This window comes from Sceloporus undulatus, chromosome 6 (genome assembly GCF_019175285.1).
Source record: "Sceloporus undulatus isolate JIND9_A2432 ecotype Alabama chromosome 6, SceUnd_v1.1, whole genome shotgun sequence".
Taxonomy (NCBI): domain Eukaryota; kingdom Metazoa; phylum Chordata; class Lepidosauria; order Squamata; family Phrynosomatidae; genus Sceloporus; species Sceloporus undulatus.
The window spans coordinates 26,999,102-27,120,745 of record NC_056527.1 but is presented as its reverse complement, the minus strand read 5'-3'; the positions used below and the strand labels follow the sequence as shown (position 1 = coordinate 27,120,745).

The window sequence follows — 121,644 nt, the reverse complement described above, 5'->3', positions numbered from 1 at the left end:
CCAGGCGCTCCAGAAGGATACCATGGTCTATGGTATCGAAAGCCGCTGAGAAGTCCAAGAGCACCAACAGGGACACGCTTCCCCTGTCGATGCCCAGACGGAGATCATCGACCAAGGCGACCATGGCTGTCTCAACCCCGTAACCCACGCGGAAGCCAGTTTGAAATTGGTCCAGATAATCCGTTTCATCCAAAACCGATTGAAGCTGGATTGCAACCGCCCTCTCGATCACCTTCCCCAGAAATGGCAGCAGCGAGACTATGTATCAGGGGGTCGAGGGAGGGCTTTTTAATAAAGGTTTTACAGTGGCCAATTTCAAATCACTATACACTGTGTAGTTGTGTAGTTGTCTGAGTTTTGAACTGTGGTTCTGCAGACCAGAGTTTGAATCCCCACTCAGCCATGGAAACCCATTGGGCGACTTTGGCAAGTCACACTCTGTCAACTGCCAAGGGAGTCGAAAACAACCCTCCCCTCTGAATGCAATGCAATGCAATGCAATAGGGATAAATGCAAAACTATACATTTAAGGCACGAAAACCAAAGACACAGGTAGAGGATGGGGGACACATGGCTCAGCTGTACTACATGTGAAAAGAACCTTGGGATTATTGTTAATCATAAATTGAACATGTGATGCTGCAGGAAAGAAGGCAGATGCCTGCATTAATATTTATTTATTTATTTCCTGCTCTTCAGCCAAAAGGCTATCATTGTTTTAAATTAGACATGTCCCTTCCCTCAGGCTTACAGTCTAAAAAGACAAGACACAAAAGGAGAAGGGAATGGAAGTGGGGAAGGGAGAAAGTCCAGCAAACCTTCTCTCCTTCTGAGGCCTGGACCATGTATAGTTTCCAAGCAGAGGGAAGAAATAGTCCCTGCACAGATTAGGCCTCATCTGGAATACTGTGTTCAGTTTGGGTGCCCTATTTTAGGAAGAATACAGACAAGTTGAAGCAGGTTCAGAGAAAGGCAATAAGGATGATAAGAGGTATAGGAAAGGTTGAAGGAGCTGGGCATGTGAACAGAAGACTGAGGGATAACATGGATGCACTCTTTAAGTACTTCAGAGGTTGTCCCAGTGAGGAGGGGTAGGTCTGTTTTCTGTTACCCTAGGGTAGGATAATAGGATAATGTCTAATGGTTTTAACCTATAGGAGACTAGCATGCAAGAGAGATCTCTGGCCTGTTACAGACAGGCCAAAATAAAGCTGCTTCGAGTCACTTTGGAGGTATGGTATTTCAATGATGCATAAGTCCTAAGAGTCCAAAAGCCACACCAAAGCTGCACTACAGTCCTTAGGACCGGAGTGTGGCTTTGGTGTGGCTTTTGGACTCTTAGGATGCATGCATCATTGAAATACCATACCTCCAAAGTGACTTGAAGCAGCTTTATTTTGGCCTGTCTGTAACAGGCCTCTGTGCTTATATTGGTGAGGATTCCTTACCAAAATACTATCTAGTTGCTGGTGGGAATGCTCTGAGTGGGGTACTATGATCTATGTGGCTTACTTGATAGTCTGATATGAACTGGAAGTCCTGAAATGTTGTGCCTTTCTGGATGCAAGTTGTGAAATCTTTCATCTCGAATGACTTACCAAAGAATTAAGCCATGGAGGAGAGTTTTTAGTATTTTTCATTTTCATGGACATGAATGAACATTTACTACACAATGTTGGAAGCTATCTCCATAAGACTCTGGCTGCACAGAGTGTAGGCAATGACCATCTCAGAGAAATTAACCTGTCCAGTAAAATATAATAATAAAAAAATGAAAGACAGACAATTTTGTGGCTGCTTGGTTTCCCGATTTATGTTGCTTACTAATTCAACAGGAATACAGAACAGACTTCCAACAATGCAATCTAAGTTGTGGAGAAATGTAATTAAGGACTTAGGCTCAATTTTTATGAGCTATTTATTAAAACAAATGGATTAACCTATATTAAACCCAGTTTAGGAGTTGTCCACTAAATCTGAAAATGTGGCTTGAAATATGCTCACTAGACTGCAGTTGAGATTGGTAGTGCTTTTAATGAATTGTAAAAGCATTCATAAGAATTTAATATGTGTGTGTATTAAAAAAAAAATACTCTGCCCTTACGATATAAAGGGGGCAGGGCTTGGAAGAGAGGCACATGCAGCTTCCATGCACTAGGTCCCAATCCTCTGTAGGCTACAGGTTCACCCCCCCTTAGGGTTGTCCAAGCAGATCCTGGATGGCCTCCTGTAACTTTAATCCTTAATATATCTTGAGCAGGAGCAGATACCATGTAACATATAACTGTTTCCCCTCCCCTTTGAAACCACAACTTTCAGCTGCAGTTGTTCATTCTTAACACAACTATTGCCTCTCCATTAGAGCCAGGAAGATGGTTGCAATTTTTTATATTTTATCTGTGTTTTACTTTTAACCTCACTCCTCATAACATGTTCTTAGGGGAAAGGCAGGATATTAATTAAATGAATAAATTTTGACACAATATTATTCCCTCTGCTTCACCACATGGACCAACTCGTGTCTCTCTTGCTTTCACAGCTGAACTAACAGAGCCATTGCCAGGCTATAAGGACTGGGATTTTGACCTGATTACTTACAGGGAATGCACACCATCTGTATTTATTCATCTCCTTAATGTTTGTCCTGTGTTTTGATCCAGAAAGGGTCCTGAGGCAGGCAGCTTAAATAGAATATAACTACACAAGAACTGTGTGGTGATTCTTCAGGATTTTAAATTAGGTATTCGAACATGAGTTCCTGTCTCCTTTTTCCCTGTTGAGCCTCAATAAAGTATTTATTTTTCAAAGAAGTTGAAATTTTAGGTATGCACAGCAGGCAACTGGATTAGGTTTCCAATTATTTCAGGGGACTTAGATATCCAGGTCATAGGCTGCCATTTGATAAACCTATGTGTGTCAATGCAAGCTTATATTATCAGCTTGATTAGACTTAAGTGCTCCAAACATTCATTATAGGTTAAATAAATCTCAGAATCTGCACAGTCAGTTTAGACACAGGTTAAATGAAGCAACTAAATCTGCTTATCCTTCGCCTTTGTACAACAGGGCATCCTTCTGCTTAAAAAGTGTATGGACACATCTTTGTTCCACCGCTACAATTACACAGCATTAGTGCTCCATGACATGTCTTTTTAAAAGTCTGATAAAAATTTCTGCCTTTTTCATCTGCCACCATTAGAATTATGGCCCAAGTAATATGTGCACAGGCTGGTGAACTACTCGACCTTTTGCAATTAGCTTGAGGTGATTGAAAATATGCATGGGGATGGGTAAAATGAGATGGGATGGAATGGCATAAATTCCCCTACATGTTGAGCTTGAGTATCTGCCTTGGCATGGGTGCCCTTGTGGGATGTACAAACCTCTCCACCTCCTTTTGTCTACTGAGCCAAACAACCCTGAAATAGGCCAAACCAGGCTGGAGCCAGTTTGCTAGTCCTTCTGGCATAGATGATCTGGCTTGAATTCATGTTGGCACTTAAAATTGGTCAGAATAGCTGGCTGTCATTTAGGGCTGCTGCTCTGGCTGCATGGGCATCTCAGGGGAAGATGCAGGAGGTGCCAGATAAGCAATGCGTTGCCAGACTCAGCCTCACCCTCAGGAACAGCATCATCATTTCCTTTCATCAAAACATTCTCCTCTTATGCTCAGCAGAGGTAAGGGAGGGACAGGTCTAAAACCTTTCCTAGAAAATCTATTGGGTAGCTGCTTAACCCACCCCCTTAAAGGAACTTTCTGTGCCTGCCCAATATGAGATCAAGCAGCATTTGACTGCCAGCTCATGGATAGGGCATGCTGGTTTTAAAATTGCTGTGTGCTGGGCCATTAAAAAAGCAGGTTTGCCAATAAATAAATTCATGATTTAATATTTCAGATCTTTCTAAAGAAGAAGGTTGCCTCAGATTTTTTTTTAAAAAAACAAGAAGCCAATGAAGCAAAAGTTCTGTACTCTTCTAAAAAAATGAGGAAAGAAATGGAGAAAAAAGGTCAAGGGAGTAGCTAGTGGGGAAGGGGTAAAATGAGGACTTGGGTCTAAAAAAAAATTCTTTCCCCCCGCCTCAAATTTTCCTTCAGTCTCCAAATTTCTAACATTGCAATAAGTTCAGTTGAGCATTAGAAATACAGCTTAGGTATCCAAAGAAAAGAGCTTGGCAAAGTTACCAAGGGAATGTGACCACAACAAATATAAGAATTCTGACTGTGAATTATTTTCAGCGTCTCAGCCTGTGCAGTGCCAGAGGTTTGGGGATTGAAGGAAGATTTCATTTGGGGGGTTTACACCTTTAAAAGGAGGCCTTTCCTGGTATCTCAGCACCAAGCCGGTATCAGAGTCTGTTGTACAGAGAATTCAACAAATGTTGTTTTTCAAAATTGCATTGAAAGATACAGAACATTTGGAAAGATGCTTTCAAATCACACATATGAAAAAAAAAATACTGTGCAAAGACCTGTTTTGAATAATAGAAAACCACTGGGTTGCATCCAGAACTCTTCATCACAAAGTTTCGTAGAGCTGTGTGAGACATTAGTTACAGATGTAACAGTCCCTTGATATTATAATGAAAAGCAGTCTTGGGATGCTGTGAAGAGGAGTGAGGGAAAGGAGGCCTTTCCCACTACCTTTTTTCCTTGCTTGTAATGGTTTTCCTCCACCTCCTTCCCACAAATATGGTCAGGGAAAAGCATACATCTTCATCTGGGGCAGGCAGTATTTGAGCAGAAGAAATAATAGTGGTGAAAGTAATCAGGCAGTACATCCTAACTTGGATGATGGGAGTTATAGTCCAACATACAGCTGGAGGTGATTGGATTGGAAGGGAGGAGTAAATAAAGGATTGCTAGAATTTTTATGCTCCTTGCTGTAATTTCCTAAAGATGCCTCTGGTCTCTCTTTCACAAACATACACCTGCACTCAAAATTTTCATTTTAAAATCCAGTTACACAGTCAACATTGTGTAAATGTTGCATAAAAATCACTGAAGAGAGCAGGGAAGTGGAATCAGGTGTGTACCATAAGGGATACATCCAGCTGCAAGCCTTAAATCATTTACTTTGAGGACCTATTGATTGGAATAGGATGATGTAAGTCATCTGGGGGTTGTAGCCATAGAAACCAAAGTGCTATTGACCTAGCTTTTAACAAGAGAGAGCAGAGCTAGTCCCATGGCTTTGTGTGTGATATTTTGACCTCCGGTAGCTAAGAGAAGCAATCTCAGGGTAGGTATAAACAATCCCATATTTCCCTCTTTTCATGTATTTTCAACATCATTTCAGAACAAGTGAATAGACTCATCCACCTCTAAGGAAAGAGAATGATAGAACTGGAGGTGGAGTGGACAAGGCTAGCATATTTCCCTCTTTTCATGTTGATTCAACACCATTTCAGAACAAGTGAATAGGCCTAAGTGATTCAACATGAGTATGTATATCACATTTCAGAATAAAGGGAATCCAAAAGACATCCTAGAGACTCACAACAGTTAGAAATTATTGTCTCATCTACCAGCTTTAGGAGTGAAATTACTCCAGTTGCAAAATCAAATTTGCAACAGAAAGCCTGAAGCAACAGTTTTGCTGAGAACCTGGACCAATCTGGGGAAAATAAGAAATATAAAGAAAGGCAATGCCACTTGAAGGTAGAAGGAGAGGAACCTGATCCAGCTTCAACTTTCATATTTCGAGGTTCTGATCCATCCCTAACCTATCAACATAGAAACCCAGTCCTGAAAATATCAGTCCATGCCCAGTGGTCTGATCTTGACAATACTGTTGTTGTGTGCTATCAAATAGTTTCTGATTTATGGCGACCCTAAGGCAACCCTATCATAGAAGTTTCTTGGCAAAATTTGTTTAGAGGTTTGCTCAGATTTGTTTCCCTGAGAGAGTGTGACTTGATGAAGGTTTTTCATTGGGTTTCCATGACTGAACAGGGATTCCAAACCTGGTCTGTGGAGTGGTAGTTCAACACTCAAACCAATACACCATGCTGGCTGTCAGTATTGTAGGGAGCCATAATAATAATAATAATAATAATAATAATATAAATTATTTATATCCCGCCCCTTTGAGGTCAATCGGGGCGGCTAACAGTAATAAAATACAATACATTATACATCAAAATCTACTTCTCTCCCCCTCTTAAAAAGTTATTAAATCAATTATAATTAAAACCAACAAATTAAAACAACATCAACACATACACATTATTACAAAACAAAACAAGACAAAATAGTAAACTGCAGTAGCATTCTACTTAAATTTCCAGGGAGGACCTTGGGGACTCTCATGAGAAGAGGGTTCCTGAGGCCGGGATGATCTATCCAGGAAAGGCCAGCCTAAGACCACTGGAAAACACCTATTTAATTACAGTTATGAAGTAGCAAGGAAAATAATTTCATGGTTGGGGGGTCACCACAACATAAGGAACTGTATTAATGGGTCGCGGCATTAGGAAGGTTGGGAACCACTGCCTTACTTTCAGAAAAGGGTGCAGTTCAAAGATTGTGTTCAAACTCCTTGCCAGAGAAAGAGAAGGCTATATCAATTTCATTTTAGAATGAGGAACAAATGTTTTGGAAGCACTATCTAGCTGAATATGTAATGAAAGAACTCTGTATCATATTTACTGGTGAGTTTGTCATTCCTGAGATGCAGGAAGATATGGCATGTTCCTCCCCATGACATCAGTGACAGGAAAGGCATGTAGCCTAGTTTATTAATGCCAGCAGTGCTTGGACCTCGATTGCAGTTTTTCCTGGAGCAAAAGAAGTATTAGACAAGATTAGAAATACTAGTTATACCAACACTAATACAAAATCCAGCCTACATGTATATAAACATTACCGTGGTGGAGCTTCTCACCAACAGTACAAGTTAGTTGGACATTCATGTAATGAAGGTATTAAAACCTTCTGCAATGCAGCAATGCCATTTCCAGTAGCAACTTTTTCATTTCAGGCAGCTATGACATGTGTTGAGGCTTAGCTGCCTGGCTGGGGAAAAAAGGATCTTTCTGTACTTTAAAAAACTTAGAACAAGAAAAATCAAGACCACAGGAACTGAATACAAGAAACTAAGCAGAATCACTATGGAAATAATACTCATGGGTTGCATGCTATGAATCATCTACACAGTGCTTCCTTTCAGAATGGGAGGTGGGGGAAGTCAAATGCCACTGACACACACAAACACACACACACATATATATAAAGTTTGGGGTTTTTTCCCCCTTTAAAAAATCCCCATACAGTCATTTCCTCTCTAAATTACTAGTTCAACTTGGAGCTTGGTGTATGTGTGTGTTTGGTAGGTTTACATGGCAACTGAAAAAATATGGTACAGTATGTGAATTTGATAGTGTTTACTAGACCTTTCCAGAAAAAAAAGGGGGGAATCTTGTTTATCCCAGCTAAACACCAAAAGTTAAATGAAACAAGAGTGAGGTTTTGTTTTCAGAATATACACTTCAGGTTTCTCACAACTTTGGAACAAATTTAAGTCCATTAGAAGCTGCCTAACAAATCACAAACACCAAAAGAGCTACTGCTACCTGTATTTGTATAGGTTTTCAGTCTTAGAAAGGTTGTTGGCAATAAGAAAGAAATATACTGGTTACTAGACAGCCATCTCTGCCAATTTTGGATGTATGACCACTTCTCAGAACTATCCTATCTTCCTTCTCTCTCCCTTTCTGAACCAACAACAGGAAAAGTGATTCCACCGCAACATTGGGAGGAACTTCCTGACAGTAAGAGCTGTTTGACTGTGGCACACATTCCCTTGGAGTGTGGTGAAGTGTTCTTCTTTGGAGATTTCCAAACAGAGGCTGGGTGGCCATCTGTCAGGAGTTCTTTGATTGTGTATTCCTGCATGACAGGGGATTGGACATGATGGCCCTTGAGGTCTCTTCCAGCTCTATGATTATATTATTCTAAGTGCAGGGATGGATTCTACCACATCATTTGTTGTGTGCACGCAGCTTCTGTTGGAACCATAGCAAGGTGAGTGAGTGCCATCTCAACCTTTGTCTCAGACAAAAAAAGTCTTGCTTTGTTTCAGCTAATAGGAAATAAAAATGAGGTGTTTAAACTGCAGGTTACCTTATTCCTTCACTTTGAACCATCATCTTCTGAAGCTGCTTTCACCTTAAAGACAACTTCTGCATGGGATATCTGATTCATACTTCAGGCTCCCTCTCATTGGTATGAATCATAGAGCTGGAAGGGACTGCAAGGGATATCAATCCCTTGCTATACAGGAACGCACAACTAAAGTATTCCTGAATGGGAACAGCAATTGTGATTTTGAGTAATCTCTGCTGTCTCCCAATTAGTTTCCAACTTGAAAGGGAGGGTCAAGGGTATCTTATCTCCTGTTTTTTTAACTGACCTTGTGTAGACAGCCATCACACATATAAATAAGGTTTCCCCAACAGCCAAATCAGTGTTGGGTCCCACAAAAATAGTGAATTGCATCACAACTTCATAAGCAGTTACCAAGTGCAATAAATTTACGATAGTCCAACAAATTATCATTAATGTCTCCAGCTGCCTTTTCCTCAACGTTTTTTTAAAGGGGGGATCTTTTTGTTTGCCAGTGCCAGGGTTTTTGGAAGGATTATAGCTGAAACCTGATGGCTTAACTAAAGAGCTCGCAAAGAAGTGGACAGTTTGACACAATACAAGCCTGGATGCCAGGCCTGTTAACCTCAACAGCCTTCTCTGTTCTTGAGACCTCTGAGATCCACTGAATGAGTAAATTAAATGAGACTACTTTTATGGGCCTTGTGCTAGAGAGGTACTTTGACAGCTCAGACTTGCCAGATTTGTTTTTGAAACATTTCATGAATAAAACAAAATGAGGTTATAGCATGCTAGTGTGGATCAGTGATTTTCAAACTTTGGCTCTCCAGATGTTTTGGGCTTCAGCTCCATTGGCTAATTTGGCCAATGGTCAGAAATTATGGGAGATGAAATTTGAAACATCTGGAGGACTACAGTTTGAAAACCACTGATATAGTGGACTAAAACAAAATCCCTATATTTCATTTCAAACAACATTTTTGTTATTATTGTTGATACTGTATTTTTCCATGTCTCATTCAGAATGATAGACCCTCATACTAGGAGATTTCAGAAGACAGAAGACATTTCCACATAATAACTTTGCACATTCAAATCTAGGTGTTCCACTATTGCCTTACAGTCTGGCATTGTTTCCTTTGTTCTATTGCAAGACAGTGAATAACAACAATATCTAATGGTGGACCTCTGCAGAAACCAGTGGAATTTGGAGATCCAACCTTTCTCTCCCCACTACATCCAGTTGTGCACCCCTAAAACTGGCTCTGGAACAAGTTGGAGCCTTCTCAAGCTGGTTTTGGGATCGTGCAAAGGGCTGGGAGGCAATTCTGAAATCTGTGCCAGTGGAATGTTGGCTTTAGCCCCAACATATGGTTAACTTTAATGGTTCCATGCAAGCCACAGCAACCTTCAGCCTGTTCATCATGCTGTTACTGTTGTGCATTACCACTGGAGTGTGCAATGGCAATGTAGACTACCATCTACATGCCACCCTGATCTCATCTAATGTTGGAAACTAAGAGGGTTAGACCTGATCTGTACTTAGATGGGAAACTACCAGGGATCTCCATGTAGAGTTAAGAAAAAAATCCTGCCTGAAACTCTGGAGACCCACTGCTGATCAAAGCTGATAACATTGGGCTACTAGAAGGAGCAATGATCTCATTTGATTACTTATGCTTTATCTACATCTGGGGTGTACAGTTTTTGACCCGGGAGATGTTGTCCGACTGCAGCTCCCATGAACCCTCATCATAGGATGTTGTAGGTCAGACTGATTGGAATGGTGGTTATCATTCAACATCTGAAGGACCACAAGTTGCTCATCTCTGATCTACATGTTATATCCTAAGGGCCATTCCATTCAGTAGTACCATGTCTTGACATCTACATAATAGGGAGATAGCAAGATGATATAGACTGGTACATTTACTAATTTATTACCTTTTAATCTTCCCAGGAGATCAGGGAGGTTTAGGTAGTCATGCTCATTCTAGCCAAAATATTGGCAGCACCAGGAATGATGTGGGGGACTTGTGCAGTTTAACTTATGAGTCAAGATAAAGTAAACAATTATAAACCAACATGCCTTGGAATAAGCACCTTCCTTGCTTCTGAGCATGTGTTTATGAGACGGTACTGTAAACTAGTGAAACCTAGTTCCCATTAAAACCAGTGGAACCACTCATAATTAATATAACCTATTGAATTCAATGGGACCTATGTCCAATTCATTTGCATGTTTTGTTTCTTACATATTTGTTTTCTGCTGTACCAGTTGTACATACATACTATGAATGGTGTGGAGTGTTTTGGTCAGAACCCCCCCCCCCCAACTTGAAACAAATTATAGTTGTGAGCCAATGCTATTTCAAATTATTGCTGTACATAACGATACAAAGGGATGGCCCTACTTTGTCCACTGTCAAATAAATAAATAAATAAATACTCACAGTTTGTGTGTGTGTGTGAACCAATAAGAGAAAGTATAAGTAAATTAAGAACCCTGTAGTAGGTGTGCATGAACAGCTGCCATTTCACATTTTTAAGGAATGTTTAGATATACAACAGCTTGAAGTTACAAGAGTTAAATTTCAATGCTAACTGCAGAATAATAAACAACAGGACTGTCTTCAAACTGGCATCCTCTATATAAAATGGCAAAAATATCACTCAAGGCTGTCTGACAAATTGTTTGGGAACAAGTTAATAATGTTTGTGCAACAAAGCTAGAGAAGAGTATGGTATGCAAAGCAGTCTTTACTTTTGTTCAACCTTCTGCTTTAGCAGAAATAATCAGATAATCAATTGGGACTCTGTAGGGACTCTAGAGGACTTCTGGACTGTACCACAAATGCAAATGTGTAATACAGTTATTAAATCATGATGAAAATTATTATCCTTTGGCCTTGTAAAGGTTATTTATTGTATCTATTGGCTTACAAGTAGCTAGTGTCAGATCCATAGACAGTTTTAGGGCGGGGGGCAAGAGGTCAGGATTTATGACAAGCTGAGAGGCCGAAGAACCTCTTAGCTGAAAACCAATTCCTGTTATTGCTGCTGGTTATTTTGTATATTGAGAACTGCTATTCTTTCAGCATCATAACTGACAACAATGCAAGATAAAAAGCATTAATATAAAATACTGTACAGTATCTCTACAAATATGTTATCAGAAACAACTATTTTGACATCCTATGGGCACATTAAAAGTCTTGTACTTGTAAAATTTGGAATTACACCTAGAATGTTTGTAGTCTTTGTGAGAGGAGCACTGGTGTCACTAGGGGTGTTCCAGGAGTACAGGGTATCTGGACCACAGCAGGTGACACCCAAAGCAGGAATGACTCCACTGCTCCCCAAACTTCTCCAGAAACAGACTGTGGCATTTGCCTGTGTCTCATTAAAATGCTGAAAGAGATGGAGTGAGTGGGGTGAGGCTCAGTGGGAGGGGGAAGGAGAGGTCCCATGTTTTTTAAATTAAAATTTCAAATTTCAAAAATTAATTTTTAATTTTATTTTTTTTAAAAACATCACATTTTACCAAATTTTCAACATAAGCATATATAATGTATATGTAAATATATTTCAGCTGTGTGCATGATATTGTAATTTAAAGTATAATTTTAACTGCACTAGTTGTTTATGTCACTATTATTACCATGACATTCAGCGATATAGGAGAATTATGATTTATGAGTAAAAAAAAATTACTAAGGATTTTGTATGGTGTAGTATGAGGGGAGGGAGGTCAACAGTGGGGTGGCACTATGAGTTACTACACCAAGTTGTACCAACCCTAGGGACACCACTGGAGAGGGCCCAGGGGGACTTATGAATTCCTGCATGCTTTCTTGTGAGCTGCATCTGCATTGCATAAATAATGCAGTTTGACTCCACTTTAACTGCCATCGCTCAATGCTATGGAATTCTGGGAATTGTAGTTTGTTGTGGCACCAGGGCAGAGCTGGTATCTGAGAGCAGATATTTAGTGTTATAAATGAGAAATGACTTGATGGTTATGTATTTTACTGCCTGGAATAAAGAAAGGCGTTGGAGGACTTATCTGCTAGATATGCCAAAATTGGCTTTGGTACTATACACTCTGACATGGATGAGGTATGTCTACAATTTGCTGCTTCATCTCAAGCAGCCAAAGCTGCTGTAAATAGCTTGCCACAGATGTAGCTTCATGTCCTACTAGAGAACCTGCATTTTGGATTTCAGTGATGAATGTGTCTATAGCGGAGATGGGAATCGTTCCATCCTCCAGACACTGCTAGACTGCATTTCCCAACATTTTGCATCAATAGTTTTGCTGGTTTAGGCTGCTGTGATTTACAATTCATTGCCATCCAGAGGGCTGTATGATTCCCAGACGATTTACAGTTTACATAGGAACAATTATACTCTTAATGTGTTACTTTAAAAATATTATACATTTTGAGTGAACAGCGCTTATAAATTCTCAGCACTTCTAATCTAAAGACATTGTGTAGCCCCTCCATCTTTCTGTCCTCCACAGACGGCTTTAGTTGTACTTCATTTTGTGAGCTGCTCCTGATCCCCTTATTGATAACAAGGCAGTAGGCTAAATAAATGCGTAAAGAAATATGGCATTGTTAAGACAGAAACAAACCACTTGGAGAATAATATCGGTGTTGGCCTCAAATGAGCCTCCTCAGGGATGGAAGTCCTTAAATAGAGTGCCACCACTAAAAAGTCTCTCTCTAGTTGCCATGTCACAGATGGCACAGGATCTTGGAGGAGAGCTTCTGAGGATATCCTCAGTACACAGGCAAGCTGATATGGAGACAGGCACTTCTCTCTTCAGTCAACATCAAATGAGTACAGAGAAAGAGCTACAATGTCATCTTATTCCATTTTAGCATTTTATCTTTTTAAAAACCAGTTAATTTGTAATCTTTAAAAAGAAACAAGAAGTCAAGTCTTGGGATACTGTAATGATTGCACAGGTTATTGTGGGAAGGAGTCCAATTTGCCAGAAACATTAAGTTATCTGCAAAGACTTATCTATTAAACACTGGGCTTTTGTTTTTTACTAGTTTGCTATGTATGACTATTACAGTCTCCAGGGAAAGATCGTGTTGCTGTCCTTCAGGCTAAGGACACAGAACTTCCAACATTCACCTTTACTGCCTGTTGTGCCACAGAGTACTTAGAACAGTGTATACATAGTCAAAATGAGAAACTGAACTAACTGTTTGATGTGGGATGCAGTAACACAATCACTCAGGCGCTGCATCTGCACAGCAGAAATAATCCAGGTAGACACCCCTTAAACTGCCATGGCTCAGTGCTATGGAATCCTGGGAATTGTAGTTTGTTGTTGCACCAGAACTCTCAGACAGAGAAGGCTAGATGTCTCACAAAACTACAATTCCCAGAATTCCATGGCATTGAGCCATGAGTTAAAGTGGTGTCAATCTGGATTATTTCTGCCGTGTGTACATAGCCATAGATGGCTCTCCCAGCATTTGATTAACATGCAAACAATATCCCCTGCTCTAAAACTCACACCACTACAGTGCAGTGGAAAATTGTGTTAACCGATTTCAGAAACTACAGAACTCCCAGATGGTGTTAGAGACATGAACTCATTCAGAGTATTTCATTGTTCTCTAACCGTCACCCTCACTATTGTGGACTGAGATCACTCCTATTATTTATTTTTTCCAAAGTCAAAATAGAGGAGAGGATAACCTTCAAGCAAAATATAGTAGTTCTGACTACTCTTATCACTGTTAATACTTCACCATCTTTCTCCAGATGGAAGGGGCCTTCTTCTCACATGTTCATTTTCTTAATACAAACAAAGCCATGGGTACTGTTATTTTGAACATTACTTGGAAGTCTCAGATTGTTCTGGGCTCTAGTCTTCCGCACAACATCTTTACAGATTGAGCTACTCCATGATACCCATGTTTGCTCATATTCCTTTCCCTTTTTACTATACACAACCTTTTAAAAGGTCAATAGAAAACTCTATGTGTAGCCGCACTTTCTGATGTCTCCCATCTTGTATTCTCCTTCTGTTTATGCCTTCACAATTTCACTTTTCAGAATCTTCCATCCTCTCTTGAACATTTTTTCCCTTCAGACTTGCTAGCCATGGGATCTTAGCCAACTTAACTCTGTGCTCTTTAGCTTTTCTGAAGCCCCAGGTACATATCCAAAGGTACAGTTTTTACATCTCCTGCTACCACTCATTCCAACATTGCATGATTATTTTTTCCTGAAGCTTCCTGCCACTTTCACTTCATCAACCAGTTCATCTCTGTTGCTTAGGGTGAGGTTAATCTTGTTTCTTCCTCTGTCTTCTGAAAAATGAAGCTGTAGGTAAAATACAGTGATAATTTATGGATGTTCTATTCTTAGCAGAATTAGACTTCCAGCACATTCACATTTGTCACATTTCAGCTACAGCTCTGTGGAGATTTGTAAATCTGTTTCAGAAAAGCAACATGTTCTGTCTTCTGTCTGGTTGGCAGCCTGCATTATACTGCCATAATAATACTACTTTTGTTTCTCTCTCCTGGTTTAAGGCTCCCAGTGTCACAATAATGGATTTTCCTGTGAATATCTACAATTTTTAAAATATACTTTCTGTTTGATCTAGTCCTTTTGAAAAAGTTTTGCCCTTCAGTTGTTACTGTCCAGTCAGTTATTGTGTCCAGCCCCAACAATAGCTATCAGATCACACTCACCATATTATGATTTCAGATCAATCTAATTTATTTCTCACACTCTTTGTGTGAGAACGTAAACATCAGATGTCACATGTATGTCACTTTCTCAGTTTTCCTGCTGTATTTATCTGAAAATCAGGAATTACACCCAATATTCCTGCTTCTTTCCCTAGCAATAAACAGTAGCCCCTGCTATTCAGTTCATTCTTCTGCATTTTTTTGCCTCCTATCAACACTGATTTCATTTACCAGCATCTTGTTTGGGTTTGTGAGGCTCCTGCTGAACATGTTCACTCAGTCTCTATTAACTACATCCCAAAGAAAATGGGAGTGGTGGAAGTGAGAAGCAATCTTGATATTTAATGCAGTTTGCCATTTAATATGCAGCCTGTATAAGCCCACTTGAAATATTAGATCTTAAGCAGCAACCCTGTTGTATGTTCTGCCACATCAAGAAGCTAGGCTTATGAGTACACAATGCAGAACTTTCTCTGTACTGGCACTTTGATTATGGAACTTCCTCCTAAGAGAAGTCAGGTTGGCACCATCCCCACTGAGCCTGGAGGGTAGCCAAAGCTGTGTTACTCCCTATTGCCTTGGGTTTCTAAAACTGGCCTTAACCATTGTTCTTAATCTGTTCGTAAAGAATCTTATCTGTTTTATTGTGCACTGCCTGGCAACCTTTGGGGATGAATAAATGCTTTCAATAAATATTGCTAGGGAAGCACAACGGAAGAAGGTTGTTGATTATTTGCTTCGTGGAGGCATTTAGATGGCCTTAATTGGAAACAGGATGCTGGACCAGGTGGCCCTTTGGTTTAATGTAGGAGTATGTTCTCGCATCCATTCCTTCTTGCATCCATTTCAACACTTTGAAAGGAATAAACCACAATGACAGGTACCTTAGTGTAATATTTTGAGTGATGGAGGCTAGGGTTTGAATCCCGTCTCAACCATGGAAATGCACAGGCTGATCTTGGGCAAGTCTCACTCCCTCATCCTTACAGATGGGCAATGGCAAACCTCCTCTGAATAAATTGCACAAAGAAAACTCCACAGTTGTCACAAACCAGAATCACCTTGTTGGCACATAACAATACCAAACCCTAGTGAACTCAATGCCAGTTATGGCCAAACAAACCACACTTATTTCATGGACTGACTCCATGAAGGAGGGCAGGTTGCTTGCCACTGTTATCAGCAGAATATATTTTGAAAGATGTAAGTCAATGAGTTCATGTCCATATGAAATTTCTATGGTGCAACTTATGGACATATATCTTCCCTTTTCTTCTGACTAGAACAAAAAAAATCAAGCCAAGTGGGAATAGCTGTGCAAAACCTTTTGTCCCCTTTTGGCATGATCTGACACCTACTCCAGGTTCCCATGGCTGTGTTCAGTGGGGCTCACTCCCAGCTATAGAAACATCTACACTGTAGCAGGGGGTGTCACTAAAGTGGCACCACTACTCCCCAAACACCTGCCTTTTGGCAGATATGGGCTTTAAATGCTGGAACTCAGTGGAAGAGACGGTATGAGTGGGACAAGGCTTAGTGAAAGGAGAAAGACGAGACCTTGTTTTAAAAATATTTTTTAATTTTTTTAAAATTTTTAAATAAAATATTAAATATTCTTTTAAAAATTTCTTTAAAAACATCATATTTTACCAAATGTTCACTTTAACCACATGTAACTATCCAATGCACCTGCGGAAGTAGACTTAAGTCTATGAAAGCTCATGCTGCCAACTTCTTTCATTTGATCTCAAAGGTGCTACAAGATCTCTATATACACATGTAACTATGTACACATAAATAAATTTAGGCTGTGCGCATATTATAATTTAAAGTTACAGTATTTTAACTTCACTAGTTGTTTATGTAATAAATATTGTCCTTATATTTAGTGATATACGGGAATTACGATTTATGAATAACATTAGCAAAAAAAAAAAAAAATACTAAGGATTTTCCATGGTGTGGTTTTTTTTTGTTCTCCACTGCCTTCCTGTAGACCTTGACTCATGTTGACCCTGTGAATGAGACATCTCCAAGTCCTCCATCCACTACCTCTCTGCTCAGGTCCAATAGGCTCAGGCTCATGGTCTCCCTGATTGAGTATCCACCTGGCATGCGGTCTTCCTCTCTTTCTACTGCCCTTTACCTTCTCCAGCATCATTGTCTTTTCTAATGATTTGTGCCTTCTCATGATGAGGCCAAAGTACGGCAGCCTCAATTTAGTCATCTTGCCTTCAGGGAGAGTTCAGGCTTGATTTGTTCAACGAGCCAATTCTTTTCCTTTTTGGCAGTCCACAGCATCTTTAGCATGCTTCTCCAGCACCACATTTCAAATGAATTAATCTTCTTCCTATCTGCTTTCTTCACTGTCCAGCTCTGTATATAATAATGAGGAATACAAAGGCTTGGATGATTCTAACTTTAGCCTTCATTTGTATATCTTTACATTTTAGGACCTTGTCTAGTTCTTTCATAGCTGCCCTTCTCATTCCAAGTCTTCTTCTTATTTCTTGACTGCAGTCTTCATTCTGATCAATGCTTGACCCAAGGTATGGGAAATCTTTAACTATTTTGATTTCCTCCTTATCTTGGTTGAATGTGTGTAAATCCTCTGTGGTCATTGGTTTTATTTTCTGTAACTTTAACATTAGACCTGCCTTTGCACTTTCTTCTTTGACTTTCTTTGTGATTGTTTCAACTCTGTGATACTTTCCACTAGCAGTATGATGTCACCCTCATATTTTACCGTATAGATTGTGTGCAAGTCAACCTCATGTACAAGTCGAGGGAAGGTTTTAGGGCCAAAATCATGGATATGACCCCTGGATAAGTCGAGGGCAGAATTTAGGGGAAGGAAGAGAACTTAACATCGGATTGAAAAGGAAGGACATGGAGGGAAATGGGGTTGTTTGGTGGTCAGAGAGATCTGGAGGGGAAGGAGGATGTGGAGAGAAGGTTTTAACATCAGATTGGAAAGCAGAGGGACATAGGGTGTTTGGTGGTCAGGGGAAATCTGAGGAGGAGGAGGAAGAGAAAAGGTTTTAACATTGGATTGGGAAGGAAATCACCACACACACACTCCTGCCTCGGCAGCTCTTCAGAAATTACTGCTGAGGCAGGAAGAGTGGGACATCATGACTGCTTTTCTAAGGACCTTTCTAAGCACTATGACTGTATTGACTTTATATAAGTCAATCCCTGATTTTAGGGTCAATCTTTGAGCATAAATTTTTCAATTTATGGTTGAGCATATATGATATACTGATGTCCCTCCTGTCTATCTTCATTCCTCCTTCTTCTATGTCTAAACCTGCTCTATGTATGACATTTCCTGCATGCAAGTTGAACAGATAGGGTGATAAAAGGCAACCTTGCCTGACCCCTTTACCAATTGAGAACCATTCTGTTCCTCCATATTCTGTTTTTGCATTAGCCTCTTGCCCTAAGTACAGATCCTTATCAGGTCTATCAAACCTATGGGTGGAGGTCAATAGGTGACACCATGAGTTACCACACACGGTGATGCCAACCCAAGTGATGCCACTGCACTGTCAAAGAGTAGTGCCTCAGGAAAACTGTCCACTCCAGGATTCTAGAGCCACAGCAGTTAAACTGGTGTGGAGCTGCATTATTTCCGAAGTGTAGATGCACTCTGAGTGTTCAGCTTGACTGTTGAGGCTGCCACAATCTCAAAAGGCTCTGAGGAGAGCCGCAAACACAATTTCCTTCCCTTTTCTAAAGAAGCGATTTCTTTTTTTAAAAAAAGGCCACATAAAATACACAACACACGTCCCAACAGTCACATGGAGGCAATGCCAGCCAGCTACCAAAACCAGAGGCCTGTTGGGGATCAGATAAACCCATTATAGCCGACATGTGGACACTCCTGATAACCACACAGCCTCTCAAAAGCCCATCCTTGTGGTCTCAAGCAACTGTTTCCTCAGGGTAAAAGCAAGGGGTGCATCTAAACAGCAGAAACAATGCAGTCTGACACCACTTTAAACTCCCAGGGAATCCTGGGATTTGTAGTTTAGTGAGGCATTAGTCTTTTTTTGGCAGAGAAGGGCTCAAGGTCTTATAAAACTACAAATCCCAGGGTCCCACCACTGAAAAGTGGTGTCAAGCTGCATTAAACTGTATTATTTCTACTGTGTAGATGCACCCTAGGACTCCCTGCTCCATTGCATTTGCAATGAAACCAGCCATCTCCTCAAACAGACATATATATGGGGAAAATAAGACGGGGCCTTTCTCCTTTTAGTGCTGGCTTTCCCCATGCATAAAAGATGTGTAGTGGTTTAAGTGCTGGACTATGATTCTGGAGTCTGTAGAATCAGTATGTAGAGAGATCTTGTAGCACCTTTGAAACAGATAACTGAAAGGAAGAAGTTGCTAACTTCTTTCTTTCAATTGGTCTCAAACTAACTGAAATAAAGGTGCTACAACATCTCTCTACATAAGAAGCAGGGAGTTTCCGTTTGCATCCAAGTGTTTTTAGCTTTTATTGATGTGGTCGTGTCCTGCATTTGCCTGGAACGTCCTACATCAGGCAGCTGCCTTGTCTCCCTTTGTGGCTGGGACATCTGGCCCCTCTGCCTCAGGGGGCTTTCTTTCCTCCTCCATTAAGCCCTCCCCCGCCCTGGTCTTGAGGAAAACCCACCCTCCCGCTCCTATATTTGTCTTGAAGGTCTACATTTGGGGGCTCCTTGCCCTCTTTTGTGGTGATACTCATGGTTGTAATCCTAAAAGGCGCGCAAAGAAAGGGCAGCGGAGGAGGAGAGGCGCAGAGTGGCTTTGCTCCCTCACTCCTTCCTTCTCCATCCTTCTTGGTCTTGAGGAGAGCCCTTAACTTCTCCTCCTCCTCCCCTCATGAGGATGGGCTGGGACTGAGGGGAAGGAGATGGATGGGGGGGGGGGGGGACTCAACCCTCTCCTCCATTTGTCTGGAATGTCCTACATTCGGGGGGGCTCTCCTCCTTCCCTCATTGAGCCTCGCCCATTCCTTCCCCGTTCTCCTTGGTCTTGAGGAGAGTCCTATTAACCTCCCCTCAAGAGGACTGGGCAGGGAGGGACTGAGGGGAAGGGGATGGAAACAAGGGACTCACCACTCCGCCCCCTTTTTATCCCCTCCCCCCAAGGGCCCCCACAGGAGCCAAGCTTGTCCTGCCTCCTGATTGGCTGCCCTTGCTCTTGTTGGAGGGGGAGGGCGGGACAGGGGTATAAAAGGCGCACCGCAACTCCGCCGAGCGCTCTTTCGCGCCTCTCCTCCTCCTCTTCTTTTCCTCTTTGCGCGCCTACATTTTGGGGGGATTACAGCCATGAGTACCACCACCAGCAGCCGCAACTCCTCGTATCGGCGCATGTTCGGAGGCAGCAGCCGTCCCAGCACGGGCAGCACCCGCTATGTCACCACTTCGTCCAGCCGCTACTCCCTGGGCAGCGCCCTCCGGCCCAGCAGCGTCCGCTTGGTCTCGGCTTCCTCGCCCGGAGGAGGCATCTACTCCTCCAAGTCGGTGAGGCTCCGCTCCAGCTTGCCCCCGATGCGGCTCCTGGGGGGAGAGGCCGCCGGGGTGGACTTCTCCTTGGCCGACGCCATCAACACGGAGTTCAAGGCCAACCGGACCAACGAGAAAGCCGAGCTGCAGGAGCTCAACGACCGCTTCGCCAACTACATCGACAAGGTGCGCTTCCTGGAGCAGCAGAACAAGATCCTGCTGGCCGAGCTGGAGCAGCTGAAGGGCAAGGGCACCTCCCGCCTGGGCGACCTCTACGAGGAGGAGATGCGCGAGCTCCGGAGGCAGGTGGACCAGCTCACCAACGACAAGGCCCGCGTCGAGGTCGAGAGGGACAACCTGGCCGACGACATCCTCCGCCTCCGCGAGAAGTAAGGGCCCCGGGAAGACCCGCAGGTCCCCAGTGCCTCTGCTCCCGTCTTCCCCTCTGAGCAAGGGCTAAGGCCGCTCTAAGTCGGGAATGTCTTGAAGGCACACAGCACGCACCCCTTGGGCGAGTCACACCCTCTCAGACCCAGAAACCCCTCTGACAGGGCTGCTATAAGTCGGAAAGGACTTGAAGGCACACACATACACACACACACACCCCTTGGGCGAGTGACACTCTCTCATCCCCAGAAAACCGCCTGGTAGCCTTAGGGTCGCCATAAGTAGGAAACGCCTTGGAGACACACAACACACACCCACACATGTGAGCAGGGAATCCAACCCTTGGCCTCTAGAGTCTTAAATCCGCATCCACACTGCAGAAATAATCCAGGTTGATACTTCTTCAGCTGCCTTGGCTCAATGCTATGGAAGCTTGGGATTTGTAGTTTTATGTGTTGTGTGAGAGAGCTCTAGTGGTGCCACAACAAAATGCTGATCTCCGGATCCCATAGCATTGAGCAATGGCAGTTAAAGTGGTATCAATGTGTGGATTATTTCTGCAATGTGGATGAGTCCAGTGCTCAAACTACTACACCACGCTGCCAAGTAGTGCTTTTAAGGTGGGGCAGGGTCCTCTTGCCCTCCTAGAACTAAAACTGGTGCTTCTTCACAGTGTTCAAGAGTTTGCATGATATGAAAGGAGTCTGGAGATGTGAGGGGGGAGGTCTATATTTCTGGTATAGGTCTACTGTGCTCAAAGTTTGAGCAGTTGTTCATAACTGGTTGCTTTAGTGATGGTGATGAATTGCTTTTTGGAGACTACAACTCCTAGCGTCCCCAGCCAGTGTGTTGGCCTGAGAGGTTTTGGAGTACTTCTGGGAGTTGTAATGACACCCCACCCAAAGTTATTTTTCCTAAATTCTGTCAATTGTTTAGGTTTTACTAACTTTATTGTTGTTGTAAAACTTGGTTGTTTTTGCTGTTGTGTGCCTTCAAGCTGTTTTTGACTTACAGCAACTCTAAGGTTGTCACAGGGTTTTTTGGGGCTGAGAGGGTGTGACTCTCCTTAAGTTACCCCGTGGGTTTCCATGGCCAGACCAAAACTGAACCATAGTCCAAAATGCAAACCAATACAGCATTCTGTTATACCAAAAAAACCAGCCCCAGCATCTTTTTGGTAGAGAAATAATTGTTAATGTAAGTGCTTAGAAAATATTGTAACTAAGCATTAGTTTAGGCGGCATTCTCCTCCTTATCAGTCTCTCTCCTTGGAAGAGTTTCCTCTTTGAAGATGATGATGTTAGCTCTAATACATGTGTTATCTAAAAGTTTGTTCATATGGATTGATAAAAAAATTCCTCATGTAAGTTGCAGTGCTTGTTAAGAGAGGGGCTTGGAAAAGTTACCTTTTGGACAATAGCTCCCAGTATGCCCATCCCAGCTAATATGGCCCCTGGCATTTCCAATCTCTGGAGTTTTCTGTTGGGAATGAAGCTGATGTGGAATGTGAGTCTTAAACAAATAAAAAACATTCCATCTGTTCATTCCGGTAATTGGAAAGCTTGCGAGCATTTGTCACATGGTTTGATTTAGAGTGATCACTTGGTGCTCTCCTTTTGAGTCTGGGAAATCATGCCATGATGGAAAAGTCCAGATTTTTCTGGAGTTGAACCTCTGAAAAAAAAATGTAAGAGCCTGGGAAGGGCAGCAGAATATTCTGTTCTCTGGAACAGAATCCCCTGGATAGTCTTCTCCCCATATTCTCCAGGACAAAGAACAAGAGATAAAGTATCTTCTAACTTGATTTTGATATTTCATTGGGTATTACAGACAAGTCTAGTGTGTGTATATTTGCAAGCGCTTTTTGAGTTAAGGGTGTGGCAGACTCCAATGAAAGTGTGTGTTGGACTGTAGCTCTGTAGCCCAATCTGATGTAGCTTTAACAAGTCCCATCAAAAGGCTTTTATACATAAGTAGTTGGAAAAAAGAAGACAAGTTTCAAATCGATTTGTATTTGTAACTACAAGAAGGAAAGCTACAACTGATTTTTTTAATGTTATTGAAATTTGAATTTTTTAAAAAACAGAACAAGTCCCACCAAAGGGCTTTTATACATAAGTAAAAGTGTAGGATTGTAGGTTAATTGCTGAAGATCTCTATATGCTTGGGAATAAGCCTAATTGAACTTGGTGAAGTTTACTTCTGATAGGAGTTGTTGTGCTGTAGTTTCTCCCCATTGTTTCATACCTCAGTTACCTTAATGTAATTTTGAAAACCTTTGATAATTTGCCTCATTGACATCAGAATTGTAAGGTCAGAAACAGGGCTGACTAATTTTTTTTTGGTTTGGTGATGCACTTTTATGAAAAGCTCAAATTGAAGGAGAATCTGAATTTGCAAGATTAGCCAAATGGTCTTAAGATGTAGGTTAGCTCTTTTCCCTCTGAGTTGTTTGAACAAAGTGGGTAATATTCTTATGACTGACTTGTAGAATTCATGGTGCTCTTAACAACAGAGTACGCCAGGCTTGATCATGCGGCAGTGAAAATGGAGTCACACAAATGGAGGAAAGGGATGCTTTTGTCTGGGAGGCTTCCTCTCCCACCTTCTTCTGCTTCTCTCTTTCTTCTCTAGGGTGTGGCTGTCTATCAAACTGAAACTTCCCTTGGTTTTACTTTCACCATCTTTGACTGTCTCCTTTATTTTACAGACTTCAAGATGAGATGCTTCAGAGAGAAGAAGCTGAAAACTCTTTGCAATCTTTTAGACAGGTTTGTGATTTCTTGTCTCTTTTGGTTGAAAGTTTAAAAGTTTCAAGCCGGGACTTCAGGGTTTTCACATGGAATTCAAAGCCACCTAGTGGCTGAAAAAATAGGCATGCTAACTTGAAGGGTGAGAACCTTGATATTTCTGTGACTTGATTTCACTTTTAACTTGGACAAAGCTATGCTTTAAGTTACTAAGCAAGTGGTGGCAACTACAGTCGATCCGGAGGCCAATTTTCTGGCCCTTGGACCTTCTGTGGCTACATGAGCTGGCTTTTTTAAAAGCCAGTTTATAAGCCAAATGATTCACAGCCTCTACCATTAGCACCAAGGAAACTGAAATAGTTAAAGAATTCCCATATCTAGGATCAAACATTGACCAGAATTGGAGACTGCTGTCAAGAAATAAGAAGAAGACTAGCAATGGGAAGGGCAGCTATGAAAGAACTGGAAAAGATACTGAAGAGCAAAGACATACAGTGGACCCTTCTCTTACATGGGGGATCCGTTCCAGCCCCCCCCCACCAAATGCATAAGAGAAAAAACATATGCTCAAGCCCCATAAGAAATAATGAGGCTTGCGCCATGAGTGCGCACCCCATTACTCCTTCCGGAGCACAATAGGCTTTTTTCTGGCGCAGCTTCCAGCCTATGCTGGAGGTTGTGTATGGTGCACCCGTGTATGATGCAGGCGGACTGTATAACTCAGCACTAAAGTCAGAATCATTCAGACCATTGTATTCCCAGTTGCCGTGTAGAGATGTGAGGGCTGGTCAGTGAAGGAAGCAGACAGAAAGAAAATCAACTCATTTGAAATGTGGTGCTGGAGAAGAGTACCTAGGACATCATGGACAGCCAAGAAAACAAACAAATAGGTTATTGGACAGATCAGACCAGGGCTGTCCTTGGAAGCAAAGATGATCAAGTTGAGACTGTTGTACTTTGGACACATGATGAGAAAGAATGGATCACTAGAAAAAACAATAATGCTAGGAAAGGTAGAGGGTAGAAGAAATAGAGGAAGACCACAAACCAGATGGATAGATTCATTCAGAGGAGGCTTGCAGGATCTAGACAAGGCAGTGAAGGATAGGGATTCTTGGAGATGTCTTATCTACAGGGTCACCATGAGTGAGAACCGACTGAAGGGCAGCTAGCAACAACCATTAGCACAGAAGCCAACCCCACACTGTTAAAATGGAAATGCAGTGGTATAGTTTCCAAAAATGATGTGGCTAGAATGGTCTATATTGTAAGCCATACTGTTGGGTGCTAGTTATCTACAAGCATCTTTTCTCCAAGGATCTCAAGACTCTGTACATGCTTATTTTACTCCACACTTAATTCCTATCGCAACCCTGTGATGTAGGTCAGCCTGAGAGAGAATAACTGGCTCAAGCACACTCAATTAAGTTTTACAAAGTCCACTGGGGAAGTGAATCTGGATATCTCATGTCCTAGTCCATCACTGTGCATTCACCTTCCTGATCTGTGCTTGGACTTAACAATGACACTTCTGAGCACACGGAAGATTTACATCTTTAATGCATCAGACTTTTGCAAGGGCCATGTATTGTTCTGTTTTATCAGAGTCTAGCCTGTTAGCCAGTGAAACTCTGTGGGATCAGTTTTTCAGATTGGTATGGTTGAAAGGGAGCCATCTGTTCGCTTGGCTGAAAGGTATTAATGGTTTCTATGGGATTCACTATGGAATGCCGATGCCGGCATTACTGCAAGTGTGGTGGCAGCAGATTGAAATAATAGAAGCCTTTGTATTCTGGGGTGCTTAGAGCAGGCTGCATTCTTACTGGATGTGTAATGATGCAAGCATATTTTAGAAACTCACAAATTAAAGCATTGGGCATTTTAGCTGGTCCAGTTTCTAAGGAGATATTGAACAAGACTTTTTTAAAAAAGCTGACTATACTTCTGACATGAAGGATAACCTAAAACCAATCTCTTAAGAAAGGATGTTAATGTTTGGGCTGAGTCATGAATAGTTCAGACACTTTGCAGTAGACTGGAAAGAAGCAAACCCAGTGCTGCAAATAGCTGCTTGGTCTTTTGAAAAGGACTTTGTTAGAAGAGTAGCTACTCATAACAAAGTGAAACACTTTTATATACACGTCTTTTTTTTTCTGGTCACATTTTCAGTCCTTGAACAGACATAGTTGTTCCTGGCGTAGTACAGCTACTGAACACTTTGCCTTTTTTTGCTTAACTTTAATAATTTTGCTTAAAATTATTTGGTTTCTTTTAAATTTTGGGTTGGGAAGCTTCATTTTTAATAATGAATTTTCAAGGCTCCTTCCTTCTAAGGACCATGTGAGATAGGAATTATTCCAGTGGAAACAAAGTAGCCTCAGTAAGTCATCTTGTCAGCTGGATAAGGCACCAGCTAGGTAATAACTACACTTCTGGTTTGATGTGAAACCAAATTACATGCAAATTTGTTGCTTGCTTTAGGATAACTTAAGCTTTCAGTCTTGTGTGTGTTTCCCTGATGTAAACCCAACTGAAAGTAGTGGAAATTACTTTGAGAAGAAATTCATAAGCTTATGCAGTTAGTCGGATTGATACTTTTAAGATGAGAATGGAAAAGACTGAGACATAACATACCGTATGTACTCGACTACAAGTTGACCTCTTGTATAAGTCGAGGGCAGGTTTTTGGGTTCAAAATTAAGGATTTTGATATGACCCATGGATAAGTCAAGGGTTAAACCTAGGGACATGTAACAAAGGATGTAAAGGATAATGCAAAGGAAAATGATTCCAAAGAACTTAAAAAATTCTGGCAGGCATAATTGTTTGTGATCATCCTAAAGGCTGGATGGATGAAGGAATAGAGGGGAGCCATGCTTCTTTTTGGTGCTCCCAGCATGGACTAAGTTCTTGCCTTTTACCACTCTTATTTAGAGAAAGGGGATGGCTCCTTTTTTATATACATATGAGAGTTAAAGTACAGTATTTACATTGACTCGTGGATAAGTCGACCCAGGTTTTTTGGGTCAACTTTTTGACTGAAATTTCTAGACTTATACATGAGTATATACAGTAAATAAGATGCAGGGTTTGCAGGTTATTGTTTCTGCTTACTTCAGGGGTGGGGGAAATGGTTTTTGGGCCACATAGGGCCCCAAATCTATTTTGCATTCCACAGGACTCCTGAAGGTCCCCTGAAACTAACCCCCAGTTTAGTTTTTTTCTGCATTAAAAATAACCCTAAAATAGGGGAACATCAGTGCAGTTGCTTGTCCCAGAACCTCCATGGTTACATGTTGATAAGAGCCATTGTGCTCTTACTGTGATGGCTCCATCTGAATGGGATCTTCTGAAAATAAAATGATATGTGTGAAACTGTGTAATTATCTATAGGTATCTGTGCCTGGTCCAAACATTAACAGTGTAACACAGTCACAAACCTGGAACTGAACTGTTATGCACAGAACATTTTAAAAGAAGAAATATAACATCAAACAATTTATATGGCGTCTACATGAAATGATAAATTTTGACCACAAGTGGTACCCACTGCTAATTAATGAGATATGGAAATTTAGCATTGCATGGCTGTAGGAACATTATTTGAATGGTCTTATGTGTTTACACTGGGACCACTGAGATGTGATGTAAAGTAAAGATGGGCTGGATGAGTATAGAGAGGGAGCAGGCTTTCATCCACCCTCCAGGCTTCTTACATTGTTATCAGTGATAGGAGATAAGAAGCTGAGTAAAAAACAAAAAAACAAAACAGTCGACGCACATAAAACTGTATGCTTCTTGGTACAATGTCCAATTTGCATTGGCCTTTCAGTCTCACCTATTGCTGGAATGCAGTACCACAGGCACTTCCCAAACTGGAATTTGGCATACACTTTGAAAAAGGTTCCCTCATTGCTGCATCAGATGAAATGAAAAGGATGTACTCAGCAAAGCTGATAATATAGTAGCAGGTAAAAAGGCAAGTGGACTATCAACATAGGTGGCTAAATGATGCAACTTCACTTGAAATCTTCCTGCACATTACTTCTAAAAGCTTAAAGTACTATTGGGTTTTTTAAAGCACTTCAGCGGACAAATATAGCATTTTATTTTAAGCATCTGTGTCCTGAAGCATAATAATATATGTCCTTTGATAGGTTAGCTGAAATTTAAAATTATGGTACTTAACTTCAACCCCACTTAGCCCTTAAATTAAAAAATATTTTACAATTCAGTAATTTTAAGTTTACAAACAATTGTAGCTTCTAAGCTAACAAAAGGTAAACTATTAAAATAAGAAGGTAAGATGGTACAAGGACCGTCGTCACCAAGATTTCTTGGTTGCAATGAAGGAGAGTCCAGCAAAAAAATAAAAATGGATTGTAGATTAAGACAAGCATCTTTTGAGAAGTGAGAACCTTGCTCTTCACTATTTGAATTTTCATTTGCTTGCCCTGGCCAGAGAGGAGACTTGGCACTTGCCAACGAAATGTATGTTGTCCATCTGCCTTACTTACACTCACATACTGCTTTGGAACATCTAACCCAGAATGGGTATTTTTGAACTGCAACTCCCAAGTAGCCCTAGGGACCATAGCCATTAGAGAGGAATGCTTGGAGTTGTTGTTCAACATCTGGCTAGAGGAGCACAGTTCCCACCTCTATTCTTATCCCTGTCTTTTCCCATGAGGTCTAACACATTAGGCCATTTCAGGACTGTGTTTAGATTAATGTAGAAACATCTAAGGAGAAAGGTGTCTCCTTTTACCCAGAATATGTGTTGTAGTCCAAACAGTATCCCATCATCTGACATGTATATGTGCTCCAGGTGCTCCATACAGACAGTAAAATTTGGTGCATAGTCTGAGCATTATTGGCACATGTTCCTCACCAGCTAGGCCTCCTGGCCAATCCTGCACAGGCTGTTTTACTGTGAGAACTATATATACAGGGCACAATATGACTACTCCATCAGTGTCAGACTCTCTCATCTGGCAAAATCTTTCATCCAGTGATGGTTAAGGATTATTTAACTAGGACCATAGTGATGACTATGGGAGTGTTGTTATTTTTATTGTCTGTTTAATACCATAATACCATAAACATGAAGTACTCTGACAGTATACTTAAACATGGTACTTAAAAAACAAGGGAGCCTACTGGAAAAGTATTGGGTAGTTATGCCTAGAAAATAGTAACACTGAACCTTTTGTGATCTGGTATAATTAAAATCGTTATTTCAGGTGGCTCTATTAATGTAACCTTATAGATTTTGATGATTTGAATATATATGATGCATATATATTCAGATATAAGTCCAATTTCAGTCTTAAGCATCTCTGATATGAAATATTAAAAAGATGGATTAAAAATACTCCTGTTGTGTTAGTTGTTTTTATGGTACTCAGAATTTCCACACATTCAATAAATGTTGAAGGCTGGTTTAGATACTTGAGAGGAAAGTTAAATACTTTTATTGTGTTTATCCTTAATATTTAAGTGTGTCCTGATGAATGTTTGTGTGTGTGTGTTGGGGGGGGGGGCATAAAAATACCCTAAAGTAAGGATTATTTATTTACAGAATGGGTTTATATTCTTCCTTCCCACCCACTCCCAATAGGATTCAAGGTAGCCCTCAGTAATATTAAATAAAATAATACAATTAAAGCAGAATGGCCCCATCCTTGCTGTCGTTTTATTATATATTATTATTTATAGTATTTATATCCCTCTCTTCCTGACAGGTTTTTAGACCTGTTTAAAGAAAGGATTTTAGAAGGTGCTGTATTGTTCTTGAACTGTTTTCTAGCTGCTTTTTGTCCCTTTTAGGTGTGTGTTTCAAATTGTTTTAATATTGTGCATAATTTAATTCTGTTTTAATGCTGGCCCTTTTTTATGTTTTCCCCTTTATTGTACTTGTTATAGATTCTAAGTCACCTTGAGCCCCAGTTTCAGAGGAAAAGGTGGCATATACAGTAAATATATATAATAATAATAGATCAAAGAGATGATAAATGATTAAAACAGAAACAACTTATAAAGGCATAATTAAAACAATTAAGAATGGAATTTAAGGCCCCATACAGACAGGCCAAGATAAAGCTTCTTCGGCTCACTTAGGCAGTATACTGTTTCAATGATGCAGGTGTATTAAGAGTCTGGAAGCTGTGCCAAAGCTGCGCTCTAGTCTTTAGGACTGGATTGTGGCTTTGGTGTGGCTTCCAGACTCTTAAAATGCATGCATCATTTAAACAGGATAGCTCCAAAGTGACCTGAAGCAGCTTTATTTTGGCCTGTCTGTATGGGGCCTAAAACTCATCAGCCAAAACGTGTAAGATCTAGCTGGTGGCAAGCCCTGTCCTCAGCAGCTGGTCAGTTGCCAAAAGCCTTCCCTAAGTTTTTTTAAAAAGTCTTTATCTGCTGATAGAAGGACAACAGGGAGGTGCCCAGCCCGGTCTCCCTTGGTAGAGCGTTCCAGTGCCTGGGAACAGCCACTGATAGAGCTCTTAGTATATGACTGGGAGCCTTCTAGATGTTGGAGTGCAATGCCTAGCAGCTCCAGCTAGCATAACCAATGATAAGGAATGCTGGGAACTGTAGTCCAGTGTCTTTAGGGCTGCATGATTCTCATCCCAGAGCTAATAGAAGGCTCTGGTGATGACCTCTTCACCCAGGGATCTTTTCACACTTCACAGGCATAGCATTGTGAGTGTGATGGCTGCACCCTGTGAAATCCTGAGCTTTTATAATTTGGGGAGGCAATAGACCCCTCTCCTCTTTGAGAATTCTAAATATATACCCCTAAAATGCAGAACCTGGAATTTCATAGGATGGAACCCTGGCAGGGACGTAGCTAGGATTTTAGGAAGGGGGGGGGTCCAGACTAAGTGCCACCATTATAATGGGGCTTGAGTGCGGCGGCGCAGCAGCACACACCATTCATTTTTCTAATGGAGATCCCCCCCCCCTTGGCTACATCCCTGACCCTGGCAGTTAAAGCAGAACCATAGCATTATAATTGTGTTATGTGAAAAGGCCACAGTTCTCCAGTCTTCCTAGCAATCTGCTGACCACCTTCTCAACTTTTTACGCTTAGCTTGTGTTCCTTAGAAAAGAAAGGGAAGCCATTGTTGTAGAGTTACTCGAGAGGAATCTGACTCTCCTGGGGAAGAACCACCAGCAGAACTTGTGTTTCAGATTAAAGGCCTCCGTAAAGTCCTGAGCATCCCCAGTATAAAAGAAAAAGTTGAGCAGCAAGCCTGAGTCCCCTTGGCTAGACTAGTGGATCAGTCTACCTTGGTGTAAACCAGTTTCATATGCTTAGGCTGATCAGTTTTGATCACCAGATGACTTTCTGATTTTCTGCGGCAACAGTCCTATCTTACCTGGAAGTCAGTCTAAGCTAAAGTTAGTAATGGGGTGTGCCCCTCCTTGATTAAGTAGAGGAAGGGTCTGCACTATAAACTTATTTCTAGGAGATGTAGGATAATGTAGCTACATAGGTGATGGAAACTCTTTTATTTTTTTAGCCTGATAGGCTTTTATATCTCTAGCAGAGCCATATTGACTGCTCTTTAAGTACTGCAAGATTTTCTTCCTTGTCACTGTGTAGGACTGATAAATAGGAGAGCATGGGGGAAATCTCTGCAAGCACCTAATTAACCTAATTATTACCTCTCCATGCAGAAGTTAAGCAGCCAATACTTCTATAGGCTGTAATTCAACTAACACAATTGTCACCTCCTGCTTTGGATTTTAAGACTGTAATTAACAGAATTTGAATTGTGTGATGTGGGTGTTGGTAATGCGTTTTTCCTTATTAAATGCTTTGAACTGAAATGGCTAAAAATACCCATTGTGCGGTTCTGAGACACTTTAAAGCCTGTGATATGAAGATTGAAATGGGTATTTGTCCTATTAAAAAGGCTTTGCTGGCTAAGAACGATGGGAAAACTTCTTTGTCCCATGCTTCTAGTCCATACTCTTGCAATTAATTATTGCTTAGGTCATAGTAACTGGTCACATGTTCTACAAGCTGAGTATCTCTTTTCCAAAATGCTTGGGACTAGATGTATTCTGCATTTTGGATTCTTCTTGGATTTTGGAATACCTGTATTTCCATAGACTGAGGCTGGAGAGAGATGGAGGATCTGTGAAATAGCAGGAGTTGTTGATTCCCTCCACAGATCTTCTTGTTTCTCTCCCCATCTTCTAGCCTTGCAAATACTGTGCAGGTACATACTATGCTATTTGAAAAGTTTTGGATTTTGGAATTCCAGATAAGGGATACTCAACCTGTATAATGATGCATTTACTATTAATTTCATTTTCATGCCACTTTTTCACTAATGAGTTTAAGCCAGCACAGCTATCCTATGGGGTAGGTTAGTCTGTGAGAGAGTAGCTGGACAAAGGTTACCTGATGAGTTTTATGACTCAAAAGGAATTTGAAACTGGATCTCACAAATCTCAGTTTAACACTGCAATCACTGTGACATGTTTGTAACTGTGATATATCACAGTATGTACTATTAGTTCTAGTAGACAGTACAATAATCTGTATTAGTACACATTATGTACTAGTAATTTCCTGTAGTTGAATATACAAGCTTTCCTGTAATTGAATAAAGAACAGTCCCTTAACATTTCAATTAAATTAGGGATAGACAGAACATTTCTAAATGCTTGAAAAATGGATTTTGTTAGTGTTGGGAAACCCTTACAACAAGAATTCTATATGGGTAAGAATCTTCCATTTCAGATTTCCTGTGCGGAAAATAACATATTTGTTTTGCCCAGAAAAAGTCCAAAAGTCCTTGAAAAACTGCCATTTTTGACAGCTTTCTCACAGCAAGAAGAAAAATGGTAAAATTATATGGTTTTCCTTGTAAGAAGGAAATCTACAAAGATTTTCCTCTCTAGTTTAAATGTATTCAATTTGCATTTATTGAGCTAGATCTGAATTGCCTCAAGGAAGGTCTCAATTCATTCTGTTGGCTTATACTTGTCCAGCATAAGCTGTGGGCTTTAGGCATGGAATCAGATGTTTAGAATTGCACTGCTCAGCTCCTCTGTGAATGGGTTGGCAGAACTGCACAGTTCATAAAAAACAAAAGTATTCCACTGATATGAGCACTAATCTCATCACAAGCTGCCAGATATAAACAGCACAACACTGTCTGTGTGCTTCTGTTGTGCCTATACCTGCTGTATTTGCATTCTTCCTCCAGTCTGGCTGATGTGCCCTTGCCTGGAGGCTTCAGTTCTTTAGTTGAGCCTAAAATCCCATCATGTGGAACACGGTTTCTCTTCTCAATGGAATGAAATGAAAATGCATGAGCATTTTGTCAGTAAATTTTTGAATGACTATATTCTCTCATTATGAGCCTTGGCTGGATTTAGGAATCCTCAGGGGGAAAAAAAATCTGTTTCACCAACACAGGAAGCATATTTTGCTTGGAGTACAACAGTGCCTACTCAGTGTCTGCTTCCAGATTTTTAAATTTCTCTGCAACGGAGGACTGACTAGCTAGTTCGTCTTCTCTTGTTAAGATAGCAGGCCAATATATTTTTTTATTCAGCAGGGTTTTAGGTTTTAAGCTTTTGTGTGTTGTTAATTTTTTAATTGATGTGATTTTAATTTTAATTTCCTCTATTGTTAGCTGCCTTGAGGATTTGGTGGGGTTTTTTTTTTTAGCAAAAAGGGTGGTATAATGGCAATAAATAGTTTATTTCAACAGTATAAAGGCATATAAGAGCTTAGTTGACACAGTATCCTTAAGTTCCCAAAACACTACTGTTTGAGGCAAAAGATCAAAAGACTCTCCAGCTCTTTAGTTTTATGTACAGAAGTGGACTAGATCTGCTCACTTGGAGTGTATCTGAATTACACTATTAATAGCAATTTGATATTTCAACTGTCATGGCTTACTCTTATGTAATCCTGGGATTTATGGTTTTGAAGAGATACTTGGGGTCTTTTGCTACTGAATTACATTTATGAGAATTTCTGTTTACCTTGCCAAACTACAAATCCCATGATTCTACAAGGTGAAGTCATGAAAGTTTAAGTGGTATCTTCACAGCTGTCATCTATATAGTAGAGATAACACTGTTACTGCCAACAGGACAGCATTCTTCACCATAGCCTGAGGAGAGCAGCATAGGATACAAAGAGTTAGCTAGGTAATGGAGGTCAGGGGAAAAGTCAGAGGAACTAGAATGACTATCTCACTTAATAAACTTCATCTCCCACAGCATCTGTCACCTGAGATGACTACTTAATAGTAGAGTCAGCACTGCATATTTGATTCTGTATGGACATTTTAAAAATGCTGCACTAAACAAAAAAACCAAACAAACAAGCTTCATTTATATATCGCTTCATACTGCCTAAGCAATGTCTAAGTGGTTTACAACTGTAAGCTAATTTGCCCCCAACAATCTGGGTACTCATTTTAGCGACCTCCTCGGAAGGATGCAAGCCTGAGTCAAGCTTGAGCCCTTTTGCTGGTCTTGAACTCACAACCTTGTGGTTTTGAGCGAGTGGCTGCAGTACAGGCAGTACTCAAATAATAATAATAATAATAATAATAATAATAATAATAATAATAATATGTTTTATTTATAAACCGCTATTCCAAATAGATCATAGCGGTGTACAATAAATTCAGTATACAATACAATATAAAAATACAATGGACAATATACAATACATATATTGTATTGTATATAAGAATGTTGTCTTCCAGGCGAGGCCTGTTGTTGCTGGCCTGCCTCTCTCCCCCTCAAGATGGTGGTTGGAAGGAGGGCTCTTTGTCTTCCAGGCCAGGCCTCTCTCCCCCTCAAGATGGTGGTTAGAAGGAGATCTCTTAGTCTTCCAGGCCAGGCCTCAAGCTGCACACAATTCTTGCTAGATTTAAACAAACCTTAAAACATTTCATCTAGCTGGAATATTTAACTTAAGGTGACACCATTTAAAGAGATATTGTCAGGATACAGACCTCCCAAAAAGAGTGGTCTCCTGTCGTCCTGGTTTGCTCCGTGAGGGAGCAAAAGTGGACAAACCATGCGGCTCCATCGCGGAACAAAAAGAACCCACAAAAAGGCACTGGGATGTCAAAATGGCGGCACCCGTATGTAGAGGGCACCACCATTTTGGGACTGCAGTACATACTAGGCTAACCCTAGTATGTACTAGGGTTAGGGAGCGTGTGAATGGTGCGCGCTCCCTAACCTTAGAATCGCCACTGCCACGTTAAAAAATGGAGGTATGTATCCCGCCATTGATTCAGTCAGTTCTCTTTTGACATGCTCTTGATAAACGAAATTAAAAGGAGTATCCTAGGGTAGTTTTTAGTTTTTAAAAGATCAGAATTTTTCACAGTAACCCAAAATAGTTGAAATGAATTTGAGGGAATATGCAGTAATAAGCATTCAAAGGGATTTGTGGTGATCATTGTTTTCAAACTAATTCAGATTTACTTCACAGCTATTGATACTGGATATTTTAAGAGCCGAAGACCCAGTAGCATTTATGTTAACTTACGTTCAAATTCTAAGGGGAAAAAATTAAAGTTCTGAATTTTACTAATTTGTACTTGCCTGAATGTAAGGTCTGTTATAGTTACATGGGAAAAGTTGATTACAGTTTTAATTTTCTGTTTGGTATTAGTTATTACTAATTGGTGAAAGAATGTCATTCTATAAATGGAAGATAGTCTACAGAAAAACAGGGCAGCAGAAAAAGGCTTTTCTCCAGTTGTTTACATTATAATATTTTCAATGGAAACATGGTCAGGCCTGCTCCATAAAAATGAAAATCAGCAAAGAGAAAATATTGTTTGTCCACTGCTTGTTTGGACAGTAACTGCCATTAATGTAAAGATAACTAGAGTTTGTGAGGATATTGACTTCACAGTTCAGTGTGATTCCTATTATGAATGTTACTGAGCATTACTGAGCAATCTTTCCTTTCCTTTCCTCTCCTTCCTCAGGATGTTGACAATGCCTCCTTGGCCCGCCTGGATCTTGAACGCAAAGTTGAATCCCTGCAAGAAGAGATTGTCTTCCTGAAGAAACTTCATGATGAGGTAAACTGGCCTTGGTCAACTTCAGTGTGCAGATAGCTAGAAAATGAATAGCATTAGTGAATGTTCAATGTTTGGTCTGTTTTCTTCTTCCTTAAGGAAATTCGTGAGCTGCAGGCCCAAATTCAAGATCAGCATATCCAGATTGATATGGATGTTGCCAAGCCTGATCTCACTGCTGCCCTGCGTGATGTCCGCCAACAGTATGAAAGCGTTGCTACCAAGAACCTTCAAGAAGCTGAAGAGTGGTACAAGTCCAAAGTAAGTAAATGGTTTAGCCTGGCCAATCAGTTTTAAATGATAGGATTTTGTAATAATTTAATATAAGGAAATCTGAAATTTCAGCATTTTGTTAGAAATTTATCACTTGGATGCACAGTTGTAAGGTTGTTTGAAGATTATAGGGAAATTCCTGTGGACTCAGTGTAGTCCTTAATAACTAACACTTCTTAGAGCTATAGAGAGCCTTTGCTTTCATTTTGGAATGATAAATGTTTGTGGTGGTTCAGATAATACTTATCCCATGCTTTCTGTTCAATATGGTTTATATCTATCAGTAAAATAATTAATCAAATAAATTTGGAACAATTCATTAAAAATAAAATGCACTGAGAAGTAAGAATGTTTTTATTCAGTCTTATTTATGTAAGAAGGGGACTTCGTCGAATTAATTGCAATTTATTGACAAGTAAGTGAGTGTAGGAGTTCAGCCTTAGCTTTCCCTGATATGAACAACCAGCTTTTTTCATGTGAAGTGCATCCCAAAAATATCTGAAGATGTATCTCATCCCAGTGTACATCCCAGTAGACAGGGTTAAAAATATCTCATTATAACTTTAGATGACAAAATAATCCACCTCAAATTTTATGAACTACCCTAGAAACAATTTTTAATAAGAACTGTTCCTGAGATCCTCTAAGAAGTGGAATTGGGTGCCTATAGACCACAAGGGGAAAATGGCTACAGTTTGTACAATATTTGATAGTTCAGTGCTTCTAAGAATGTATCAACCAGAGGAAGTCAATTTGCTTTGTTGCTACTGGATCTAGATAGTAGATTCATTTCTGTTTCATATCTTATTCTGATCTGAAACAATAGTTACAGGGCATACCATGGTTGAACAATACTAAATTTTTTTGCTGAATTTTAATCTGCTAGTCCCTAATATAACATATTTTGCATGAAGGGATAACTGTTACTTTACACTTGCTATGTTTTATGTAATTGCTAACCTGGTGTGTCATTAGTTTGCAGATCTGTCTGAAGCAGCAAGCAGGAATAATGATGCCTTGCGTCAAGCCAAACAAGAAGCTAATGAATACCGCAGGCAAATCCAGTCTCTCACCTGTGAAGTGGATGCACTTAAAGGATCTGTAAGTGAAAGATGCCATTTAGGTAGAAAGCATTGGCAGTTTTGTTTTTGTTAATGAAAAGATGTTTACAGTGGATATATGCTGTTAAAATGAACAGTTTGCCACACAAATAACAGAACCAAAGCATTGTGAAGTATAGGTCAAATAGCCCTTTAAGCATGCATGCCATTTTCTCCTGCAGCTGGTTTCCAGGAGAAAGTGGTAAGTTAGATACAGGTTTGATTACAAGGAGAGAGAAAAATTATTTGAGGAAATGGACAGCAAATACAGGCAGAGAATCAGACAGCCCTGCATGGAACAATCATCCTGTCTGAACCCTGCTAATGGAATATGAAATACAATTTACAGCTTACTTTTTAACATGCACCAGAGAAGACTTGCATAAGTGATTAATTGCAGGTCTCATATGTGGAAAACTATATCTACACGTTCTTAGCATATAGCTAAGCATGATACTAGCTGGGATTTCTGATGAGTGGAGATTCCCAAATTTTTCCTAGCCACCCATCTTGGAACGTACGTTCCCTGGTGTTGATACCATGAGAAATGGACTGTTTGTCTTTTGGTTGTCCTTTGAACCTTTCAATTAAAGATGGCAATGCTTAGCACTGCAAGCTTCATTTTGCAGTTTCAAGCAGCCACTAGTAGCCCCATGTTAAAACAACTATGTGTTTTTGTCTATCAGGCTATACAGATGCACATACACAGGGAGAGAGAGACACACACAGAGAGAGAGACATCACATGTTGCAGTAAATTTGACTTCTGTGAGATTAACCACAGAAGTACTTACTACTCTGGCCAGCATTGGCTTTCCCAAGTCCTGGGCATCTCTGGTTCAGATAAAAGCATGTGATTTGCCACAAAACTGCTCCTGTAAAAAGGTAGTGGAGAAACTTGTTGTTGGATTTCAGCTTCCATTATCCATAGTCATTGCATGATGTGTTTGATGGGGGTCTGGGAACAGCCATAGGTTTCCAACCTCTGCTACAGAATGTATACATTTAATTAAAATAAGTCTTATTCTGAAATGCAGAGCATTTCTTGCACACTTCTCTTGTCTTCCATATTTACTGATGATGTGAATCTAAAACTTTTGACCATCACTCCTAAAAGCTTACACTTTAATTCCTTCGCCTTAAACTAAAGCATTGTTGACCATTGCTGTTTAATACTTCAATCTGTACCTTTCAAAAATCCTTGCAGAATGAATCCCTGGAACGCCAGATGCGTGAAATGGAAGATAACTTTGCCCTTGAAGCTGCTAACTACCAAGACACTATTAATCGTCTCCAGGACGAAATTCAGAACATGAAGGAAGAAATGGCTCGCCATCTTCGCGAGTACCAAGAATTGCTGAATGTAAAGATGGCTCTTGATATTGAGATTGCCACTTACAGGAAACTGCTGGAAGGAGAAGAGAGCAGGTACTTAGGAGCCTCTCATGGTTTACTAGGAGGTGGGAATAATGTGGCCCCATGGCTGTTTCTGTGGCCCCCAGGGATCAATGTATTTTTTTAAAGCAGTTTTGCTCTGAAATGCCCCCAAACTGGCCCTATAGGGTCAGAGAGCACTTTCACCATGTTTTGGGCCTCTATTTTAAGTCCAGGAAAAACTTTTTTAGAAAAAGGCCTTCCCTGGGCCTAAAATGATAGAGGAGCCTCCCATTCTTCCTAAAGGTCATTTGGGGGCAAATAAATTCAATTTCTATGTCTAGGTGTGTGCAAGCCTCCTTGGGCACTAGGGCAGCCCCCTTCATTTTGATAGCTGCCCACCCCCATGGTAGGCAAACCTGAAAACCATTATTACTGTGTAATCTATTTTTTCCCGTTCCTTTACAGAATTTCTGTGCCTATTCCAACTTTTGCTTCCCTGAATCTGAGGGGTGAGTAACTTTTATATACTGCTGTTTCTATTTCATGAAAGTATTAACATTTGGTTTTTAAGTTGTCACTAATGGATTACGTTGATAGAAATTGTATTGATAGAAAAGGTTTAGAGTTGTTGCCATGCCCGCGTTTTGTCAAATGTGTGATGTGTGGCTAGGATTTTTGAAGAGGCAAGTGTCACTACAGTACTACACTGCTGTAGGTAGTCTTGCCTATGGCCAGCAAGTTGGCTTACATTTGAATTTTTGCCCATGTTTGTTGGTTGTCTAAACAGAGATGCTTAGAAAGACTGATTCTTTATTAGTGGTTTGGGCAATCTAAGGACATCACCAAAGTAAGCATTGCTAGGTTAGGTGTCTTTCTCACATGGGTGAGCGTGTTATAAAAGTCTTAACTGTATGGAAGTGTTAACTTTGATATGTCATTCAATCTGCAGAAACAAACCTTGAGTCCATCCCAGTGGATACCCACTCAAAGAGAACACTCCTTATCAAGACTGTTGAAACTAGAGATGGACAAGTAAGTACAAATTAATGTTATTTGTGGATGGAAAAAAGAAGCTGTCTGTGTTTCATACTAATGCAGATAAATATAAGGCTGTCATGGGGAGGGGTCTCTGTAACTTCTTGAAAGTAGGAATGGATGTGGTCCATTATCATTGTGGTGCCTATCTGTATTTTAAAAAGAGCCCTGCTTGTTTTCCTTGCTCATCTTTGCAGACTGCTGGATAGCAGCCAATACAGGCAGGTACTAATTACCAAAATGCAAATATTTCCTGGACTACCAGGTAATTGGAGCGAGAAGATGAATGTGTTTGAGTCTGTTGGGAGTAATGTTGCTCCAGATAGAGCCTAGGAATGAGTTGGTCTGAGACTGAGCCATAATAGACTAATTGAAGCAATGGGCTTAAATTTATCCCATTGAGTTCACTGAGTATGTATTAAATGTGACTTGTATCCAGAAGCAGTTCAGTATTAGGGAAATAATGTTGACTATCTGGGCCTATTGTGAGATCCCAGCCTCTCTCCCCAGTACAAAGAAATTTGACGCTGGATGCTATGTTTGTATAGATTAGCAATACCAAAGGCAGTTTTGATTGGAACAGTTGGTACATATTGAAAAGTGTGATGAAAAGAGGCCAGCTGTCTCTTTATCTGCAGAGTTGGAGTGCCTTACTGACACTTAGCTTGGAGTGAAATGTCTGGGACAGGTGCTAGAAAGCAGGAGAGGCTTCTGCAGGAAACTTGATGTACTTTTTGACTTACCCAGGTAGGGCGTGTAAGTGTGCACAAGGTGGAGGAACGAGTTGTTGTACTTCCCTTCAGCTACCAGTGCAACATTTTTAGCCCAATGGTGGAGAAGCTTTTTTTTTTCACCGTTAAATGCTGCATTCCCTCAGCAGTTACCTTGTGCCAGATGTGCATGCTAGTGGTGGCTGTAGCAGAGTCCAAAGTTGGCAGAGCCACGTTATCACTCTATGTTTCCTTTCTTTTCCCTTCCTTCTTGCCTTCTAGTGGCCTGAATTGGTCTCTTATGAAATGTTTTTGAAATGCAGGCAAAGGCCATTTGAGATTTCAGGGCCAAAGGTTGTTCACCCCAGTTTTATGTTCCAGTGCAGGCTATATAGTGGTGGTTAAGCTTGCTCACTAGCTCAGAATGGAAAAATATTAAATTTGCACTTGCCTATGAAATGGTTCAGCTCAGTTAATAGTTGACTGCCATTCTAATGCCTGATGTGATTTGCCTTTACAGGTTATCAATGAAACTTCTCACCATGATGATCTGGAGTGAAGAAAGAATAGCACATCTTGAAATTAAACTCTTACCAGCAAGACTAAAAAGAGAAACAGCTTTCAAGTGCCTTTCTGCAGTTTTTCCAAGAGCGCAAGGTGGTTATGCTAGAGGAACTAGGTCTTAGATCTTGCAAACTGACTCTCTCAATGGATTTAGAAGAGCTTACAAAAAGGGAGTCTAGTTAAGATAACAATATATTGGGCTGCAATACTGGTTTTTTTAAGTTTTTGAATTGAATAAAATGGCTTTTTTTCAGCACAGTATGAGCAACCCTTCACTGCTTCAATAAACATTTGGGAAACAGCTTTCTAATGTCTTTTAATTTGTGGCAAGATCTCAACAATTATCCACTTTAATGGTAGCAGCAGCAAGGAATGTGCCCATTGTGAAAGCATTTCACACATATGCACATCTGCTTCTGTAAACTTTGTGCCTGTCAAGGTGATGAGTTGTACAGTTGCGTTCATTTTAGGGGAATGTGGAGAAAAATGCCTTCTTTCCCTTGAGGTACTGTGGCAATAATTGTATTTTTCATAGCACTCAAAACAGTAGTAATTTATTACTGGAGAAAAGTGGTTCCTCTCCCACTTGGAACATTAATTCAGAGCTTGGAAAAGTTACTGAGGTCCAATCCACACTGCAGTAATAATGCAGTTTAACTGTCTTGGCTCAATACTAAGGAATTGTGGGAACTAGTTTTGGGAGGCATTTAGCTTTCTCTGTCAGAGAGCTCTAGTGCCACAACAAACTACAATTCCCAAGATTCCCTAGCACTAAGCCAGAACAGTTAAAGCCATCTCAAACTGGATTATTTCTACAGTGTGTTTTGGACCTAAGACTACAATTCCTAGACTTGCTTAGCCATGTGGCTGTATGATTCTGGGAGTTATACTTCAGAAGAACATGTTCAAGATCTAGACCATTGGTTCCCAACCTTCCTAATGCTGTGTCCCCTTAATACAGTTCCTCATGTTGTGGTGACCCAAACCCATGAAATTATTTTCATTGCTACTTCATAATTGTAATTAAATAGGTGTTTTCCAGTGGTCTTAGGAGATCCCCCATGAAAGGGTCATTCGACCCCCAAAGGGGTCCAGACCCACAGGTTGGGAACCACTGAACTAGGCTAACTGCAATAGGCAACTGAGATACACTTTTAGAAATTGCTTACCTAACAGGATTTCAGCTGAAAAAGTCAGATGAGACATTATTACCTTCCCACATTATGATTCCAAAATTAGAATCCTTTCTGATCTATGAACAGGCAGTGACAAAGATAAAACAGTTCCTCTTGCTCCCAGATTACCTGACAGCATTGACCAAGGTGGATCTTGGAGATAATCACTCAACTCTGAGATGCTAAGACAGCATTCCCAAGTGTCCAGCACTCAGCCAGATGTAATTAAGGCCCTGTTCAGACCGGCCTGATTGGGGTCAGAGTCGGAGCACTGTGGATATGGCACCCTTTCCAGGGTGCAAAAGGGAACTGCTTTTTGCAGATTCTTTTCACGCCCTGGAAAAGCTGAATTGGGGCTGAGGTATGAAATTGCCGCAGCCCCGATCTGGCTGGGAAAGGGGTGGCTGGAGGCCGCCCCATAGCCCCTAAGACCTGATTTTTTAGTACAGGTGTTGGGCCTTGAAAACCATGTTCTCCCAGTTTACTTGTCAAGTAGCCAACACATGGAGGCCTTGGCAAGGGTTTTCACTGATCCAGTTCCTAGGACGAGCTTTTGGAGAAGAAGTATAAACCTAGATCTAATTTGGTTATGGGCTTATGATCTCACACATTTTTAAGTTTGCTGGCCTCAGTATTTGCATTAATGTGGTGGTATGTGTCTTCAAGTCAATTATTGTCTGACATATAGTGACCTTAAATCAAACCAAACTGTAATGGTGTTTTCTTGGCAAGATTTGTCCAGAGTTGGTTTGCCTTCCTGAGACTGAGAGGGGGTGACTTGCCCAAGGTTACCCAACAAGTTTCTGTGGCTGGGCAAGAATTCAAACCCTGGTATTCAGAGTTGTAGTCCCAGTGCTCAAACCACTACACCACACTGGTTGTCACTAATGTTCATTCAAAGAATTCCTAGTAGGTGACTACCCAACCTCTGTTGAAAAGCCTTCAGAGAAAATGTTGCCACCACTAAGGCACTCTGTCCTGTTGTTGACAGACTACTTTACAGTTTGTCTTATAGTATTTAATAGTGCAATCTCTTTTACAACAAAGTAAAAAAAAAGGGCTGCTATTTCATAAGACCTTGTGGTGTCTGCCTTACTCTGCACAATAGTTGGGCTTCCCATCATTAGAAAATCACACCTTCCCTAACCTGTAACTTTAGACTAACTACCACTCATGTATGAGGGATTGTAGAATACTTAATATCTGGAGGACCCAAAGTCAGGCAAGCATGTTTTATTGGAGAACAATTAAAAATGGCTGAAGAAAAGTGTTCCTTCTAGTGGTAGGTTGCACCTGCAGTTTTTATAGTGCTTATATCAAAACCTAAAAGCTGTCATCCAGTTTATAAGCATGTTGAGTTTTGATGTTTTTAAAATAAATCTGAAATGTTACTATGCATTCCTAAATAAAATGAAAATAGAAGAGTTACAGTCCATATTACCCCCTTAAATTCTGTATGCATGTGTGGTGGTCCACCCTTCAAGTCAGATTGGTCAAGATTTTACATCTTGCTTTCATAAAAGAAATTTGCACATTCATAGATATTCTGAAAGGATGTACTACACCACTCAGCTGCTGAATATTGAAGTTGAGCAACCAAATTTGTATCTGCCAGTATGTCTGCTTATTATCCCATTATGTAATAGGGAATTTGCAGAGGGTGTTCCTGCATTTCTAGTGAATAAAGGGTACATTCAGGGCATGGAAGAATGTTTGCACATTATCTGAAAATATACAGTTGTATGCCTGGTTGTATTACACAATGGGATAATAAGCAGACATTCTGGCAGATACAAATTTGGTTGCTCAACTTCAATATTCAGCAGCTGGGTGGTGTAGAGTACATCCTTTCAGAATATCTATGAATGTGCAGATTTATGAAAGCAAGATGTAAAATCTTGACCAATCTGACTTGAAGGGTGGACCACCACACATGCATACAGAATTTAAGGGGGTAATGTGGACTGTAACTCTTCTATTTTCATTTTATTTAGGAATGCATAATAACATTTCAGATTTATTTTAAAAACATCAAAACTCAGCTAGAGTAGACCCACTGAATCGATTATTGAATAATGAATAAATGAATAGATAAATCCAATTATTCAATGGCTCTGCTCAAATTGGGATTAAATAGGATCTGCTCCTATTTGTGGAGCTCTGTAAACTAATTATAAGTAAGTCTGTTGTACACTGGCCAAAAGTCTATCTGTATGTCAGGGAACTTACACATTTCAGCCATTACTTCAACATTTCAAATATGGAAAGTATTGATTAGACCTTAACAATCATACTTATGTTCTATCATTCTTTCAATAAACTTAAGGTAGCATAAATAGCTTTCTTTCTACCCACTTTTATTCTCAGGACAGCCTTATGCAGTAAATCAGGCTGAGATGGTGACATAGATCAGTGGACTCTGGCATCTGGATCTCCCAATTCCCAGTTTAATACCTTTTACCACTGTGCCTCACTCCACTTGCATGTACGCTCAGAATAATGCTGTTTGACACCAATTTAGCTGCCATGGCTCCATCTGACAAAACATAGTTTTGTGAGGCATCAGCACTCTGGCAGAAAAAGCTTATAAAACTACAAATCCCAGGACTCCATAAGATGGAGTTACAGCACTTAAAGTGTCAAATTGCATTATCTCTCCAGTTTAGATGCAGCCTGACTGTGCCAGTTTTGCCAAATATAACAGGACAAGGGAAGAAAATACATAAATAGGTTGGCGCTCTCTCTCTCTCTGTGTGTGTTTCCATTAACTCTTGCAGCTGAGCTCTTGTTTTTCTTGGAGCTGCTTCGTCCAAGGATATTCCTCAGTGACTGGTGCCTGCAAGTCTGCAGATGGTTTACTCCCTCGCATCTTCCCATACACTTTTGTACTATAGGGACCACACAGTCAGTTACTAGTTTGCATCCTGAAAATTAAGGCTTCTGTCACGTTCACACTGCAAATTAATGTACAGTAATCACAAGTTGGATGATCAAGTGGTTCACTCCAGCCTTTCAAAGCTTACTGTGTTATGTTGTTCAGGACTTTTTCCAGTTATGGTAAGCATATCATGGGCTTTTCAAGGCAAGATTTGATCAGAGGAGGTTTGCCTTTGCCTCCCTCTGAGGCTATGAGAGTATTACTTGCCCAGTGTCACCCAGTGGGTTTACATGACTAAGAGAGGATTTGAACCTTGATCTCTGGAGTCACAGTCCAACACTCAAACCACTACCTCACTGGTAGTAGATCTTGAGTGATAAATACTGTATACCCAGCAGAATGGAGGAACATGTTTTTAATGATAGCTTGTGGTCTGTGGTCAGTCAATAGGATAATTTTCAAAATGTCAGATCTATGTTTTTGGACTATATGAGCACAAAAAGGTTACTGCTTCCTAGCAATTGGCTATGAATTTAATTGTGTTTACGTGCTATAAAATACTTTCTTCCCTGTCTTTCAGTTAAATTTCCAGAGCCTGTGTTAAAGCTTTTAAAAACATCCCCCTTTGAAACAGCATATCAAAAAATATGAGATCTAAAATTAAAAGCCTGAGAAAATGAAGATGTCTTTTTGACTGATGCTGAAATGAAGTGGCAGTCAATGTGGCATAGTGGTTTGACTATGACTCTGAAGACCAGGGTTCAATTCCCAGCTTGGCCGTAAAACCCACTGGGTGACCTTGATCAAGTCACATGCTCTCAGCCTCAGGGGAAGGCAATGACAAACCTCTGTTTTATAAATGCTGCCAAGAAAACCCCATGATAGGTTCGCCTTAGGGTCATCATAAATTGAAAATGATTTGAGGCACACAATAACAAACAAAATGAATGAAGTACCCAGAGATAGAGCTCTGAAGATGTTAGTGTGTGGGCAGAGCTTAGAAAAGTTCTATTTTGGACTCCCTCTTCCAGAAAACCCTCACCACCATGGCTAATAAAAATCCTTAAGTTTTATTTGTTCAATTTTTATACCGTTGATTAGAAAAAGGAGTGGTGTACAAGACACATTGCACAACACTACAATATAAACAAGGAGAGTTTTTTCCTCTAAAAGCCCAAGGACTTGATGTTTTATTTAGCTAAATCTGAGGCCCATTACAGACTGCCCAAAAGGGGTGGTCTCGGGCCGCTGCCGGTTGCAGCACGGAGGAGTCGCAGCAGCCAAGCCGCGCAACTCGTCCGCGCTGCAAAGAAGGAGCGTGAAAATCGCACTCCTTCTGGCAACCCGGAAGAGACGCTGCAAGTGCCAAAGCGCGCACTCGCGGCGTCACTTCCGGGCTGCGATGTGTGGACACAGAGCATCCGGTACATCAAAATGGTGGCGGCCGTGTGGAATGGCCTCCGCCATTTGTTACGGACTCTGTCTGTAATAGGGTAAGGGGCGTCTGGAGGAGACGCCCCTTTTTCAAAATGGGACATCCTAAGGATGTCCCTTATGGCGGTGTGTAATGCGTCTAAGCCCAGAAAAAACACCTGAGTGAAAAACAGCATCTTAAGCAGGCCTGCAGGTGAAAATTGTCAGCACCTGCTTCATATCAACCGAGTGGGAATTCCACAAAGTTACTAGTGTTCTGTTCTTCATAGCTGTGAGGCAGAACTAAACATGTAATAATCAGTGCCAAGGGATAGACAATCTTTGGACTAACCTGATCCCTGTCGTTTGAGATGTTATATGTTGTTGTTGTTGTGTGCCTTCAAGTTGCTTCCAACTTATGGTGACCCTAAGGTGAAACTATTGCAGGGTATTCTTGGCAAGTTTCTTCAGAGGGGGTTTGCCATTGCCATCCTTTGAGGCTGAGAGACTGTTATATACCAGTAACAAAAGTGCAAACATGGCTTGATAGAATAGTGCAGTTTATGGATATTAACATGCTGTTCAATATATGCCTCAGTCAACAACCTAGCAGCTGTGTCCTCTACCAAGATGGGAACTGATGGACCATTGATACAATGGGACAGAAGCAATTGTGGAGTATTTTCTAAGTCTGAGAATATAATACTGAGAGTATAAGTATTACAAGTCTCCTTCTAACAAGCTAGATGTGACTCAGAATTCCCCTGCTTCAAATGCTATTATGGGAGATCTAGCATGCAGTTAGCGGAGCCTACCACTAGGTGTTACTGTTCTTACAGATATCGAAGAGACAAAGATGCGCAGATCTTTACAACAAAAAAGCAAAATGTTAATGACTGTATTGCAATGGTTAAATAGGTCATATAATTTTTCTTTGCAGGCATTGTACAATTCAGTTAAAACATGATAACAATGATGTAATAAAAATCCACTATGATCACTGACTCCTTCATAAAATTCAGCACAGAATAGATCAAACTGTCTGCTGTCAAGTTGACTCCGACTTAAGGTAGCCCTATGGATGCAGTGTGGTGTAGTGGTTTGAGTGTTGGATTATGACTCTGGAGACTAGGGTTCGTTCGATTCCTAGTGCATCACATACTCTCAGCCTGAGATGGAAATGGCAAACCTCCTCTGAACAAATCTTGCCAAGAAAGACCCATATAAGGTTTGCCTTAGGATCACACACACACGTCACCTTGTCATCAGCAGTCCTGATCAGGTCTTGGAGACTCAGGGCTGTGGATCCCTTGATGGAGTCTTTCCATTTGGAAAGCAGTCTTCCTCTTTTCCCTCTGCCTTCCACTGTATCAAGCATCATTGTTTTTTCTAGTGAGTCATGTCTTCTCATGATACGGCCAATGTACAACAGCTTCAGTTTACTTATCTTGGCTTCTAAGAAGAAGTCAAGCTTGATTTGTTCTTGGGCCCATTTATTTGTCTTTTTAGCAGTCCACAGTATCCACAGACCACTTCTCCAACAGCATATTCCAAATGAGTTAATTTTCTTCCTATCAGCTTTCTTCACTATCCAGCTTTCACAGCCATACATAGAAGCTGGAAACATGATAGCATGAACCATCTTAACTTTAGTATTCAGTGATACATCTTTACACTTCAGGATCTTTTCTAGTTCCTTCATAATTGCCCTTCTAAGTCCTAGTCTACTGATTTCTTGACTGCAGTCTCCATTCTGATTAATGGCTGAGTCAAGAAACAGAAAATCTTGAACTGTTTCAATGTCTTTATCATCTGCTTCAAAGTCTCCATCATCTGTCTTCATCATCTATTTAAATTATGTAAATAATCTGTGGAAGTTATTTTTGTTCTCTTAATATTCAGTTGTAAACCTGCCTTTGCACTTTCTTCCTAGACTTTCTTCAGTGATTGTTCCAAGACTATGCTATTTTATGCTAATAGACATGGCATAGTAAAATATACCACAAATACAGTGTGTAATGGTGCAGTTCAACTTTATGCAATCATCAGTTTATACATTGATATATGGAATACTGTGTCTGTTTCTGAGCAGTACAATTCAAGCTGAGCTGGAGCGTGTCCAGAAGATGGTGACCAAAGTGATGAAAGGACTGGAAACCATGCCCTAGGATTAGCCTAGGACAGAGGAGGTTAAGTGGTAACATAACAGATGTGTTTAAATATTTGAAGGGATGCTGTATTGAGAAAGGAGCAAATTTGTTTCCTGCTGCTCCAGAGACTAAGACACGGAACAATGGAGTAAAACTGCAGGAAGAGAGATTCAGGAGGGTAATGGAGGTATAGCTACATCATCAAGACCATTACATTAGTAGAACCATCAGCCTGGCTATGGCACAATGGTCCTGATGCACAACATAATCCTGTTATGAAATTAGAGCACCCCCCCCCCCCCCACACACACACAATGGGTTGTCTTGAGTAGTTCCTTGTTGTGGATCATCCCAATTCACTGCCATGTTTGTCTTTCATATCAGTAACATAGCTTTTTCATAATAAAGTTACACATCATAGTCTCTGAAGAAGGATGTCAGCCTATGCTTTTAAGGAAAGGTGTACACTCAGAACTAGTTAATATGGAATTAATATTTATGTTATGACTTTACATTGCACATGACACTATAAATATTTTCCATTAAGCCTTACCTGCTAGGAAGAGCACACTGCATCTTTGCACTATAAATTGTGAGGCTTTACAAGGCCAAAATAGCCTAACCTTGATGTGTGTGTGCCTGTGCTAGGAAATCCAGAAAATGAAGTACTGGACAGATTGAAAAATGAGGTCTGTGATGAAGAAATAGCACACCTGCTTCATGGCATAAAACTTCCCTGTCAGTGTTCACCAGGGTCATGAGACATACACCTTACCAGAACTGGAAAAGGCTTGTCTTTGGATAGGAGCTACTTCTCATGACATTTCCCTATACTATTGCTGAAGTTGCCCACCTGATTTACAACCCAGAGTTGTAAGGGGCATCAAATATCATTTAGTTCAATCCTCTACCAATGCAATCCATCTGTTCTATTTCAGCTAGTCATTCAGCATCAGTTTAATAAAACTTTGTTATTTATTCCATGTAAGAATAAATGCCATGATGGATACAAGATAGATCTAGAGATATATATATGGTTTTTGAAATGATTCCCACGTTACTGGGGTGGCAATAGAACCTGCTCTCTGATTTCTGCTCATTTCCATAACACCTCCCTTCTATGGTCATGACAGAATTTTGTTTCTGAATGTATTACTTTAAATTGAATCAATGTGCAAACTATCATATCACGAAGTTATGTCAATGTTTACTTCTTACAAGGAGGATGCAAATCTGGCCCTTTGTGCCTGCAATCTCTAAATCAATTTTAGCCTTTCCACATTGAAATGAGCTATTCATAAAGAGTTTCCTGAGGATAATTGCAATATTATATTGTTGTTTAAAACAAATTGCCAATATTTTGCATTAGCTCTTTAGTTACGTATGCATAAATAACATTTCCTAGCCTAGGACCTCAAGCTCACCTTAATAGTCAGCAGCTACATTGGGTGAAAGAGGTCTGTTCATCTGCTGGTACAAAGAGGATCATATTTCCAGAGTCATCTGCCTCAAACAGATAACCAAATTTCCCATTTCTGTCTTGAAGGAATAGATATTAAAGAGGAGTCTGTGTGCCTTTTCATTGGTATTGTTAGCAGACCTCGCTGTGTAGTTCCTTTACTAGGAATATATATCTATGGAAGTGGATGATGAAATGTCCTCTGTATACAATTAAGCCTAGAGTCTGCCTAGCCTTATATCAGAAAGAACCCTCATAATATCATAAAATCAAAAAGAAGTACAGATCAAAGGCAAAATAATAATTTTAGTGGTTACAAGCCTTCCTTAGATTTTATGGTCTTCCTTTGTACATAATTGTTACATTCATCTTTTGTTTTGCTTCCGAATGTCTCCCCTCTGACTGGAAAGCAGCATTTGATGGCTTCTGCTTTGCAAACATGGGATCATTTCTGTTCCGTGACAGCTGGGTAGCTCCCTTAGAAATGGAATGGTGAATCTGAACCAGCTTTTAGTCTGAACTAAAAGGAGCTATCCTTCATTGTCTGGCTGGACCAGACTAAAGGCCTACCTAGTCCAGGAGCCATTCCATACTGTACACTTATAGTTCTATGATTACATTTTAACTCCCTGGACTGCATCCTAGGGAATCCTAGGGTTTTAATTTGTAAGTACTAGAATTCTCTGACTTAAACCACATGACACACATCCCGATTCCATCACGGCACTCCTCTGGCACTGCGTCTGCACAATGCAGCGTCGAAGGAGCATCACAAACCGCGGCACTGCAGCTATCGCACTGTTTGCAGGGCACAAAAAGGAATTGCTTCTTGTGGCTCCTTTTTGCACCCTGCAAAGGCCAGATCAGGACCACAATGTGCGGTTGCCGTGGCCCCAATCTGGCTGTAAAAGTAGTGGGAAAGGACTTCATATACCCATGAGAAGCTTAAAAACAGGACATAAGCAAGGATAGTAAATCTACTCTTGATTTTACCACCATCCCTCCCCTAGCTGTTCTGAACTGTACAGGAGGTTTGATGGTGCCAGTCTAGGGGCAAGAGGGTTCCAATGCAACTTGGAGCAATGTAGAGTCGAAGGCTTTCATGGCCGGCATCCATAGTTTTTTGTGGGTTTTTCGGGCAATGTGGCCATGTTCCAGTCAGGAAGAAACTTTTCTGGAACATGGTCACATAGCCCAAAAACCCCACAAAAAACTACAACTTGGAGCAGTTGCAGGATTAGTAGCAAAATCCAAAGTGGATCTGCTGCCCCCTAACAATGGATCAGCTGTCCACCTCTTAACCTGAATGCAACAATACCTTTTTACTCATGTTCTGCAACAACTAATATACAGAAACTTGTTGGCTGTGATACTGGAGATAATGCATAGCCATTTTTTATAATGACAATTTGTTAGTATTAAGGAGTGGTAATAAAGGTACTTGGTGAATAGTTACCAAGACACCAATGAATTGTTGTTCAGAGGGATCTTGACAGTTTTAGCCAACTCCTGATTCCTCTTGCTCCAGTATGTGGACTTCCAGATGTTGCCAGATTGCACCTCTCAACATTTCTGTGGACTGAAGCTCTGCAGCATTTAGACAGTATGATAGATATGAGTTCTTGTATGGATGATGTCTGGAATGTCTGCTATAAATAGGTTCTGGGAAGGATGAAGACTTTACTTAGATAGCCAAAGACAAGGTAGTGTGAGACAGTATTATCTAATCTGTTTTTAATTTAGTTGGCATTGCATTTTTAACACATTGCTACAACTTGATGCTTTGTGGTGGGCCTAAGCGACAAATCAATAAAACAAGCCAATGGATTTAATATTCCACCCTGTTTCCTAAAGCCAAGACAAAAGCACAATGGTTTCCCCATTCATTAGTTGAACATTTTCTTCCTAGTGGTATCAAGATCTATACTTGAGCTTCTTCAGAAAATGTTATCTACAATACACAGCTTAAAATCCAGCTCAGGTTTGGAGTAATGGTATTTTATCCACCCCACAAAATCTTTCCTCCTTATTCCAGAGAGATAAAAGCAAAGGAAAGACTGGGCTACAAGAATCCTGATCAATAGAAAGTGTGCTACTTGTAGTTTGTCAAGTGGATACACACCAGGCTTCATCCATTTGTGGATTAGATTATTTATGAGTGGGAGCTGCAAGAGGAATAACTGTGTTGCAGTATGGAATGCTTCTGTTTCAGACAGCCATGCACTCACTAGGCTTTTTACATCCACTTCCCCTTAATTTTAATTTTTAAGCATTATACTTTTACAGCTCACAAGTATTCCTCTTACAGTCTTCGAATACATATCCCTCTTGTATGTTAGTAGTGCTGATTTGGCTATATACGGATTCACATGCACATCTGGATGCTGCCAATAGAGGGAATTACGGTGTCTCCAAGTGAAGAATGCATATTTCATCTACAGAAATCTTAGGGCAAAACAAGACAATGGCCTGGATCCTAATGGTTAGGATCTAGAGACTTGATCAAGATTGGGAACAGACTGCATGGCAGTGGACTAAACCTTACACCAAAGAACATGTGAAAATCACTTATACTAAAGATGTTCTTCACCCAGAGAGGAATACGGACTTACTCACCAAAGGGCCCCGGGGACCTTGTAATATTCATTTTCCCCTTTCTTCCACTGCTTTTCTTTTCAATGACCATAACATTTAAATAATTAAACTGGACAGGACTGAATAAAGCTTCCGTATCTGTGTGATCCAGCAAATTATTCCCTCTTCAGTTTTTTTTAAAAAATATCACATATAATTGACTATATGAAGATAAAACTTCTAATTTATTTTTTTTTTAGGCATCCATTATTAAGCCATCCTTTATAATTTCCAAAGCCATAATTTTTGATTTAGCAGCATTGTTAATGTCACACATTGATCATTCATTAATATAAAATGGTTTGAGATGAAAAGCCATGCATACTCCCATCCATATGTGAATGATATGATTAAACAGCATTTCTTGCATTGTAACTGAGTGTAGCATTGATATTTCATTAACTTCCATAATGGTATTTGTTCACTCCTTGTGCAAATAACTGTTGGTTATTCACAACTACAGTAACCAATCAATTGAATCAATTGTGGAATGGTGAGCCAACACATAAGTCAATCACATTGATTCAATGGGTTTACTCTAATAGTGACTAAGGCTGCATCTACACTGCCGAATTAATGCAGTTTGACACTACTTTAAATGCCATGGTTCAGTGCTGTGGAATTCAAGGACTTGTATTTTTGTGACACACAGTGGGCCCTTCCATTAGGCAGGGGACCCATTTCAGATTTCCACATCCCCTCACATAAGTGGAATTCCATCTATGCTCGATCCCCATTCAAAAGAATAGGGCTCGTACCTGTGGTGCTGCATGGTGCAGAGCATGCGCCATGGGTGTGTGCCATTATCCCTTTTGGGGCATGCCAAGCCTTCTTTCGGCACAGCTTTCATATGCTGAAAGCTGCGTAAGTCAACCCTGTATGACGCTGGCGCACTGTATTTAGCCTTCTCTGCCAGAGAGCTCTGGTACCACACCAAATGACAAATCCCAGGATTCCATAGCATTGAGCCATAGGAATTGTCAAACTGCATTAATTCAGTTTGGTAGGCAGACCTGAGAGCCTCACCCAGTAAATTCCAAGGCTCAGTGCTTATTAAGACATCAATCTTCCTAGTTTCAGTCCAATGTGCTGCTGCACGAACTCATTGGCCACATGTATAGAGCACTAGGTTGCAAAGGTTGACTAGCAGCTGCTCTCCATGGTTCTAGAAAGGAATCTTTCCAATAACACACCATGGACTTGCATGTTGGACCTTCTGCATACATATCAGTTACTCCAGCACTGAACCACAGCCCTGGTCACTGAATCAAAGCAGCTTGTAATGCCAAAATCTCACCTACACCTTCCAGCCTCTGATGATCAAGGTATTGGTGGCAAAACCAGCTACTTGACAAGCCCAGTCTTACTTTTGAAAATGCAGAAAGACAAATGATGCTGCCAGATGGGAAGGATTATCAGTCTCAAAATTCTTTTATACTCAGGGTGTCATTAGGAACCATGTCAGGTTTTATGGATTTTAATATTAGCTTCAGAGAGGCCCCAGTTTCCATCACTCTTTCCCCAGTTTGCCATGGGGTGCAGGAACAGGTGCAGATGTCTGACAGATACCACTATGCCATGCTGGCTCTCAAGGGGTACTGGACAGGTATAAAAAACCAAAATTGGTCCAAGGGTTTTAGGACTTGGGCTTGGTGTCAGGAGCTGCACTTTTGGGCTCAAGGGCCACATTTGGCCAATTGCCTGCACTTTTGCCCACCCCTGTATTAATGGACAGGTCTTGGAATCAATTCTGTGTTCTCACCTTTTGCAATCTTCCTTCCTTCAAGACAAAGTGTTCATCCAATTCTTTGCCTTGTCTATCTATCCCCCAATAAAATCTAACTTTTTGAGCCGCTGTGCTAAACAATTGCTCCAATTCAAGCTAGATTCAACAGCAAAAACAAAACAAAATTTAACATTGCACTTCTGAGTATTTGCCTGCTCCCCCCCCCCCCCACACACACACAATTTCATATCAACTCAGCCAGTGGCAAATTCCTTCTGGGGTTCTTGCATTTGCAAATGAATGCATGAGACCATCAGTTAAATTGTACCTCATCAAAGAAACATTTCCAGTAATTGAAATTATACCTAATAGCTTCTTTGGATGAAAAAAGAAAGTTAATATAATTGAGCAAAGCTACAGACTGCAGATTTCTGCCTCCATGGATTCTGCATGTAGATTATCATGACAGCTTTGTTCATAGCTGTCTCATCTGCTGTTCCACTTTCCTGTCTTTTGAGAGGTCAGTCCAAGATAAAGGAAATTAGTTTATTCATTCCCAACAAGAAAAACCACTTCATTATGAATTAGAAGTCACTGTCAAGTAGTCTACTCAAAAGTAGTTGCCAATAAAAGTGGCCAACAGCCAACAGGGTCACTGTTGTCTGTGGGTGCTAGAAGCCGTAGACTAACACACGGTGGTGTAGCTGAGGGAGGAGGAGGAATTGCTTCTCTAAATGAGAAGTCTGCCTCCCACAATGTAATCTACCTCCAATCCCCAAAATTAATAGCACTGCAGAAAGTGAGACATTGAAAATAAGTCACACTTAGAACTGTTACATTTGCTATGTTTACATTCCCTTGGTAACTTCTGTTGTTGCTGTGTGTCTTCAAGTTGTTCCCAACGTTTGGCGACACTGAGGCAAACCTATCATGAGGTTTTCTTGGCAAGAGTTGTTCAGAAAAGGTTTGCCATTGCCTTCCTCTGAGGCTGAGAGAATATGACTTGCCCAAGGTCACCCAGTGGGTTTCATGGCTGAACTGGGAATCAAACCCTGGTCCAACATTCGAACCACTACGCCATGCTGACTCTCTCTTGGTAACTTTGCCTACCCCCTTTCTTCAGATGCCAGAATTCTATTTCTAAATGGTCAGCAAAGTTTTAACTTCCTGCAATGCTAAAAATTTGGGGAGAGAAGAAAAATTTCATTGGGATGGGCAGAATTCTTATTGGGGAGGAAATGTCCCCACTTTGCCTCCTCTCCTCATAGACACATCATTGAGTACTAGGTAGGCAAAGGTTATGTTCAAGGCAATTCCAGATGTTATACTACAAGTCCCATCATTTCCACAAAGAGTGGTCAGTGGTTTTGAGTTCCTCTTGAACAGAAGAGAGCATGTGCATCTTTGCATGTGATGGTTGTTTCAGAAGGGCAAAGTTGAACAACCAATCCTGTGGTTATGTAAACAGAGTCAGTCACACAATTCTCTGGATGATATATCCATGTCTCTTTATTTACAAACCTTATTCCCATTTTTAAAAAAGCCCAGATGACCATGGCATGCAGGAAACATTTTAAAGGAACCAAAGCAGGTGCTCCACTTTTGGTTTGGCTTTTAAATGAGACTGAGGACATTAATTAATTAAGCCATGGAAATGACAATTTTCCAGCAGGGTTTAATCAGAGTCATCCTTTTAAAAAGGTTTACTGATTCTGACAGCAAAGTAGCAATTTCTTTGCATCTCTTGATTTGGGATGCATTTAAGAGAATTTTCTCATGATCAGGTAACATGTTTGTGCTATTTAAAAAAGAGAAACAATGAGATGAAATCAAACACACCACCTGCATTGAGACAATGTAAAATTTATCTAGGCTTGTTCCTTTGATTAATCCAGTAAATTTTGGAACATTGACTTGAGAGACCTTTACAAATCGTCATCATTCAGGAGGCAGTATATACTGATTATCCCAGCTCCATTTTATGATTTACTATGTGATGTTCCATGAGATGAGGCAGGTCCAGCCCTACCATTAGGCAGACTCAAGTGGATGCATCCTGCAACATATTTTGTATGTGTGTTGTGTAAAGGCAGCAAAATATTTGTTATGATTGTATTTCTTTTACTGTTAGTCAGTGGAGGAAGTGTTTAAGGGATTTTCTGGCTCATGGATAAAAAAGTTTTGGGTATTACGTTCTTTGACTTGAAAGAGTGTAAGTCCCATGTGCCTCAGGCAGCAAAATGCCTGGGGCTAGCTTAGAGGCCTACACTTCATCCTGTCCTCACTCTGATACCCACAACTTTTTAAAATTAAAATTGATCATTAATAGCAAAGTTGTCTTCGTCATCATCATCTAATTAAACAATTAAATAATTTAAACAATTAAACAAATAAAGTATACAATTACAATGCCACTCCTGCAATAATACAAATAAGGCAGACATTTCCAAAATAATCATCAAAAGATTTTACAAGAAGCCTCCTTTTATTTATTTCACAGTGATTCTTAAACAGGCCTATTATCTTGGTACACCTTTTCATTGCAATGTTGAGGAGGGGAGCAAGAGAAATGGCAGATAACTAATTCCCTCATCTTTCAGCACAATTGTGTATGCATGTTTACTCAGAAGTAAGATTAGCTGAATTCAACATGTTTGTTGTGGAGGAAGTGTGTTTGGTACTGCAGTCATAATGATTTGGTTGAAGGCATGTGAATTATCTGATGAAAGATATTAATAGAAGAGGTGGGGTTTTAAAAAATATAAAAATCCAAATAAAATGGCAGAAAATTAAAAATAAAATCCAGCTCACATCTAGTTAGTGCAACATCCAGTGTATACATCATAACCATGAAAGAAAACAGCTGTTGACCTGGAGGCACTTTATCAGTAGTACAAAACATTCATGACATCATCTGGCAGATGACTAAACTTGACATAGTAGTACAATAAAGTTTAAAATGGAAGAGTGGCACAGCACTCCTCCAAATACATTGCAGAGACATTATTCATACATGAATATAGTCAGATGATTAGCAATTTCAAATAGACAATAATATTACATTTAGATTTGACAGCATTAAATACCAGGTGGCAATACACTTAGATTTTGTGCGGAGAGGCTGGGAAGGGAGTAACAGTTGAACAGTCTAACAATACACTGTCACAAAAATTTGAAATGTTGTGTCAGGGACAGTTCCAAACCCTTCCATAGTTTGGGAAAGCTACTTTCAAAAATGATATCAGAGATGGGGGATTCTGGGCACTGTGGTCCAAATGGAAACTTTTCCAAACTCTTTTTAGAGCTATTGTGTAAGCACTACAGCTGTCAAGTGTAATAACACAATATCTGAATGCAAACTTCTCCTCATAACACCCACCCACCTACCTCTACCTCTTTCAGAAGAACTGGAAAGCAAAACAAAAGAGCATCCAAATGTACAACAGGCTGAAACAGTTTTTGGTGTTCAAATGACACAAATAATGCAACACATTTTTAAATAATGACTGCAAAATGCCTGTCACTGTGGCATAATGGAGCATTCTGAGCATGGACATCTTGCAAAGATCCCTCTAGGGATGGAGTGTGTCCTTCTGTGTTGTCCTATACACAAATGCACACTGCACATGTATTTCTTAAAAAATTAAGTACATTTTAGGATCAACTGATTCCAGGGTTGAAATTAGGGTTCCTAAACCACAGGGATTAAACCCTCTTCTCAGGGTGGTAGCACTGCCTTAAAAAGTGTGTCAATATATATGTTCTTCCTTTATTAGCCTACATCTGGACTGCAGAAATAATCCAGTTTGACACTATTTTAACTGCCATGGCTCAATGCTATGGAACTGTGGGATTTGAAGGGGCACCTGAGAAGGCTGAATATCTCATAAAACTACAAATTCCAAAATTCCATAGCACTGAGCCATGGTAGTTAAAGCTGTGTCAAACTGCTTGATTTCTGCAGTGCAGACAAAGTCTTGGTGGCTGACATCCTGTTAGTTACAATATTGTAAGTTTTGCTTTACTGTTTCCTAGCCAAATTTGTAATCATGGTACCAAAGACATAGATACAAATGCCACTTAATCTCACCCCCTCACCCCAAAAAGGCCAGTTGAGAGCCAGCATAGTGAATGGGTATTGGACAATGACTCTGGATACCAGGGTTCCATTCTCAGCTTGGCCATGAAACCAACTGGGTGAATTTGGGCAAGTCGCATGCTCTCAGCCTCAGGGGAAGGCAAAGCAAACCCTCTTTGATCACCTGCAAAACTCCATTGCTCAGGATGGCTGACTGGCTTTTAAGATGGGTTTCAGAGATTGGATCAGACAGTGAAGTGTAACTACAACTCTGATGCAGGATCTCAGCTGGTGTTTTTTTTTATTATTTAAATAGCCTACTCTTTGCAGCCATGGTTGGTGCTTCATGCTCAGTTACAGCTGTCCCTTGTAACATTGTAAACAACATCAGTGCCACCCTGTGTGACACTTGTTGTTGCTGTATGCCTTCAAGTCATTTCTGATTTATGGTGAATCTAAGGAAAACCTATTAAGGGGTTTTTTTTTTTTTTGCATGTTTCTTCAGAGAGATTTAACAGAAGAAATTGGGGAATCCATCCATCCTCCTTTCATTAATGGTTGGTAGGCTGAATTTTTGCTTGGTGGACAACAGTAAGTCCAATTTGTGAACATCAGAAAATAATATCCACATCTGAAAATTATTACACCCATGTCTCTTTTTTCCACCTCCCATAGATCCACTCTGTCCAGAAAGTTATTATGCAAGTCTGGCAGATATTTCCCTTGTTAGATTAATAGAACTCCATAAATTTTCTGGAAATGGTGCCCAAGGGGCATATCACCATTTTTATCTGAATGCATTATGTAAGTTAATCTCTCTTGCCTCCTGTTAATAGAAGAAAATTTAATCAAGGCTTGTTAATAATTTAATTGTAATAGGTATTTTGATGAAAAGAACATTAAGAACTTAAATTTAAGAGGCAGATATGACCCCCCTTAAAGCATAGCTACTTAAATATATATGTTGCTCCATAAAGGTACAAGATGGAGCCTTACTGTGGTCAGAGGGCATTTTTTAATTTTTGTTGCTTAGAAAACTGCTTTCACAAGTGATGGTTTTGAAATATGGCTTGGATCCAGGCTATCTGGAGGATCATATTGTCCAACATGAGACTACCCATGCTTTTGAATTCTTCAGGGGAAGCCCTTGTCTTATCATCCCTGGAGGTCCATTTGATGGAGATGCACCAATGGCAACTTCAAGCTCTGAAAGTCCCTTCCAAGAACCTCCTACTACCTCCTACTTGCCTATTACTACTACTACAGGCAAAATCTTTTTACATAAATGGTTCTGTAGCAACTGACCAACAAAAAGCTAAGAGACTTTTAATAGAGATTATGTGCTTTTAAACTAGCTTTTAATTTAATTTTGTTTTAATACAGTATGATCATTACTGAGTTTGCCAAAACCCGAGATCTAGGGACAATCATTTGTAATATTACAGATAGAGAATTGCCTTTGCCTTCATTTCATACTGAGAGAGTATGACTTGCCCAGGGTCACCCAGTGGTTTTTCATATTTGAGTGGGCATTTGAATCCTGGTTTCCAGAATCATAGTCCAATGTTTAAACCATTACACCATGCTGGCTCTCTTACTGAATGTCTAACCCAGTATAATTCTTTGCAGACTAGCCAAAATGTTGCAGTCATACCATAGCATACAAATACAGGAACCTTTCTACCATCTTAAATGGCATAAATGAAACAGTAAATATATATACAAATCTCTCTCTGGCTTTACTTCGTGAACAAAGATTCAGGAAGGAGGCATCCCGCGCTTTCTACAAGCACGTTGATGACTAAAAAGGCCAATCCAAGATAAACAAGTCCGGTTACAGAAAGCACAGCAGAATGTCTCCTTGGGTGATGTTTCCAAGTTGTGGTTCTTTCTGTGTTGTTGTTTCTCTTCGAGACTCGTTCAGCGTGAGCTTTCAAAAATGGCTGCAGAATCGTGGATAGTGCGTCTCCATGCCTCCCGATGCGAGGCCAGGGCAGACCATTGTTGGTGATCAATTTGGCCAAGCCTGAGGTGTTGTTTCAGGGAGTCCTTGTATCTCTTCTTTGGGGCACCCCTCTTATCCTCTGATCCATGGCGAGTTCACAGTAGAATACTATTTTTGGGAGGCAATGGTCTTTTATCCTAGAAATGTGTTCTGCCCAGTGCAGCTGCGTCCTCAATAGCATGGCCTCAATGCTGGTGATCCCTGCTTGCTCAAGGACAGCAACATTCGTCACATAGTCAGTCCAGTGTATATTTAGCATTATGCGTAAACAGCGCTGATGAAAGTGTTCGAGGAGTTGTAGGTGTTGGCGATAGGTGACCCATGTTTCAGACCCATAAAGGAGATTAGATAGTACAATGGCTCTATACACACTGATTTTTGTGCTTCACCACAAGTGTGCGTTACTCTAGACTCTTTTGTGGAGCCTTCTGAATACACTATAGGCCTTTGCTAGTCTGTGATCCATCTCTTTATCAATCTTGGCATCTGAGGAGATTATGCTTCCCAGGTAGGTGAACTGTTGAATGGACTTAAGCACAGATTTGCCTACAGTGATGTGGGAATGGTAGTGTTCTTCCTGTTTTTCATCATACAACTATAACAACTAGCAAGCAACACCCTTCCATCATTGACAGCCACCTTCCTGAGGTTGTGCTTTGTTATCTACAGAGAGCTTTGTTATCTACAGAGGACATTATGGGTTTTGAAGACTTTGTCTATGTAAAAAAAAAAAAGGCAGATATCAAGAATCTAATATCACAGACATCACAAAAAGAGAGAGACCACCATCTTTAAGTGCAAAATATTTCAGAATTATAATAGCACAAATTAATGCTCACAAGCTGACATTTGATCAAATCCAACATCAAGCCACAAGGGAGTACACATATTCTCTATCTCTGGAACAAAGAAAGAAGGAAAAAAAATGTCACTGTGATTCATTTGTAATCAAATTGTGTAACATATATAAAACTAGCTACAGCTGGCATTTATCTGCTTTTCAGCCTAAAGGGGGAAGTGGTGAGGGAGGTACTGAAAGCCAAATGGGAAAAAAATGAGTTGGCATCAGTTGAATGATGAAAGAAAAACAAGCCATGACCTTTCACTTTTGTCTCATTTTAAAAACCTTGATTGATTCTCTAACATTTGGTAATTAATAAAGCATAATTTAATTTTGTCTGGTTTGAGCACTTCAATTTAAATGATTTATTTTTCTTTCCTTTTTCATTTTAAAGGAGAAAATCCATTTTTGTTTTATAGGACTGCCCAACAACAGGGATGGGAATTGATGTTCAGATATTGCTGAGCTGCAGCTCACAGTGTTCCCCACCATCGGCTATTTTGAAGTTGCAGACCAAAATATCTGAAAGGCTTCACAATTCCCACACTTTCTCTACACTATACACAATGTAGAAAAGAAGGGGCTCTCCGGATTTTGTTGGACTTCAGCTCCATCAGCTGGAACCAGTCCACTAATCTAATGTTCCCCATTCCTGTTTTGCATATGGCAGACTCCGTTTGTGCAAGAACATCAGTTCTAAATTGGTATCTTTCACACCAGATCTATCTATCTATCTATCTATCTATCTATCTATCTATCTATCTATCTATCCATCCATCTATCATCTAATATTTATTGACATATAAATGTGTAAAGTGTTGATTGTCTACCCATGGTTTTTGAAAACCTGAGTTCCAGAAAACCCTGTTGGGGCCATAGCTATCAGGTATATAATAAAATGTACACAATACACGTACTTTTGGGTATTTTCTAAGAAATAAGTGCTAGACCACATAGGCCTTTAGTCTGGTCTAGTAAAGTTCCCCTTACATTCTTAATTTGTCTCCCAAGCACCTTCCCCAGGTAGATTTTAGATCCATGTGACCTAAACTGAAATGAGCACTGCATGCAAAAGGGTGGTAGAGACCCTTTGGCTTTCTCCATGTTAATAAGCTGCTTTCCCCATCGCTCTTCACTATGTGCCAAGCTGGCCAAGGTTAATGGGAACTGAAGTTCAAGGACATCTGGAGGGGCACAACTTTCCCAGCTTTGTCTTAAGAATATATCCAGGCAAATCCTCATGTAAGACTCTTGTTGGTAACACTGGCTTACCATCAGAAACTATGCATGTCATATAAAGGACAGAATCACTTTTATATAATGAACTACTTGACAATTAAATAAAATAGGATCCCTAAGTCCCTGGCTTGATGTTTTTTTTTTTTTTTTAAATCCTCTTGCAAACACTGGCAAGAGCAGTGGCAGCAGTGTCTACCATGTCGGTGGAGTAGTGAATCCATTCCTACTTTTCACTAGCTTTGAATGGGCTATCCATGGTGGTGAACTTATTTCGAAATAAGGTTCAGCATTTTGAAAAGCTCCCTTAAAACCTACGAGTTTATTACATGGGGAAAAATGTGAAGTTTACACAGTGATTAACCCATGAAAATGATGCAATTGACATCAAAATGTGATTAAATGAGATTAACACAGCCATTATCCTGTGAAAAATCGGGGAATAACCAGGCAATAAGTAAGAAGAAGTAATTCATGGGAAAATCCTGTGAATGCTTTGCTGCTGTTTCTTGCCTGATTATTCATGGGGTAATGCCTCAGTCTGCTCCTTCGCTAGCAACTCAGTGGATATGAAGGATGAAGGGATGGAGCTGTCAGAGAAAGGAGAAGAGGAGAAAAAGGGTGGTCCCACCAACTTTTTGCTTGGGATCCTGGCCCTCCTTGCCTCCATTTTCTCATAGGTTTTTTTCCTAAGGAAATGTGTCCCTTAATTTTTTTTAAGTTCCCCATTTCCTGATACAAAGGCACCTACCTTGGGCTACTCAGTGTGACATTTGCCAAACTGCAGCTTGAGGATACCTTTTCCATGGAGCTGGAGAATCTGGTTATACTCTTTGGGCATGGCATGGAAGCCAGGTTTAGGTAGCTGGTTGTCGTAGTAGTGATGGCTGATGGAAGTGCCTGCTATGCTTTTTGAGAAAGGCCAGAAGCCATACAGCTTCACATTCTCACACAGTTCCACTGCAGCACTGGTGATCATAAATCCCGAAGACAACCGGTAGGCTTTAACGCCTTTAGTCCTCCAGTACTGAGCAAGATTTTTGAGGTATTTGGGGTAGAAAAAGATGGCCTTCTGCTTTGCACTGAACTCTCTCAGAGTGTGGTGTACTTTGAAGGAAGTGGCAGTGTTGCTCCTGAAGGAAAAAGCTGGTAACAAAAGGAATGCTTCTCCATAACGTGCAATATTTTCCAGGAAAGTGGCCTTCTTTTCATTCAGTTTGTTATACCTGCAAACATGCAAAGGCTTAGGAAAATTCTAAACTGATATAAACCCACACTGGGTATAGTTTTATTTATTTATTTCATTTTTTTTGCAGGACCCAAGGCAGATCACATGAGTAACACTGATCAATAAGAATCTCCTCTGAAGTAACAAACAATTTATGCTATGCAGTGCTGGAGCCATTGCTGGTGTTCAGCAAATTGCCACTGTTCATTCTAGTTCATGTATTATTGACCTCCCAATTAGACTACTGCAAAAGCTACTCTTGAAAATCACTCAGAAATGTCAACTAGTACAAAATGCAGCAGTTAGATTGCTTACTGGAAGATCTTACAGAAATCACACAAGACCAGTAGTAAAGGAATATGTTTCCAATCTGAATTCAAGGTGCTAGTGTTCAGATTTAAATCATTGGAAAGAGTAGCTCTCCCTATGCATGCATGCCCACAGATTAAGATCTGGTGCATAGGCCCTCCTCTCTGTCCCACCAGTAGGAGCAATACACTGTGTGAAGTAAAGTTGAAGGCTTTCATGGCCGGCATCCATAGTTTTTTGTGGGTTTTTTGGGCTATGTGGCCATGTTCTAGCACAGCTTCTTTCTGACTTTTTGCCAGCATCTGTGGCTGGCATCTCTGAAGATGTCAGCCACAGATGCTGGCAAAACATCAGAAAGAAACTCTGCTAGAACATGGCGACATAGCCTGAAAAACCCACAAAACATTGTGTGAAGATGTGAAAGAGGGCCTTCTCTGTGGTAGGTGCCTTCATGGCACCAATACGGGCATCATTCCAGTGCTAAATTAAAACATAACTTTTATCCAATCCTTTGTTACTTAATGGTTTTGTCCAAATCCATAGTGATTTTGTGTGCCTTCAAGTTTTTTTTAACTTATGATGACCCTAAACTGACCCTAGCATGGGGTTTCCTCGGCAGAATTTGTTCAAAGGGGTTTGCCATTGCTCTCTTCTGAGACTGAGAGAGTGTGACTCTCTCCAAGTGGATTTTTGTGGCCATGAGAGAATTTAAATCCTAGTCTTCAGGAGTCCTAGTCCAACATTCAAACCACTATACCATGCTGGCTCTCATAAATCAGTATACTTACAGATTCTTAAGAGCTTTTTTAAAAAAAGTTTAATATGCTTGTAAAATGCTTAATTTGAAATTGTCTTAAATTATTTAATCTGATTTTTATTGCAAATTTCACAAAGATCTGATAAAACAGGGAGGGAAACAAATACTTCTAAAAATAAGCAGTCATTTACATGAGCAGCATAATATGAAAAAAGGCAATTGAAGAAAGATCGTTGAGGTTGGGTAGACCAGACTGGGGAGAAGCTACTTTTAATTCCCAGAACCCTCAAGGCCAAGATGGCCACTGGCCACACTGGCTGGGGAAATCTTGGAGTTGTGATTGAATAACGTAAATTATGAAGCTCTGGATTGGGCCATTTGTGTGACTGTGTAGAAAGGTAAGTCTACACAACAGACTTGGTTTGGACTGTCAGAATTAACTCTTTGACAAGAAAACCTTCAACAAGGTATATAAAGGCAAATTCGGTCCCACCCATTTGCTACTGGGGCTGACAGATATAATAGATTTCAGATATGGAGGCATGAAATGTTAATTAATAATAATAATAATTTGTTTTATTTATATACCGCTATTCCAAAGATCATAGCAGTGAACAGTAAGTAAGCTAATTAGCAAGTAAGCTAATTTGCCCCCAACAGTCTGGGTACTCATTTTAGCAACCTCGGAAGGATGCAAGCCTGAGTCAAGCTTGGGCCCTTTTGCTGGTCTTGAACTCGCAACCTTGTGGTTTTGAGTGAATGGCTGCAGTACAGGCATTTAACCACTGCGCCACCTGGGCTCCATATCAATATAAGTCAATATACTGCCTTGATGCCCTGGTGATGCAGTGGTTAAATGCTGGTACTTCAGCCACAAGGTTGTGAGTTCGATCCTAGGGCTCCAAGGTTGACTCAGCCTTCCATCCTTTTGTAGGACGGTAAAACGAGTACTTAGTTTGTTGGGGCAAGTGGATTACAGACTGTAAACCACTTAGAGAGTGCTGAGTTCACTATTAAGTGGTATATAAATGTGAATGCTATGCTAAATGTAAATGTTATACAGTCAGACCTCCATATCAGAGCATCTATGGATGGCCCTGAACCATTATTGTCAATGGTGGTATATGCATACAGCCACTGTGGCATGGCTATGGCTACTGTATGTGCATGTCAGAGTCCATTGATGGTAATGATACTTGAGGTCCCACATTTTTTTGGTATGGGGGGGGGGTGTTCCAGAACTGTACCCCTGCCAATATGGAGGACTGACTGAACTTCAGAAAGATGATGCAATGTCTAATTTAAGAATCTTCAACTGATTCAGGATGAGCAATGAACAGAAACTGATTGGACAGAATTGTTCCACAGCTGCTTTCATTTCACAAGTATTCATTAAGTACATAAAACACTTCCATAAGGCAACGGCCAGCAAATTGTTTTCCATAAAGAGCCAGTTGCTCCCTTTCTACTTGCTTGCCATGCTTTTAGCCAATTCATTTGGCTTCAAACCAGTTACAGTACTAAATCATGACAGTGTCTTGAATTCAGGATTAACATGAAGCAAAACCTTGAGTAGCAGTGAAAGACATGAGATGTCTAAATTGGAGGTGACTGGTGGCTTCTGGGTCAGTGAGGAAAGTAAATTCACTCTGGGTTTTAGTCCAAATAGTAAAGAAGCTATCCAAGAAGGTGAAACTCATCCCTAAAATAGCTTCTTGAAATTTTAAAGCCAGGAGCAAATTCACAGCCCAATGACATGGAAGCCACCAGCTACTATTAGTCCAAATACTATGGTTTATTTATTTATTTTAGATTACATTTATATCTTATCTTTCCTCCAATGGCTTGGAGATAGCACACACGGTTCTCTCCTTGCTATTTACTCTCACAACAACCCTGTGAGGACTGACAGAGGGGGTGATAGGCCCAGGTCAGCCAACAAATTTCAATGCTCCGTGGGGAATAGAACCTGAGTCTCCCAAATTCAGTGTGAGAGGCAGTGTGGTGTAGTGGTTTGAGTACTGGATTGGGACTCTGGGAGATCAGGGTTCAAATCTCTACTGGGTGCCCTTGGGCAAGTTACTTTCTCTCAGAGGAAGGCAAAGGAAAACCCCTTCTTTATAGGTCTTTCCACAAAAGCCCATGCTAGGGTTGCCTTAGGGTCATCATACATCAGAAATGACACGAAGGCACAAGCAACAGCTCTCAAATCCCAGTTCACTGGTCACTCCACTAAACTGGCTCTTTGATGAATAAATGACTGCCCTAGATGGGCTTGATGGGGGTTGTGATGGGGGACACAACTGGACAGCAGGAGATTGGACAAAGCTGTTTTAGCTGGAGCCTGCAATTTTGTAGCACTCTTCTTTCCTCACTGCTAAGAGCTCGTGAGGCCAAAGAGCAAAAGGCCATTGTATTTACTTCATCAAAGAAAGCTTTCCCTCTTTCCAAAAGAATGAGCAGCTTAAGGGCTTTCAGTCTGCATTAGCCTGCCTTTTTAGAGGAAACTTGGGACCACTAATGAAGCAATTGGAATTCAATAGCCATGATGGTGGCATGCCAGGAAATTTCTAAAATGGAGAACCAAGCAATTAAACACGAGTTGCTAACAACACTGCAGTCATACTCACTTTTGGGCTATGATGCTTGGGTTGACAGTCACAAGGTTTGTCTTATTGCCCACATCTTGACTGACACTTCCCTCAGTCGGGGGAAGATTACACCTGCAATTTGACAAGAACCAAACATTATGTTCTTTATAACCTTCCAATATCTCTCAGGCAATCAAATGAACTCCACTTTACCTGGTATCAAGGTTGCAATCCTGGAACATCCTTCCTAGGAAGAAAAGCCCTTTGGCAATGTTGGAAATGCCTCTAAACATGCATGCAATGGCCCTGAAAATATCTTAAGTACACCAATTAAGCTTTCAAATTGCACTGCATAATTAACTTGCAGAATTTGCTGACACAGGCCTTTCTGTGCTGGAGAAATAATGCAGTTTGACACCACTTTAGCTGCCATGGTTCAATGCTGTGGAATTATGGGGGCTGCAGTTTTGTGAGATATTCACCTTTCTCTGTCAGAGATCTTTGGTGCCACAACAAACTACAAATCCCAGAATTCCACAGCATTGAGCCATGGTGTCAACCTGAATTATTTCTACAGTGTAGATTAGACCACAGGCTGGGATGGCAGCCACCGTCTTAGACAGATTTCAAGAGAAATGACACAAATTGCTCCCTCACAATGAGGCATCCAGCCAGATGCCAGACATCTTGATTTTGGCCTCAGATGGAGTGACCCACAATGGTGGAGGGCGGCGGCACAGTGGGAAATGTGTGTGGTCTGCATTGCACCAGAGTGCCAGGTAACAGGGGGATGTTGAGGCAACGGCAGATCCAGAATACTACAGAATGCTTCTGGAGTATTCTGACCGATGCAGTCACTGCCAGTGATGCTGCAGCAACTTGCTTATGAGGAAACATTACAGTTTGAGGACACTGTATGTAGAGAGATCTTGTAGCACCTTTTAGACTAACTGAAAGAAGTTGGCAGCATGAGCTTTCATAGACTAAAGTCTACGTAGAAGTAGACTTTTGTCTATGAAAGCTCATGCTGCCAACTTCTTTCTTTCAGTTAGTCTCAAAGGTGCTACAACATCTCTCTACATACTAACTCTACAGACTAACACTGCTGTATCTTTGAATTCTACCAGTTTGAAGACACTTAGAAAAAAATGAATAAGAGGTGAAATTACAGAGATGTAAATTTCTTTTTAAAAAGGAGAACCTGTTGTTGTATATTATTACTAGCTTTATCCCTACCCACCCCACAATTTCTTTAGTCCCATCTAGACTCACTGTATTGATGAGAATTTGATAAGTCAACACTTTAGATATTCCATTGATTCATTTGGCCCATGCTAGTTGAGATGAAAAACAGAATTTAGGAACCTATCTAAATATACTCAACTGCACAAAAAATCAGATTTTGTACAGTTGAGATAATGCACAGTCTATAGCAATATCTCTCAAATAACTAGCACAAATACTTTTAGCAGCTTTAGCAAATAAGGCTGTTTCATGTCTAACATATGGATCAGTCTGTGAGTACAACATTCAACCCGTTACCTGAATACAAAGTCTGATTTATCAATTTCAGCTCCACAATTCGAGCCCTTCAGAATCCCACCATTTCCAACCACAGCACATTGCTTGAAGGGATAATCCAGAGGCTGTGACTGAAAACCAAAAGATGGACCAATGTCAATTTTTGTACAGCAAAATTTAAGCAAAAATAGAGTCTGGCATTATTGACAGGATATACAACCAAATTTGCCTTCTCCCTTCTGCAGCTTCCTGCACACCCTGAACATCTTTTCCAGAAGGCTGGTATAGGGCTACACCATAGGGGGGCAGATAGGTAGAGAAGAGCAAAGGAGAGTGAAAGAGAATTCAGCCAAGATTGGGCAAAGAGATCTTGAACCAGAAGACCACCACACCCTGATTTGGAACAATTCCCCTCTTTCATTGCACAATTGGTTGTTGTGTGCCTTCAAGTCATTTCTGACTTACTGGCAGAATTTCTTCAGAAGGGGTTTGCTTTTGCCTTCCTCTGAGACTGAGAGTGTGACTTGCTCAAGATCATCCAGTAGGTTTCCATGGCTGAGCGGGGATTCGAACCCTGGTCTCCCAGGAGTTTGTCATATTACCTATGTTCTCACTGCGATCATGTTAACGAAGGGAAGTGCGTACAGATTGGTTTGGTAACACTCCCTACTGCATATTTCTTCATTAGCATGCCCTGGCTGTTACTGGCCCTTTGCCCTCTCTTTTGCCCTCATTCTTAACCCTGCCGCCCTGCCCTGTGCCCTACCCAGCATTCCTTTCATTTGTGTGTTTGTTTTTAAAATGCAATTCCAGAGTTATCCAAATGCAGTTTAACAAAAGAGGGACAGACAGACAGAAAGAGCAGAAGAAAAAAACCCACCCCAAAATAGCAAAGGGGATAGCAAAGGGGAGGGAGGACGTCAAAGAGGAAGAGACACTGACACCATGTTGACTGTGCAAACTTTGGGAGTATTTTACTATACCTGAGGACTAGTGTTATACCAGCATGACTGGGAGCTTATTGATGGATTTTTCCAGCAGTGGCAAGTTGTGGGCTAACCATGCTTTGAAAAAGGCAGTGATGAGTTGGGAGGTATATCATGCAATAGGTATATCCAAAGACAGTATTATCAATTTTTTATCGTGGCTTAAAAGTTGTGTATAATAAAGTCCCATGTCCTAGTGCAACACTCAACCCACTACACCAGCGGTTCCCAACCTGTGGGTTGGGACCCCTTTGGGGGTCGAATGATCCTTTCATGGGGGTTGCCTAAGACCATTGGAAAACACCTATTTAATTACAGTTATGAAGTAGCAACGAAAATAATTTCATGAGTTTGGGTCACCACAACAAGAGGAACTGTATTAAAGGGTAGCGGCACTAGGAAGGTTGGGAACTACTGCACTACACCATGCTGGCTCTCTCACTATAAAATACAGACCAAAACATTTGGTCATCATCCACCCACGAAGAAAGGTTTAACATTCAGCATGAAGGAGGAATGGGGCAGGAAATTTGGTAACATGAACCATCTTTTCTTTGCTTCCCATCCAGAACACTTGAATGATCTGCAGCCATGAAAAAGGTGCTCTCCTTACCTCAGGAAGCATTCTAAATATTTCCTCACTGATGTGAATGGTTTTCTTATTGTCCACTTCATAACTCATGTTGCTTCCTAGTGGGGTATTGTTTTGAGAAGCGATAAAGTTGTGAGCCGCATCACAGCATGAGGTGAGCTCTGACCTACAAAATAAAATATAAGATAAAAATACCTGTATAGTGAATATTGGAGATGTCTCATCAATCGGGTAGCCATGGGTTGACACTGATGTAATGGCAGTTAACAACAAGTGAATATTGTAGAAAAAGAAGTTCACATAGGAATACCAAACATAGCTTTTTATTCATATTGATGACGAACGTGATAATTTATGTTTCAGTTTCCCATTAACCAGATGTTCTTGACTGGAATTTTTGACCATTAATGGTTCTGACACTATGCAAGAATATAGGAACCAATAAGGTTTCAGATTGTTCGGCATATCCCAAGTAACATCCCTATTCATGCATGTGCTGTTGTGATCCTATCTATGGCAATTTTATTCAGATGTTTTGCCAGGGAGGAAAAAAGCTTTAGGTCTTCCAGTCATGAGATAACAATGTCAGCATGTCTGATATTTTTAGGAAATATGGTACAGTTAGCCCTCCATATCCATGGATTCTACACCCACGGATTAAAACATCCATGGCTTGAAAAAATATTTTTAAAGGAAGCCTTGATTTCACCATTGTATATAAGGGAAGCCATTTTACTGCAGCATTGTATATAATGGGACTTTAGTATCCACAGACTTTGCATCCATGGATTCCAACATCCATGGCTTAAAATATATATTTTTAAAATTCCTAAAAGCCAAACTTGATCTTGCCATTTGATATAGAGACACTATTTAACTGTGCTATTGTATTGAATGAGTGTAGTGAGCATCCACAAAATTTGGTATCCATGGGGGTCCTGGAAAGAAACCTCAGTGGATACCAAGGGCCCACTGTATATTTTTTCTAATCTAATGCTAGTTCAAAGTTCACTGAAATTGTCAAAGGTTGGCTGGATGGGTGGATATAAGGTGGGAGAAGAATTTATTGCTCTCCTCTTTGATCCTTCTCTCCATTTGTAAACAATGGGAGGGCAATAATTCAGGCCAGCCCCAGAATGAGATAGCTTTAAAGATAGGCCTTTGTTCTGGCTCTTGCTATGTTGTTAGTTTCTTACCACTGATCTATGGCCATTTCCCAATAGTTTTGTATGCTTCTTTGCAGCACTGAGAATTGCATCACATCTCAATCCTGCAAACAATAGAGCATCTTTGATAAGTTTAAGACCCACTGATTTTAATAGGTCTGCACTAAATATGATTAAATCTAGATCAAGTCTGAAATTACTAAGGGCAGTTTTTAAAAATCAGAGGTAGTCCCCTACTCACAAATGCACCAACGACTCTACAGTCTTGCTATATGATGCATTTATTCATATGTTTGTAAAGCTTATTGGTATTTTCAGCATCTGTGGAAGTGGTAGAATATACACCTTAATCTGTAAAAAAAGCTTATTTACTGCTGGCTGCAATTTTCAAATATCTAAAAGTCTATTTTTTTCCCCAAAAGCCTAACAAATGAATAGATTCTTACACAAACATTTATCAGTCATATCACATACAACTAATATTGAAATGGCTAGTGTCAATCAATCTATCTTTATTATGTAGTCACAGACCTGAGCAAAATAAAAGCAGCATAACATATAAATTACTTCAAAAGAAAATATGAACTAGGTTGTAAACACATATTGTTTAAAACAACTACACCTATTTAAAGGAGATATACAACATCAAATAGTGAAATGCATAACTTAAAATAAGTAACACAACTGAATCCCATTTTGGGAGAAAGGCAAGATATAAACCCAATAAATAAATAAATAAATAAATAAATAAGACTATGAATGGCATAACTGCAGTTGCCATATTTTAGGTTGCTGCTACACTGTACAATTAATGGAATCCTGGGATTTGTAATTTGTTGTGGCACCAGAGCTCTCTGACAGAGAAGGCTAAATATCTCACAAAACTACCAGAATGTTATAGCAGTTAATGTGATGTGAAATTGCAATAATTCTGCAGTGTGTATGCAGCCCTAGATAGCTTATTCCACAGATATCTACTCAGAAGTAACTAGGCAAGAGTATATAGGATTTCTGTCATTCTAGATGTTCTTGGACTTTTAAATATGGTAGCAGCAAAAATGCATAACATGCTATTTTAACAATAGCATGTCAAATATCTCTTACTGTCATGAAGTTCTTCCTAATGTTAAAGTGGAATCTCTTTTCTTGTAGTTTGCATCTATTGCTCCATGTCCTTTCTCTGCAGCAGCAGAAAACAAGTTGGCTGCATCCTCAATATGACACCCTGTCAACTATTTAAACAGGGCAATCATATCACCCTTTAACCTTCTCTTCTCCAAGCTAAACATACACAGCTCCCTAAGTCACTCCTCATAGGGCATGGTTTCCAGACCTTTCAATGTGGCTTACTCTCATGTAAATCTATGTAGTACTGCAGCTTTAATCATTCCTCCAAAGAAGTGAGTTGATGAGACAGTAAAGTAGGAACTGGATAGATTTTTTTTCCAGTTAGAAAAAAACTGTTTTGCCTGGAAAGAATATAAAATTCATTTGGTTTTGCATCTGTGCAATTACTATGGTGAAAAATATGTTCCAAGGTAACTGCTATGGCAGTAAGCTGTGAAATTGAACTCTTGATTGTTTGGATGCACCCCATGCCTGGAATCCTGCCTTTAGGTCTCTTTGGCAATGTTTCCATTTTAAAAATGCATTCTGGAGCATTTGGCTCTAGCTAAGAGAAGCAAATGCCCTTGTCAAAGATCCACACATCAGAGGAAATGCTCTTCTGATGGATAACATTCATTAGGAAAAACGAGTGCACACTTCTATTTTATTACTTTATTGCTTCCACCATAAAAGCAATGCTTCAGGATAAGCAGCAATGTCTGATACTTGAACAAAAATCACAACTAATAAAAAAAGATAATGGTTTCCAATTAATGTTATGGTTCAGTTAAGCTGGTAAGAGGCAGCCAGGCAGTATAAGAGTGAAACACATGAAATGCATTAATGAAACACATGAAACAATAAAGTATTTTAAAAGTATTTTTCTTTCTTGCAAGATCAATAACATTTTGTAAAATAAGAACTAATTATGCTCTTGAGTATTTGCAGTTACAGGGAATTTCCTCATATCCCATGAGCAGAGTTTTTGACCTAAGTCCCGTTCATACAACTCCCAAGCACCTAATCCACTCAGTGTCTTGGGTATTGTCAAAAACTGTATTGCTTTTATTGAGCTTCAGTGCAATACATGAATAGGTTTTACAATTAATTAAAATGCTCCCCAATAATGTAATATAAAATAACATCCCAAAGTAAATGCTCCTATTTAAAACAAATGTGCACCACTCATAGTGACAGTGTTATTAAAATAGGTTCAGGCTAAACATGACTCTTATTAAACAGCAGGATTTTCATCTGATGGCAAATTTTCTGGGCAAGATAGGGTGTATCCACAGTGTAGAAATAACACAGTTTGACACCACTTTAACTGTCCTGGCTCCATCCTACAAAGTCCTGGGATTTATAGTTTGGTGAGGCACCCACACTTTTTGATAGAGAAGCCTAAAGACCTTGTGAAACTACAAATCACAGGATTCCATAGGATGGAGCTACAGCACTTAAAATGGTGCCAAACTGCATTATTTCTACAGTAAAGATGTGCCCATTGGCTGCTGTCACACTGCAGAAATAAAGCAGTTTGACACTGCTATGGAATCTTGGGATATGAGTTTGGCAGGCAACAGGGCTCTCTGATAAGGCAAGCTAAATATCTGACAAATCTACAAATCCCATAGCACCGAGTCATGGTAGTTAAAGTGGCGTCAAAATACTTTATTTCTGCAGTGTGGTTCTGTGGAAGGTAAAATCACAGCAATTCTGCTGCTTACAATAACGCAACTTGATCCAATGAGAAAACTTCTTTCTGTGCATCCTACTACTACCCTCTCCTCTGTTGTAGCATTCCACTTTTGTAGATTTAGGGTTCCCACAGCTGGCTTTCCCCTAGCCAAATCCTTGGGGCTGGCTTTAGACATGGAGATCACACAAGGTTGTGATACAGCTGCAACTGATGTAAGATTTTATCTCTACTATGTAGTTTAGAGATTCTTGACCCCCCCCCCAGCACATTCATCTGCGCTGACAAATCTGTGCTGACAGATTCACATGTCTGTGCTGACACATTGCTGTCTGGAACCAAATCCCCACAGATGGACAGGGCTTACTGTACTTCCATCCTAATTTCTGGCCATAATTGGCAAGTGTTCCATAACTGCTGCCCTGCTGGACATTACTCTCAAATGTGAAAGTGCTACCAGCCCTCCACATTTGTGGCTTTGACTTTTGCTGATTTGATTATTCGTGGATTTCATTAATAAGTTCACTCTAGGAATCTAGTCCCCTCAGCATGATGCTATGATCAACATCCATCAGAAGTCATGCTGGAAGACCTAGAGATTCCTAGAGAGGCGTTCTCTCAAGTTAAAAAATAGTGGTTTTGTTACTTGGGTTTTTCCCACTTTCACAGGGGTCCTGCGCCCCTAAACTCTATTGAATGTGGAGGGCCCACTGTACACACCCCTCCCAACAATATAGTTTTGATGTAGTAGGATGTTTCTTACATATACCATTCAGACTTATCCTCTGGCACTAGGATACATATTAAGGGTGTTACCCAAATTTCAAGGGTCTCAGGAGGGCACTCAAAACCAATATTTAATACAGAAATTTTATAAGCTCAATTAAAGCAGTCGAGAGGGCTGGGGCAACTCAAAGCAGGGATCAAGCCTGTGAATACTGGTTCTGAGAAACAGAACTCCAGAGTGCAAGGTCCAAATATACTGTATATCTTCATGTATAAGTCTAGAAATTTTAGTTAAAAATTGACCTAAAAAATCTAAGTTGCCTTATCCATGAATCAATATGAGTACTATATTTTAACTCTTATGAAAAAAAAAGGAACCATCACCTGGTGAAAGGCAAGAGTGTAATCTGTTTTGGAAGCACTAGCCCGCCTCTATTATCTCATCTATCCAGCCTTTAGTGTGAGCCCAAACAGTTATCCCTGCTGGAATTTTGTAAGTTCATTGGCATAGTTTTCCTTTCCTTCATCCTTTAGATCCTTTGTTGCATAACCTTAAGTTTTACTCGCAATGCATCTGTGGGTTATATCAAAATCCATAACTTTGGCTCCCAAATCTGCCCTTGACTTATACATGAGGTTGACTTATAGTTGAGTATATACATTAAGTGTATTTGTAATGAAGGGGAATCACCATTCACACAAAGACACTCACACACATGTCCAAGAACAAATGATATAAAAGGTGGTAGCAGATAACAACTGAAGGGATTGCAGAGGGTGATACTGCACCAATTCCAGAAGCTCTAGGCAGGGGACACGGGGAAATAAAATGGTTCAACAACCTGCTTGTGAATTGTGGAGTGGTCAGAAATGCTGAGGAGTCAAGTGAGATACTGACTGCTGTCTGAACTCCAGAAAAACCAAATTGGGGGGTGGCTGAACAGGCATATTTACAGGGCAAAACATACCCTGAGGCAGATTTTAGGATTAAAATGAGGTTTCCAGGAGAGAAGAATGACAAGGGAAGTTGTGAATGGTTGGACAATCAGTGCAAATGTCTCTGGATAATGGAGTATCTCTTCCACAGGGAAGTATTCTTGGATTTGTGTTCACTTGTAAACACAAGGTCTGTCACCCACCATCACTTCTACCATGAAAGGATTATGAAGATTCTGATTGATTTGTCCTGTCCATGTGTTCCTGAGCTTTCCCTATGCTGAGCCTCCTGGATCTCCAAATATGGTCCCAGATCTTCTCATATGGTCAGGTGGGCACAGTTGCTTCCAAAGTTACTCTTCCCCACTTGCTCTTGCCCCATGTGCATGCCCATAACAGGCCATTCTGCCCTATAGGGTCCTCTCTTTTATTTCAACAGTTGCTTCCAGCCTAGAATCATAAAAGGACTGTATTTAGGGCAACAACATGTACCAAAATGTAGGTTAATTAGTATGTTGCATGGTTCACTGAGCAGCCAAAGAGAATTGATTTGTTACTGTGCTCTGTGATTGACATTTTCCCCATTTCAAACTTTTGTTTTAAATGATGTGTCAGGAAACATTTGCTGGTGATGGATGTCAAGCACTCTGTGCGTGCTTACCACCTCCAGCTGCTCATTAATTAAATATTGGTCTTCTTGAATGTTAGAAGCTGTGTCAAAGAACAGACAGAATGAATGTGTGGTGGAAAGGACTTCAAAAAAGCAAATCATTAAAAATGATGATAGCAGAATAAGCCCTTTACTGCCTATTAATATTTTGAGGGCACAGTAAAAAGCTCTGATTTTGGTGTTCAAGTGCCACTGTCATGTCTAGGTCAATGGAGATGAACTGGTTACAGACATTATTTCCTTTACTGTTTTGATTGGGCTTTTAAAAGTATAAATCCATTATGTTATGAATGCAGTCAGCCTATTTGTGTTCATTATTGGTTTTTCTGATATGAAGTCTATTCCTCACTCACGAAGATGGCTGACAGTCAGCTGAACCAACACTAGGCCAGCAAAAACTGTGTTAAACAGAATCTGTTTAAAGTCCTCCAAAGAAGGACAGTTCCCCACCACTGGAGGCAACCTGTTACACTGTTAAGCAGATCTTACAGTTGTTGTTGCTGCTAATAATAATAATAATAATAATAATAATAATAATAATAATAATATCCTGCCCTCCACCCAGCACATTGACTCAAGGCAGCTCGAGTCCCTGTACTTCCCAATATTTCTTCCCAATGTTTAGGAGGAATCTCTTCTCTTGTAACGTGAATCCATTGCTTCATGTTCAGGTTTCTGCAGCAGCAGAAAACAAGCTCATTCCATCTTGTACATGACATGCCTTCAGGTATTTAAAGATGGCCAAGCCATTTCTCACTCTTCTCATCTCCAAGATAAGCATACTCTGTTCTTTAAGTCATTCCCCATAAGGCTTGGTTTCCCGACCTTTGATCATCTTGGTTATCATTCTCTGGACATGTTCCAGCTTGTCAATATCCTTCTTGAATTTTGATGTCCAGAACTAGATACAGTATTTCAAATGATGTCTGACCAAAGCAGAATAGAGTAGGACTACTATTGATATGGACACTATGCTCCAACAGATGCAGCCCAGAATTGCATTGTCTTTTCTGACTGCTGCAAATACAGATACAGAAAACATGGAGGAGTCTGCTTTCTGTTGGTTTTATTAGCACTCAGGACACACATAAGGACAAAACTGATCTGATGGCTTGAAGTGAGCTGTATGTTTATTGACCAGTCGCCTGACACTACAGCTAGAAAAAGTGAGCATCTATATCAAGCGCAGCAACAACAATAACAAATGGCTTCTGCCCTCGGAAAATATGAAGGAAAGAGAAAAACAAGAAAACTCAAATTTTTGATATTTTATCATATGCCATTATCAGTGAATTATCAAGAGCTGGCAGAAAAACAGCTTGCCTGCTTTGATTTGTACTTTTGATTTGTATACTTCTTTATTCCCTTCTCTTCTCAACTGTGAGCTGTTTCAGGCAGAACTGAATGGACTGAATCATCCATGACAGAGAGTCAGAATACAGAGCTTAGAACAGTTATTTCTGGGGGACCAAAGCTCACAGAATCCTCAGCCAACATGGCCAATGATTCTTCCAAACACGGTCAGAATATCATGGCAGCCTCGGCTGTTTCTGTTCCTCTATGCAGGAGTGAAGGGAGTTTTTGTTTTTCATTTGAGATCCACCAACCAAATACTAGCTGCAAAAGACAGGATCAAGAGGTCTAGGAACAAGTATTTGTTTTGAAAAGAACTGAGTGGAGCCAACAAAATCCACATTTAGTCACTTCAGTATCTCTACATTAATTTAATTTATATCCTGCCTTTCTCCTTATATAGGCTTCTGTTTAAAGGCCCCCCAAAGAAAGGGAGCCCACCACCTTCCTAAGCACTCCATTCCACTCTTGAAGAGCTATTACAGGAATGACAATGGCGTTTATCAGACGAGGTTTCTGAAGCTCAGATCTGGGGCTTCTGCAGATTGGGCCATTCGCATTGACATGATAAGGACAATGTATTTTCATACCTGGTAGCTTTAAATGTGAGCCCCTTCAGCGGGACTTGCGAACTGAATCCTTACTGACTCCTCATTTTGTGGCGATTTGCCGAGTTCGCTAAATAAGTGGATTGACACAATTCACATTGAGGCTCAGTTCAAACTCATTGCGAATTGGTCTGGTGTGGAATCCCAATCCTGAACACGATCGCAAGACCCCCAGGTTGCAAATCTCCCATGATGCCCTGCTGAAATGTGCCCCATTTTCTTCTTTTTGCTCTTTTTGCTTTCAGGGCAACCGATGCAACTTCGGCAGAGCAGCCAGGCTAGCAGCGCTTTCTCCCTTTCTGCCTCTCTCTCTCTCTCACATACACATATCCCTGGAAGCCAAATTCAAAGGGATCCTGTGTCAGAGCCCCATCCATTTCATCCTCATGTACATCTATCCAAAGGATGTATACTAATGTTTGCAGATGTGAAGGAAATGAAACATGAGGATGGAGGGAGAGATGGAACTCCCAGAATTCCATAGCCTCGAGTCAAGGACCCCACAACAAACTCCAACTCCCATAATAGTAATACTTTATTATTTTAAAATAATAATAATAATAATTTATTATTTTAAAATGATGATGATGATGATGATGATGATGATGATGATGATGATTTAGGTTACTAGTTGGCTGAGGCACCAGAGCTCTCTGGCAGAGAATGTCAATTTCATGCACATCTACATCCATCCTCCTGTCAATCTCAACATCTCTCACACACACACATACACATACACACACACACACACACACACTCACATATGTGTATATATATATATGTATATATATATACACACACACACTCATACATACATACACACACACACACACACACACCAGAGCTCTCTGGCAGAGAAGGCTCAATGTCAATTTCATGCACATCTACATCCATCCTCCTGTCAATCTCAACATCTCTCTCTCTCTCTCTCTTTCTCTCTCTCTCTCTCTCACACACACACACTCATATATATATATATATATATACACACACACACACACACACACTCATATATACATACAGACACAGACACAGACACAGACACAGACACACACACACACACACATATACACCAGAGCTCTCTGGCAGAGAAGGCTCAATGACTCTGGACACTACAGTTCCCAGAATTCCATAGCACTGAGCCAGGATAGTTAAACTGGAGTTAAACTGGATTATCTCCCCAATGCGGATGCAACCTAAGAGAAGGCAACTGAATGACAGGAGGATGGTTGTAGATAATATATAGATATAGCTCTTTAAGGGCTTTTGGACTTCAGCTCCCAGAATCCCAGGCTATTGGCCAACATGGCTGAGGCTTCTGGGAGCTGAAGTCCAGGATCCTTTAAAGGGCACAGTTTGGGGACCACTGGGATAGATATAGATAGATATAGATGTGGATGAATTGGCTCGGGGCTATGACAGGAAGACCCTTTGAATTTGGCTGCCAGGGAAGGGAAACTAGAAGGGAGGAAGAAAAAAGGGGCAGCTGTCATTCAGGTGAGGCTAGCATTCGCATGAAAGTGGAGCCTGGCTCCCTTCTTAGCCCTGGAAGTGCAAAGGTTCAGGATGCCTTCAGGGCTCCACTGAGCATGTGCAAGGGTCCCAATTCGAATCATTGAATCCCCCATGGTATGCACCGGTGTGGAACTACAATTTGCACTCACTCCGCTTTCCCTAAATCCACATCATGTGACTTCCTTCAATTCGATTCCTCCTCAGTTCGGAAGGGCAACAGAAGAGCAACCAGGTATGAAAATACATTCTCCTTATCATGTCAATGCGAATGGCCCAATCTGCAGAAGCCCCAGATCTGAGCTGCAGAAACCTCGTCTGATAAACGCCAATGACTGGAATCCTGCTGGGCAGTTGTGAAGATGTAACCAGCATGGTGTATAGGGGCTTGAGCATTGGACTATGACTCTGGGGATCAGGGTTCAAATCCTGGCTCGGCCATTGAACCCCATTGAAACTGGATGACCTTGGGCGAGTCACACTCTCTCAGCCTCAGAGGGTAGCAATGGTAAACCCCTTCTGAAGAAACCTGCCAAGAAAATCCCACAATAAGTTTGTTTTAGGGTTGTCACAAGTCAGAAATTACTTGAAGGCACATAACAACAACAGCATCTTATAGTTACACGTTTGCAACTGCTATGCATTTATGAATACAAATGCCTAGAGTAGTGTTTTCTCTAGGAGTTTCTATGTTCTCCAGCACAACTCTATAGTCAACTTCCAGCAGAATTGTGCTGGAGGACTTAAGAGATTCCTAGAGATAAAATATTAATAAAAATAGCAAATAATCAAACCAACAAAAGTCAAAGCTGCAAATGTGGAGGGACCACTGTATCATGTCCATGTAATCCAGACAGTTGATTGAGGAACAATATTGTAACTCAAGAGGACTACGTTATCCTCTTTGTGCAGGAGCAGTGGGGCTGGTCTGGTGTAGTGGCTGAATGTTGAAGAGGAGAAGGTGATGACAGTGGAGCCCTGGCCCTTGGACACCACCTTCATGGAGATGCTTCTGCCCAGAGCTGCCAGTGTCGCTTGTGCACAGGAGACAGAAGAAAAGGTGGAGGATGGAGAGGCAAGGCTGCATGTCTGGGGGCATAAGTAGTGACAGCCAGACTCAGGCACATCCCTCAAAGAAGAGGGCCTGGTGTAGTGGCCGCCTCAATGGCCAGTTAGCAGCAGGGTCGTCATGAGCCTCAGCTGGTGCAGGGGTGGAGAAGTGACCCTTGACAAAGATGTGCTATTGTCTTATACTGGTACCCCGGGATACGAACGCGCCGCGATACGAAATTTCCGGGTTACGAAAAAAAATAAATTAATTAATTATTTCCGGGTTACGAAGGTTTACCCGGGTTGCGAAAAAACGCTGGCGCTTTTTAAAATGGAGCCGCGGCGGAGCCGCGGCTTTTCCCCATTAGCGCCTATGGGGATTCGGCTAACGAAAGACTTCCGGGTTACGAAAATGGCGGCGGAACGAATTAATTTCGTAACCCGGGGGACGAGTGTATCTGCCCCTCCTCCACCACCGCCTCTAAGGATGAAGAAAGGGTCAGTCAGGGTCAGGGTGGGAGAAGGAGCTCCACAAGCATTTAGGCTTTGCTGCCGCCACCGCGTATCTTCTTGGCTGGGGAATTTTGGGTGCTAAAAGTTGCTGCAAAAGTAATTTTTCCAAGTTCTCAACAGAATCACCTGGAATGTAGACATTCCAGAAAAAGACACTCCAGAAAAGTTGCTTCTTTTGTTCATTTAATGGGGCTGACACTTTTCATGGGAACACAAGGCAACATGTCCTCACATTCATACTAAAAAATTCAGGGAATGTAGTACATTCTAACAAGGAAAGTCTGTTTTCTCGGATGTATTAAAAGATCAGAACTCTAGCCAGCCTCTGATGTGTTGTCAAAGCAAGAGCTCTGTAAAATTTTAATATCCTGTTTTGGAAAAGTGCAAAAAGGAGAAGAGACTGAGGGGAAAGATTTAACATGAAACCAGGCAGTTGTTAAAAATATATATGCAAAAAACAGTTCTCACACAAAACCTCTAAAAATTCAGCGGTTTTGTAGGCAGAAATAATAAAAAAAAAACACACAAATGCTGCCCTCTCATTCCATTAGTCCAGTCATGAAATGAAAATAAAAATATCAGATGTGAAAAGACCTAAGCTTCTAAACGTACACATTTGCCTTAGTCTTACTATTTTTCAGTTGTAGAATCTTCAGTCTGTTGTATATATATTTTTTAAAAAATTAGATGTTTTTTATTTAGATCTGTGGGCTGCTTGTTTTCAAACTAACTACAAGATGAATGTTTTTTGGGGAGGGCACAGGAGTTATGATGGAATAAATATTTTATTTATGCATTGGTATAGTTTAATATTAGCATCTATTTACTCTTATAGCAGAGTTACACTTCTGATGCTTTAGTGCAGGTGTTTATAAATGTTCTGGTCCTGAAGACCATATCTGATTTAGGCTGGGGATAGGACAGGGGCAATGCACACATCAGGAGTACAGCTACAGTGAGGCAAAATGAGGGCATTGGTCCTCCATAAGAATTATATACTTTCATTTCTCACTTTTCTTCAGTCTTCATTTTTCTAAGTTTTCAAATAGTGAGACATTGAAAATAGTTCACACCTAGAATTTTTGGAATATCTATCTTCAAACCCCCTTGGTAACTGTCCCTTCCCCCTTCCTTTGAATGCTAAACTATATTTCTAAATGTTCAACTGATCTTTTAATATTCTGCAGAGCTACAAATTTGGAGAATGAAGGAAAATTTCATTTGAGAAAGTGGAATTCTGACTGTGAGAATGCTCTCATCCTCCTCCCAACTGTTCTGAATTCTGCAGATACTTTGGACTGCTGGAAAGGCAATGGGTCTAGATCAAATGAACTCTCCGTAGAAGCCAAGATGACTTAGGTGAGGCTGGTGTACTTTGGCCACATCATGAGAAGACATGACTCACTAGAAAAGATGACAATGCTTGGTAAGGCAGAAAACAATAGGAAAAGAGGAAGACTGCATTCTTGATTGATAGACTCAAGACAATGAAGCCATGGACCTGAATCTGCAAGAGCTGAGCAAGGTTTTTGATGACAGGGTGATGAAAGAGGTCTCTCATTCATGGGGTTGCCATAAGTTAAAGTCAATCTGAAGGCAGTTAGCAACAAAAAAAATTGCTATGCTCCTGACTCATAGACGCATGCATCTCAGCACAGGCACATAATAGTCTTTTCAGCTCTCTCTCATTTCCATCAATGCCTATGAAACCCCATAAAAAGAACACAAGGGCAATCACACCTTCTTGGTCATGGGTACCCCATCACACCTTCTTGGTCATGGGTACCTCATTCATGGGTAATAAAGGCAAAATGCTTCTGATACTGGATGTAATACAAAGTCACAATGATTAATTAGCAATGATGTTATGGAATCCCTCTTTCCAGCCAACCTAAGTTACCATCTTATACCCCAGTCAGAATAATGTCTGAGTTGGAATTTCCACTTTTATGCTGGATAAAATAATGCATTATAAACACACTTTAATATAATTTCAGTATTAGGAACTGCACAGAAGCAATACAGCATTTCATATACATTTCATCTACCAACTGTTGCAGCAGCTTTAATGCTAAACATGTTGAGCCTACTAAGCTAATTCTGCTATTCATCCCACAAACAAGGAGCAAAGGCAGGTAAAGCAGTATTACTCATGATTTCTTTAGCTTTCACACTACAGAAAATTACCCCAATAAAGCATTGTATTCCCCAGGTAGTAAGAAACAGGAGGCTTTGTGTCTGACAGATGTTTTGTTTGCTTATTTTATTAACTCACATTTCATAGGCAGAGCCCCCCCCCCCCCCCCGGATTGTTTTCTAGAATAAAGGCTGAAATCCTGTACAGTCATTATAATGTATAAGCACTGCAGTTACAGTGCTACACAATGAATTCTAGCACCACCTCCCCAATCCCCACATACTGAGCAACAGCCACTGTAATCAATGGTGAACTGTTCCCCTATTGCTTGAGAAGCAGCTGGCTGCCATTTTCACCCAATTCTCTGAGTGATTCCGATTGCAATAGGCAGAAACAGAGGCCCTGTCACTAATCCCCTCACAAAGGAGGTCACTAGTGTGAGAGGTTGGGTGGGAACAGTAAGTGATGGGGAACAGACCCCTGTTCATTGCAGCAGATGCTGCCCGATAAGTGGTGATTGAAGGATTTTCATGGTTACTACATAGCCTCTAAACTATGGGCTACATACCGTGAATACATTGCAGTCATGAGTGCATAACTTCAGGTTATACATTTGTATCTGTGACACGTGACTCTGGCCTAAGGGGAAAAATATAGATCAATCCGAGACATGTTTACTCAACAGTAAATCCAGTGAGACATATGGCTGGGTCAATGGGTAAAGGATCACAGCCTCACCTGAATTTAGTATATTCTTGTGGCCTCTTCTTCCATGTACAGTTCTGTAGTTTCCCAACTATTTGCAAATAATAGTCTTCAGAATACCTAAAAAAGATGAAAACATTAGAAACACACTACTGTACTTCATTTTTCTTTTCTTCACTGCCTGTGCAGGTGACATGGTAATCTCTCTGCATAAAAAAGGAGTGGGGACAAGCCAGGTGGACTGACCTGATCTGCTGAGCATTTGAAACTGTTTAAGATCAAACTATGCAATACATTTAGCAAGGTTTTAGGAGTGGTGTTCCTTCAAGTGGTGAAAGATGTCTGTCATAGCACATGATTGTCCTCACTTATGGAACTTGCATTTTTGCATGCTTTGTATTTTAACTGGGTACTGGAAGGTAAACATGGGATTAATTTACAGGTATGATTGCTGGGGCCTAAACTATTGAGGAAATCCCACTATGGGAATGAAATTGAATTGATTATATGGCATATACACTCCATGACATTTAGTTTAACACTATATATTTCAGATGCACTGAACTCTTTTGTCACTTTTAGCCTTAATTGTTAAATGACACTTGCCTGTTCTTAACCAACAGGGCAGCTCACAACAAGAATACATTTTAAAAGTTACAGATACTCCTTCTCCTTACTATAACAAGAAAACACAACCATTTCAAAAGCAGTTAAAAGGACAACAACAAAGAAAGTACTGTATATAGCACCTAGACTTCAAATATTCCTCTTTTACCAATCACTTCATTGCCAAAAGCTGGCCTGAATAAAAAAGCATTTCCCTTCCTGCCTAGAGACAGTGGCAGTCGCAGTCTAACACACCTGGAAGACTGGTACTGTATATGGGGCAATGACTCTGAATTACACCAGGACAAGGACCAGTCAGGATGTAAAGAAAGCTCCTCTGATTAGGACATTTCTTGCTGAACGGCTGGCTGTTTCTTCTCAAGGATACTAGAGTAATTTCTGATGGGGTGGGGGAATCCATCCATCTGACTTGAAATAATCTACAACTGAAGCTCTTGGAAGAGAAGGCTAATATGGTTTCACCTGGGCTAACTTAGAAAACTGCTTGGGTCTCTATAGAATTGCATGCCTTTGCTTCCAAGACTTTTCTTCCAGTAACACTGGCTGCCACAAAGAAGGTTACTCTTAGAATATTTGGTTGTCTCCCCCCACTACATAAAATGTTAAGGCCTTCTAATAGCAAGGAATGGCTACTGGATTGTTTACATGGAAGGAATCTGTAGAAGACCTATTTAGATATCTGGCCTGGAAAACTAGCCTAAATTGCTACAAATGTTGGTTGGATGAAAAATTAATCTTGTGGCTTTTAGGATACTACATTATAGCATACAGATACTGAGCCCATTTGTGTCAGATTCTTATGTGTCAGGATGTGGGACAGCAATGCATTCTTTCAATAAACTTGGGTCCTGGATTGTTAATTCACCAGCATGGCCTCCAAATTTTTCCAGGGGTTACTTGGGGAGGAAATTTCTCCTCATTCCCATGCCATCAGGTTGGTGAATACACTCCAGGTTTTAGTCCAAACTTTAAAGGAAGCATTCCTCCCACTGATAGGGTTCAGCACTTTGGGTAGCTCCTTTAAAATTCAGGTTTTAAACCCTAGAATGGATTTACCATCTCACTCACTTGGGACCACTGCTGTGACAGAAACATCTCTTCCTGTTATCTCAGTGATGTTGAACCAGGTTTTTAAACATTAATGGTGTTCTGAGAGACATCCCTTTGTGAAAACAACATACAGCAGCATACTGCCTTGTATTTTTAATTTATTTATTGGACTCTTTGAACAATTTCAGCATTGTGTTTAGAGACTGGTAATGTTCAGTATTTTTGTAAAACGTACATTCACCTGCCAGGAGGCCTATACACTGAACTGCACATTCATATGTAATGAACTAATGCAAAAACTACAAATGTTCACGCAGAGTTTTTCCCCCTTCCTTTTTGACAATGCACCTTGCAGACTTAATTCAGATTTGAAAAAAAGGATGTGTGAGGCCAGTCTTAAATGTAGTCGTGCTTTAAAAGGCTCCCACTGAGCAATCACTTACATTTCCCTGCAGAATTAAGACTGACGGAGTTCAATGGGATTTATTTCTCATCAAATGGGCATAGGACTGCAACCTAATAGAATAGAACCACAGAGTTGGGAGAGATTGCAAAAGCCATTTAGTAAATCCCCTGCCATGCAGGTATAAACAACTAGAGAACTCCTGAGGGATGGCCATCCAACCTCTGTATAAAAACCATCAATGAAGATTGGCCCACCAGTCTCTAATACAATCTGTTTCACAAACAGCTGTTATCACCTGGAAGGTCTTCATAATATTTAGGTGGAATCCCTTTTCTTGCAATTTGAATCTGTTGGTTTGTTTCTAATTCTGGAGCTGCAGAAAACTAGCTTGCCCCATCTTCTACATGACATCCCTCCAGATATTTAATGATGGCTATCATGTCACCACTCAGACTTCTCCAAGCTGAGAAGTCTTTTCCAAGATTCAATCTAGGCTGTTTTATCACTTCGCTTGAACTGTGTGTATGTGTTTTCAAGTCAAGTGTCAATCCAGACACTATATTCCTACTGAAGCAGATTTTTTGACCACTGCCTCACACTGACTCATGCGTAGTTTGTCATTTAATAAGCCCTGTAATCTTTTTCACATGTACTGTTGTCAAACTAGGTGTGAACCATCCTGTATTTGTGGATTTCATTTTCCCTGCCTAAATGTAGCACCTTACCATTCTCCTTATTGAAATTCATCTTGTTAGTTTTGCCTCACCTCCCCAGCCTGTTAAGGTCTTTTTAAATCCTGATTTTGTCCTCTTGGGTATTAGCTACCCCACCTAATTTGGCATCATTTGTGACAGAGAGTGTGTGCCACAGGTGGAGATCCTGATTAAAGATTAAAGACATCAATAGCTTGAAGAAACAAACTCATAGCTTTATTATAGCATCTCCATTTGAAGTTACTTAGGGCGCTGATCTAATCTAGCTTCAGAGCAGTGGCATCATCCAACTTGATGATACCCGGTGTGTTGGGGGGACTTTTGGCATGCACGCCCCGCATGGGAGCACACATGCACACAAGTGGCAGCCTAGACCAGGGGTAGGCAACCTTTTGGAGCTGGGGGCTGGGTTGGTGTCCCTCAGACAAGTCGGGGGGCCGAAGCCGGGGGTGGAGCTTCCACCATCCGGGGAGGAGCTTCCACCCTCTGGGGCGGAGCCACCCTCTGGGTCGGAGCCTCCACCAAAGCCCTGCAAGGAGGAGGAGGCGTGTGCCCACCCTCTCCTCCTCGGTCCCTTTCTGGACAAACACCCCCAACCTGCATTCCAAAACACACACAACAGCACAGTTGTGCATTTCACATGGCTTTACTTAACATGGCCTCTTGCATATTTCAGAGGCTTATTCCATAACCAAACCCCTTGGGTTTAACACTTAGCATGGTTTAACATGGCTATGCATATTGAACAAGTCAAGGTGGTTTCACCGTTCTTGGACCAAGTGTACTTCTCAGAAGTGTGTACTTGGTCAAGGGACTTTGGTTTTTCTTCACTGCGCATGGGTTTGTAAAAATCACAGCAATTTACATTGGCCTTGCCTCAGAGGCTTTCTGATATCAATATCACCATTAAAGAACCAAAAACAAACAGAAAAGGCACTTTGGAAAGTTACACTCTCTTGGCTTCAGAAACAGTGCGTGCATGCCTCTCAAGCTGACTCATATCATTATCATCATCATCATCATCATCATCATCACCACCACCACCACCACACTATCATTGTCAAAGCAAGGGAGACTTGTTAGCATTAAAAGCACACAAAACACACTTTGCAAGGTGACACTCTCTCAGCTTCTGAAACAGTAGTTGCATGCTTCTCAAGCTGACTCATCATCATCATCACCACACTATCATTGTCAAAGCAAGGGAGACTTGTTAGCATTAAAAGCACACAAAACACACTTTGGAAGGTGACACTCTCTTGGCTTCAGAAACAGTGCCTCCATGCCTCTCAAGCTGGCTTATATCATCATCGTCATCATCAATATCATCATCACCATCACACTATCATTGTCAAAGCAGGGAGACTTGTTAGCAGTTAAAAAGAATGCAAAATAAAACAAAAAAACCCACGTGGCCTCTGGCCACTCACCACCTTCTCCTCTTCCTCCTCCTGCTGCCCCCATCTCCTCTTCCTCTCTCCTCTTCCTCCTCCTGCTGCCCCCATCTCCTCTTCCTCCTCCTACTCTTCCTCTCTCCTCTTCCTCCTCCTGCTGCCCCATCTCCTCTTCCTCCTCCTCTTCCTCCTCCTGCTGCCCCATCTCCTCTTCCTCCTCCTGCTCTTCCTCTCTCCTCTTCCTCCTCCTGCTGCCCCCATCTCCTCTTCCTCCTGCTGCTGCCTCCTCCTGCTCTTCCTCCCTCCTCTTCCTCCTCCTCCTCTTCTTTCTTCTCCTCCCCCTCCTCCATGCGCCGCGCAGCCTGGGGGCAGGATGGAGGAAACAGAGGAGGAGGTGGGCAGCGCGGGGCTGCGCGGAGCCCCGTGGAGCCCCGCGGGGAGGCGGGGAGGGCCGCGCGGAGCTGCGCAGAGCTCCGCGGGGAGGCGGGTGAGGGCGGCGCCGGTCTTCATCCTTTGCCTCCTCCACCCCAGGCCGCGCGGCCCTCCCCTCCTCCGCCGCCATTTTGTTTTTCAAAATGGTGGCAAAGTCTTGCGTGACCTTTCCCGTCCTGGGAAAGGTCACGCGAGACTTCAGCCGCCGTTTTGAAAAATAAAATGGCGCCTGGAGCGGCGCGGAAACGGTGGCAATCGGTGGCAGGACTGCGCGGGGGCCGATAGAAAGGCCTCGGTGGGCCAGATCCGGCCTGCGGGCCGTAGGTTGCCGACCCCTGGCCTAGACAAAGCACACAAGGCCTCGTGGTGGCCCAGAAAGGATCCCCAAGGCCTCCTGGCAGCCCAAGGCCCCAGGAACACCCTGTGGGGTGGGATGGCGTACTGACTAGGTGTCACCTAATCTTCTGGGGTGTCACCCCCCTTCTGGGGTGTCACCCAGTGCGGTCTGCACCCCTTCTAACACACACTCAGTGATGTTACTGCTTCAGAGAACAGCTGAGAGTGGACTAGCAGGGAGACAGGAGGTGGAAAACATCCCTAAGAGTATTAGTTTAAATCAGAGAGGGGTCAGGATAGGTAGACAAGAGGGGGAGGACACTTTGGGTGACTCAAACTGCCTAACTGTATTACTACTGCCTGCTCTGAGGCATTCTTGACTCTTCAGTGCCAAGTATTGTTGCACTTCTAACAAACTGCTAATCTGATAAGCATGTTCTCAATTCCATCAGCCAAACCATAAATAAAGATGTATCAATATTGGGCCCAGGACAAGGCACTGAAGTATCCCATTAGGTACCCCACCAGGATGAAGAAGAATTATTGATGAACACTCTTTGAATTTGATACATTAATTCTTATTCTTATTTTCTTGTACCCCACCTTTCTTCCAACTCAAGGCAGCGAACAACATCAACTAGTTACAAATCTACCCAACAGGAGCATTGTCTAGCCCACATTTTAATAGTGTTACCATTGTGCTTTTTCTTTTCTTTTCTTTTTGCAATAGTAGGCCCATGTTCTTTTCAAGCAGGGGTTAAGCCTTCTAGAGGAAATGATGGCTAATATGGAATACACCTACTTGGTGGTGGGACAGATCTATGCAAAACTGGCCCAGTGTTGAGGTCATATCCCACGTTTTTCAAACATATGAGGCTTAGAAAATAGCATAGGTGGGATTGCTGACCGCTTTTCTTTGTATCTCCCTATTAACAAGTTCAAGCTCTTGGACATGGATCCAGACTTACCCAAACTTACAGCACACTATTTGAAATCAGTTGAACTTAAATCCCCCTGCCTTCATTGGACAGAGCATGGGAAAATGGCTTTTTAAAAAGGGCAACAATTCCTAAAATCTCCCAGACAACATGGTCAGTGGCCAGGAAAAAAAAAATTTTTGGTAAACAAATCCCCCAACAAGCATGGCCATCCCATGAGGTTCTGGGAGTTACCATCCTAAAAAAGGAATGTTTCCAGTGTCTGCTATATAGCCACAAATATGGCTACAGTGCCAGTATAGTAGGACTCTGGGAAACCAAGGTTTGACTCCCTGCTCAGCCATGGAAACACACTGGATGAAGAAGGCTTTCATGGCCAGCATCCATAGTTTTTTTGTGTGTTTTTTGGGCTATGTGGCCATATTCTAGAAAAGTTTATTCCTGTCGTTTTGCCAGCATCTGTGGCTAGCATCTTCAAAGAAAGATGCCAGCCACAGATGCTGGTGAAACTTCAGGAATAAACTCTTCTAGAACATGGCCTCATAGCCCGAAAACCCACAAAAAAAACAATGGATGACAGCTTCAGAGGAAGGTGATGGTGATCCATCTAACTAAATGTCCAGGGTAGCACTCCCGTAAGTCTGAGCTGACTTGAAGGCACACCACAACAACAATTACACAGCAGCCTGTAAATTTCTGGCAGGAAACTTGTTAACTCATAGGACAGGTGGTTTTTCTTCCCTCTTTGGCCTTGTCTTCTGGCCTGTTACAGTACAGAAGTGGGGATGCTGGTGATGCAAAATATGGTGAAAAGGGAAGCTGGTAAAAAAGACAAGCATTTGGCATAGTCAGATTGGTCCAGAAGTAATATAGGAAGAGCATAATTTGCTTGTTCTTAAAATAACTATTTCAGGGTTATGAACCTCAGCAGAGCACAGGCTGAGAGATACATTCAAAGCAGAAGACATTTTTTTTTTTAAATCCCATCATTTCAAGTTAGCTGAGTTTACTAAGCTACTGCTTACATAAAAAGTATGGTAATATCAGTGTCACACTATGGTTCAGCCAAGCAGAAAAAATACATTAAGGGGCTGTGGGGAAAATTGCTGAACAGTTCTTTTCTTTGGTGTTGAATATCATCATACACTACAAAATAATTTTACTTAGAAGACAGAAGCCTAAGGGGAAAAATCTCTATAAATTAAGGGGGAAAGGCTTTAAAGCTGATATAAGAGAGAGAGAGAGAGAAGAGAGGAAAGAGAGGGAAAAGTGACTTGAGGCAATTCTGCCATCTAGGGGAAACTCCTGCAAGGTTCTAAAACAAACTATTGCCTGAGGACATTTGCTAGCTGGAGATCAGAAAATGAGAACAACTGTCAGAGTCTGGTAGAGATGTCACTGGACTGGGAACATATTAGAAAGCCACAGAGACACCGTTCGGCTTCAAAGAGCATCAAAGAATTCATCCTCCGCTCCGGCTCCATGGTCAGATGAAGGACCTATGTATTTTCCCATAGTCTAGAAATCATAATGCATGTATAACATGAAGGAGAGGGAAAGTATGAGGAACTAAGAAATGGCTAGACTGATTCAGTATTTAATCAATCATATTTACGGAATTAATAAAATTGTGCCCATCACCTAATAGACACAAAAGGTGATGCAGAGTAAAAAGAATAATACTGGAACTTCACAGAAAAAAATGAAGATCAAAACTATATTGTAAAATCTGTAAGCAGCTGCAGCAACAGAATAAGAGCTGTAGTAGATTAATCAGACCAAAAGCCATATTAGTCCAGCATTCAGCTCCCACAGTGGCCTACAGGAAGCTTGCAAGCAATTTCACTCTCCATCTTGTATTCTCCAGCCACTGATCTAGAGGGACACCTTCCTTTTAATCTGAAGATGATAGCTAGCCATCCAGAGTAATAGCCACTGATAGCTATACCTTCAGTGAATTTCCCACATTTTTTTAACGCTTAAAGTGAAAGAGTGGAAAACTGTCAAAACCCCAGTAGAACAGGTAGTATGTCTAAAACAGATCAGGAAATAGTCAACCACGCCTCCCTTGAGATGGAGTTTCACACAGTTAGGATGCTGCTATCAAAAAGGCCCTGTCTTGGGTGCTTCCCAATCTAGCCTGTTTAGATGACATGACATAGAGAACTCCAACAAGGACTGTAACTCAAAGCCCAGAAGCTTAAGTACATTAGTTCAACGTACCCCCCCTGCAAGTCTTTGTTATAACTTGGCAAGAAGACATGTCACTGAGAAAGGAAACAATTAGGGAACCAGATGACAATGAGGATACCTTTGCATTTCTGCAGGATGACAGGGAAAAGTGGAGCTAGTTCTTGTATCTACCCCAGTAAGTGTCCTTATCGGCTTGCTAAAGCAATCTGTGGACACTCTGGATACGTTGCCGTACAGCTCCCATCATCCCCAGTCAACATAGCCAATGATTTCTAGGGATTTGGGAAGCTTCAGTCAAGCACATCTACAGGGGAGATTGGGACAGGCTTGGGTAACAGAAAAAATGAAAACGATGTTTGAAGTTAATTTTTACATTTTTGTCTTCTTACCCAAGTGTGATATAGGATCCTTTGCTCCCCCCCCACCCCAATCCCTTGTGTTGACTGCTGATCAAAGAACCATGCATATTTATGCAAAGCTTTCTCTGACTAGAGTCCTTCTAGCCCACAGGCATTATAAAACTATTTCAAGAGGCTCTGTGAGTCTTCTCTTCTCCATCCACTTTGTTCATTGCAATGCAAGGACAAGAGGACATGTCACTGAGAAAGAAAACAATGTTTGTTTGGTTTGCCTTAGTTACACATAGGTGAAATGTTCTCTGAGTTTTAGAAGATTTACTGAGGTAGCCCAAGAATTCCTCTCCCCAGATGCACTTTTCACTTGATATCTCTCACTAACAGCCTTATAGGGATGGCCTATATATGCAGCAGAATGAGACAGAAATTAGGCAGTGGAACACTGGAATTGGAAAATTAACTTTGACCATTTCAGAGAAGATAACAGGTGAAGAATCACCTTCTCCAGTCTAGTACCTTCCATGCACTGGAATATAGTCCTCACTATCCCTCTCCCGCAGGTCACTGGGTATGCTTTCTAGAATGATGGGAATTTTAGTCCAACACATGTGGAAGGCGCTGGACTGAGGAAAACTGTAGAAAAGAGTACCTGCTATTTTTGAATACATGTCAAAGTCTGATGAGAACTGGTGCTGGTTTATTTTTTATTTTACCTATTCATAAGTGGCATAATGTTCCAAAACACCTAAGCTGTGTACAAAAGGAAAACACAATAGCAACTACCTAATTTGAGCATTCCCTAGCTATTTATATTGGCATAGGCCGTGGCAGCATCAGTGAAGCAAGGGAAGTACTGTAGAAATAGGCTGCTCAAAGCCATCAGATTTAGTTTGCCTTCATTCACCACCACTGAACCATTAGCACCACTCTGTACACCATCACTGCAACCATTAGCAGCAACAGGATTCCAATCCAGAAAATCATTAGACATGAAACTTACTGCAGTGGTTAGGCTATAACAATGGGAGGGTGTAAGAAGCTAAATCAGGTTGTTGTTGTGTCCTTTCAAGGCACACAACAACAACCCTAAGGTGAATCTATCATGTGCCTTTCTTGTTTAAAGGGGGTTTGTCACTGCCCTCTTCTGTGGTTGAGAGTGTATGACTCTCACAGTGGGTTTCTATGGCTGAGTGAGGATTTGAACCATGGTCTCCACCACACTGGCTTAGGTAGATCAGACAGGCGGCAGCTAGTACAAACCTATAGTCCATCTGGCTCCTATTTTTCTCTGGGTTCACCCAAAATATCTGGCACCAGAAAAAATTCTTCTAAGTTATCTTTAGTTTTGAAGTGTGTCAAAGCAATTTCAGTCTACGAGTAATAAATCTTCTACATCAAACAGGCTGATTGGGCATTTAGGTATGAAAAATGATGACTCTGTTCTATTTCCTTACATTCTTGGCACTTTCGATCCCTCTCCCTATGTGCCCCATTTATCCTGAGGTTTTGAAGTGATTATAAGCAGCAGCTTTTCCACCTACACATCTGGTCTTGAGCCTAATATACTCCAAAAGAAAATCTTCAGCTGAGCTTCACTTTGTGCCACAAAGGTTAAATAAAATGAATGAGAGAACGATGCTGCTTGTGACAATCGGTGCAGTGCTGTCCACTGAAAATGTATTTATTTTTACCTATCTTTTGATCCATTGGAGGTGCCTAAGGTAGCTATTTCTCTGCAGACAGTGGTAAGACATCAGGGAAGAAAACCAAATCCTGTTGTGCAATGAAGCAGATACCTTCTAGCACTGCATGGCTTTGCGACTCTTATTGTTAACCCACAACGCCTGTCTGAATTCAGCAAACCTTCACACAGGGCAAGGTTGGAAAATGGTATTTTGCATGACCTGGTTGAGGCTTTGAGCATTAACAGCATGCAGTGCTATGCAACACCCATTCAATAGGGAACACTGACAGATAAATGAAAAGTCTTCCTATGTCCTACTTTTAATTTCTGAACATGAAATAGCTTGTGTTGATCTCTAAGCATCTATTTGCTTTCATATGTAGGGCCTTTATTTTTAGACAGAATCCAAACAAGTGGAAAGGATTTCATTTGACAGTCTTTATTGGTATGTTGTCATTCTATTTCCACTGATATTTCAAAAATGTTTAATTTTTTTCACTCAAGAGAGCTTTTAAAAAAAAATAAAATACAGAGGAAGTGTGCATTAACTCAGTCCCTTCAGTGCTCAAGAGATGACAAATATGTTTAATACCCAACCCAATACCTATACAGCAGATCAAGTGAAGTGTTTTGCTGAAATCTGGATAAATGGCATCGCCAGGAAAGAAAATAATTGTGGCATTTATAAACCTCAGTCTTTTATACATTCTAAACACTTCAAAGACACACCAGCCTAGTTAAAATGGAAGAAATAATAAATACCATTTGTTTATGCCAGTGTCCTGTGACCAGGTGTACCCCACATCCAATTCTATGAGAGGATAGGTGGGCCATACCTTGAGTAATAATTGATTAGAGAGCAGTATCTTAGCAATTTAGCAGCCCCCATCATCCCTTACCACTGGTTAGGTCTGACGGCAGCTGCATTCCAACAACAGTGGGAGGACACACTCCTCTTTCCTTGATCACCATAGAGGGAAGCAAGTAAGCCAACATGGTGTAATGCTTTGAACGTTAGACTCTAGGAGACAAAGGAGCAAATCCCCACTCAGCCATGGAAATCAGCTGGATGACCTAGGGCAGGTCACACTTTTTCATCTCTAGAGGAATTCAATGCAAAAGTAGATAAATTTTGCTAAGAAAATCCTAGCACAGGGCTGTCTGATATAAATCAGAGACTGTTTCAAGGCACATAACAGCAGCAATAATAACGAGAAAGCTTGAAGGGCAGTGACACTGACTGGACAGTCAAAAATTTAAGTCAACCAGAATTCAACTTACAATGACATAGGTATATCTGTAGAACATGCCATGAATTCAGATAATGAAGAGATGTGAATGGGTCATGAAAAAATAATGGGGCTTCATGACAACACAGATGTTTTACACACATAACATGCCATTTTAAATTCCTGTAACCCAAGTGTCAAGATGAGGGGAAGGCAACCTGGCACCCACTTCACATTATGGATTACAGCTTCTATCATCCTTGATTATTGCCCATGCTATCCGGGACTGATGTGGTGGTAATCCAAATCATTTATGCAAAACAGACGGAGGGCTGCAGCCAGTAGAGTTTACTGGTAGCTATCCATGGTCCTGACAAAGTCTTCCTCCATCTGGACCTGACTTGACAGATCAAGCTAGATGCTCCAGAATATGACTTTACTGATGCAAGTCTTTTTGGATGGGACTTTAATCTGACCTGCTATAACCTTAAATAAATCAGGCTGTTTCTCTTTCCCTGACGAGTCCCAAATACTAATAGAACAGGATAGTAAAGTAGTTCATGATTAGGAAACAGAAACCACCACTGTCGGTAAGCAGAAGATGAAAGGAATCTTTCCCTCCTTTGCCCCCAGGAGGCAAATGGGTGCCCTATCCAGCACTTTGCAAATGTGGTTGTTCAATGTATAGGCTGATTGCTGCCTGACATCAGGACCACCTCTGCAGTCAACAATCACACACTTTTATCCTGACTCTTCACTGCAATCTCCCACCTCACACAGGGACAGGCAAGAATCCCTGCCCCATCATCCTATGATGCAATGCAAGAAAAATTATTGAGGAAAACATTTTAATGATGGACTGGGACTGGGCCGAAGGGTGATCCAAAGATACCCACATACTTTAGCTTAAAAGTCTTACTGCCACTAATGAAGTTTTGGGAGAGACATTTCGTTAGAATTAGGAGAGAGGCAGCACATACAAAAGCCAGGAATCATCCAGTGGGTGGTATCATGGGAAAGGGGACATGTCAGTGCCATTGCTGAGATTGGTGTCATCTGGTGCATGGAGAGGTGAACTGTCTTGCCCTCCCTCCCCATTAGCTCCCCGCTTGCACCACTGGAGGTGGGCAGTGATGCAGTCTCTGGAGGGCCTATTTAGGGTCTGGTGCAGCTGCTTGGGTAAGCAGTAAAGGGAGAGGACACAATTTCTTTAAAAATTGTTTTAAACTGCTGTTTGCTTCCTTGAGTAGGAGAAAAGTGGGATATGTGAATAATAATAACAACAACAACAACAACAACAACAACAATAATAATAATAATTATTATTATTTCTTACTTGCCCAGGACCTGCACCAGTCCCTCCAGGTGTACCGCCCCACCAGGTACTACCCCCCTCTGGGGTGTCACCAGTGTAGTCTACCCACCCACCCTGAACTCCTAGTGATACCTCTGGGTCATGTTTAGTTGAGGAACTCCAGAAGGCCAGACTGGAGCACAAAAAAGAACAGAACCAAGCCCAGAAGTCGAGGTTATCCTTCCCTGTTATAAGATATATTGTCTATTCCAATAAAAAACTCTGAGACTCAAGTCCTCAGTTGTCTCTAGTCACCGCTTGCTGGTGAACACCAGGAATGAAAGCAGAAACCATTGAATGATGAGGCAGCTGCTACTGTCCACCATGTTATGTGGTGTGTCTTATTCCATTGTGATTTGTCAGAGCAATACTGAATGTGTGATCTGGCTTAGAGGCTTCTTGAGTGAGTGATTTACATGCTTAGACAATATGCACTGATCAAAAGTATGAAAAAGCCAGAATGGAAGATCTGTTTTGAATTTCCCCCCCTGTCATAATGATACATTTTGGGGAAAAACATGGGTGAAGGGAGGAGAGAGAGAGAGAGAGAGAGAGAAAAGACATCTCCTAAGCATCCTCAGCTGTAAATGAGACATCTTACTGAAATAGGTTATGGTAATTTTTGCTTGTTTAAACCTGTAATATAAAAATCAATACATACAGAAGAAAATCCAGCAATAACAACAAAGAAAAGCATTGGCAGTTTTCTGGCAGCTTGCTCAGCACTGTGAATAGCCATATTAACATTTATGAGCTTTATGTATGGAAGTATTTCAAAACCAATAGTACTAAGGCTCAGTAGAGGGTAGGTGCCAAAGGAGCCCAGAGCTGAACTATAGCTGCCTGAATTCCCTAGTGTCTATAGCTCTCTTCCAAAAGTATTTTTCCCATGTTTGATATGGCTAGGTCTCAAAGGAATTGCTTTTGTTTCTAAACAATAAAAGTATCATAGAAATGAGAATTCAGGCTTGATCTGTTCAAGGACCCATTTCTTTGTCTTTTTGGCTGTCCATGGTATCTTCAGCACTCTTCTCCAGCACCACATCTCACATGAATTGAGAAATACAATGGAGGAATACAATGACTTGTACAATTCTAATTTTCATGCCCAGTTGTATATCTTTACACTTTAGGATCTTTTCTAGTTCTTTCATAGCTGCCTAGTCTTCTTCTGACTGTTTGACTGCTACAGCACTTGAAGTGATGTCAAACTGCATTATTTAATACAGTGTAGATGCACCCTGAGTCAAGGCATATGGCAGCCAAGTTACCACCTGAGGCAGAAAAGCCAAGCCTCTTCCCAACACAGTGAATAAAACAGAATGAGAACAACAACAACAACCAGCTAACAATTTGTTGCCCTATTGCGACCCCCCTCCCTAATCCCCTTCCTAATGGTATGGCTCCTTGAACATTTTCTGCTGAATTCTATTGTTAGACCTGATTAGCAAAGACCCATTGAATTAATGGGATTTATCTACCATTTACCATTCAACAATTGATTCAGTGAGTTGCCTCTAACTGGAACTGATGAATAGGATTCTGATCCTGGACTATCCTTGGCCAGCCAACAGAGAATCATCTTCTGTCTGATGTATTTTAATTCTGGCTCAAGTCCCTGGCTTCAGCACAGACCCACAGGACTCTGTGTACACTCCAGGAGTCAGATATGGTCACTGCTTGACCAGCAGGTAGAAATAAGTAATAAAAGTAAATCTAGTCAATTACTTTTGCAATGACAATGATGTAACTAATATTACAATTGCCACAGACCTAAAGATGACACTACAATTTCTGCCAAGCAACTGTAATAGTTTAGTTACTTTTATAATTACAGGGTGCATGTGACCTAGTTAGGTGTATCTGAACCACTTGCCAATGGCTTACAGCTTTTCTTACATCTTCCTTAAAAGTAACTAAAATTAACAATTTTTATTACTTTAGAATAAGGAGAATGTAAAGAGCTACACTGAAAGTTATAACTATAGTGGCACTTCACTAGGCCCTTGGAGCTGTAACTATATCCTGCTACTTTTTAAAATAACATTGCTATTAGCCTTAATTTAAACCTGGCCTGCAGTGAACATTTCAGACATGGAACTACTGCAGCCACATATTTGACTTTTGGGAATTGTGACCCATCATTTTGGCTGTAAACCAAACAAATTTTGAAACAGAAGCAGACGTCCTACCTTTTCTTCTTGATGGATGATGACCAATTGTTGTTCCACATTTCTTTGCATTTTGAGCCTTGCTCAGACTTCTGAGTCCCCGTTTCATTAGGAGTTGTTCTGTTTACATAAAAAGGAAAATCCATCTTTGAAAGAATAAAAAATGGTCTTGGCAACAGCACAATGAATTGCTGTAAAGCAAAGATAAGCAGCAGCTAGCTTTTAAGGAGGGGAAGAAATCTGAAGTCTGTTTCACTTTCATTCTGCAGTTTCAATCTAGAGAAGGAATGCTTTGAGTTGCATACTCCATTTTTTAAAATTAGGTTCTGCTTGTATCGCTCAGTACATTGTGTTGATTCTGATGTAAATCAAAAATGTATTTTTCTTTTTAAAAAATGGAACTCACATATAGCATCAATATAATTTCATTTCAGAGACATACTGGGGTATTTTAAGAATAAATATTAATGGCTTTTACAAAGCTTCTCTCAAGCATAAATGTGAATTTCAGATAATACCATTGTAGTTTATTTATTGCATTCATATCTCACCTTTCTCCCATGATGGAACACAAAAGTGCTGACATGGGTGGTCTCCCATCCGCACCATGGTTAGACTCGAACTGACATATGTAGCTTCTGCAAACTCCCTCCACTATTATGTTTTTGAAGCCCACGTTCTGAGCCTTTGAAATCAGATTCACATTTCAAAATGGCAGGAATATGCTCCAGGCACAGAATTCCATTCTATCTACTTTCATCAGAGCATCTCACCTCTGAATGATTGTCTTGGGTCGGTAATGGACTGGATGAGGGAAAACAAACTCAAGTTGAATCCAGGTAAAATGGAGGTACTTGTGATAGGGAACCCCGATCCGGGGAAGGAGTTCCATCAACCAGTCCTGGACGGGGTCACACTTCCCCTAAAGGACTGTGTTCACTGTCAGGGAGTACTCCTGGATTCGTCCCTCCAGCTGACATCACAGGTGAAGGTGACAGCCAGGAGTGCTTGTTTTCAACTTCGGTTGATTTGCCAGCTGTGACCCCACCTGGACCAGGGGGACCTTGAAGCATTGGTACATGATTTGGTAACCTCTTGACTTGATTTCTGCAACATGCTCTACATGGGGCTACCCTTGTGCCAAGTTCAGAAGCTTCAGTTGATTCAAAATATGGCAGCCAGATTGATCACAGGTACTTCTAGGACTGACCATATAACACCTGTACTAAAAAAATCTTCACTGGCTGCTGATTAGCTTCCAGGCGCAGTACAAGATGTTGGTTATTACCTTTAAAGGCCTATGTGGCTTTGGCCCAGGTTATGTGCAGGAACACCTCTCCCCATATAGTCTGCCCCGCACTCTCAAGACATCTGGGAAGTTTTTATTACAGATACAAAAAACTAGATTAACATCTACTTCCCAAAGATCTTTCACCTCAATTGCTCCAAAACTCTGGAATGACCTGCTGGAGGAGATGTGTCATATTGCCACCTTAGATGCTTTTTAAAAAGCCATTAAGATCTCTGCCGCCAGGCTTTCCCATCAAAGCTGACATGAGCAACATGCTTATCTTTCTCTCTATTCCCGACTGTGTAAGAGATGAATCTGAATCTTAACTCTGGTTTGGCAAGTATATTGTTTTATATTGTATCATATTATATTGTATTATTGTGTTATAGGAGGGATATTTTAAGATAATTTTAACAGTTGGAATTTGTATGATTGTATGTAATTTTGTTCTGATTCCACCTTGATCTGTAGGAAGAGGCGGGAAATAGAAATAAATTATTATTATTATTATTATTATTACTATATTGGACTACAGTTTACATCAACCTGAAGCAGCATGGGCATTGGCTTGTTAATACTGGACTTGTAACCCAAGACTCCTTCAAGGCACCATATTGGAAAAAACTGGCCCATATATTACATTTTGGTCTAATCTGCACTGCAGAAATAATGCAGTCTGACACTGCTTTAACTGCCAGGGCTCAATGTTATGGAATCCTGAGATTTGTAGTATTGTGAGATATTTAGCCTTCTCTATCAGTGAGCTCTGGTGCCCAACAAACTATGGGTCCCAGGATTCCATAGGATGGAGCCTTGGCAGTTAAACCAGCATCAGACTGCATTATTTCTGGAGTGTATATGAGATCTTAGTCATCCTCTCCCCTAAATGGAGTCCATAGTTTTCAAGGTGGGAAGTAGGACATTTCCAAACCTAGTTTTACCTCTAGGGGGAAAAAAAAAAGAGGGACAGTGGGACCCCACTGTTGCTGGAAGCTGGTTCCTTCCACATTAGGAGTGGGGGCACCCAATCTGTCAACCCCCCCTAGAAATTAATGACAGATACACAAATATACTGGATATATTAAAAGGCTGTGCTAAAAAATCAAAGGACTGTTGAGAACTGGTGCTTAAATGGGGATGGCTCATGGTAAGTCAAATGGCAAGTAGTGCTTAGATTGTAGCTGAATTAAATAGCATTAACAGAACAGTACAAACAGCCAGAATCAGAATGCCAGAACATAATCGCTTATGAATGAATGCTGCATATTTACAGCTACTCCAGCATGATGTGCTGGAGCTGCAAAACTATTATGCTGTCATCAAAAACAGGTACATCAGCTCAAATATTTGAGAAGAGGATGCAAAGCCAAAAACAGGGCTAGAGTAAAGAAACCCCAGCTACCACTACAGCTACCATTATTATGCCTAATAACAGTGGCAAACTTTACATAAAATCAATGATTATTTATAGCTAAAAAAAACAAATAGCCCAGAGTCACAAAGCTCTGGCAAGACTAGAGACTAATAATGGGTTGTTTTTCTCCTCTTATTTTTTAATTTTTTAAATTACTTTTTAAATGAAATTATATTGAAAATATATTTTAAGTGGTTATAATTGTTTTTAACCATGCTTTTAAATAATATTGTTATTTCTCTTTTAATTTTTGTAATCAATATTTCAGCTGTAATTGTTTTTTAAACTATTGTAAGCTACCCTGGATTCTATTTTGGGAGAAAGGAGGGATACAAGAACAATAAATAAAACAACAATAATTTTAATGTTTAAATCCTGGAATCATTTATGCACTTGCATACTTGGGAAACATGTCATATACAAAAACATATTGCATGGATCTCACTGTAATTTTTTCTGGATATATAAGGATGCCAATGACATTCACCTCTACAGAAAGTGATGACAAAAATAGGACCATAATACAAATTCCCAAAATCCAAATACTACATGATACCCCCAAATGGTTGCTATCTATCTATCTATCTATCTATCTATCTATCTATCTATCTATCTAAATGCAATACAGTTTTCAGTTTTCAGATGTTATGTGACTCTAACCTTTTCAGCACGTTAACTCTTTCTTCCTAGGTGTGGATTCTAGCATTTCCATAATTCTGGGACTGAGTCCAGTCTTATCATCCAGACTATAAATCAAATTTAAAAATAGGGCCAATATATACATCTTAAAACTCTTTATCCAAGGCAAGTCCATAATATTTTGCTACATGACACAAAGAACAGAATGACACTTCCCCCATGGTCTTGGTACAGAAGCAAGTAAGATTGGTGACTGACTAGGGTCCAAAACTCACTGCAGAAATAATAATGTTTTGGACCTTGTATTCCTACACAGCAGGGGATGGGCCAGCATTCTGAAGTCTACTTGAGAGCAACTGTCTAATTTAGGAGATACAGAAAAGGACTGGTGTCGGACACAGAAGCTCTGTCTTTCCTCACCATTTTCTCACACCTCAACAAGGTCTGCCTGAGAAGCCTGCCTTGACTAATGGCTGGAGTCAATATCTGTTCCTATTACCTGTATTATATCATCTCCTCTCCCCTTTCTTACACAGAACTTGGAAACTGTCTCTCTTTCTTTGGGCCAGTAACTCCCAACATGCTCCAGCCGCTATATGGCAGTTCTAAAAAGGAAATTTTCTGAACTGTGGTTATATACCAGGCATATGTGTAGCTGGATCTTGCACTACTAAATGGAAGGACACCTGATATGGCATCCTTCCAGAAGAAAATGAAAACAGGCCTTTGGGGAGTGAATCTCTAAAAAGAAGAGGCTGTTAATAATTATGCTATACTGGAATAAATGGACTGGAATCATTGTGCCATATTTCTTTTTTTTTTATGGGTATGTTTTAGTTGCCTTTACTGCTATTGGTAGTTTAGTTATATTTTAATGTTTGTATGTTTTTAATTGACAGCCTAAATACCCTCAAGGCAACAGATCCTGTCTGATCTTTAGAGTGCTTAGGTCTGGGTCAGCTCTGGTTAGTACTTGGATGGGAGGCCACCAACGAATATCAGGTGCTAAAGACTATATTTTAGAAGAAGGAAATGACAAAACTTCCTCTGAGTATTTCTTGGCTATGAAAACCCTATATGAAATTAATGGGGTCACCATCAGCCAACAGGCAACCTGAAAAGACACACACACACATTTTTATTGGTGTCTGGTTCAGGTTTGTAAGCTGCCTTGAATTCTAGGAGAAAGAAAGGACAGAAAACAACAGTTGCATGTCCCTTCCTCCCCAAATAAAGAACTCACCTCCTGTTTGTGGTGTGAATATCCTACTTACCTTCACTCCCACCCCCAAACTGGTACACTGATCAAGCTGTATCATCCTTCCATCTTATTGTGTTCCTAACATTTTTGATTAAGCCAACTTCTCTATACCATTTAGAAGCATTATCTCTTTCTCAGTAGGATACATGCTTTTAACTTCTTAAGTATTCTGCTGCTAATTTTGTTGAATTAGATAATGAGACTGCTTTGCTGTTTTAGGGTTCATGACACTTTGATTAATAAGGTAATATGCAATCTAAATGGTGGGTGAATGGACCGTAAAATCTTAAACTGCAGAAGTAACAATTTGTCTTAAAACATTAATCATGGCAACTTTGTACGGAAATGCTCTGACATTCATTTGGTGTTTTCCCTTCCTCCCCCACCTGCCAAGCAGAATTGCTACCAATTCTCATACTTAATCAAGACTCCATCTTCAGCTATCTTCCTTTCCACACTCCAAAACCTGTCTCATTTGGCATATCCTTTGTTAGCAAACACAAAACCAGTGCAATTTGATTCGAAAAGGAGAATCTGACCTTGGAAAAGGTATGGGTGGGCTCAACAAACAGGTCACTCTTCTCTAAGATGAAGGTAGGTACAGATCAGCTGGCGCCTGTGACTAAAAGCTCGTTCACACTACACAATAATGGAGCCATGATTCTATTTTAACTGCCATGGCAGCTTCCCTCAGAATCCTGGGATTTGCAATTGAGGAAGGGTGTTGTTGTTGTTTTTTTAATTCTCAACTGGAAAAGTCCACTGCCGCCTCAAACAACAAACTCCAGGATTCTATAGGATATTGCCATGGCAGTTAAAGTGGAATATAGCAATATACTCATGTGGTATGAATGGGCACCAGGAGTCATAGGTCTTGTCTTCATTAGCCAGAATGCTCTGGGAGTAGTCTGGAATATCCTAGCCCTAGAGCTACCCTGACTTTCTCCTGTTACCTGGCCCTCCATTCTCACATGGCAGGTGGCTATTTGCACATGCATGCCACTCTGCTACTCAGTGCATTCACTCCATCATTCCTTAAAGTAACTTGTTTTTGAGGTCAGTATGAGGCGATCAGCAACAATTACATGGCTGGATGCCTCGTTCTAATCTCAGAGCGAGTGGCTGGCAACAGTGGTGGATCTGCACAGCAGCTGACTGGAATGCACATGCTGACAGCTGCCCCAGTGCAAGAACGGAGGGCTCCAGATCTTCCCAGATTTAGTGCAAGAGATAAACTTTGAAAAGGGCATTCTGGTGCTGAACCTGCCAGACATCATCCAAATTATTCACATCAGAACGGAGGTTTGGGCCATGTGTCATTTGAACAAGATGCCACCAGAACAGCGGGAAAACAGGCCTTTTAGCCCATGCAGGCAAGGCCTCAATCAAAGGACTGCTATGGGAGGGGAATATTTTCCATACTGAGAGCTGGATCCTCCCAGGGTTAATCTGACAGGACTTCAGGTCAGTGGTGATTGGGACAGAACCTAAAGTGAGGAGCACAATTTCTCTCTTTCTCTCTCCCATCACTTCCTTCACTCTCTGCACTCTACTCTCTGCAGAGATTGGCAGTTATTTTCTGGAACTACTACTAATGTGACTTTGCGCACATCATCAAAAAAAGACATTTAAAAAAAGGACAAAAGAGGATACTCACTTGCATAAAAATGCTATAGGTTAATTTATACGCAAAGGTACAAAATTAGAAAGAATCTTTTTTAAAAAGGGAACTAGAATTACTGTACAACAATTTCATCTAAATAGGAAAGATTACTGGTAGGATCTGGTAACCTCTGTGCCAGCTGAAACTGTGGATGAATAACTGCAAGATCCCAGCTCTCTCTCTCTGCCCCTTGTGGTTCTTTGACTGAGATTCTGGATTAAGAGATCTCCTGAATCTGATCCATCTGATAGTATCCTCCTGATACGTAGTTTCCTGTTCAACCTCTCCCACACCCCACACATGTTCTTAGCTGTTTCAGAGCCCCAAAAAGACCATTTTATGGCTGGTGGAGTTCAAGGTAAGAGATAGAGAAGTGTCCAGCTCTCTTCCTATAGCTGGACATACAACAATGGCATAATCTATGGAGATTTTCAGAGCATGCCTAGTACATCCTGGGAGGATGCCTAATGCTGCATGTCTAGCTGTAGAAAAATAGCTGGATGCTTCTTTGCACTCTTCCACCAGCCAAAAGATGACTATGTGGGGTGCTGCTGCAGCAGAGCAAAGGTGATGTTCGGGGGATGAGATTATGGTAGTTGCACATTTGGTACAGACTTCCAGCTTCTGCAACAACCGAAAACATAAGTTACAATGGCATACGTTGGACTTATGCCATCATAACTCACTAACAGTCTGCCAGCCTTTATCTTTAAATCAGACATAAAATAGAAAAGCTCTTCAAACATAAGGCACTTTTATAAAAAGGGCTGTCTTTAAACAGCTTTTCAGGCAGGAGGCATCCTCTGTAAAATAAGACATACAACTACATCTCCCAAACGACTCCCAAAATTGCTAAATAACTACAATGCCCTGAATGCCCCAGTGAGCACAGCCAGGGGATTCTGGGATTTGTAGTCAAAACCAGTATCATTTCAATGTTCTGTCTTTCTCTACCTGTCCTCTTCTGCCACCACCTGCCTTAACTGTCCCTTTCTCTATTTGCCATTTGCTTTCTCCCTCTGCCCATTTTCCCTTTGTTCCTTATCCTTTTCAGCAAAGAAGGAACAAATGGCTCTTGCCAGAGGTTCTTTGCATCAGTCTTTTACAGAAGGCTTTTGAGCTTAGGCCCCGGGCTGTCTAAAATTAAACAAGGGACTTTTTTCAGCTCTAGGGCTACAGGTTGCCCACCTCCAGGCATAGAAACTGAACAGCTGAGCAGGAAAACCTCCAACCTGTAAGTTCTCCTTTTTTCTCCTACAGTTTAGGTAGCGCAAGCTTAATGGAGTCAGCTCAGCAAAACAGAAGCCTAATCAAATCAGAGCTGTGCCCAGAGGGAACAGCACACTACTCAATGCTGAATGGACAGATAGTGACTTTGACTTCAATGGATAGTAAGAACGTGATTTCCTCTGAGGAAATCCAAACTTATTTGTACAGCCAAGAATGAGCCAAGTGTGTTCCTCAAGATGCAACTCCATTGCACTGCCTATGATCCTGCATTGGTTGTATGGGCTAGAATTGATTGGTGTTGCAGTCCAACAACATTTGGGAGACAGCGGTTGCCCACCCCTTGTGTACAGCATGCTTGTATGTGTTCACAGAAACTTCACCCATGGGGAATGAAACACTGCAGACCTTGCAGCTAAGCTCTGTTCTAAAATAAACCCACTCATCTCCATTTTTTGCATCTCAGCCAGGGGCTTTCAGGCCAGGTCCAGATCAGATAAGAGATAATGAGAGGCACAGAAAGGCCTCATGGTGAACTAGATTCAAGATCAAGCTGGCTTATTAGACTTCACTGGTGAGAGTGTTCTTTAGCAATAGCCCAAAGAAGAGCTTAGAAACGTTACTGTTCCAGACTGCAGTGATCAGTCAGAATCCTCCAGTATCATGGGCATGCTGACTGTATGATTCTGAGAGTCACCATCTGAAAAAATTAACTTTTCCAGACTCTGGTCTGAAATAAATTGCAAGATGGCTATCTTGTAACACAAGGCAGGTATTTCAAGCTTTGCCTAGCCTGAGAAACACTGCTTGAGCATCATGTTCCAATGTACAATGATAAATTTTGTCATAAAGAGGGAAATCTCTGAGCCCATATGAAGCACAGGTTGAAGAATACTGACTTGGGATATTTGGACATGTTGTTGTTGTGTGCCTTCAAGTCATTTTCGACTTATGGTAACCCTAAGGCAAACCTATCATGGGGTTTTCTTGGCAAGATTTGTTCAGAGGAGGTTTGTCATTGCTTTCCCCTGAGGCTGAAAGCATGTGACTTGCCCAAGCTCACCCAATGTATTTTATGGCTGAGATGGAAATCGAATGCTAGGCATCAGAGCTGAGTCAACACTCAAACCACTATGCTATGGTGGCTAAGTTGCCTGAAATGGGATCCACACAGCTGTGCAAAGAATTCACCCTCCAAATGTATTGGACTAAAACTCACTTCATCCCCATCTTATGTGGCCACCTTAAGAGAGGACTGACCTTACTAAGCTTTCCCTTGCATTTCAGGTAAGCAAGGATTCCCTCTTGTGTGCTTACACAAGAAACAGAACCCACACTGCCAAAAGAAATCCCACTGGCAGATTTGTCTTCTTTGGTCAGATCAGGAAAGGCTTGATCTGATGGTGAATCTTTTGACAGCAGTGAGATAAAAACTATCAGCTGATCATTTGATACATCAGAGCTGGGCAGAACACAGATGTTATTGAATTGCAATTCACAGCACCACACCTTTGGCTACTGAGAGCTGCAGTCCATCTGTGTCTAGAGGACTGCATGATTCCCTGTAGGAGATCATACTGCTCTGAAAGTGACCACTAAGGAAAGGCTATCTCAAAGGCTGGCAACCATGCAAGTATCACAATGGCCAGAGCTCAGGAAATTAATTCTAAGAAGAATGTAAACTGTAACATACTAAATTTATCTGTATAACTTAAAGTGGATCTGCACTGAAAAAATAAGGCGGTTTGTTACCACATTAACTGGCACGTCTCCATCCTACAAATCCTGGAATTTGTAGTTTTGTGAGGCACCAACACTCTTCGCAGAGAAGGCTAAAGATCTAGTAAAACTGCAAATCCCAGAATTCCAGAGGATGGTCTAACAGCTCTTAAAGTGATGTCAAACTGCTTATTTGTACAGTGCAGATGCACGCTAAGCAGCAGCAGGATGGTACTCTGGGACCCAGATAATAATTTCACAACTACTTAGTTATAAACAGCTTTGGCATCTATATTCATTCTTGTTCCAAGTTACTTTCCAAGTTCTGGATTTGCCTACATGGCAGACTCCATTGGCACACTACAGACCAGACAGATTCTAATGGGTCAATGAAAATGTAAATATGTGGCAGTGTAGAAACAGAGCCATAGCAGTAAATCTTGTTTTTGTTTTTCCATTTTGGCTGGAGGAACTGGAACACAAGTAATAGCCTGATCCATAGTTTTTTGTGGGTTTTTTAATGCTATGAGGCCATGTTCTAGAAGAGTTTATTCCTGACGTTTCACCATCAGTTGTGGCTGGCATCTTTCCCAGAGCCAGCCACATAACACCAGTGCTTAAAGATCTGCACTGGCTGCCTATTCGCTTCCGGGCGCAATACAAGGTGCTGGTTATTACCTATAAAGCCCTAAATGGCTTGGGCCCAGGATACCTTGAGGACCGCCTCTCCCCATACAATCCACCCCGCACTCTCAGAACATCTGGGCAGCAGTTATTGAGGGTTCCAGGGGCCAGGTTAGCCTCCACGTCTAGGATTCACCATCTCGGCCCCGACCCTCTGGAATTCTCTGCCCATTGAGCTCCGCTCGGCCACCTCCCTGGCCCAGTTTAAAAGGGGCTTAAGACTTTTCTGTTCAAATCACCCTGACACAGGCCCCAATTAGTTCTCCCTCCCCTGTCAGCAGTGGCAAGCTGGCTAGATTGTTTTAATGTAGATTGTTTTAATGTAGTTGTAAATTTTAATGTAATTGTAATGATTGCTTTTCTGTTGATGTTTTATAATGTTGTACACCGCCCTGATTATATAGAAGGGCGGTATAGAAATAAAATTTTTATTATTATTATTTATTCTACAACATGGCCTCACAGCCTGAAAAATCCCACAAAAACTATGGATGCCAGCAGTGAAAGCCTTCGACTTCACAACAGCCTGATCGTTAATATATTTACTGAGATGTAAGTCCTCAGGGAGTTTACTTCCTAGGAAACATGTTTTCCTTTGGGCTCTAAGAATGCCTTCCATTCGCCGACAACTGGACAGACAATTGCATCCTGGCAAAAATTTGCCATGGAACATATGCACCTCCAAGTATGTTGCAGGAAAATAACTTGACAGCCTCTCATCAAAAAATCTTTGGGAAGCACACAATATTATTAATGATAGTTGTCAATTTAGCCCAGAAGCCAAGGTTTGCTGAACAATGTATACTGCAGTCCAGTGCTTATGCGCAAAGCGACTATTTCTCCTCTTTGTAATAACTATTTTACCCTCAGGGATAAAATATTCTGACATAAGACAGAAAGAACAGGTCTCTGTAGTGCTGTTAATAATTAATTACATTTATCTAATTATTCCTCAGCTTTGGAAAGAGATGTTGGAGACAGGATGGGAGCAGTGGAGAAAATAATCATGCAATCATTTCATAAATGCACATACACACATACACACACTAACAATTGCTTCTTTCAGCAGCATCTCTCTCTCTCTCTCTCTCTCACACACACACACCAAGAAGTCATGGCAGTTTGATAGAAAAAGCTTGACATACACAGCCAAGAAACTCCAGGGGAGCTCCAGGATAAAAAGGTTCTAATGAAATAATACTAAAAATTGCATTGGGCCAAGAGAACAAATGTGAACATGTGGTTTATATATCAAGACAGCAAGACAGAGCCATCCCTATATAGCAAGACAGAGCCATCCCTAACTTTGGGAATTTTCTTCTTAGAAAGGTTGAAACGACTGCCTCCTTACTGTCTTTTCATTGATAGGCAAAGACTTTTGTATGCTGACAGGCTTTTGAGAACTTCTAAACAGGATTGTAATTGGGCATTGTACCTTCTTTAACTATACAGTACTATTTTTGAGCTGCTTTTTATTATTTTGGTTTGCATGTTTTAGTTATTTTTCATGGTGGTTGTTGCTGTTTATTTTCAAGTCATTTTCAACTTATGTCGACCCTAAGGAGAACTTATCACAGGGGTTTCTTGGCAAAATTTGTTCAGAGGAGACTTGCCATTGCCTTCCCCTGAGGCTGAGAGAGTGTGACTTGCCGAAGGTCACCCAGTGGATTTCCATGGCTGAGTGAGGAATCAAACCCTGGTCTCCAGAGACGTAGTTCAAAATTCAAACCACTACGCCAGGCTGGTAGTTTAATTCCATTTTATTCTTCTATGTTTTAACTATAATGCCTTTCTTTTAATTTGTAAGCACATTGAATCTTAATATTTGGGGAAAAGGCAGGACATAAATAAAGATTATGATGGTGATTATGATGATGATAATAAAGGCAATAAAGGAGAATTAGGGTGTCAGAAGAAGGGGAGAATAAGGTCACCAAAGGCTTAGAAATAGATTTACAATCATCAAGGGGAGAATTTGCTGCTTAGCTCCCTCTTTGCACAACACTTAAGAGTGAAGCAAACTGCGCCACCCTTTGAAGCTCTTGGGAAAGCCACACTCGTCTGGCTTTCTGCTTTTAAAGGGATTTTTAGCTGATTATTTCCATACTGATATTTTAGTGTGAACTTGTTATGGAATTATTTTGACTTCCATGTCATGGTTAGGAATGTTTTATTTTCTGGAGTCTTATAAATTAATTTGAGTATACAGTTGGCCCTCCATACTCATGGATTTTTTTTATCCATGGATTCAACCATCCATGGCTTGAAAATACTAAAGATATATAAATTCCAATAAGCAAACCTTGATTTTGTCATTTTATAAAAGGGACACCATTTCACTATGACATTTTATTTAATGGGACTTGAGCACCCACAGATTTTGGTATCATCAAGGAGTCCAGGAACCAATCCCCAGTGGACACCAAGGACCCATTGTATTTTGTAACAAGGGCAGCCCTGTAGATGTCACTGAACTGCAGCTCCCAGCATTCCTCTCCATTGGCTAAATTGGCAAGGACTGATGGGAGTTGTAATCTGAGAACATGTGGAAGGCCCTGCTTTGCTCACTCCTACTGTATACCAACAAGCAGTATACAAACAAAGCAATTGCTTGAAAAAGAAACAGCTGCAAACAATAAGGAGGGCCTGAACCTCCCATGGCCAAGCCATTCTGTCCAGGGCAGATGGGCTTTGTAGCCCAACATACCTGAAAGAAGCCACATTGTCAAAGGCTTTATTGGAGAGAACTTCAACTAAAACTGAAGGCAAGTCCAAGGTTTCATTAGATGTTCTCTGTTGCAATGCAATGAATTCTTTCCTAAGCTGGCTTCTTCCAGCTGAGTCAGAGAATACAATGCCCATCATCTCTAGACAGTGTGGCTAGTGATCACAATGGGGTTTAAATAATAATAAATAAAATCTTTATTTATAGCCCACCTTTCCATAGATCAAGGCAGGTTACAATCACAGAACCTACCCATGTAGTCCATGTATTTGTTGGACCTCGGCTAGAGAAGGGAGGTGAAATGCTTCTTCCCAGGAAATATTTAATTTCCCTCCTCATTATCTCATATTGTTGCTTTGACAGCAGTCTCTGCAACATGCCTAGTAGAAGCTTCTAAGGAGATGGACAGCAGAGCCAATAATATTTTTGGTAACAACTTCTCATTTATTTATGTATCATCTCATACTCATAGCTTGGATGAATTACTATTGAGGGACTACAGTTCCCAAAATCTCCCAGTCAGCAATATACTGGGATCTATTTGTTCTTGTTAACTGCCTTCAAGTCAACTTTGACTCATGGAGACCCTATACTTCCATGTCTCCCTGTCTTCAACTTCTACAGAACTCCCATCATCGCTTCCCTATGCTAAGGCTGCTGGAAATTGAAGCCCAATGACAACTGGACAGTCATGTGTTCCACAAGTGTTGTTTTAAACACTGCATTACAGAATGCAAGAAATTCTATGCCTTGGAATACAATTTAGGCTCATGCAACATGGTTGGCAGATGTGCCTTCCATGTCAATGGGATGATGGATCCACTATGAATGTTGAATTTATTTTGATGACAAAGCTCCACATTTTGGATAGCTCCTTTTAAAATATGGTGTGGATTCCCCACCCTCCTGACATGGAAGTCCAGAGCCATGGAAGTCCTGGATGTGGACTTTGCCTCTCCTTCTTCTACCCTATGGCAGCCCTTTTAGTTCTTTCAGAAAGTTACATGGGTAGGTTCATGAGGAGAAAGAATTCTTAAAAATTAGATAGAGGCACCTTCTGTGAATAGAGCCCATTTTTCCATGTAAAGCCAACCCTCTCAATCTTTCACTGCTCTGAACCATAAAATACTTTGACAAAGTAGTACAATCACAGAATGGCAAAGAGACAGAGTAGGACAGTTTTTGCCATCAGGGAGTTTTAACATAACAAAATGCCCATGAACTCCCTGGCATTTTCTTTATTAAAAAGAAAAGACTCTCACATCCTCCCACATCTAGACTATCTTAACCCAGTAAATCCTTTATTAATTGTAAAAGAACTACAACCTCAAATACACTTGCACCTTTAATCTCTCTGAGTCTATGCAAGAAGGCTTCTTCGATATTGTATTTTGGCAGTTCTGCAGAAGCAACAATGTTAGTAATAGAAAAATGTCAGCCAGACGCTGAAAAAAGACTCTCCAAAGGCATGTATTGGCTGAGGAAGCAGTTACATGGGAAGAACAACTTTGCTTCATTTGAGGTTTTAAAATGATACAGAGCAACATATGCTTGTGGGGATATTGGGGAGAATGCTGTTATACAGAAGAACATGCTGCCCTTCCAGATCCACACAAAACATAATTTGGGGTGACAATGACCAGCAGACCTGCCTCAGAGTGTGCACATCTTGCTGAGGCCGTGGATTGATTTCCAGGATTTAGCACTTTCTAGAGTGGTGTGTAAATCCCTTGCTGCGTCTACATCCCAATCACTCCAGGCCACTCCAAGGGGTCTGAAATGGCAGAAGGTGTGCATAAGCCCAATCAGTGGTTTTATGGGGTGAATCTCCAAAGCAGTTTATTCCTTTTGTCTTTCTTTTCACCTACAGCAGAGGGACTGAGTTGAGGACATCAGCTTCCAAAGTATAAAGCAGCTTCCTCCAAACTGGCATCCTCCAGATCCTTGCCAATTACAGGTTCCATCATCCACAGCCAGCATAGCCTGTGGGCAAAGTTATGGGAGTTGTAGTCTAACAGAGCTGAAAGGCATAAAGCTGGAGAAGGCTCAGAGTAGCAATCCTTCTTGGAACATCACCCACAAAACCCCAGAGAGGTCTGTGGCAATTCCAACCAGATGAGGGCATAGGAGTGAGCCTTTCTGGTGGACTTCTCCCAAGCTGTGGAACGCCCTTCCCATTGGAGATATAGTTGGCCCACTCTCTGCTCTCTTTCTACCAGCAGGAAAGCAACATCTTGTGCCAGCATGGTGTAGTAGTTTGAGCATTACACTATGACTCTGGAGACCAGGATTCAATCCCCTGCTTGGCCACTGAAGCCCACTGGGTGACCTTGGGCAAGTCATGCACTCTCAGCATCAAAAGGAAGCAATATTCTGCTGGGAAAACTTGCCTTCAGATTGCCATTAGTCAGAAACAACTTGGAGGTACATAACAGAGTACTGTACATCTTGTTGCTTGTTTCTCCCTGTGTGTCACACCACACTTATCTTGCCCTTGCTTAGTACGTTACAAGAACAGAAGGAATATATCCTCTTTAGTGGAAGGAGGATACCTATGGAATTATGCACAACACTGCTTTGAACATTTGCAAATCCACATGTCAAATGATTGTGTGAACAAGACTCTTCTCTTCAGTGTCCTCTCAAATCTTACAATTTCATTTATCTCTACAGTCAACACACAAAGCTAAAGGGCAAGGAATGATTGAAAGGAGGTGAAGGAAGGAGGGAAGGGAACATGAAAAAGGTCAGAGAGAAAACAATTAAACACACAAATTGGGGGGTATCCAGAGTGCACATTTATAACAGTCTGATCCCACTTTAACTGCCATGGCTCCCTGCTATGGGAACCCTGAGTTTTGTAGTCTGGTGAGGTACTGACAATTATTTAGTGTACTTCCCCTGAATGATGACATTAGAGCTCTTTGGCAGAGAATTCTAATCCCTCATGAAACTATACATCCCAGGATTCCATAGGGCAGAGCCACAGTAGTTTAAGTGGTAACAAAGTGCTTTAATGATAGACCCACCCAAAGCAGCTGAAATACCAAGAACTCCTGTGGCACCTTACCACTTCACAAGCATGAAATGCTACCCAAAGTTAGTGGTATGCCTACATGGATGGGAGAAGGAGCTAACAGATTGCAGAGAATACAGCCAGTGGTCATTCACAACGCTACTGATGGAGGATAACAGACATTTTTGTATCAGTGAGGTAGTTCAACAAGAACAAGAACAACAACAGATAGAACTGAAATTCTTGGTAAGCTCTGGCTGAGCTGTTTCCCATTGCAATTTGTATTTGGAGTGACATAGTTCAGGAATGAACTCTCATATCCTCACGGGACTGGAAGTGGCATAGACATTTCTGCAATTTTCACAGATCCGGTGTGGTATAGTGGTTTGGGCATTGGACTGTGGAGTTTATCACACTGGGGCTAATATCAGCATTAGAGATTAAAGCGCCTTTAAAGCATCCCACAAATAAAGCAAAAATGGTGAGTAATTGCGAGAATGATCATGACACGCAATTGCACAAATAAAGTGATATTGGAAATGCATTGTCGCTGAAATCCCGAAAGTACAAAGATGCACATTAATGCTTCTTTGTGACTACTTTAATGGTGGGTTTTGTGCGACGCTGTGTGAAATTGTTTCAAGTAATTTTTAATGGGATAAACTCCCAATCTCCTTCATGTGATAAACTCCTATGGCTCTGGAGAACAGAGTTTGAATCCCCGCTTGGTCATGGACATCCACTGGGTGACCTTGAGCAAGTCCTATTCTCTGAGGCTCAGAGGGAGGCAATGACAAACTCCCTGTGAGCAGATCTTGCCACAAAGACTCCATGCTTGAAGGCATACAACAAGTTCAGGAAGGTCTTTTAACAACTATTAAAACTCTTTAAGCTGGACCTTGGATCAGACAGCTTTGCAACTATAGTCATGCACCAGTGGCATTCCCTCCTTCTGCAAAATGCTTGCACCAAATCCCCAAACTGTTTTTAAGGCAGAGGAGTTGAATGATCATTAAGAGGAGAGGGGCACGGAAAGGAAAAGTCTAAGGGAAAAGCACTGCTCTCACAGATCACAATTAGAGGGCTTGAAAAAGAAAGAGAAACACGGTTTCTCACAGTCAATGGTGAGTCACAGTAGAAAGGGCTGAAGGAAAGCTAAAGTGATGGATAAGTCAAGAAGGATAGACAGAAAACAAGAGTGGGCGGAAAGGACAATCTTTCAAGCTGATTTAGCATCATGGTTTTGCGAGCCTCACTGTGGTATGATTCTGATTTTATCTTTTGGGGGATGATATACATTTCTATTTTGAACAAATGAATTGCTGTTAGTACTATTTCTATTGCATTCGTTTTCTGTTATAAAGCACTCACAACAACAGTCTTGTACTCACTTACCAAAGAGAAAGCCCATGGACTTCAGTGGCTCATGTTTCTGAGACCACATGAATGGAATTGCACTGTAACACTTTTTATATTAAAAACTTACATTTAAAAAAAATTATAGCAGTAAGTTCTGGCTGCAACTGAGCTCCTCAGCACCAGTGTTTGCAAGGTCCCTGAGTTTGTACAGTCCATTCAAGGGGGAAGCGCAGGGTCCAAAGGCAAAGCAGAGCAAGAGCTTTATTAGCAACTGAGCAGAATGTCACAAACTCTCAAAAGGTGATGGTGAGTCTTCTGCAATCCAGGTGTTCAGTATATTCCTCCCCAGGCTGCTCTGGGAGCAAGGAAAGCAAGGCAAGACAGAGAGAGGAAAAAGAGAGGGTAGAAGAGAAGAAGAAGAGAAAGGAGAAGAAGGAGATAAAGAGGAGGAACAATAGGAAAAGGAGGAAGAAGGAGAGAGGGAGGAAGAGGAGGAGGAAGGAAAATAGAATGAGGAAGGAAATGAGAAGAGGGGAAAGGGAGAAGAAGAGAAGGAAGAAGAGATGGAGGAGGAGTAGGGGGAAGAATGAGGAAGGAAAGGAGAAAGGAGGAGAGGGAGAGGAGGAAGAAGAGGAGTAGGAGGAGTAGGGGAAAGAATGAACAAGGAAAGGAGAAAGAGGAGGAGGAGGAGAGGGAGATGAAGAAGAGGAGGAGGAGGAAGAAAAATAGAATGAGGGAGGAAATGAGAAGGGAGGAGAGAGGAAGAGGAGGAAGAAGAAGATGAGGAGAAAGAGGAGAAGATGGGGAAAAGAGAAGAAGGAAAAGAGAAAGAGGAGGAGGAAAGGAAGATGAAGTGGAGGAAGGAGGAGGAGGAGAAAGAGGAGAAGATGGGGAAAAGAGAAAAAGGAAGGAAAGGAGAAAGAAGAGGAGGAAAGGGAGATGAAGTGGAGGAAGGAGGAGGAGGAGGAGGAAGGGCAAGGCTGGGGAAAGAAAGGAGCTGGACTGGAAGAAGGCGAGTTGGAGAGAGAGGGAAAAGAGGAGAAAGTGGGAGGAAGAGGAAGAAGAAGCCAAGGGGGGCGGGAGAGGGGCAGGTTTCCCTTGCTGCCTTACCTGCCGAGGGAGAGCCATTCCGGGGGAAGGGGCTGCTGGAGGGCGTCGGGCGGCGAGCGGAGGCTCCTCATCCGGAGCCCCGGGGGTCTGTCCTCCTTCGGGGGGAAGGGGCTCTCCTGGCGCTCCCTCTCCTGCTCCTGCTCCTGCTCCGGGGCCCTGGGCAGCAGCAAGGCAGAGCAAGGCAAGGCTTGTCCGGGGCTCTCAAGGGATGCTCCCTCCATTGTCCCTGGAGCAGCTCCCCTTCTCCCCCAGCCCCAACTTCTCCTCCCCCTTGACACCCTTCACTTGCCCACACAGACCCCCCCCCTCAAATACCAAGCCTTCCTGCCCCGGGGGATGGGGGTCTCCTTAGGGGCTGCCCTGCCTACCTGCCCCCGGGGGAGCCATCGCCGGAGAGCCAGGCCAGGCAGAGGCAGAGCAGGAGGCTGCCCAGCAGGGAGCCCAGGGCCAGCGCCGCCCGCATGCTCCCCGACAGCAGCAGGAGGGAGATACTGGAGACACACAGAGACACAGAGAGAGGGGAGCAGCCTGGTGCCCGCCGCGGGGGCAGAGCAGCAGCAGCAGCAGCAGCAGGAGGGGGAGGGCCAGGGAAAAGGCCGGCCCCTTGGCTCCTCCTCCTCCTCCTCCCCTGCCATCATCATCATCATCAGCCTCCTTCTGCTTCTGGCGCTGGGGGCCCTCAGTCCCTGGAGAAGGCCAGCCCCCAAGGAGCCTGTCTCCCAGGGGCTGTCCCCAGCGCCAGAAGAGGCTCCTCCAGACAGAGGCAGCAACAAGAGAGGGCCAGGGGGGCAGGACCCACCAAGTGGGGCCCTAAACCTCCCTCGGACCTCGCTTCCTAGAAGCCCAGAGTTGGAAGAGACCCCAAGGGCCATCCAGTCCAACCCCATTCTGCCATGCAGGAACTCACACTCTAAGCATCCCCGACAGATGGCCATCCAGCCTCCGTTTAAAGACCTCCAAGGAAGGAGACTCCACTACATTCCGGGGGAGTTTGTTCCACTGTCGAATAGCCCTTACTGTCAGGAGGTTCCTCCTAATGTTCAGGTGGAATCTCTTTTCCTGGAGCTTTCATCCATTGTTCCGGGTCCTGTTCTCTGGAGCAGCAGAAAACAAGCTTGCTCCCTCTTCAATATGACATCCCTTCAAATATTTAAACAGGGCGATCATATCACCTCTTAACCTTCTTTTCTCCAGGCTAAACATCCCCAGCTCCCTGAGTCGTTCCTCATAGGGCTTTATGTTTTCCAGACCCTTCACCATTTTATTCACCCTCCTCTGGACACGCTCCAGTTTCTCGATGTCCTTTCTGAATTGTGGCGCCCAGAACTGGACACAATATTCCAGGTGGGGCCTGACCAGAGCAGAATACAGTGGCACTATTACTTCTCTTGATCTAGACACTATACTTTTATTGATGCAGCCTAAAATTGCATTGGCCTTTTTAGCTGCTGCATCGCACTGTTGACTCATGTTCAACTTGTGGTCTACTTGGACTCCCAGATCCCTTTCACATGTTGTCTCCTTAAGCCAGGTGTCCCCCATCCTATATCTGTGCATTTCATTTTTTCGCCTTAAGTGCAATATCTTACATTTCTCCCTGTTGAAGTTCATTTTGTTAGCTTTGGCCCAGCTTTCTAGTCTATTCAGATCATTTTGAATCTTGATCCTGTCCTCTGGAGTATTAGCTACTCCTCCTAATTTGGTGTCACCTACAAATTTGATAAGTATGCCCCCCAATTTTGTCCTCCAAGTCATTGATAAAGATATTGAATAACACTGGCCCCAGGACAGAACGATCCCACTGGTTTCATGGGCTTAAAGTGAACCTTTTATGGGCTTAAAGGGAACCTGTAAAGTGAATACTTTCAGGTGCTTCAAGCAAACCCCACAGCAGCAGGGCAGCCCCACTGCTCCATAAACATTGGCCTCAGGGAGCCCTGGTTTCACAGTGGTTAAATTCCTGTATCGCAGCCCCAAGCATGGCATCTCTAGGGCTGGTGTCACCTGGTGGGGAAACTCATGGTACCACCCCCCTACACTGACCTCCTCCCCTTTCCCACCATACAGACTCCTTAATAATGCTTTTTTTGCACAAATGTTACTCATCAGTTGTAATTCCCATATGCCACTTAATGTCATGCTAATAGTTGTGAGATAAATGTACCTTAAAATGACAACATCATATGCACAACCTAAATATGTGTGTGTGTGTGTGTGTGTGTGTGTGTATCATGAAGATTTGGTTAAAATGTTTTTAAAGGAAATTTTAAAAAGAATAAGACTTTAAAAATTTTAAATTTTAATTTTAAAAAAATTCTTTTCTCCTCCCACGGAGCTTCACCCCATTCCTCCATCTCTGTTCACTCTAAACATATGATAACTATGTATATGTAAATCCATTTAGGCTGTACATACAATATTGCAAATTAAAAGGACAATTTTAATTGGGCTAATTGTTTCTATCACAACTATTGCCATTAGGTTCAGTGATAATTGGGAAGTGTGATTTATGAGTACCATTAGTACAAAAGGGATTCAGTATGGTGTGGTATGGGAGGAGGTCAAGGGGTGTGTGATACTATGGGTTACTGCACTGGGAACTAGAGGAAAAGGAGATGAAAAGGGATAAAGCCCTTCAAATATTTAAACAGGGCTATCATATCACCTCTTAACCATTTCTTCTCCAGGCTAAACATACAGAGTGGAGAGACATTGATAATCCTACCATTCGGGCAGCATAATTTGTCTTTCAGGAGTAAGATTTGGCTTGTCAGATGGTTGGTTTGCTATCAATACCTTGATCATCAGAGGCTGGAAGGCAGAGGTGAGACTTTAGCATTACAAGCTGCCTTGATTCAGTGAGAAAGGCTGTGGCTTAGCACTGGAGCACATGTTTTGCATGCAGAAGGTTCAAGATGCATGTCCATGGTGTGTCATGTGAAAGATTCCTTTCTGGAACCAGGAAAGTAGCTGCTGGAAAGTGTAGACCAACCTTTGAAACCTAGTAGCATAAATATGAGGCCAGTGATCTGGTGCAGTAGTTAACTGATTGGATTTAGACTTGGAAGACTGATGTCCTAATCCCACTGAGCTCAGACTACAAATCCCAGCGTATAAGGCTTTATACATTTACTTGGCACTTACTCCCAAGTAAGTGCATAATGACATACATTTTATGATCTTCTCTAGTTCTTTCATAGCCGACCTCCCCATGCTTAGTCATTTCTTGGCAATCATAGAATCAAAAAGTTGGAAGAGACCACAAGGGCCATCCAGTCCAACCCCCTGCCATGCAGGAACTCAAAAATCAAAGCATTGCCGAGAGATGGCCATCTAGGCTCTGTTTAAAAACCTCCAAAGAAGGAGACTCCACCACACTGCAAGGGAATGTGTTCCACTATTGAACAGCTTTCACTGTCAGGAAGTGCCTCCTAATGTTTAGGTGGAATCTCTTTTCCTGCACTTTGCATTCATTGCTCTATGTCCTATTCTCTGGAGCAGCAGAAAACAAGCTTGCACCATCCTCAGTATGACACCTCTTCAAATACCTAAACAGAGCTATCACTGTCTTTTCTTCAGGCTAAACATCCCCACTCCCTAAGTCATTCCTCATAGGGCATGGTTTCCAAACCCTTCACCATTTTTGTCGCCCTTCTTTGGACACACTCCAGCTTCTCAACATCCTTTTTGAATTTTTGAATGCAATGTTCGATCCCTCTATTATTATTTCGATTTCCTTATTGTCTAGGTTGAATCTGTGTAGGTTCACCGCGGTCATTATTTTTGTTCTCTTTATGCTCAACAGTAAGCCTGCTTTTTCACTTTCTTCCTTGATTTTCCTAGATTGCTGATATTTCTTCCTTCTATTTTCTCTCCTCCTGCTTCTGTGTCCAAACCTTCTTTCCTTATAATATGTTCTGCATATAAGTTGAACAGATAGGATGAGAGGATGCAGCCTTGACAGACTCCTTTTGCCAAGTGGGGTTTCTTCATGTTCTGTTTCTCCATGTTCTGTTCTAACAGTATGAGTCAAGTATGAGTGAAGTGGAATCAAATTGCTATAACAATCCAGATTTGACACACTCATACTTCAACACTCAGACTACCACAACACACTGGCTCTATAGAAGGCACTGAGATTAGACTATGAAAAGAATATCCAAAAATATTTGAAAAATGAAAGAAAATCATATTTTTTTCAAGTGGCAAGAAACCTCAACTGATGAAATATTTGAAGTTGGGATTAGGTTTGCACATTCACACATAGGTGCTTTTTGGGGG

At 41.2% G+C, this 121,644-nt stretch overlaps 2 protein-coding genes across 5 annotated transcripts; one reads left to right on the top strand and one right to left on the bottom strand.

Annotated features, from left to right (window-relative positions):
• Window positions 1–20,075: 20,075 nt before the first annotated feature.
• VIM (vimentin) lies at window positions 20,076–40,917 on the top strand. Its single transcript, XM_042474786.1, has 9 exons — window positions 20,076–20,719; window positions 23,428–23,488; window positions 35,464–35,559; window positions 35,656–35,817; window positions 36,805–36,930; window positions 38,136–38,356; window positions 38,771–38,814; window positions 39,255–39,337; window positions 40,571–40,917. The coding sequence occupies exons 1-9, from the start codon at window positions 20,154–20,156 to the stop codon at window positions 40,607–40,609; spliced, it is 1,398 nt and encodes a 465-aa protein (XP_042330720.1). The 5' UTR covers window positions 20,076–20,153; the 3' UTR covers window positions 40,610–40,917.
• A 19,730-nt stretch (window positions 40,918–60,647) lies between these two features.
• Window positions 60,648–117,833, bottom strand: ST8SIA6 (ST8 alpha-N-acetyl-neuraminide alpha-2,8-sialyltransferase 6). 4 transcript variants are annotated; one of them, XR_006104635.1, is made up of 10 exons: window positions 117,732–117,833; window positions 117,364–117,519; window positions 99,277–99,375; window positions 84,406–84,492; window positions 70,215–70,359; window positions 68,637–68,746; window positions 67,134–67,226; window positions 62,961–63,435; window positions 60,972–61,031; window positions 60,648–60,848 (listed from the first exon to the last, which is right to left on the bottom strand). XR_006104635.1 is itself a non-coding variant. In XM_042475105.1 (9 exons), the coding sequence occupies exons 1-8, from the start codon at window positions 117,824–117,826 to the stop codon at window positions 62,967–62,969; spliced, it is 1,254 nt and encodes a 417-aa protein (XP_042331039.1). In that variant the 5' UTR covers window positions 117,827–117,833; the 3' UTR covers window positions 60,648–61,031; window positions 62,961–62,966. The 4 variants fall into 4 exon arrangements, 3 of the variants coding, with proteins under 3 accessions (XP_042331039.1, XP_042331040.1, XP_042331041.1); XM_042475105.1 differs by having other exon boundaries at window positions 60,648–61,031; XM_042475106.1 differs by lacking the exon at window positions 99,277–99,375 and having other exon boundaries at window positions 60,648–61,031.
• Between the last annotated feature and the right edge of the window lie 3,811 nt (window positions 117,834–121,644).

Excerpts from the sequence above, each read along its gene's own strand:
- ST8SIA6 (XM_042475105.1), bottom strand. The coding sequence starts at position 117,826 with ATGCGGGCGGCGCTGGCCCTGGGCTCCCTGCTGGGCAGCCTCCTGCTC. Across the intron at positions 70,360-84,405 it reads CAAGAATATACTAAATTCAG|GTCAGAGCTCACCTCATGCT; the intron begins GTGAGGCTGTGA and ends TTTATTTTGTAG. Across the intron at positions 63,436-67,133 it reads CCAAGCATCATAGCCCAAAA|GTATAACAAACTGAATGAAA; the intron begins GTGAGTATGACT and ends GCATGTTTGCAG.
- VIM (XM_042474786.1), top strand. The coding sequence starts at position 20,154 with ATGAGTACCACCACCAGCAGCCGCAACTCCTCGTATCGGCGCATGTTC. Across the intron at positions 38,357-38,770 it reads CTGGAAGGAGAAGAGAGCAG|AATTTCTGTGCCTATTCCAA; the intron begins GTACTTAGGAGC and ends GTTCCTTTACAG. Across the intron at positions 38,815-39,254 it reads TGCTTCCCTGAATCTGAGGG|AAACAAACCTTGAGTCCATC; the intron begins GTGAGTAACTTT and ends TTCAATCTGCAG.